Raw genomic sequence first — 123,910 nt, forward strand, 5'->3', positions numbered from 1 at the left:
AAGTTCATATTGAACTATAAGTGTGAATAGATATCCATCCATGTGCCCTGTACTTGGCTGGCAATACGCCCATTGTGCACTCATCCTCTCGCCTAAATTCAAGTGGAATGATGATCAATTTTATTTGAAGATGAGTGGATGGAAAAAGTTAAGTGGAATTAGGATAGGTTCTATTTGAACATGGATGGAATACTGTAGGTGTCCCAAAGTGTCCAGCTAATCAAAACATACTTGGATGCTGTGACGACTGAGTGTTTAGGTGTGAAACTGAGGGACGATGTGCTTCAACTGGCACCTTACAGTGGCAGAAACTGGATTCCATCTTAGTGGATATTTCATCCCTCACTATATGGTAACTGAGCCATCTGCTCGCACTCTTGATGGCAGTCATTAAGACTAAGTAGAAAGGCTCACCACTGTAAAGCTCAATAAATCTGCGCTGCTTGACCAGTAATAACAGCCTGCCCTAAGCGACAACATCAGAGGGCTGCCATTTAATTTGTGTACAGTGAGCGTTTGACGAACACATGTGAAATGAACATATGGGCAAATATTGCATGCAGACATCAGAAAAACACAGACTGTAACTGCGCATGGTCTGTAATTCCCTTCTCTGTGTTGTGCTGCAGGGGAAACTTATTTGAATAGAATACATTTGTGGTTTGTCTCACCTTAAGCACAGAAGTGGCAAAAGTTGTCACAATAGAGTAGAAGTACAAACACTTCTGTAAAAAATTAAGTTTTGAACTGGCCCATTGGAATAGCTGCCTAACAGCACCTGGTTGTTGACCATATGTGTGTGTATGTCCGTCCATCCACAAAAGAAAGAGGAAAGAAATAGTGGCTAAACAGAAAAAAAATCCCTTAGCCACACAAGTCTAGTTAGCTATGATACCACATTCATGTTTTGCTGCTGTCTTGTGACATGTTGAACACATAAGCGTACCTAATAGCACCCTTTCTGCGGGTTGTCGGCATAGCGTGCATAATGGCTATCTGCCCACTGTTGAGGTAAAAATTGGCCAGCTTATCATCTGGTATCCCACAAAGGAGCATTTGCTGGTGTCTGCAAGGCAGAAATTATTGCCTACTCTTCAGGGTTCGTTCAAGGTTGCAAGCATTCACTTGTCGCAAGGACATTTTTAACATGTTTAAACAAAAAACAAAAAATGTTGGAAAATATGTGGTACAAAAACACGTGTACCTCTGGTGTTCGGCATTTTTGTGTTTTGGAAGTCCCTCTCTTAGCAACCATGGCCAACTTCCCTCTTGTGACAGCGTTTGATTATCCTACTCCTTCACGCTTCAAGCCTTGATACACCACCCTGACATCGAATGTGACTGACACCTATGCCCTGTGGCATTGGCCCATCTGACGGCATGTACCTCTGGAAAAATGATAGAAATTACACAGCGAAGGACAACGACACTGACTATAATGTATCCTCTGCGCTTGCATGAGAAGTAATACCCTTCCATACCATTAGCGGCGGTAATCACTTAGTCATTGTGAAAAAAAGCCAATTGGAATGCTCTTCACGGGGGTCGGCTGTAAAAACATAACATAGAAGTAATGCATACACTATCTTTTTAGCTCTTGATGATCTCCCACGCAAAGCAAATCCTCACATTTTTGACACATTTTTGACACATTTTTGAGTGTCATGCAAGTTACGTAAATCCTACCTGGTCTATCCGCTTGCGTCCTCATGTCTTACAACACTGTGAGTTGTTTTGACTTTGTCAAGATACTCTTATGGTACTATTATGGTTATATCATATGATTCTGTATGATGTATTTCCCCCGCTTTCTGCTTATCCACATTCGTCACTTCCTGTTCTCGCCCAGTGCACCGATTCGCTAGCTAACAGCCAATCAGAGTGATCAAATATCACAATGGTCCGACACTAACTCAACATGTTAAATCCGCCAAAAACATCTTCCCAATGCCTAACCAACGGCTCCGTTTTCACCCAATGACACACAATACCAATGCCCGGACTCTTCGCGACTTTTGTTTTTAGATTAGTGTACCTAAGCTTTTACAGAAAAAAAACATACCGCTGTCCTCTAAGTGCTGAAGCCAGGGGAATCTACTGAAAAAATACATTTACACATACAGTAAGATGGTTGTTTCACCAAGTCACAGTAAATTCATCCTGCTTTGTTTTTGGGGGGATGAAAGGATTCAAAGTGTGACACCAGAGTAATGATGCTGGTTTTTAGTGTAGAAAACAACTAAATATTTGCTAGGTGTTCTATTCATGCTGGCAACTAATGAGCTAACTTTCTAACCCTAGCTGACGCCATGCCGCTGCCCTGCCACTGGCATGTGTAAACATTGCACAATCGGACTGATAAGTTGTATCTTTACTTTATTTGACAAGAAATGTGGTAATACTGTAAAAATAATATGCGTAAATGGCCACAAAGAATATTGGGAGATTATTTTGCATGCAGACATTTGTCATTTGTAGTCAGGGATTTTGATGCTGGTTTTGACGGGGCAAAGGAGTGAATAAGGGAAATTTTGACCACACCACTCATAATTTCAACTCACCATTTGCGAGCGCGAAATGGGGAACCTGATAGGGCCTTGCGCTGCAAACTTTAGAGAGTCTCATTGTTGCGAGGTAGAAAAGCTCCATGACAACCTAGTGGAATGAATACAGTATCTCGGGCTTAAATGTACTTATTTGTAGGCATAAGAAAGACATTTGACAAAACACATTCATATCCATCCATGTTGTGAAGTTGGTCTTTGATTGACAATTGAGAAGAGCGTGGTTTCCATCTAATCAGACTTGATCTAGTGTTTGAGAGAGAAGCGAACGGCTTGATTTGTCACAATTTTTTAGGCCTTGTTAAATTTACTTGGCAATTAATCATTTACCTCCGTCAGGTTTAGGTCTTGTATTGTCAAATGTTTTTTAAAAAAGTAAACAAATACAACAAATATACATATACATTTTGTTTATATATATATATATATATATATATATATATATATATATATATATATAACAAAAACTAATATAGGGAAGTACAGATAGCTTAAAAGTATACTCAAGTACAGTAAGAAAAGAATGTGTGGACACACTGTCGTTGACAGCATCACGGCTGGCATCACGGTGACGTCATTAAGGAGTATTAGTGCGCATGAATGGTAAGAAAAAAGAACGGCTCTGCACGGCCTCAGCGTGAGAGTGTGAGTGGCTAATGGAGGTGGAGAACAAGTCATCAATTCACAAGGGTGCTGAGAAGATGACACAGCGCTGACCTCACAAACCTCGGCTTCGCCTGGCGCCACCGTACATTTGGTTATGCGCTCTGCGCTATGTAAGACAGCTTTGTGAGTGAATGCATAGGATTGAGAAATGCAGTACGATTTGCGAACACAATCATGCTGATTTTTCCTTAATGGTGGGAGGTAAATGGAGCCTTGTTCTGCCCTCATTTAACCTCGTTTAACTATAGCGTGTGCTATAAAGTGACACGTTGAGGAAAAGGTACTTTTTAACTAATTGTATACAATTTTGAGTTTTGTGACATATCTGTTACGTGCAACCTGGGGATCAATTTCTGCTACATGAGGGAACATCCTATGCAGATTTTTACCGCATGCATTTATTTATTTATGTAGCAGGGCTCAACAAGTCTCATCGTTGGTAACTATTGCATGCTCTTTTGCATATAACAAGACCACCCTCTCTTTGCTCGTTTGCATATAACAAGACCACCCCCTCTAAACAAGTTAAACGGGTTATGAGGACACCTGGTTTCATGTTGTTAAAAATAAAAAAAAGCACCCTTAGGTCTTAAGGTCACCCTTAAAATGAAATGACTAAAGAATTACCACATTGTTAGCTTCGGTTACAAGCTACACACATTACATATTGAACTTTAATCGTAACCCAAAAGTACACTGGGTAGTCACTTACAAATACACTTTTGGGAAAGACTGTGAGAAAAAGCAGTTGGTGCGAGCGTATCTGGGCCATGGTATGCAAATGAGGTGTCTCCAGGCATTTTTTGCAGCTCTCTGTGATCCCAAATAAAAGATGGTAAGAAACAAGACCCTTTTATCCATCTTGGGCTAAAATCCATTAGGGCTTGAGCACCAGGCAGGCCAGGAAGGAATCTCTTGAAACAAATGTGTATTGTTCTTCTGATAAATAAACCACTTTTGGGGGATATGAAGCAGATAATAAACATAATAATAAACATACAGCATTAACATAAAGTATGTCAAGAATTAAGTACTGGTAATTTTATGGGCATTGTGCTATAATTCGTCAACACCGTATTAGTCAACCAACAGCACATATCCTGAAAACTTGTAAATGTTCTTACTTGCAAACTGAGATGCCACTATTTATGCTTTCTATATTTTTTTTGATGGCATACCATGAGATTCTTGTCTTGTAAACAACGTATGTGCCTTCATTCAACAAAGATAAGAAATCAGTTTTACATGACCCCCAAAAAGTCAGTCTGTAGCACCTCCAGGCAACAGTTTCAAAAATTGACATGAAATTGTGATGACAATGCTATTATGGCTAGACACACACAAAAAGTAAGGAGTCATGCCTGACTTTGAACAGGGCGTTGTCCATATTGGCTAAATGTCATTCAACCAAATTATACCACTGCTATTGGACTTGAGAGCTTCCATTGTATGCTTTTGGATCACAAGCATCTGCATTCTACCAGCGGCCAGCTCACGACAGCCCAGCAATGAATGCGTTTAAGCCGCTTGTCTGAATCCAAGATGGATCTTCTTCAGTCACAGGCTGCATTCTTAGCCTCTCAACAGCCACCAATTGGGTCAAAAGAATCCAATTGACAAAGACAGAGAGTGGCTTGTTTTATTTATTTATTTGTTTTTCTTAAATCACCGGGTTGATCAAGAAATAAACCTATCCACGTGCTTTTTTCTTGTAGCAAACACAAGCCATCCAATGTCCTTTGGATTAGTACCAACATTTTATCTTTACATGCTGTCTGCTGGTGGTTGGTGTTAAGTTAAAATACAAAAACGGCAAACAATGCTTTTTGCATAAGCCAATATATGGTGGGAGTATTGCGGGTGTAGAACGGCAGCAATCATCTCAAAGTAGGTCGGTCGTGGGGGGCAGGTGGGCGTTGTTTATGTACACTGCAATTACATGCAATTATTGACATTTACTCCTTTTCCTACGGTGGCACATGCTCAACCAAGCTGCTTATTATTGCAGCTTAATGATAGAAAAACAGCTACTCATCAGACAGTTCATTCATGATAGTATAATTACTGAGATGACTATACTATCACAAAGAAGGAATCGGCGTTCTTTTTTAATTATTATGAAGACAAGTTCTAACCACTAGAAGGTATTTTCACTGCGACTGAGATTTACAAATTGCTATTTAATGTTATTTATTTTCACAATTAAAAAAAAAATGTCTTAGTTTCATTTGTTAATTTTCATTAGGTTTTTGTTTATTATTTTTATTGTTATCATTATAAATATTATTATTCATCTACATATCTGTCTCCATCTCACTAGGTGTCCAAGGCCACTAGATGTTTGAAGTGAATTTCTAATAGGGTAATGACGAGGCCTGTTTGATGCGCTGAGGCAATTCAGTTTCAGTCACCATCACCGTGTGTACAGTATTTCGATAATGTCAAGCTGGAACTGACAAGCATCTGATCTATGCATTTACACTGCACTGGCTTTTGTAGGCATCTGATATGTAAACGTTTTCCCCTCATCTTTAAGCTATCATGATGTGTATCGTAACTGGGCCACTTGGAAGCAAAACCATAAAAATTGTGTCACTTGAACCATGCCATGTAAATCAGCACTATGTCTTGCAGATAACCGCCATATCCTGTCTAAAACACAAAAAGACTAAATAAAACCAAGGGGCCCAAACATGCGAGACCTATATTCGCATCGCATGTGCACACATGAGAACTGTGGGAAAACCCTCAACGATAACAGAAACATCTGTCTTCGAAAGTAGGAGTTCCGCGGGGTGGGGGGGTGCAGAAAAAGTCCAATTCCAGGTCACGATTTCCAGTGAAGGAACCCCACACATAAACTGCATACATATACTGACCCCCCCCCCCCCCCCCCCCCCCCCCAACACACACACACACGCACACACACACACCCATATATTGTATACACAGGAAGAAGCAAAAATAGTCAAGTACAGTACACTCAAGGTTATCTGGCTTGTAGTCTTCGTCTTGATCGGAGTCATCTCAGGTCATTCATTGACCAATTAAAAAGCAAAAAGTAGGGACCAACCAATGTATATACTGTATGTATATATTTTTTTGGGTGGGGGCAATGCTGATTGAGATATTTGGCAGAATAAAATAATAATATGTAATAATTGATCAAATGGTCAATGAATTGAGAAAATATACAGTAAAATGAATAGAAAAAGCTTGTTTTGGTATAATAAATACAATAAAGATCAGACAGAACAGTTGAACATTTTTACAAATCGGCTCATAGTGTACCTTTTTTGTGGGGAGATGTTAAAGGACGTTATGTTGAAATGAGGATGTATTTGCAGAGACACGGAGGTGAATAGTATCATGGGTTGTTTAAAGTCAAAACTTGACTTAGCCCATTATTTTAAGAGAGTGACGATATTCAATTAACCAGTGAAATGATTCAATATTTTTGAAAGATGTTTTTAAACGAATACATCTTTTATAATCAACCATTTCTCTGGGGGAAATCAAATATTACAGAACCTTTGATATTGCCTTTGTTCGGCAGGCCGCGCTTGGCTCACTTTGTTCTATATGTTGAAATGTGTCCACCCAGTGTGGAGTTTTAAGTAATTATCACCTTAAGGCACAAGGAAAGTAGGAAAGGTAAACCAGGAGGGAAACTGTTTAAATAGTAGGTATAGTAGTTTCGGGAGGAATTTCAAGTATTTTATACAACTGTAAAACCAGAATTCCGGGTGTGTCTTGACACTCACAGCCTTGAGTTTTGAGTCTAAATGTTAGCTACATACGACGAGAAGAATAGAACTTTTCTGTAACAAGGAAACGGAAACCACAGTAAGCAACGTTGGAGAGCTTGCATCACTTGAAGAAGTGTATATTTCCCGTTACACCTTAACACATTTTGGCCAGTGAAAGTTTGAGTCACTCACTTCCGTTTTCAACCACATGTTTTGGCCCATGCTCTTCATTTTCACACACACATCTGTTTCCTGTGTTCTGGGAGTCTGTGTGTAAGGCAGGTCCTTGGTGGGGCTGGTGTTACCTCTATCACAGATGACCCCTCTTGTGACTCATCCTATTGTTCAACCTGGTGCACATACTAGTCACACGCTTCTAAATTATGAGAGGGTCCTCAAGGACATTTAACAACAACGCCCACGCATCTGTTTTATTTTTGTCATTTCCAGTAATTCTTGGAAGTTTTTAGCGGTGACTTGAATGGAGGCAGAGGCCCAGGGTGTTATGCTTCCAGGAAATAAGCAGGGCAACATACACCATGAAAATCTGGGTTTCTATAGAGCAGATTCAACAGAAGGATGGTGGATAAGTAGATCTACTGACCCTTCATCGCTAAGAAGATTAGTCTTCATCACAAAGAATACTCTGGATATTTAGTCTGTGACAAACAGCTGACCGGGACCAGTAATTAAAGGAGACGAGTGATCACACTGATCTGTTATAATCAAAGAAGTGAATGATGGTTGAACACTGCCACACTGGTGCTAAAACAAGGGTGGGAAATATATGCCGTGCATGGCAGGCACAACCATTTTTTAAATACAGTATAAAGCCCCAATTGGGCTAACAACAAATGGCTAAAAAAAACAAAACAACATTTATACAGTATATATATCTTTTTTTGCTATGTCTCCAATAATTATAGGGATGAAGTCTCAGGTCATTTGATTCATCCAGCTAAACCTTCAACGTTTGTTTATTATTCTTACTGATAATATTAATATAACTATCATTGGTTTTTATGATATATTTTGTTTTGCTCTTTAGTGCATGCAACATAACGCACTTAAAAACATAAATTTCTAAAATAATATTGGTTCAGTCCATTCCAATAATTTTTCTAATATAAACTATTATTTAATTTTAGTATTACTCTAATTATGGTTTAGACCAGTAGTTTTTAAACTGGCTGGCATTTCCTGTAGGGGGTCCGGCATTATAACGGGGGTGCGCAGAGCTACCGTGAACAGTTCATTATTACAAATTACACTGGTGAGATACATTTGTCAGTGCAAGTAATGGCTGCAGTGATTATTGGAGTTATGTTTATTGCATTTGCTCTTCATTTGTTGTTGTTTCCTATACTGCTCCTATGTTTCCTAGTCTGCTCAGGAAACTGAACAGAATAAGAATTTCATTGTGTGGTATTACTATGCATATGACAGTAAAACTCTTGATCTTGAAAATTACAGCGTTAAAGTAAAAGTAACAAATAAAATAAATATTTGACTTTAATACAAGGAAGTTGTTTTCTGATCATTGGATAAAATGGCTACGTTGGTTTGAGCACATATTCAAGTGTGCATGTAGCAATAGTAGCAGTTGTGCTAACTGGTTAAAAACAAAAGTAAAATAATAATAATGAAACAAAAAAAATGTACACACACCAGTCTTTCTTGATGAGGAAAATTGTTTCTTTGATTCGGGTGACCCACTTCATTATAGCTGTAAACGTTGAAACAAATGTGAAAAAAATAGTAGAGGGGACCATGATGGTTGATGTTGATGTCATGGCTGCTAAGTCATGCACTGTAATAAAGGATCATAAAGCATTGTGTAACTTGATTCGTCAAATCAACCATCAGCCATACATGCTTAATGAGATATTTCATTTTTTATGTATATTTTGCTGTTTGATGAAACATTATGCAGCTAAAAAAAAGATACATTTCCAAAAAATTGTTGGATCTGTACTTTTAAATTAAATTAAGAACTTTACAAAGTAAATCGAACTAATTATTCTAATTATGGTTTAAAATATTGGGTAGCAAATCAGTGCTGTTTTTATGCAAGTATACAAACAGTACTTTTGTTATATGTTATGCTATCAACAACAAACTTAGCTCGATGACAAAACTATTAAGCTGTTTTTAATAATATGCAAGAAAGGGCTACTTGGTTTGAGCATATTCAAGAGTACTGTTTAAGCTGCTGTGCCAACTAATTAACAACAGCTACAAGTATACATTACAGTACTATAAAAAATAAACTTTGATATTAGTCATTCTTTCTTGATAGTATGAGTAATGATGTTGCTTTGGTTTGAGAGACACTCCATTATGACTGAAAGCATTGAAACATTTGTGGAAAAACAGAAGAGGGGACTTACCCACGGTCAGAGCAATTAGATTGTTGATGTCATTTCTGCTAAGTCATGCACTGCAACTCCCCTTTTTTTTTTTTCTTCGGCTAAAAATTATTTCCTAACAATCTGCATATGGTGAGAGACCTCCAGAGCATAATTTATATATTATTTTTATCATTACTATTCTAAAATCTGTCCATGAAAAAACAAAAATGTTCATGACAAAGAACATACAGTTTTATTTGATAGGTAGGTTAGTCAGCAAAAGGGAGCACACCATCAATATTATATAGTTCTTCTCACACCATTAACTGACTGCCATTACGAGTTGTTTCTACCACCGTCCAACTTGATTTGGTGAACATGATAGCAACGTTTTATTAATGGGCACCATGAGCGCTTATTGAAAACACGTGACAGACTTTTTCAACAGAAGACTTCCCAGTCACACGTCCCTAGAGGCATTACTTACCGAGCAGCATCTTTTAGAATGTTGGTGCGCAAACCCATTGAAGTGCCCCAGCTGGCATTATTTTTTTAAATTTTTTTTTTGCTGCTATAGATGAATTTCATTGTCAAAAAGCAGCACAGTGCTTCTTTTTTATGTATACTTCACTAATGCACATCACCAAATATAGTAATTGTTGAAAGGTTGCTACAACAGTGGCGGTGAATGGAGGTATTTTACTTAGGGGGGTAGGGGGGGCACCATATCTCATACAGCTGCACAAGTTTGGTGTGTTACATTGGCAGCTTAGTAAAAATATGTCCATTTCACATTAAACAAGAGATGCATACAGAAAGTCATGACTAACACTTCAGACATGTTTAGAATGTGCTCTATTCTTAATATCTGCCTATTGAAGAAGGATTGGAATGTTGTACCACTCCTTGACCCTATCACATTAAGTGGAACTGCTGTTCATGTCAATCTTTTATTTGGAGTAAATACAAATTATTTATGTTTTATATTGCGTTAAAATAAATCATAGAGGCTCTGAAATGCAGTTAAGGACAAAACTCCATCCAACGACTTTCTAGACTGTTTTTAAATGAATTGCTACTTTCAATACAATATTAAATGGGTTGGTCCAGTTAAAAGTAATTACAGTACGATGTTTTATGCACTCCCACTTATCTTAAAAAGTCTTTTTGACTAATATTGGTGGTTGGTTTTCACTTTCCTTTTATATCATGTCATCGCGTGACAAAAAAGCGTTTTAAATGACATGCTATACATGCATGATACCATACGATAGAAGCAGTAGAAAGCAGTAATAGTTGTCTATGAAGGAATTTTTAATTTTTAATTGTAAAAAATGACACTGAAGGAAAAAATCAAAAATGTTACGTACAGTAATGAGCCATGTGTACTACAACTGCTAACAATCCCATCACTCTGTGAGGAGAGGAAGGGGAGTCGCTCTTTTGACGTCACACGGCCCTCCCACTGCTCTGTAATTTACATATCGTGTGGTTCCCGGCTGAGTGTGCGTATGGAGCAGTTGAGCAGTTTCCAAAAGACGAAGACACACCTCGAAGCCGACCCGTGACCGTGAGATGCGCTGCTTTTGATCGTTTCACCACTTTTTGTGTGCAGCTGGAAGAAGTGGTGTGACTTTGTGGTGAGTATTTGAATGTGTGTTGGTGCATGTCTGGGTCTCGTGCTTTTTTTTGAGGTTGCGTTCATGAGCGTCCTGTAACAAAAGCAGCCCGGTTGTGATTGAGCGCCAAGGGTGGGTGTTGTAACGCTGCTTCTGTTTTTTTTTTAACGTGAGGCTAACGGGGCTCAGTGTATTGTGAACAAACAAGAGGAAACAAAGCTGGGAAAACCATGGCATATTTCAAAATACAAACTCTTTTGTTCTCCATGTGTTGTGGCGCGACAGTCAGCGAACGGGACAGGAGATGAAACATGTCGTGTAGTTTACACACAATACCGCAAGTCGTACGTATGCACGAACGTAAACGTTCATAAACGTTCATACGTATTGTACGTACGTATGAACGAACATACAGTTTCGTCCGTCTTGCAAATTCAACTCTACAGAACATGTAAGCGTAAGTAGTCGTTTAGTAACAGAGTGTATAATAGCTTTAAAGTTTCGTACATTAAACAATGACACGTGCAGCATATGCCTTTGTGACTCGCCAAAATGTATTTCATGGTAAATAAGAATGAATGGACGGTCACGAAAACTGCCTTTCAAGGTAAATAAGAATCAACGATTGGGTTTGAGTGCATTTCACATGTGTGCTGTCATCAGGTTAACTGTGTTGTGCAATAGAATGTTGCAACAGGTCTGTTAAAGCCTGCATATATGCTCACTCAAGTCAAACTTTAACCGAAATGAGTTATGCCAACATTTGGTGTCAAATTGAAAGGTTTTTGTAAGGTGGTATCTTGCAGGAGGTGGTGAAAGTGTATCTTCCACCAACTTTCTGGGGAGGGGTTAGGTGTGACAGCCGCAAGTGACAGCCGGTGGGTGTCCTGTCCGGTCCTGTGCTCACGAGTAGCTGTCCAGGCAAGCTGCGAGTAGAATGCGCCCTCACATGTGTTAGTCATTTGCAGTGGCGTTTGCAAAAGGATTTACATCTGTTTTCTGATCTTTGAACCCCCTCCCCTCTCTTTTCTTTCCGTCTCTTGTTTCCCGTAAGGGTGGATGCTGTCACGGCGTTTTTTGTTGCGAACGCTACAACTGGAATGCTCCTATAGTCTTTGCTCGTGAAGGAATTTCAGTGTGAATGAAATACCCCAAGTTTCCATTCTGGACGGCCCTACATGTCCATTAGTGGTTCTGGGTCATCTCTCGGGATGTATCATTACCGAGTTGGCAGTGTGTGTTTTGACCTAGAAAAAGCAAGGTATTTGGGTAAGGATTTTGGGTGTGTGTCCATGAGGGGTGACCGCATGTGCATGTGTGTGTTGATGTTATTATCTGAAAAAAGTCCTGTCTGTGGTTTGAAAGTGTGTGAGTCAGCAGAATGCGCTGATCCTCAAGACTCGCGCTACTTGGAATGTTGAGTTTAGTGTTCAAGCCTTGTTGACGCGTATCAAAGAATGCCTTGTAGTACTTTGAAAATGACGTCATGAGCTGCAAGCTTGTCCATTCGGGACATTAAAGCAGACACTTCAAATAGTTTTCTTGAGATTTCGATTTCGCACTCTCAAATTCTTTTATGGGTACTGTTTCCATCAGTGTATTATTCCGTGAAACTGGATATTCAGAGATGTGACAATATGTATCAAATATTTGCCAAGACAAAGCACATTTAAATATTACAGGTACTTACATTTATTTCAAATATTAAATTGTTTTTTTTCCACTCAGAAGAAGAAAGACCTTCAAAAGTCCTGCACAATAATGCCTCATGTAACAAAATCATACCACTACAGCCAAGACATATTCAAGTTCAAATGTGGCAAATATTTGCTTTTCCTTCAAAAGACTTGACATTTGAAGTCAAAAAAACAAAACTCCTTTTTTCCCATTATGACTAAAAACTGCTGTAGAGTGTATGAAGAGGCCAAGTACATCCTTCAGGATCAATGCTTCATTGGAGACATCATTTATTAGTGAAAAGTAGAGAATACTGGAAAAAAACTCGTATTGAGGTGTTTGTTGACAATTTCTCCCAGGAGTTCTGGTTTGAGTTTGAGTTGTGTGTTGGGGAGATGGTGGTTTTACCCATTGGGTTTCGGGGTGTTTCCTTCCTGCTCTCATGCTTAAGTAAACTTTTCTATGACACACTTCTTGTGTCTCGTTTACTTTGGCACTACGCTAGAAACATATTTTGATGTTTTCTGTCATGGGCTTTTAAATAAAGGTTCTGAAGCCAAAAATTGTACCTTCTTTCACGGGTTTGGGCATTGGCAGACAGTGATGAAACTTCATCAGAAATTTATCAGTAGTAAAACCCATATAAGTATGATATTCGAAAGTATGGTGTAGCCCTTGGGCCTAACTTCTGGGTGTAAAAATGACCTTGAACTTTGGATTGTTACTTTAGAACAAAATCATTCCGGACAAGGTGTGTGATCTAATACAGAAATTGTTAAAAGTGGTGACATTTCTACAACAGAACATTCAGAACTATCTCCCGAAAAACTGCTTTTTCACAACCTTCCTAGATGTCTTGTCACTGTGTCCCCCACCTACTGCACAAAAACAGCTGGGTTAGGCTCCAGCCTGACCGCGACCCTAGTCAGGATAAGTGACCAAGAAAATGGATAAATGGGTTTCACTGTGATTCGCTGGTGTCTGAAAGCTTAAGGAAGCCGTTAGTAACCCTCTCCAGACTGGTAGATGTCAATTACATTATTTCTTGTCGTTCCGCTTCTTGACATTTCACGGCAGCTTTTTGAGATCTTTAAATAGGGAAGTCTTTTTTCAAACTAGGTGGGAAAAAATACTTTGAATGTTGAAGAGCTACTGTATATTCTTAAATAATCAAAAACATTTAGAAACTGCATTTTATGTTTACTTATTTGTTCGCTTCTTCCCCTAAATGATGTTTACTGTCAAAGTAAAGAGAGTCATCCATCAAACCTTATGACTTTATCTTAACAGACGTTCTCTAGTTTAATGCTAACATGCAATGAAAAATGTCATAGACCAGCTAATGAAACTAGGTTGAAACTATGTTGCAGTAACTGCATTACTACAACTTTTGCATTATTTCTACTACTACTGTGGACAGTCATTTAAATTCAAGTGGTCTTATAGTGCATGCTGTGTTAATTCAGGCTAATTGAGTAATTTTCTAGAATTCTGTCAATAGTGCGTAATTGTTGTTTTAACAAATCTTGAAGCAGTTGAGGCAGAATAGAGTCCACTACAACAGCTGATGTCAGATTTTCCTTAAAACAATGGCTTATTTTTTCTTTCAGTGTCAATTGTTTTTTTTTTTGTCAGTGAAACATTATCACTATGTGGAAACAAAAGTTTTAGTTTTGTGCGAAAGCTGACTCTTGCAATTAGCGCATCTTGAAGCAGTTGAGGCAAAATCGAGTCCACTACTACAAAAGAGGTGCCGCTGATGTCATATTTTCTCTTTTCGACGGACAAAAAACAATCCGATTGCTTATTTGCTTAATTTCGTTTTGTGGAAACAAAATCAGCTTTGTTCGTATTGTTTAAAAGCTGTTTTGCTGTTCAGGAAATTTCTAATCAAACACATTCATTTTGCTTAAATCAAAGACAAACGTGGCCTACTTTGCAGAAAATGAATGTTTTATGATGACACAAGTGATTGAGAGCAGATGTGCTTTTTTTCATACATTCAATGCCATAGAGTAGACAGGATTGGATTAGCATCATGCTCCAACAGTTTATTGAAATTATCTTCAGTTGTTTTTGTGTTTTGGTCCACTGCTGTTGTCTGTATAATCTGTTTTGCCTTATGAATGAACTTATTAGGACACAAAGTAAACAAGCGTGACATAACAGGACAAAGGTGCGGTTTACGTTTGCCCTGCGGCATTAGAGTATAATTTCACAATTCAGGTATTGACTTTCCAGTGCATGTGCAGCATGTAAAAGTCAGTCAGGCTGAGTTGTTTTGTTTGCACTGAACTGTGTGTTTATTCACTCATAAATGAGATAAGATAAGCATTGAATATTGAGACTAAAACACACCTATTGTGAAGTGGCTTTCACAAAGAACCCCATTGATTGCGAGGTTTCAATCACGATATGGATCCATTAGTGTGCGAAGCTACTTTGGAGCAGTCCTTGAGGACGGATGACAACGTCCAAGCTCCTTTCCTGTCCGGGAGGTTGAAGTATAGAGAGATTGAGCGTCTCAGCTGCTGTGGATTGGATTAAGCTCTTTGTTAGCCAGTATCAAGATATATGATCTTTTTCGAAACACAGGTTGGAACAGAGACACGTGATTCTGTGATTCCTGAAGTCAACTTCAGTGGGGTGTTTCACTGCACGATAAAATCGTTACACGATTGACTCTTACTAAAAATATGCATGCGGATGCCATATTTAGTTACATGAATCGGACAGAACAAAGACTGGTGATTTGGTTTCCAGTTGTATGTGTGAGTGTGTGCGCGCGCTCTCGTGCGGATAACTGTGGATCGTCTGGTTGCCCAAGGTAACAGTTGTTATTGGGTTTTCCCAGCCAGCATGTAAACAAAGGAGAACCTCCCAAATCCTCCCCGGTGTGCGCCGGTATAGCCAATAGGATCGGAGATCCCCGCCGGGCTCAGCCAGTGTGAAATGAGGAGGGGGGCGTGACTCTCCCCCCACCCACCCACTCATGGTAAGGAGGGGTGGGGGACACCATAGTACCGCACAAAGCTTTCAATGTGGGACAGATCTAACAAAGACTTTTTTTTTTTTTTTAAATCAAACCCGACTTGACAGTATGCAGCCGGATGTAACTTGCTTCATGCTTTAGGGATACAGCAGAACCCCTGATGGTCAACACAGTCTGTCCAGATTTTCTCCCCAAGGGAACAAAGAGAAATCTAAATAATCCCCCTTGTAAAATGTTTATGGGCTGTACAGTTAACCACTGTATACGGCTACAAGTAGGGCTGGGCCATGCAGCCTCAGGAAGTCCCTGTAAAGTAAAAATGAGGGTTTTCTAAATTTGTCACACCACCAGATTTTGTTAATAAAGCCCTCTACCTTTTCTTTTTTTTCCAGTTTTGGACCCCATGTGAAATATATATTTTTTATAGCCAAGTACCTACTAATCCCAGTATAAAGCATTATTGGATGAAAAAAAAAGAATTCTTAAAACAAAGTGGTAATTAGAGTATCACTTACTGAACTTTGTAACTTCATTTGTATAATAGGTTGTCTTTAACTATTCGGCAATAAAAAGATAGCAAAGAAAAATAACTTTTAATTATAAATTAAGATTTATGCACATACTGTACATGTCTGTAATAAAGTGCTCAAGTAATTGACTCATGATTCTAGGTATGTGACAGTTTGGGTCAAACCATTCTAAAATGTGGAGACTGGGTCTTTAAGATAATTAAATTCAATAGCCTACTATTAATAAAAATATTTTGAAATGTCACATTCCTCCTTGGGGGTCTTCACATGCCCCTATTTGAGAAGCAGTGAGCCATCCTTCCAATGTGAACAAACTTTGTGATATAAAAATACAACATTGTTTCAAATACCAAAAAAGTATCAAATATTGTGACACGTTGCATCAGTATTTGAAGCATGTATCACAAGAGCGTGCTTTGAAGTTCATGTGACAGTTTCCAGTTATGGCTCTGGGAAAGAAACTTGTTTTTTTTTAGGTTCTTTTTTTTTTGGCAGGTCTTGGCGCTCCTGTTGCGCCTGCCAGAGGGCAACAGGTGAAACAAAGTGGAAACAAGAAGAGCACAGACCTTGATGTTATTTGCCCTATGCAGCAGTGGGTGGTGTAGATGTCATAAGGGAGGTCAGAGGGCAACTCACTATATGGTGACCCTCTAGCTTTTTCCTTGCTGCTTCAGTTCACTTTCTATACCATGCTGTGATATAGTCCATCAAGCGACTCCATGGATCCAGAGTGAAATAAGTATGTATGTAACAGTGTGCACACATGTGAGCCACCTGCTCTCACAAGGCCCTCATATGGGCTAATAGGAGCATGTGTCACACTCAGCTGTGAGGCAGCAGAGAGGTTAGGGGCGGTAGTGAGCCATTCACATTGGCAGGTGTGACCTCTCATTGTACCCTACGCCAGCCCCCCTTCATCTCCGTTCCAGATACGTGTTGAAAATTTGCTTTGAGTAAGCATTTGGATTTTAACCTTTTGAAAGAAAAGTTCCTGCCGCTCGCATGCATGTGCTCTTGTCATTCAAAAGCAGGCAAATATGTGATTGGATGTCCATGTAGTTGTGTGACAGTCACTTTGCAGATTCATCACATTCCTATAGCGTGACTCTACCACAGCATCTCTACCTTTTGAAATGCCCCCATTCATTCTGTAATCTGCTTCAAGCCCCCGGAGGGCTTGACATGTGTGTGATGTTGGGGCTACGTGCAGAAAACAAAACAAGTATGACAGGCCTGGATCATGGCCATGTCCAATTAGAATTAAACTATTTCCCATGTATAGTGCACATTTTTTCATTAGAGAATAATTCCTTAACTCAGCCGTTCACATTCTACACAAGCCCAATAAATTATGAAACATTTTGTCAAAATTAACAGAAAATTGAAGGGAAAATTGTCATTGCACCATTATACATGGGCACAACAAATTATTCAGACTCATCTAGTCAAAATGAACAGATTTTTTTTCCAGAGTCATTGCGCCATTCATATCACATGACATCAAATCACTTTACACAGTACTCACGTCTAATACAGTAGCGGCGCACAAAGTTGCATACACCATGAATGCAAGATGGGAATAGGGGCAAGTTTATACAATTGCTTTTCAAAAAGAGGTTAATGAAGTTGCTGAAAACCATAGAACTCAAGAGGCGCCATGCAAATCTGATGTTAATTAAAGGTCAGACCCTATAGAAAGAAGAAAGATAAGATCTCTGCAGTCAAAGCTAACACTAGATAACTTGGGAGATGAAAACATCAAATGCCATATATAGAGATCAGACTTGTGGAACTTACCCACAAACACCGATATTTGGGATGCGCTCTTCGCATGCTGGCTATCAGGAAAGTGGACATAGGAAAATACCCAAACGAAGATTTCAAAGCTTCTCCAACTTGTTGTTAGCGCTTCATCAAAACGAATAACATTTCAGTCAGACGGGACTTCAATCGTGCTAAAAACCCCGAAAGACTACGGACGTAAACTAATGGCGATTCAAAAGTATTTCATTGGCTTATGGTTAACACAGAAATGCAGTTTACAACATTGGAAATGCTGACCAAACATTGCTTATGTTTCCTTTATCATAACAATCAAACACTGGATTTCAGAGGCAAGTTGAGACAGGTTTTTGTGCGCATTATACATCGGTACAAGTATTTCTTAAAAAATCTGACTCAATCTGGGATGTGCACTATACATTGGAAATTATGGTAGCTCTCAGTTGTTTCATGACTTTGCTGACTTTTACATGATTGTTGCCTAAAAAGCTAGAGGTTTTCCACTCTTGGTTAATAGTAAGAGTTAATTGTGCGACTGGTTTGCGATTTTGGTTTTAGGCTATGGTTTCCCTCTGTATCCTCAATGTGATGGTCGTCAAAGTGGTGCGGTGTCACACAGTAAAATTGAAGGAACTGGTATTTTTATCTGATTACTATGATGCATGGTGCTATTTTTTACGAGTAACTCAGCAGACCACTGCTGTGATTCATTCTAGCCATGATACCACACACACAAAAAAAAAAATAAATAATACCTCGTGCCTGATGGGGAGCAGATAAAAAGCCACTAGAGTAGCTAGCCTGTGCCATGTGGTCTGAAAACAGCTCTGATGATATCACACAGAGCTTACTTGCCTTGCAATAACTCCCGCTATGCTGGACTTGTGTGTTCGCATGGTTGCGCTTCTTATGTTTTATGACCCTAAAACTCTGGTTGTAAATTCCCATAACCCCGCATCTCCCTGGTGACATCATCACACTGTGGGAGAGAAGGGGGCTGGCCCATCAAGCTCTCAGTGCACAGGAAGTACAAGAGAATCGAAACAACCTGCTCTCCTGTTTCTTGTTATTCCTCATTCCTACAGTGAGGTGGCTCAAGGTCAAAGATTTTGAATAGCTTGCAAACTTAGAAAAGTAGAGATGAGGTATTTATTTTTCTGATGATTTTTTTATCGGCGAGATTTCAAAACATACATTTGTACTTTATACTTCTTACTTCAAAATAGACGTATTACATTTTCATTCGCCGCGGATTCACGCATGCTCTAAAAAGATTTTACAGAAAGAGCTGAACCCGACTGCAGTTGAGATCTTTATTGATTGAAATCTTGTGGTCTAATATGTCACAACAAATGGGCAAGATGGTAGAACATAAACCAGGGAGAATAAATGAGTACTGATTAGGACAGAGATGATAAGGACTCTCACTCTCCCATAAACTCTGCAAGCTTCCGATGGGGGGGGGGAAAAAATCTGTATTTTCAGTTGTTATCATTAGGTGCTGACTGTTGTGATTTACTTGCCTGACTGCTGACACTGTGGGTTCACTTTAGGGCTGTATTGATTATTCTAAAAAAGAATGAATTGACAACTAAACAATTCGAGCAAAATCACTTCCTCAAACCATCTGTAATAATTTATCCACATGCATTATTGTTATAGCACATTAACACTACTGTGTATGAAAATAGATTGATAAGATTGTCTAAATTGTTAATTATTTTACACTTCAAAATATTCAAATAAATAAATGTAATATTTGCACTGTTGAGCATAAGCGGCCTAAATAACATCATTACACTTGCCAACCCTAGGTAATAAAAATATCATTAGCTGTAGGAGTAAAACAAATCTTCCAGTATTTTGAGTTCCTCTCTTCTAATAAATGCTTGAGGCATTATTTTTAAACATCAGAATAAACACAAACCAATAGCAGCAACAATTAATAATGTTCTGCATGACAGTAAAACACACCAGAAATGCAGAGATTCCACCAACTTATTAATAAAGTATAGTTTACCAAATTTAAGGACACAAACATCTTAGTTAGGTTTTTATTTTGAAGTTGCTTACGACAGCATTTCATGGTGTAACAATTTGACTATTCTTTCTACTGCAACTTTCAAAACAAACAGCACCATATTGTTCTGAAATCACCTTCAATCCGCAAATCAGGGAGCTAATAACCAAGTTATGCTCATATTGCTATAAGACAACTCTTGCCAGTGTTTACCAGTGGGTCAGCTCTGTTATCGCTGTGTCTAGCAGTGCTCGAGTGCTTCATATAGGCTGGCGTGATAGACATAAATGACATTGCACTTTTAACTTTTGACAGCCTGACAGTTGCCGTTCCTACTGATAACATTTTAACAAAACCATGCTAACTCAAATGTGCTGATTCAAGCAGCAAATACATCTTATAGAGAAAAAAATTTAAAGAGAGATTCTGAGGAGGAGGAGGAAAAAAGTACTGCCCTGCTAAGCACAGTTTCAATTTAGGTTTAAGAAGAAATATTGATCATCATAATTTATACAGGTTGATCAAGAGCTGCAGCACTCGTTCAACTCTTGACTCAGTCACTCTGAATAATGTAAATGGTTGTTTGTATGTCCAGCCGACATACTTTTCATGTATGTTGCCCCAAGAAAAAGGTGAACCTCACTCTTTTGATGTACGTATATCCCTAATTCACCATATGTGTATATTCCTTGGCTAATTAAGTTTTTTCACACATTAGCACCACTTTATGTCCCGAGGTTGAGCGAAATATCATTGTTTGTAGATTTGCCGACAGCTGTGATGTATCGTTGTGGTGATGGTGTGGAGCGTGTACGTGCTTATGACTTGTACAGGAAGGGAACACATTCTTACCACTAGCGTCCACTCCCCAAGCACTTCTTTCTGTCACACTTTCTCCCTCTCGCTCACACACGCACTCAAGTCCCCCCGCCACACCCCCTACAGCTGTCAGTTAAAAGCCCATCTATCTATCTCTGTGCTTTAATTAGGGCCTCTCCTGTTTATGGCTGAATGGTCGCTTCATTAACAGACAAGCTGCTGGGCGCGTACCCGGATCTGTCCGGCTTGTAACACAAGGGTGTGAGTGTGTGTGTGCCTGTGTGTGACAAGAGAGTTAAGAGAGAAATAGGGTGTGGGGGTTGCTTTAGGGGTATTGATGACGCCATTCCCCCCGAGGGTTGGACTTCCCATCTGTGAGTAGAAAAGACAGTCTGGAATTTTTCTTTTTTTTTTTTTGATAGGTTTCACAAGATAATTTAATATGACACATTCTATATGTATATGAGAGTCTGTTCTTATCAACTATTTAATTATGAAGCATTATTATAAACTTGAAACCTAAGACCAGTGAGATTGAAGATCGTAAAGCTTGTCCTGAGGTCTCAAAGAAAGAACACAAACAGCAAGATGCCGACCTGTATGTTTTGCAAACATGACCTCTTTGTGCCTTAGTGTGGAAAACATACCCTGGTGTGTTGATGACAGATGGGCGTGGTCAGTTTCACCCAGCTGACAGGGATTATGCTCGCCGTGCGGTGAGCATTGAAAAGGCTTTCCGTCATTCAAATCACTGTCCTGGAGAGGAAAGAGGGGTCAAATGGTGAAGATGACCGCCAGCTGCTCATCCTCCTTGCTATCCGTTTCTGTTCCTAGTCTGAGCAGAGAATTCAGTTGAGTGGCATGGACATGGATTTCCACAGTATTTATCAAATCAGCTTCACCTATGCAATGGAACCTCTGAGATGGAATTGGGTTTGCTGTTTGGCCCCCAATTTGTTCAAATATCAAAACATCTTTTTATGCAATAGCGGTCTTCATATATTGTATGAAAAATTGTCTTTACAATCGTTTGTTTAGCAGCAGTTATAGTAATAGTATCTTAAACAATAGTTCTATGCACCCCACCAGTCTAAACAATGTTCTGGTTGATAATTGCATTTTCAAAATACGAATTAAGACATCAGTTGTGCAGGGCTCAGGAAATGACCACTCGTGGCCTACCTGGTTTCTTACGGTGATTAAAGAACTGTCTGGTGTGCTATCATTGGCATGATCTCTTTGCCTGCCAACCACACTTACCTATTCAGTCCTTGCCCATTCAATCCTTTGTTCATTTACTTCCTGTTATGTTTCCTAAAACTGTCACTCAATATTAAGTGGAATAGAGTGCTTTGTCTTGATTAGATATTTTCTGTATGGACATCAGTGTGATGATTTATAATATGTGAGATAGTCAATGCAGGCTATGTGAACGCCAAAGAAGGAGTGAAGTAAACAGTGGAAATGTGTCTCAGGCCAACTCCCTTTTCCACTTCCCGGTGACTGTCTGACCCAGTTTTACTCCTTCAACTTCACTCATTAAATGGCTGAATGCCTTTCATTTAGTACCCTTATAAATGCTTTACTTTTTTCTTCTAGAAACAACTCACAGACTTCTTTTGGAACACCCATTGCATTTTCTGTCTTACTGTGCGTGTTGCCTGGGGATGAGAGTGTGTGCTGGTTCCCAAGAGCAATAAACAAAAGTCTTGTAATGGGATTCCCGGAACAGCATTGAGTGTTGTCCCAAAGCAGCACACTGGGAGAACACAAAAGCACATAGAGGTGTTGAAAGTGAAAATACGTAGTCTGGACACGATCAGTCCAGTGTAAAGGCCACCTCTTAAGTACGCCGAGAGGGCTTCTCCGTTAAACTTAAGGGGATAAGCCATGGAAGAAGTTTTATAAAATCTTGCAACGGTAGGACCAGAAAAATGTACACGTCATTAGCCCTATAGTGTATGTATAAGTTCAAAACACTACAAACTTCAGCACAGGGGTACAGATCATGAGATCACTTCAGAAACAGACCAAGGACAACCTTGAAACGGTACAAAATCTTGTAAAAGGAAGACCTGAAACATACTGGTCTATGATCACAGCATTTAAGTGGATGCGAAACATGTTCAGTCCTATGGCTTAACAAATCAATGAGATAAAGACCAAAGACAACCACAAAACCTGCAAAAGACTCATATATGCGCAGATCAAAGGTTGATGTGAAAGACCAAGGATCTTGTCAAACATTTGAAAGCAGTATAGATAAGAAGAGCACCCAGACCCAAAACAGGAGGATGGTGTACAAAATGTTGCAACAGTTAAACCCAATGAATGTCCTGATCGTGTGTCCCAAAATTTGAGGATGGAAGGCTAATTGCAGAAGTACAGATAGAGAGATTAACAAGACCAAAGACAACCATAAAACTGCTCATAACTGTGTTACATTCAACCTGAGAAATGCGCTGACTTTTGGGTCCAAGTGTTGAGGTGAGAGAGCAAGAATGTCTCTAAAACGTTCAAATGAGATAAAGTGGTAAGGGTGTTTGTCCGCTGGACAAGTTGTACTGTATAAAACTATCTTGTGAGCTTGTAAAAATGACCATTTCTCACTTCATAGGGTTCACTGGTACAGGAGTTTATAGGGAGTAGGGCTGAAACGAGTCCTCAAGTAACTCAAGTACCTCAGTTAAAAAAATGCTCTGCATTATTTTTTCCTGCCCCGGATACCTGCTTATTAGTGGACATCTCAGAAAAAAAGATTTCAACCATCTTTAATGCCTCGGAAATGAGGTGAAATGGTCAACATCATAAACCTTAGCTAAATAATATATGTACATGACTGCCTCGGTACACTTTCCTTTTGAACTTTTTCCTGTAACGTAGCGATGTAACAGCTTGACTAGTCTTTTTATTGAACCTGTTGCTCCCAAGTTTTGATGAAAACAACAAAATGTTGCTCTGAAATTACCTTCAATTGCTAATTCAGTGCGCTGAAATGGACTTAATTACATTGACTTTGACATGATAGCACTTGTTGCCAGAGTTTATCAGTGGACTGGACCGTGTTAAATCTGGGTCTAGCATGAATTAGCTGCTAGCTCGCAGTGCTCCATACAGGTTGGCACAATAGACATAAACGACTGCACATTCTGATGCGGACAGCCTGGCACAGTTGCTGTTCCTAGTAATCACATGGATGCTGACTCAAGTGTGCTATTTCAGTTGGCAAAATCGTTTCTTAGACCAAAATGTATGAAGTGGTTTGTCTAAAATGTAATGTTTCCTTTGAGGAAAGTAGTGTGCTGTTAACAACAGTTTAAAATGAAGTTAAAATAAATTTTCAGTATCAAGGGTTTATAAAAATGAATTCATAACTCAAATTGTGTTATTTGGTCTTCTGTGTTCATGATTGTTATTTTTGATTTTCATGAATAGTCAATACTGAATGTTTTGTAGGGGATCCAAAAGCTAAAATTACTCAATAGATGCGGCCCTTTTGGGTATAAAGGACCCAAACTATGCTGGCATTGTCCTGGAGAGCTCACAGTGTTTGAATGGAGACACTTCAGCATGAATTCTAAGAATGACCACTGAAGCAACCCCTTCTGTGGTCAAATGAAAATCAGTGGAACATTTCCAAAGGCTTTCACTGAAACGATTTGGCCATCGTCCCAGTGGCTACAGGTGCCAAGATCGTCATAATCCAAGACTCTTGCCGCTTTAATGGCTTAAAAAGGTGACTCATCAATGTAGGAACGTTGAGCGTCCTTTCGAAGTGTATGTAACATTACAATAGACCTAGGCATGAACAAACAACCCAAAAAACAAGACTGAACCAACAGTGGACGAATACACAAGCCGCTAGTACACACTTGAACCTTGCAACTCAAGAATGGAATGTTCAAAATTAAAGATGATCAAAATCAAATATTTACGTTGTGCTGTAGTTACCGTAATTACACCAAAATAAGACACTCCTTTTCTCAAATGAAAGCCAAAAGTATGGGTGTGTCCTTTAAACAGTTGCTTAAAGATTAGAATTAAGTTTTGACACACAGATGTGCATTTTTATGTCGGCTGTATTCTTACTTATACTAATTAAAAGGACTAGAGGCGGAAAAAAATATGAAGAATTTACAAAGATGAGATTTATTCTTTTTTGCGATAGTTTTTACATTATAGCCAAACTTGCGTCCAGTATGCGGTATATACGGTAACGAATACCAGAATTTGACCCCAAAATCAAAGGTGCATCTTCTGTTTGGGTAATTGCTCTTAGCGTGTGGATGAAATTTCGAATGCATTGAAAATGTAAAAATTCTAGTGCTTTTGTGGACATTTAGTTGTTGGGACTGACTGATTCTCAAAAGTTGTGGTATGTGGTATGTTATTAAACGTCGGCTTGTTTGATTTTTTTTTTTCATATAACTGTTTCTAATCCAGTATAGCAAATATGATAAGTCACAGGGTAGTTGTATTTATTTTTCTTAACACCATTTTTACGCTACTGCATTTTAGTGGTAATTGCAGAGCAGAAGTACTTTTTGAGGTGGTACCTTGTATAAAAAGTTTGGGAACCACTGTTTTATGGTGTTTTAACAGATGGTGCGTTTGCATTTTTCTAAATGGAACCATAAGTGACAGTAAATAGAATATTTAAAGGCAGCAGCGGTAAGCGTAGAAGTGAAGCAGGGCTCCAATTTGGGGTTGCAAGACCCCTTTGAACTCGCTATGTCACTTCCCCTCAGCCCGGGGCCGCACAGGAAGTGGGAGCACATGTGTTAAGCTAACGGACACTTCGACAACACTGCCAGCCTTTGAGAGCCTCCGCCCCCTGCTAGTGGCATGAACAAAACCCACCTTTGATGTGCACAGCGTGCGTGGGCTCGCACGCAGACCTAAACCCTCCTCACCCCTCGGCCGACCTTTTTTACAGCCCCCAGCTTGTCTGCACACATCCTTGCATACTTGCTCTAAACCCATTGCACTGTTAATTTTCAGAAATGGGCTCAGAAGTCACAAACAGAAAATATGACGATTAATCACAATCTGCATTCATGAAAGACTACAGAAATCATAAATACTGCTGAGAGGTTGAAATAAAGGATTTGGACAGTTTTTCATTAATGATGCTCTATAAACGTTTACTCGGTTGCCTCAGTTATTGTAATTGACTGACTATTGTATGTTACAGTGCTTGAAGATGTTTCACATTCTTAAAAAATGTCTCTGAAATGAATGGTGAACGCCATGTAAATGAGGAAACTGCGAAAAATGCAGCTGCTAAGCATTGCTCACTTGCTGTTTGATAGTTGTACATCTATAAATTGTTTTTGTTTTGTTTTTTCTTACTTTGAGGTAAACAAAAAAGCCCATCAAAGATCATTTTCTCCACGTTTTGGTCAGAAGCAGCCATTTTAGATAGATAGATAGATAGAGATAGATAGATACTTTATTCATCCCCGTAGGGAAATTCACATTTCCAGCAGTATCCTCAAGTCGAGATATAAAATATGAGAGATAAAATACACAAGATACACATAAGTCCAGTACAGAAGTATACTTAAGGTGCTTGTTAACAGTGTAAACAGAATAGTGTGAATCGTTGGAGTCTAGTGCAAGTATAATTAAGGTGCTTGTATAAAGTGAATAGTGCAGTGCAGAGTATGAGGTTTAGAGTTTAATGTGAGCTTTACTGCCCCGGGTGGAGTTGAAGAGCCTCATGGCATGGGGGAGGAAAGATCTCCTCAGCCTGTCCGTGGAGCAGGACAGTGACAGCAATCTGTCACTGAAGCAGCTCCTCTGTCTGTGGATGATGCTGTGTAGTGGATGTGTTGGATTGTCCATGATTGATAGCAGTTTGTTTAGCGCTCGTCGCTCAGCCACAGTTGTCAGACTGTCCAGCTCTGTGCCCACAACCGAGCCCGCCTTCCTCACCAGTTTGTCCAGACGCGAGGCGTCCTTCTTCTTGGTGCTGCCTCCCCAGCACACTACTGCGTAGAGGAGGGCGCTCGCCACAACAGTCTGGTAGAACATCTGCAGGAGCTTTTTGCAGATGTTGAAGGACGCCAGCCTTCTGAGGAAGTACAGTCGGCTCTGTCCTTTCCTGCACAGAGCTTCTGTGTTGGCAGTCCAATCCAGTTTATTGTCCAGCTGCACACCCAGGTATTTGTAGGTCTGGACAAGCTCTACACATTCTCCTTTGATGGCTACTGGTTCCGGATGGGGTTTAGGCCTCCTGAAGTCCACCACCATCTCCTTGGTCTTGGTGGTGTTCAGGTGCAGATGGTTAGCGTCGCTCCATGAGACAAAGTCCTGGATCAGTTTCCTGTACTCCCCCTCCTGCCCACTCCTGATACATCCCACGATAGCAGTGTCATCTGCAAACTTCTGCACGTGGCAGGACTCAGAGTTGTACTGGAAGTCTGACGTATACAGGGTGAACAGGACAGGAGACAGCACAGTCCCCTGTGGCGCTCCTGTGCTGCTGACAACAGTGTCGGACGTACAGCCCCCCAGTCTCACGTACTGGGGTCTGCCTGTCAGGTAGTCCGTAATCCATGCCACAAGGTGTGAGCCTACTCCCATCTCTGTCAGTTTACCACTGAGCAGCAGAGGCTGTATGGTGTTGAAGGCGCTGGAGAAGTCCAAAAAAGTAATCCTCACTGCACCACTGCCACTGTCCAGGTGAGAGAGGGATCGGTGTAGCATATAGATTATAGCGTCCTCCACTCCTACCTTCTCCTGGTAGGCAAACTGCAGGGGGTCAGTGGCATGGCGGACCTGTGGCCTCAGGTGGTGTAACAGCAACCGCTCCATGGTCTTCATCACGTGTGATGTCAGGGCGACCGGCCTGAAGTCGTTGAGCTCCTCCGGTCGTGGTTTCTTTGGTACTGGGATAATGCAGGATGTCTTCCACAGCTGGGGGACCCTCCCCCGTTGCAGGCTCAGGTTGAAGATGCGCTGTAGAGGGTCTCCCAGCTCCAACGCACAAGCCTTCAGCAGTCGCGGGGATACTCCATCTGGACCTGCTGCCTTGTTGGGTCGCAGCCTCCTCAGCTCTCCACACACCTGGGCTGCAGTGATCTTGGGTGGGGGGGGGATGTCCTCCTCCTCTGTGCTGGTGTCTAGGGGGGGAGGGTGAGCTAGGAGGGAAGCTGCAGTACTCCGGGGTGGGAACGAGTGGGGGTGGTCAAACCTGTTGAAAAAGTTATTCAGCTGGTTGACTCTCCCCCTATCTCCTTCCATGGCAGCACCCCGCTTTGTGCTGCAGCCGGTGATAGTCTTCATTCCATCCCACACCTCCTTTATGCTGTTGTTCTGCAGCTTCCGCTCCAATTTCCTCCTGTACTGCTCCTTCGCCTCCCGGAGCTGGACTCTGAGCTCCCTCTGCACCCGCTTTAGCTCCTGCTGATCACCGTCTTTAAAGGCCCTCTTCTTCTGGTTCAGAAGGCCTTTGATGTCGCTAGTGATCCAGGGCTTATTGTTAGCATAGCAGCGAACAGTTCTTACAGGAACAACAGTGTCCATGCAGAAGTTGATGTAGTCTGTAGTGCAGTTTGCCACCTCCTCAATGTCTCCCCCATGTGACCCCTGCAGTACATCCCAGTCTGTAGATTCAAAGCAGTCTCTCAGAGCCTGCTCTGCCTCAGTAGACCACTTCCTGAATGAGCGTGTGGTTGCTGGTAGCCTCCTCACTTTTGGTTTGTAGTGGGGCTGAAGCAGAATGAGGTTATGGTCTGCTTTCCCCAGTGCAGGCAGTGGAGTAGCACTGTATGCATCCTTAATGTTTGCATACAGCAGGTCAATGGTCCTATTTCCCCTGGTGTTACAGTCCACATACTGGAAGAAAGCAGGTAATGTTTTGTCCAGAGTCACATGATTGAAGTCCCCAGTGATTAACAGAATGGCCTCGGGGTGCTGTGTTTGTAGTTTAGCCACAGCGGAGTGGATGACGTCACACGCTACGTCCGCGTTGGCGCGCGGTGGGATGTAAACAATGACCACAATGGCGGTTCCGAACTCTCTAGGCAAGTAATAGGGACGCAAACTTACGGCCAAAAGTTCGATGTCCCTGCAGCAGGTGGAAATCTTTGTATTTATATGTCCGGGATTACACCATCTTGTATTCACGTACATAGCGAGTCCGCCTCCTTTCCGTTTCCCGCAGGCTTTTGTGTCTCTGTCTGCCCTAACTGTGCTGAAGCCGGGTAGCTCCACGTTGGCGTCCGGGATGCTAGCCGTGAGCCACGTTTCAGTAATCTCTGTCTGCCCTAACTGTGCTGAAGCCGGGTAGCTCCACGTTGGCGTCCGGGATGCTAGCCGTGAGCCACGTTTCAGTAAAGCACAGCAAACTGCACTCCCTGTAGGCTCTGATATTTTTCACCAGCGCAGCCAGTTCGTCGGTCTTGTTTGGTAGTGAGTTCACATTTCCCATGATCACAGACGGGACAGAAGGCTTGTATCGCCACTTCGCCGCTAGCCGCTTAGCCTTTAGCTTGGCTCCAGCTCTGCAGCCACGATAAGGTCTCCTTACCTCGTCAGGTAAATGTGGGATCTCACCGGCACGGGACTTTTTCAGGGCAAGGAGTTGCTTTCTCGTGTAAACGCGTTTCTGTGCGTTAAAGTCCATATCCATAGAATTAAAGTCCATATCCATAGAAAAAGAACGAAAAGTAACACAAAATAACACGGAGCTGCTGGAAAGGCTACCACTCGCGACGGCGCCGGAAGTTGAAAAAAAAAAAAAAAAAAAAAAAAATTTTGACATTGCCAACCTGTCCTCTAATACTCCTTTCTTTTTCTGTATGTTCGGTTCTTGTGTGATCACAGAACTTAATATTTTGTAGGTCGTGTAAGGTCAGACAGTGGTCAATAATCAATGACATAAAAAAGAACTTTGCTTTGAAATCAGCTGACGCTCAATGAGTTACAAATACAAAACCTCTCCAAATTTCAGGTCTGGAACCAACAAGACATTTTTCATTGTAATAGAGAATGTCGATTTGATGTGTGTTGACTAAATTGAGGTTCCAGCTTGTGTTACTGTTACTTTAAAATTCCTGTTCAGTACAAGGATGCATTCTATATAAATAAGCAAGTAGTTGTTAAGTGGCAGATTGTTAGACTCCTAAGAGTATTTGTGTCCATGTTTCCATGAAAAATTCCTTTTAAACTGTGACAAAACAATTTGACTTTAAATGCACATCAGGCAGCAGCATCCTTTTGTGCCTTCTCCCCTTGAAATCAACCAATCACACACTGTTCATCCAGGCAGCTTTGTTATGTAACATGGCACGCTTGCCTACCGCCTATGCAAGGATGTCGACCTCTAGTGGCATTTTGCTTGAATTGCATCAGCCCCCAGGAGGGATGATGTTGTTGTTTTTGGATTTTGAGGAAACTATCATACACTTTTGCTTGATTTTATAGAAGAAAGGCATTCTGAAAATAACATTCAAAAGACAATAATGTCCTCGCGAAAAGACAAAATGTTACAATTTTCAAGTGATGCATATTGAACAGAAGTGGGAGGGAGTAGAAACAGGGCGGGCGGCAGTGTGTGTGTGTGTGAGAGTATGTGTGTAAGCGCAGCTATAAAACAGACATTGAATTCTGACTGCCTTTGCTTTGATGCAGACAGCTGTGCATGCAGGACAAAGCAAACGCTCTCATTTTGAAATTCAAGAAACAGAACCGCTAGTTCTTTATTTTCTTGATAATCAAACCCAAATAGCAGCCATGGCGACAATGTTCAGATACCCCGTCTTTCCTCATCTGCAGGGTGAGTTAAGTAAGTGTCGACTTTTTTTTTGTTGGGGGGGGGGGTTCTGTTTTACTGTTGTTATATATTAATATTTTTAGTCAGTTTATTACGTGGTTTGAGGTTTTGTGCATGTTTTTATTGCAAGGTCCCGTTGAGAAAGTTTGTTTTGGCATGTGCACATATTTTAAACTTTACATTTAATTGACTGTCGAGCTTGAAAGAAGTCTATGGTGTTCAACTAAATGTTGTTCTTACACCACCATCCAATGTAACATTTATGCCTTATATTAACAGCAAAATTATTTTGTATGTTTCTGTTTTTGTTCATGCACAAGTATGTAGAAACTCTTTCACAAAATACTGAAATGCCATAGTCCATTATTTTATTCTTTTTTTTTTTTTTACAGAATGAAATTGCAAAGGTAATATTAATTTGTAATAGTTGGATGATGGAAAATGGAAAAATGTCAAAGCAACTTGAAAATATCTACATAATAGCATAATAGCACTTCATGATCATGACTTTTGTTTTATCTGTTCCAAACACTACTTATATTTGCTATCTGTGGCTTTATAGTAGGTTTAGTTGATACAGTGTTCTTCTGTGAAGTGAGCTTTTTGAGCTTCATAAATATCAACTATTACCCAAATGACTTGGAAAAATTGTGGACAGTAATGCAAATGTGCAGAAAAAGAGAGAATAAGTGAGTGCGTGTCCATGTTGTTAAATCATTTTGCATGTGGTTTGCTCTTCATCAACAAGTTCCGGTCCCCTACGATTACATAAGGAGTACCATCACCATCATTTACAGTAATCCAGAGCAGTCCAAGGAATAACTGTTGCCTGGATGCAAAATTATGTAAACCCAATTATGATGTCATTCATATTATTGGCTATATTAGCTTGTTCATTTGTACCCAATGATGCGTCGTTTCCCCTTAGCACTCCCACCCATACAGTACCTAAATGACCCATCTCACGCTGTTGGCCTATGGTCTTGTGTCTACATTCGGATTCATGTGACCTGGGTCTTTCTCTGTCTCCAGGGAGGAGTGTCATGGCCGAGCCCGACCCTCTGGAGGACTGTGATCAGCTCATCAAACCTAAAAAGTTGGTCAACCCCGTCAAGAACTCGCGCAACCATCAGGACCTGCACAGGGAGCTGCTTATGAACCAAAAGAGGTTGTTGCTTCACTAATATTTTTTTATCCTTTCATGGGACCCTATTTTTTCTACATGCCTCTTAACGGGAAGTCATGTCAACAAATGGTTTCTTTTAATAATATTCTTTGATGCACCACCAGTGTGAATCCAATATTGTGATTAATATTGCATGTGTGAGTTTATATAAACTCTTTCAATACCAGAAGCTTTTTACAAAAGAGAAGCTGCCAGTCAATTTTGAGCAGTCCGACTGGCTTTAGTGTTTGTTTTTTCTTTTTTGATTGTCCCTTATTAATAATCAAACCAGACCTGCCCAAACCTTTTCTCCAACCCTTTCCATTTAAAAAAAAAAAAGTATTTGACGTCAATAAGTTAATTGCACTCCTTGGTAGTCCATTGAAGTTCCCTTACTTCAATGGCGCTCAAAGAGTTAAGACGCAAAATCCATTTTGTGACTGTCACATTCAAACTCAGATAAACAGCTGAGCCGTGATTGGTCGACAGCAAATGGCAAAATGTTTTTTCCCTTGAGGTGGATACCGTAAAAATGGGTGAATTTTGCCATTGATTTCATATTCCACAAATGAAATATCAATCAAAATTCTATTTTTAGTCTACTGGAGAACGCAATCGTTGCAAAGAGAAAATGTTTTGACTTCCCCTTTAATACCCTTTGCTCTTTAATTCTCCACAATCATCTAGTTACCACTAAATATTGTACTTAGTAGGCACATAGCCTATCATTAACTGGATATTGTACATAATAAGTACAACAGCGTTAATGCAAAACATTCCCCACATAAGTCTAGTAACAGAATATGAAAGTACAAGGCTGATGGGTATTTTTATTTTCAGGGCCTATCACCCAGCCTTATTACATTCCAACTGTATGACTTGAGAGGTTTTAAAAAGCCTGTCACACATTCTCTACACACACGTCACCTTCGTCTGACCTCCCCTGATGGAGGCTGGGGTAATGTAATCATCATGAGACATCCTTGGTCTGATGGTCCTCCTGATGCAGGCTGGGCCGGGGGTAGAGTGGGTCATCCTGTTAGGTGTCTCCAGCGTGTCATCCGACCTTCAGCGGCAGTATTACGTAAAGAGCAGAAGCCTTCCGAGCGAGTCTTACATAAAAGCTAAAGTACATTAGTGTGTCACAGATGCGTTATGCAAAAAGTTTGCATGGATCAGCGGCACACTGCCAAGCGGGCCGTGTGGTCAGCGTGACGAGATCATCCCATCCGCTCTGGCACATCTCCTGTGGAACGGAGTGGCCGGCATCTTTGTGCCAAAGCTATAAATAGCGACAGATGTTACATCAGACAAGTGAGTTATAATGACGTCAGAGACTCCACAGAAGTAGATCAAGATCATGCAGAGTAATTGAACAAATCGGTATGATGATATTAGCTATCTTCTCCACCACGGAAGTTACAATGTGTGAAGGGATACCTGCAAACAAACGAGGTAAATTGCTTTTAATGGAATGCCAGCTGTAATTTATTTATAGCTTATTTCATCAGGTAAGTTGACGAATGAATAGAGAGGTTCTGCTGAATTAACTTTGATATATTTGTTTTAAAGTACAGTAAACCCCAGTTATTGGCAATCTTTAATAATGGTTTGTTACCTGGAAGTATCCCACCACGTTTTGTTTACAAATAATAGGTCTATGCAGCGGCATGTTGGGAATGTATGGTTCAAGTGTGTGAGGAATGGAGCAGGTTTGTTTTTTTTGTACAGCGGCTTAGTCACGACCACGAGAGTGCTGGTGGGGTGGGTGGAGGTGCTGTGGATGCATGGATGGATAGACTATTGCATGAAAAGGCACGTTATGTAATCAAGATTACAAAACGGTTACAGCTGAGGGCCTTTCTCTGCTCTAGTGTTGCCGTGGCTGCACACAACACACGCTGTGCAATTTTAAGAAAATTCCAGTGCGTTTTTGAACAAATGTTGGAGGAGTGACCACTGTGCAAGACGACCTGGCCAGAGGGGTGTGTAATTATGAAAACATTTGTCCACACGCAAGGGAGGAGAGTTGCACTGTTATTACTTTCTGTGATCTTGATCTCCTCTGCATTTACACACAAAATAACTGGATGGAGACAGTTTTATTTACATGGCAATGGTTGTTTTGGAGCTTAAAAGTGGAAAGAAAGGCGGGAGTCAAAGTGGGAGTTAGAATATGATTTTATTATTGAAGCCACAATGGCGAAATTCCAATGAATCATGTTGGGAATGACACATTTATTTATTGTACACGTCATTTTTGTCAACATGCTTCAATCACTGTGGATAAGTGGTTAGCATATCTGCCACACAGCTCTATGATTCAGGGTTTGAATCTCAAGTTGATCCATCCTTGTGCTCCCACATTTCAAAAAGATGTTGATTGAAGACTATAAATTGTCTTTAGGTGGGATTACAAGTGCCAGTCAAAGTGTTGTACAGTACATCATCGCTTTTCACTTAGGTGTCAAAATAACACTGTGTAGTGTAAGTAACTCATGGATCTTTGATGACTTTAGCCATCATTGGCGGTGAATGAGTTAAATTTTCATCTACTAAATGATTATCAGTTGTTTCAAGTAATGCATTATTATTCTTTGATATTTGTAAAGTGACAAATAATTTACTCAGTCACAGCCCGGCAAGTAAAAATGGATCTTTCAAATCTATGGCCGTCATTGGCAGTGATGATCTTTGACGTTTATAGCCGTCATTGGCAGTGAATGAGTTCATTACATTCACCATTAAAGCGTTATTTTGATTGATTTAATCTCATTTTTAACCTCTAACGCTATGCTTTCTGTATGCTAATTAGATCTGTGTTTATACATTGGGCATCTTGTGCTTGACCTTTTGGTGGTTGGAAAACAAAGGTCAATCACACCCTGCATTGGACACTGATTGGCTTCATTGTGTCAGGCATAACCTGATAGGCTCAGGCTGAACTAGGGGTCAGCAGTGATTCATTTGCATGAAACTCCAAAGGACTTAACTCAGAAGTGTTTGGTTGTTTACCCTATTGTCATAGTAACTAACCACCACTGTCACATGGGCGTTTGTAATAATCAATCACGAATCTCACAGATGTCATTCTGTTCAACATGGAAAGAGTTCAGAACACACAGAGATAAATTAGCCGATTCAAAGTTCATACTGAATTGATTTAATTTTCCTCAATCCACCAAGAATGTGATCAAATGGCCATCCATATCTCAGACAATTCTTAAACTGCCTGCTCAAGGCTAGTACATGTTCTCATAAGGCCACACACACACACACACACACATTCACACACACATACACTCTCTTCTTCACTTAAGTAATCACACTGGAGGGAGAGAAAAGAACTCCCACGGCTTTTTGGAACATTGTGAGCACGGTTATGTAATGTTCAAGTCTCAGTGATACATTTAATTAAAGCATCAAGACTCATGAAGAGGACCTATTATTACATCAAAGGGGGGAGAGGGGTGTGTTGAAGATTTTCAACATGAAGATTTTCAGGTACATCGACCTCACTCCTTTTCCTGCCACTAATCTTGTTTGTGCGCATATGTGTATGGGGCCGGGGGCAATATGCATTTTAGAGACTGAGAGTGTATGACGGTGAGAGTGTGCATGTGTTAGTTTGTGTGAGAGTTTATATGAGTGTAAGTGTTTGTGAGAACCTGTGTGAGAGACTGAGCGTGTTTTTGTGGGTGTTGGATAGTCACATGGATTTGTGACTACTAAGAGACTGCCTGTAAGAGCGTGTTGGTGTGAGTGACTTAGCATAAGTGCGTCCATACGTACAGTATATGTGAATGATATCGTGAGAGTTTGTGTGTGTAGTATTATCGAACCCCTGCTGATCCCCGGCTTTTGGTACTAATTCATTGTATATTCCCCTCTCTCCAGTCTATTTGGCTGGGTTTTTAAAGAATGACGTCACATTTGGTATTGCTGCGAGAGAAGCACGCACATGCAATACAATGTCCCTGATGACCCTTTTGACATGGGCAGCACACGCCCATGATTTTTTGTGATCCTCCCCGGGATGCTATAACTGCATGAGCACTATCTTTGCAAACAAGTCAGCACCAATATTGAACTTTTTGAGTTATATAATAATTGGTTGTAAATTATAATTATATCTGAATACATTTTAATTATTTTATTCAGTTGAACTAGTTGATCTACACTTTTTAACACACAAATCTTTCAGTGACCCTTTTACATGGGTCGGTTTTAAAAATGTGGCCTTTACAAAAATGTGTCCACCCTTGCATTTGAGCTTTTTTTACCCTAAAATATTGCTCATACACTTTTATGAGGTTTTGTGATGACAGGCCAACCAAAGAACAGATGTATTTTTATCTTTATTTCCTCTGGAGGTTAAATTGTTTCAAAAAACCTACCAAAATTGTTGATGGCTAAACACTAAGCTGACTGTGGCACAGTTTGAAATTTCATCTAAAGATCCCGAAAAGTGCTTTTATTTGACCCTTGCGTGCATTTGTGCAATAGAAGTCACACAAAGCCACTTGCTTCTGACTTGTGTCTGCGGTATTTGGAAAAGTAATGACAAGCAGGCAATGATTTCATCACTTTTCCCCTTAGGTCAGTTCCACTGCTGGCAGCCATTTTGTCCGCAGACCGGAATATTTGGTGCAATTGGCCGTGAATCAAAACTCACAAGAACACCACTGACATGTTTTCAATCCAAAACACCGAAAAGGGAAATACACGTCACAAGGCAGAGTGAGGTCATACTCATCTGCTCTGCGTTCATGTGATGGAAAATTATTGTTGTTACACGCTAGTAACAGGCTGTTTTGTATTTGTTTGTTTGTGCCCACAGGGGCCTGGCTCCTCAGAACAAACCGGAACTCCAGAAGGTTCTGGAGAAAAGGAAGAGGGAACAAGTCCTCAAGGCTCAGAAAGAAGAGCAGGAGGCACACAAGAAGAAGAGCGACTTGGAAATTGAACTAATGAAAAGACAACAGAAATTGGAGCAGGTAACAGCTGCAATAAGTACAGTCATTAAAAAAAAAGAACATCAATGGAATACTACAGAACAATCCAAAAATGACTAACTTGTGGTGCCTTGAGATACAAATAAGTGCCTTGAATTGTAATTTTTTTTTTTAAATACAAGCTAATTAGCATGTATGTAGTGGGTCTCTTCGCTTTAGGCCAGTGGGTAACAACCTTTTTTCTATGTTGTACCCTTTCTAAAATGTTTTTCATCTTTGCAGCTGGAGCTGGAGCAACAGAAGAACGAGGAGGAGCAGGAGAACACTCCTGAATTTGTGAAAATGAAAAGTAACCTGCGCCGGACCAAGCAGGAGATGGATGGCGAGGAGAGAACCTCCTAGATGCCTCATGGTTGTGTTTGTGTGCGCGCATGTGTGTGTGATGACCTAACCACGGTTTGAGATGAACTCCCTGGCTCCTCTCACAACCTCGCAGTTCCTATCCCGCAGTGAGGAGAGACTTTTACAGACTAAAGACCCCACCTTCCCGCCAAGGACCCCGACCCATCACACACACAACCACACATACACGCAGGAGTTGTCTTCCCTTGTTTTCACTCCTCTTCACACACCACGCTGTCGTGTCACAGTTTTTTTTGTTTTGTTTTGTTTTGTTTTTGTATGTGTGTTCTCACCTACAGAATCACGGGGAGGAAAAGTGGACACTGGATGGACTCTACATGCTTTGTAATTTTGGAGAAAAAAAAACAAAACCAAGCAAAATGTGCTTTTCTTTATTTATGCTTGTAGTTTTTTTTAGCCCGCTTCTAGAGGACGGGGTGGGAGGGGTGTGTTAGGTTGGGAACACATTTATTAGTCATTTTGTGTTTTCAAATTTGTTTAACAACATTGTATTTAGTTTATAAAGCCAGAACGGGACAAAGGGAGTTTTATTTTGTTATTTCCAAAAAAACAAACAAAAAAAAAACATGCCACTTTCGCAGCCAATGCAATTTGGAGCAATAGAACTCCCCCAGTGCACGAGAGTGAAATTCTTTATATATCTGTTGTTTTGTATTAATAAAAGTGTTAAATACATTGTTTAATGATTTTATTATAGGGAGTAAAATGTTTTCATTTCAATGGAATTTTGAATATTGTGTTTTCTATGTCAACATTATGTAAAGTTTAAATCATGGTTTAAAACAAGGTTGTTGCGGCCTCTAGTGGATTCCTAAGGTACTGCTCAGTATCCAGCCAATCGTTTTCTGCACACCACCTTCATCCAAACTCAGTTCATTACAGAGTAAACATATCGACGCACGGTAATTGGTCATTAGAACTGAAATAAGAAATTTTAAGGTGATAGACCGAACCCAACCCAAATGGGTGGGCGTTATCTTGGATGACCTACCATCGTTCTTCATTTATAATCCATTTTGTTAAAAATATTCTAAAGAGTCTCCGTAGTACCGTGAATTAAATTGTAAATATATATTTTAATTGTAAAAAATTATTTTAATTACAACGTCATGATAAATGAGAATACGTACTGGATATGTCAACCATACTAAAATCTGTATTATTCCAGCCCAGAAGGTGGTGCTATTGAATTCCTGCAAGTACTTGCTCATTGCGCTCATGTTAAGGTCAAACGAAGAAGAAAGATGTCTGCCTGCAGACTTCTCCGCTGCTGCGTTTCTTCCAACTTTTCTACACTTTTGTCATTAACACGTTCAGCGCCGCATTCGTCGCACCGGATAAGATCTCCGTCTTCCTTCCTAAGAGGCATTTCGTCCTCGAGCAGTTTGTCAGCAGGTATTTTCTCGCCGCCTAGGTCTTGTGTTTCGTTTGCGCGTTAGCAAACATTAGTTAGCCGGTAGCTAAAGTAAAGGACGTATGAGCGAACGCATTGCCCGCGCAGTTTGGATCAATTGTAATGAATAACTTTTCTGCTTTGTTTTGTATTTGTTTGTGTGCTTAATTTAACAGTCAGCCCAGTTTGCATTTTTAAATAACTTTTCTGCTTGGTTATTTATTTTTCTTTATTGTATTTCAGTTCTTAAATTCACAGATAAGCACGAATGGATTCGGGTCGAAGACGATGGGATCGGCACTGTCGGTATCACCAACTTTGCCCAGGTACATTGAGCCTGCTTGAATGAGGACTCTATCCAAATATCGATGATTCGATATTACCGACTAACATATTTGGTCAACACGGAAATACTGCTTGTAGGAGGCCCTGGGTGATGTGGTTTACTGTGGGTTGCCGGAAGTCGGGACGCAACTGGCTCAACAAGGTAACCAGTCCAAGCACCTATCTGAATGGAGTTCTAGCATAAGGAAATAATCTTATCTGTCCCCCTTTGACGTTTCAGACGAATTTGGAGCTCTGGAAAGCGTCAAAGCTGCCAGTGAGCTTTTCTCTCCGTTGACTGGGGAGGTGGTGGAGGTTAACACCCTCCTGGCTGACAAACCAGGCCTAGTCAACAAATCTTGCTACAAAGACGGTAAGCAAAGAAAAGATCCGATCCTCAAAACTCATTTAGCATTCCACCTTGTCAAAAAGTGCTTTGAAAAATGTTAGCTCAGGAAAAAACTTACTTTTTAACACTAACACATGGCAATATCTAAATTTTGGTGTGAAACACCTTATTTGGGTGCAAAATACCACTTGATGAAAGAAACAACTCATTGAAAAAGTTTATGCTTTGATTGACCTGCCATTTTAGAAGTATAAAATTCATGTTTTGTTTTTTTTAAAACCAGTCACGCAAGCAACAAACTCAAATGTATGATATTGTTCAGACACAATTAGATCCATGGCCTCCCCACTATTCGTCGTTCACACAGACACTGGAAACAAGAGTCTTAATTAAGTCCAAATGCAGGCCAGATTGTCACAGCGCTGTGCTATGCACTGAACCTCACGGGAAAGGAAGTCTTCTGTCAGGAAAAACACTACCTTTTGACCCTTATGCTGCTGCCTTAACCAACCAAATTGTAAAGTTCTTAAGCACTATCTTTCTATGCTTTAAGAAGTAATTTAAAAGCTGTCAATGATATGACATATCCAAACCAAACTTACCCCTAGGGCTGCTCAAAATCTTCCAAATTTGTGGCGCCCTGATGGAGTCCAACAAACATCGAATCTAACCACTTTATGTTTTTTATTCAACACAGGTTGGTTAGTGAAGATGACCATTGCCAAGCCTTCCGAGCTGGACTGTCTGATGGACGAGGCAGCTTATGAGCGATATATCCGCTCCATAGAGGACTAAAGCCCATCACACTTTCCTCCTCATATAAACACTTGGCAAGCCGCTCTGCTGCCTGTGTTGTGCTAATGTGAAGAATAGCTGCTCGTAAAGGCTCGCTTACTTCAGGGGACCAGCCAGAGTTGAGTTCTTGCAGCCTCAATAAGCCCAACAAATGAAAAAGTGTGACGCACAAGTCAGTCTTATGTTCCCTGCCATTTCAATTGAAGAAAGCACGAGCATCCTGGGCTATAAAAGCACTTTGAATTTGGATGTACACTGTGGACAACTGTATAATAAACCTCATGGTTGATTAAAAAAAAATTGTTAGAAAATTATTTGCTTGTTCACTGCTTCTTTATTTGCTGTTATTTGAACACTCAACGGTAGGATCCGGGTGTACTGTTCCATTTGATTTTATAGGGCATATCCTTTGCGCAACCTATTTTCAAAATTTGTTGCTACCAGGAATCATACTGACAAATGAGCTTCAGGCATTCTGCCACTAGATTTGAGCAGTACAGTTTACACCTATCATTTCATATGGTTAGGTAAAGGTGTTTATTGACTAATTATCCGTCAGTATTAATATTGTCCATTTTGATAACCCAAGCAATCAGCTCAAAAGGGGAAAAAAATGCTCATGCAAACTGTCTCAAATGTCTTTTTAATAATTTTGTATGTAAGTATCCCAATATGACACCACTTTAGGACTGAAGTGAAGCTGTGGTTCAAGTGAAGTAAACAATTATTTTAGGTGATATTAGTCATGCTGTGCAAAATAATTGTGCCGGAATATTACATTTCAAGAACTTTCTGTGAAAAAAAAAGAAAACTAATTTCACCTATAGTACCTCTTACCAATGCCCCCTGATGTGTTTGAGACATCTGTTGGAAGTACAGTAATGTAGTCAGAGATGAGGTGCACAATATGTCACTGAATGAGGTAGGCGAAAGAGTAAAAATACTTTAATGCCAATATTTAATCACAAAGCTCTTTTAAATCAATGAAACTTCTACCCAACTGTTTTTTTGTATAGTGCCGCCGCAAAGTCGGGCATTTTAGTCTGTAAAAAGTCTATAAGAGAAGACTGTGGACTTCTCAAGGTGGGGCTTTTGGCTCTTGATCACCTGTGTGTAGTTAGAACAGCCCCACTTGGTAAGACAGAGAAGCGATCCTTTGCGTTTGTGGTGCGCCTGGCTCTCCCTCGCGGTTGGAGCTGTACGGGTGGGAGCCCCTCCATGCGGCGATGGTCACTCTCCAGCCTCGCCCTCCTCTGGGCTCCCTCGTGCAAGACGCTGGCAGTGAAATCTCTCTCATTAAGAAATGCCACGGTCTCATCCCTCTTGCGGCTGATATAGCCCTTGAGGACAGCATTGTAAGGATTGTCTGCGCCGTCCCCGTCCGGATCGTCCAACTGGTGCTTGAATTCCATGCGCGTGATGACTGGAAGAAGGAAACGTTTTCCTCCGTCTGGATGGGCTAAGCCCAGTGCCTCGTTGACCAGACGGGGCGGCAGAGGCACCAAGTCGCAGCCTGAGCATTTGTCCACATATTCTTCATGTTGTCTTCGTACCTGGGCCACGTCTTGAAGAGAGCGACTTCGCCTTTCCTCCAGGTCCGTAACTATCCTCTCGGGGTATGTCTGGCCCAGCACCACACCTGAGTAAGACAGGACAGGAGATGGTTTGATCTGTGTTGATTCTGATTCAATATAATTTGTAGTACGGCAGCCCTTACCCGCACGTCGGAGCATGGACGCCGGGCATTTCCACGGTTTGTGAATAAGCTCATCGGGAAGCTCTGCGATTTCAGGACACCACTTCCTAACGTAGCTGCCGTAAGGGTCGCACGTCATGGCGGCGTCGACGGGATGCATGACAAAGTTCCAGTGATCCAGACCGCACATTCCGCCGTTCTGCCACATCATGGCATCGATGGCAACATCAGCGTCCACCAATGTGTCCTGCACACATAATAATTACTGTTAAAAATGGCCCACATTGGTTGAGTGACATGCCTCACCTGAAACCAGCGGTAGCCCTCCTGCCAAGGCAGATGGAGATACGCTATGAGGAAAGATGCCACCACATGTCTGGTGTAGTTGTTCATCCAGCCCGTCAGCCACAGCTGCCTCATGGCTGCATCTACCAGAGGGTAGCCTGTTCGGCCTCGCTGCCAAGCCTTCAAGTGACTGCGATTGCTGCTCCACCGCAGCGCCTGTAAGAGTCGTCCATGCATTTTTTTTTATTGCGTTTCTTCTCTTTTAAATGTATGCCTCGGGCTGACTAAAAGTGTATTGCTGACCTTGTAGGGGGGCCTGAGCGATTCCCAGGGAAGATCGGGAAACAGCGTAAGCTGCCAGTACGCCAAATCCCTCCAAGCCAGTTTGCGTTGGAATTTTGCTGGTCGACACCGTGCACCCTTGGCATCCCACAGGAGCCAGCGAGGGCTGAGCTGACCGAAGTGGAGGTACGGCGATAGAGAGCTGGTGTTGGGGGCATCAGCCCTGCTGGACTCTTTGTCGTACCTGTACACACCTGGGAAGCGAATAGAACGAAGCTTGAATGAAGGCTTCACGGCAATGTCTGCGAGTGGGGTGTCTCACCGTCTAGGAGAAAAGCGTCTAGTCTGGCATGAGCGCCCTCTTCACTGAAATCCCAAGACTTGCGTATATTCTCCGCCCAATCAATCTGAAAACCAAGAATTACAGAGAATTAGAACAACTGTATTTTGTAATAGTTTGATGTGCTGTTCTGCTGTGACAACAAACCATGGTGCCGTCCTTCCTGCGTGGCATATGAGCCAAGCCCAGATTGTCCAAAGGGATGCCCTGAGGCCAGCTGGAAGGTGCGGGGAGGGACACGGGTGGATCCAGTGGCACACCAAATGCGGAGCCTGCTGGATTTTGTCTGCAGCAGCTCATGAAGTGGGACACAGATCCAATTCCTACAAAACAAGTGAAAACATTTTTTTTTCCAGTTGTTGTCAGTAGGGCTGCAAGGATCGCAAAAGTTAATTGATCACTCAGATAAAAAATACATTGTTTTGATCACTTTGCTAGAAAATGGGACATTATTTCAAACTGATAGTGTGGAAAAAAAATCATTCTGATTCTAATCATGCTTTTTTTAGTTCATAACATGTTACAAAATAGTTATTTTTTTAAGTAAAATATTTCCTGCTTCCATGGAGGACGACTGAGGTCGATGAGTATTTACTTTTGATAAGCTGAAAATTCAGACTATTTGGACACATTTAGATGAAAAAGGTATTGTAAACAATCTGTGATCAAGAATTACTTCAATAATTGATTTATTGTTGATAACTGTTGCACCTTTAGTTGTCATGTTTCTGGTAGCATTGGCCTGCTTAACTGGTAGGACCTCTCATTTTGGATTAACAGCAAGTGGACCATCCAAGAAGCGGAAGTGACAAACGAGGAAGTAAATATTTATTTGTTGACTAAATCATTTTCCATGTTCCGTTGCTACTTGTAACATTATGTAACAAATTATAGAAATTCCTTAGATTATTTAAGATATCAGAAAAGAATGAATTTAAACGATATAAAACCATTCTAAATACAATTTTTGAGATGCATTAACATGATTTATTTCATTGATTTTCCATCAAACTATGTCAGCAAACAGAAAATTATTTTTTGACTTGTGTTTCACCTCAAGACAGTAGTTGGCGGTAGAAACCAGTCAATGGCTATGTCTTATAGTGTCATCATAATGTCACAGACTACAAAAACAGACCATATCATTTTTCAGTTTTTGTGAATGTCAATAAATTTAACCTACAGTGCATATGTATAAATATTACTGATGCCACTAAACAATTTGAGTGGTTTAAGGAAAAAAATAATTAATAACTAATTATTTTGCCTTTAAAAGCATTTACAAGATTAGGAAAAAAATGCAATGCACATAGTTTGCTAAGTGTGTGCACAAGGGTTAAATCCATATTTTGTTACCTGCTGTAAACTGAAAATGGCATTTTCAGTATGGACCAAAGACACAAGGTCAGCCTGTGAATGTCTAACAACCGACAATTGAACCATGGTCATCGCCAGAGCCTTGAGCACAATTGATGTCATTTTCAGTCAACAGTATGGATAATAGAATCGTTATCAAATATATTCACTATGCGTGAAAATGGCTAAGTATCCCTTTGACCACCTAACAAATAATTTATCGCTTAATATTCCTGGCTGTTGATGGCCATTTTTGAGTTACTGTAAGGACAGACAAATCTTTAACTTTTAGGTTTGTCGCACCTCTGAGTCCCACGCCCTTGGTGCTGACAGAATAAGGGTCTCTAACGCAGTACGAGTGGAACATCTGGCATTGGACCCCATTTTTTTGCAGCGTCGACACCACCTCGTCATCCCGCTCCTTCAACCAGGGCTCATAGAGGGCGTTGGCCAGCACTGTTTTAGCCCCAGTCTCCTTCACCAGAGCTTTAAGCGTACACAGAGTAGGGGATCTGCCACCGTTTGTCTCAAGGAACACCAGATGACTCCCAATCCGCTCCAAAGAGGACCGAAAGGAAGAGAGGGCTTGATGCAGCCAGTATTTACCTGCCACAAAGAGACAAGATCAGTGGACAGAATATTTTGGTTGAGACACAATTTTCCCCTCCATGAATCATTTCTGGTTTTATTTGAAGTATGGAAGCTGATGAAGAAATGATTTATACAACTTACAAGCTCCTCCCATAGCCACACTCATCCCAGGGCCCTCTTCTTCTTCGGGGCACCAGATGAATACGGGTATAACAGGGGCCCCCGACTCCAGGCAGCCGACAAGGGCAGGGTTGTCACACAGTCTCAAGTCCCTGCGGACCCAAAGAAGCACCGGCGCCTCGCCCAATGGAGAGCGGGGCAATCCAACGACATGTTGGCCTGCCGCTTTCCGACGCTTGCGTCTGCTTTTGGGATGTTTTGTTTTTTCAGACTGCCCTTCCATCATGTCATCTTTTGTGCCCAGTTCCTGCTTGGCAGACACATTCAGACATATTTCTTTCTGATGTGAGGGATTTCTGATTCTAGTTGCGCCTTCCTTTGATCGGCCACTTTGATTGGATATCCCGTCATATGACTGTCGCAGGGATCTTGTTTTATCTTGCGTTTCAAGAAGAGACAGGGTCACTGCTAATTCCAACTCGTCATCTTCAGCCTGTCATGAAAAATTTCAATGAGACAATTCTTTTTTTTTCACATTCAATACTTTGATTGATTGATTTATTTATTTATTTTTGCCAATCAAATTTCAGCCTCTTCCCAGGGTTTTCACAATTAGTCTTACTGGCCCATGTCACGTAACTATAATTACAATGAGACTGTTTCTTTTAAGCAGTCCTTCTCAAATAGTGAGCGTGTGTAATTGGTAATTGCACCAGGTGGAGCAGTTGCAACCTCAAATAAGTTTGAGCTGGGTGTTAAAAAAACAACGACACTTAATTAGCTGTAAACATTTTGTAGTATCTAAATCACAACAGTCGTTTATGTGAGTATCAAGGGGTAAGAACTGCAAGCATGTGAAAAATGTGTAAAAAAAAAAACAAAAAATCTGCTTGATTGTAGCTCCGCCTCTATTACTCGAGCAGGTGTCCGCCTGCTGATTATCACCTGAGCGATTGCTGATTTAAACAAAAATATCTTTTCTTACAACTATAAGTGTTAAAATTATACACTTGCCGTTTTTAACTTAGTCCTACTAATTCATAAATCCTGTGCTCAAATATTATTATTGTTATTATTATTTAAACATTAACCAAAAATTTGGCGAATCAAATGTCCAAGACAAGTGTTACGTCCAAGAGGGCACGAGAGGTAAGTTTTTTTCACTTAAACTAAAAGTTATCCCCCCTCCCCTCCCATTTTTTTTTAAAAACTTTGACTCAGATTAGATATACGGTTACAGATTCTTGAGACAATGTGATCTTGAAAAGATACGAAACTAAGCCATGAAGATATCCAAGATCGAAAATGAAATATTAGCTTGACGGTATATAAAAATAGATTGATGTAAGGCCGAACTACCTAGCTTTCATAAAACCATGTGTATACTATCTTTGAGTTCCCAAATTTACATCACACCTTTAATGCGATCATTAAGTTCAAGACATTACAGACCTTCGTGTAATATTCCTGGTAGATGGCGACGAGGATGGCGTGCAAGGAGCGGTTGGCCGACGACAGAGGCTGGACAATGGGCAGAAACCGGTCGCGGGTCTCCTGGTCACCCAGGATGGACAGGCACGTTGCAAAGAACCCCTCCGGATCTTCCCGACCCAGTAGTACTTCCCTTAGGAGCCTTCGGACCAACGCCAGCTCGCCTTGTTCTCCAGTTTGAGCCATCTTCAACTCGAAGGTGATTGTCTTATTGTGTCACTTTCTTGCGTATAAACTCCAAAAGCACACAAGCACGGTTACCAAACAGCTGACTGGAGATGTTACACAAGAATCCAGTTTTGTAATCTGCCATTATTTTTGTAATGATCTAGTATTACCGCTAAGGGGAGCTCAATCCTAAAAAGCCAGACAAGCGTTTATCTCTGGCATCACCACACACCAGCATCAGCACTTAGACTTTCTTGTTCATTATGGTTAAGACATAGAATTCACATGTGATGAATTACCTACTCTGTTCGCCCTATTCATTAACATAACAGCCATTGGATTGCTCGGGCCATCCCTTAACCACTTCATTTCTATTTGCAAAAAAAAAAGAAGAAAAAAAAAGATTAATGACATGGGTTCCTACAAGCTAAATGTGATCAAACCACCTCCCTTGTTTTCATTTGAAACACCACCTTCATCTTGCGTTTCAAGTGCACCCCTGTGATGTGAGGCTGCAAAAAACAAAAGGCAGCAGACACCGTAACAAGCAGTGAATTTTTAATCATTCACTCTGCACAGGGATTGATTTTAATGAGACTGTGCACACGCTTTTGAATATGCACAGCAGGGAACGTGGAGTTGAGACTCCTGCGTAGCAAACTCTGGAATTCCTGATAAAGGAATCGCTCATTGTCTTGTTTGCTGACATTAAAATGTGTTCCAGGAGTGTCTCATTGCACAGGGCCACATACAATCCATATTGTTCAGTGTATGAAGAGGAGTGCGTTGAAAGCGGCGGTATGTGCAGCGAGTGAGAGGGAGAGCGAATGAGATTGAGAGAGAGGGACAATCAATAGTGTTTAGACAGAGAAGTGGAGTCTAAGTGTGTGATCAATAGAGAGCAGAGAGGAGAGATTAGCTGCTTTTCTCTCTCAAACTAACACTGACAAATTGGTGAATTGGTGTATCGGCCCTTGGGCTAAACGGATTGACCCGCTGTTTCCATGTTCTGCCGTGTACTGTCAATAAAGATCTCTGTTCTGTTCATTGAGGCATTTGGCATAGGGACGGGGCGAAGCATCAAAAGAAAGGCGAGTCGGGAAAGATTTTGGACAACTCGTAAAAGTTGAATTGAAGGCAACTGGGGTACGCACTACTGCCATTTTTTTTGATGGGCCAACACAGCCCTTTGCCTTTGATTCAACTTTGTGCATTGCCCAATCTAAATGATTAAAATAGACGTCTTTATAAAGCTTGAGTAACTTTGGTTAGCAATATGTCATTGACTACTGCTGTCTTGGACTGGAATGATGACAAGAAATTATTTTTGTGAAGGTATAGAAAGGGAACCAAACAATCATCAATGGACAATGGGTTTTTTGGAAGGCATTTTCTTGACTGAGCAATTTGGATCAAATAATGGCATGCATTAATCACTGTTACTGTCAAAAGGGATTACTCTGAGCAAAATAAAATTCAATTGTTTAGCCAGCCCCTCAATCATCATTTTAACTATGAATTTCCACCATGTCTATTTTTGAATCAACTAAGCTTTTGAAATGTAGATTACGATTGGTGCTGTGTGTCCCTTTGAAGCAATTTACCCCACATAACAAACTACTGCGGTAGGGAAATATGCTAAAATCATTCAAGGAATTTCCCTTGTTTTCTCAGATCCTCTGCCTTGGTCACATTCCACGTAAGGATTTGTTAACCGGTTGAACACTCCATCTTTTGCCACCTGGAAAACGTGTGTAACTAACATGGTGAAAAGAAAAGGACTGTTTGTCTGCGTCAGCATGTTTTCAGGTGGCAAAGCACAAGTGACCTGTAAAGAGCCAGCTGCTTGCTGTTGAAATTTTCAAAAACAATCGTAAATATCTGACACTAAATAGTAAAATCTATGACAAAAACTTGACATACACTCCAGATATGGTCTCATCTGCACTTTAAATTTGATTAGAGTCAATATCTCAACAGGGCAGCAGAAAAACTCAAAGTCAAGCAATCATGCATGGGCCCTCTTAGTCAGGTAACAGGCCGGCAGACCAACTCAATTGTGAGTCAAACAGCATCTGTCACCAAGAGAAACACTCGTTGACTGTGTTGAGATGCAGTCAATAACCCTTTTAAAATCCAAATTTTGGTTTTTAAATGCCACGTAAGCGTGCATACCCTGCAGTTACATCTCTTGTAACCTGAATATGTGGTCATGAAAATGAATCCGGGTGAAATCTTTTGAATGGGTCATTGGTTTGTGCTCTATCATCAAGGAGTCTGGGTCTTTTTGGCGTACAATAACTTCTAGTCTGCCCTCCTATGCTGTTTTATGCCTAATTCTCTAAAGTATGTAAACTAAGATAGTTCAAAGATTTCAGAAGCCTACATTTTGACACTCATATCAACTCAAATATGAATACAAACAGGTATAAACGTAGTCATCGGAAGTTAAAGCTCATTGAAAAATGCTGAGAGTTAGCTAGCTTTTAGGCTACATCACCATCTACCATGATCAAGTGAAGTTGATTGCCATCTTTTGAACTCATTAGCCAGTCCCTGAATCATCTTGCTGGCTATTTTTGAATCAGCTAACCTGTTAAAAAATACGTTATGACTACATGAAAGCCTATCGTTCAGTTAGTTGCAGATTTAGCAGTTGACCTGCCACGGGGAGTTAATAAAAGTCAGTACTCAAGAATTTGCACTCAGCTCCAAAATTTTGGTGACCCGTGCTCTGAATTGATTACCTATTAGTTGATAGGCGAATTCATATGATTACTTAATATATTGGCTCTGGTTGAGATACAACCACTATCATTTTGGTTATTTTACCACTTCCTTTTTATGTGATAAATATGAAGAGTGTTAACAGCATTTTCATTCATAGTCATCAGGGCTGCTGGGGACAGGGGTACTTTCAGAGTTGATGATTTTTGTCACAAAGGTTGACCTTCCAGGGAAACATACTTATTTGTGTTTTACTAATTTTTCAGTTTATTTGCTTCCTATTCACGTTGTCTTCTGGACGACATGTCAACCCACCCATTCAAGAGCATCACTGACGTCAGAGATGTCGAGTACTTTCACGGCAGCAATCCTTTCTTCTCTCCTTCCTCAATTTGGTATCTCACAATACACATGTGCATAAATTTTAGATCCTCTGCGCGTATGAACAAATGTGCTCCCTCGTGCAAAAATGTGGCCCTATATTGAGGATGAGGCCCTACGCACAGTGTGTGTTTTGCATTTAGAGAGGGGGGACCCTGAATGTAACTATTGATTAAAATATCTGCAGCTGTAACGGCTATAGGCTACCATGAATGCAACATTTTTGGACATGGTTATCTTACCATTAGAATATGTTACCGACTCATGCCTACTACATAGCCAAAAGTGTTTTGGGGGTACTCTTATTTCTCTCGCAGCCAGGCATAGGCCCAGGTACACTTATTGCGTCATTCCCATTAAAACAACAGCGCACTCACATGTTCATCCTCGTGAACGCCGCTCCAAAAGCATAATAACATCTCAGGGAAAATTAATGGAAAGACAGATTAAAAAGTAAGTGAGAAGAAACGGGCCACTGGTGTAGCTATTTGCTACTCATAAATCATTGTGACACACCTACGTGCATGTAGACTCACGCATGGACACACGCATGGGTACACGCACACACACACGCACAAACACACAAATGTGCATGTACTGTAATTAACCACAGGCTATTTACTCTCTCCTGCTGTAAATTAGACATGCAGACACAGTTATTACATTAGGGGGATCTGCCATGCAGAATACTAACAGGAGGAGGAGGAGGATGGGGTTGTCGTACACACAACAAGCAGCTCGTATAAACACAAACATAAACACACGTATGCACACAACAAGAACGAGTGCATGGAAGAATCATAGACTTGACGGGAGCGAAAATGAAGCCGCAGCCCAGAGAATGGGGGCCCCCAGCTCTTTGTTCCCTGCTGCATTTCATTATCTGAAACGCCAGCCAACACATACGACGCACCTCCCCCTTCCCCAAAGCTGTCTACTTCCACTCCACGCACACTCACACACACCAGAATAAAACCAAAGCATAATAGTGATACTGCGTCAGAGTCCTTGTTTGGTATCTGGGTACTGCGTGGTCATTTCGAGCACATTGCTTTAATCTCCGAGTCCATTTGCCTATTCCAAGCGGCCCGATAGTAGATGAGAACTTGATTAAAGCAGGTGTCGATACTCCCGTCTCCAATTACTTCATGAAGTTCCTTTTTTCCACCCTCACTCCTCCTCCTATTGGTGTGTGTCCTCCGGTTCCTCTCACCCTACTCGGTCCCACCATTTTCCCACGGTGATCGATAGCTCATTACAATCATTGACTGCGGCTCATCAGCACCTGTTAAGATGGGCCGAGACAGAAAGGACGTGCATGTGAGAGTGTGTGTGGTTCAATAAACAGAAGGGATAGGCCTGGAGTGTGTCAGAGGTGAGCCGTGACATTTGAGCGGCTATTTTTTCTTATACCTGCCTTGTGGTAGCTGTATGGTCTGCTGCGGGCTGGGGGAACATCTTAATATGCGACTCACGTGGGTGCCGTGGTTTGTTGCTATGGTGATTGCCAAGGGAGCCCCGGTATTATAGGTGTTTATTGTAGACGAGCGTAAAGCTACTCGTCGTCTAACAGGACACGCTTTTACCGTGCTGTGTTAGACCACACATTAACATAGCCGCAGAGGGACAAAGGGAAAACACGAGAACCCACCACAGTCAAGTGCGAGGTGTGATGGTGAATAGATTAGTCGGTATTCATATTCCTGGAAGACAGACCTTGTTCAAATACTCGGTTGTTGGTTTAAAGTGTCTCCGCAGGGTTTGTTATGGGTGAGAACACATTGAGCTTGGTGAAAGCAAACACAGAGAGGACATCTGACCACAAGGAAAAAGCAAAAGATTTGTGCAAAAGACAAAACCAAACGCGCAACCGCCAGATCCCAAAAGGTCCTCCGTGGATTCATTCGCAGGGTGGGGCCGGAAGAAAAGAGAACATTTTGTGCGCGAAAGTGAAATTTCAAGAAAAAGGGGTGCATCAATAGGGTGAATACAAATAAGGGTTGAAAAGAGAACTCCGCTCTCTCAACCCCATGCATAAATTACACACACCATTTACATATTCATTATGTTTTGTGTACTAATGAGAGTATTTGCTTAATGGCTTCACCACTACTGACAGCTTTTGTCTGTCACAAGAGGAATGAAAGAAAAACGAAATAGAAAGGGGCAGGGGTCATTTTAAGTAAAGTGGGCACAATCAATTGTACACAATGGTTTTTATTGATAATCACATCAATTGCGTGACTCTCTTAATGCTCCCAACATTCGCAAGGACGCATGAAGTGGAGCACATATGACGAGGGTTCGGTAAAAGTTAATTGAAGCAAACTACGAACACAGAACTCACTCCATTCCTCTGCTGTTTTCACAGCAAGATAAGTAAGTGCTGCAGTAATTACACATAGCCCAGGCAAGCCAGACATGCTTTAGGTGCCAAAAACTCTCTCAAGCCACAAGTGGACGGCGATTAGCCACAAGTGGACCGCGATTAACTACGTCTCTAAAGAATTGGTAACGAATGAAGATTTTCACTTGTGTGTGCGTGTGTCCGCTGTTCGAACATGCCACATTTTAAAACACACCTACTAACAAGTCGCCAAGTGGATGAGGAAGAGAGAGGGATGTAAACGTAGTGACGGGGGGAAGGGCGACGAAGGGATGAGCTACAAATGAGAGCGATGGCGGCGGCAGGTTGGCACAGTGCCATCCAGTCAGGGCTTGAGCGGGGGCGGGCATGGGCGAAGGGGCGAGGAGAATAAGAAAGGCAAAGAGAAGCAGACCTTTGTGTACTGCCACCCTGATGCCCCCTTGGCATAGGCGCAACGGGGTAACGCAGACCAACTCGTGCAGCTGGCGAAGAAAAGGAAATCTGCCAATAGCTGGAACGCAGATGTGAGCAAGATGCCAGCGGGCAGCGGAGCGATCCACGGATGAAGGACGTTGACAATCCAAATAGAAGACCGTTTTTAATTTCAATATCTACAGCGATGAAAATTCTTAGGAGAAAGAGAATGCTGGCGAAAACGGGGTCTATTCGTCTATGCCAGCGAACGCTTGCCAGCCGGCGGGCACCATGCCAACGTCCTTGGCGCGTCCAGAAGCTAACGGGACCCATGGACATCTGTCCTGTTTGAATACAAGCCGATTCAGCTCAGAGGATTTTACCGTTTATTTGGATAAAGATGACAAAAGGTGCCAAGGCAACACGGCAAACGCTCTCAAGTTGGCATCCTCTCCGGGGCGGCAAGGGCACGGGGAGAAATTTGGCATGTTTCCAAATCAAGTTAGCACAAACATTTGTAAACAGAACCCCCGCCCCCCTTTGTATGGTTAGCAGGGCGTTTCTCGGACGCCGTCAATGTTTGCGGAGAAAGCATGCCCTCAAGGGATGCGCCCGCAACGAAGATGGCAGCGTGCCAAGTATTAACTGGCAGCCATTTACAAGCATCGAGAGAAACTGTACGGAAACAGTCTCAAAAGCGGAAGCTGAAAAGTTGCGGACTGTTGCAGTCTGGAGACAATTCCATCTGAGCTCTATTGACTGGACAACGTCAAGTTCCTTGATGCCAACTCTGCTGAATGCCTACACCAGGAGGAACATCTACCCATTCCAAAGACCAAGGGCGTACTGGTCCATTATGATGACGAGCTAACTGGGACGCGCCTGTTAAGGACGATTCGCGGAGGACCTGCAAAGAATGGATAATTTTGAGCCTAATGAAGAACAGTGGGAGTGTTGGATGAAAATGATGAAGCATCTCTTTCTTGCACATACACACCTGGGAGGATCTTAAAGGGATCGCCACTGGCAGCGTTAAAGGGCGGGACGCGCTGGCATCATCTCCAGGGTGTCAGGGTTTCACTGGAGGGAGGGATTTGCTGTCATCGGGGGCGGGCAACTGTCTGGGCATGGGATCTGCAACTAATTAACAGCCACACGCTAATTCCAACAGCCGATCATAATTAGCGATTTAATCGCTCGTCAAGGATTTTTCTCTCCCTCCCCCTCCTTAAATTGCATCTGCTATTTGGAAATGTGCGGATAAGCTGAGGAATGCCGGAACTCACCTCTCTCCTCCCTCCCATACCGCTTTCCTTCATCCTTGGCTCCAGACTCCAGTGGGATCTTAATTAAGCCCTGGCTTCATTATGCAAATGGAGTACAATAAACGACAGCAGATCTGGAACCGAATTCGGGACTGAAACGGAACAGTGGGCGAGGGGGGGGGAATGGAAGATTACCAAATCCGTCTGCGATTTGACTGGATGATTACAAATGTATTGTTGTAATATGTACACACTGCTGAACAAGTCTTAGAGCCAAGATTATTCTAGGGAAAAAAATGACTGGAATGACCCTGAATATGCAGAACAATCTTTCTCCCGATGGTAATTCATATGGGAACAAATGACAATGAACGCCTTAATAACACAAGTTGGCCGTTGTTGTGGTTTAGCAGCGAGATGGTAGCGATGGAAGCAGAGAGAGGGGACAAACGGAAACACTGTCGTTGGCAGCTAATGTCATCTCGGTTTAATCATCGCATGGGATCATGGGGTTCATGAAAATTCATTTGCATATCATTAAACGGAGAGAGGTTATTTGGCACGGGCAGGCAAAATGGGATTGGATGAAAGAAGGAAAAAAATGCCAAATGGAGGCGCTCGTTATTAAACAGCAATGTTTTATAGTCTGCCAGCCGATTCATTTAATTTGTTGGTAATTAAAATATGTCATACTCAATCAATCATTCCAACAGGGATACTATCAATGTTTCTCTCTGGGGGTGGGGGGGGGATCTTGACATTTTCCAATAACAGACTTAGTCCTTCACCTGACTGCAGTTGACCCTATCTGCCATCATCAGACACATCCAAACATCCATTGTAACATTAATAATAATGAGTTGAACTAAGTTGTGGAGTTGTGATGTCATCACTTGTTCGTCATTAAAGTCTGATGGGCCTGGCTATGTTTGTGCCTGCATTCACATTTGCATAAGTGCTATAATTAGACCACCTTTTCACATGCAGAGCAGTTTGACAACATGGCAATCACCCCCCAGCACACACACACACACAGCGTCGTGACCACCCCATATCATGCCGAGTCTGTTGTCTGTGAGCAGGGAGTGTAAAGATTAACATAATTCAGCTAATAAGTGTGAGTAATATTCACACAGTGACGCGTGGCGCAGGACATTGTCCTGCTGATGTGTATTTGTATCTCATTATAGATGTAAAGTACTATAAGGGGGTGGCATGTGCCGCTGGGGGATGGTTTGGCACCACCAATAATAACAGTGAATGGGAAAAACACTCCCAAAAATGAGCAGTTTCAATATCTTCATAAATATAAAACAACTGGTCACTTTTATGGACTATGCTGTTTCTTGACTCAAAAATGTCTGGCTACACTCACAGGCTAACGTTAGAATTAAACACTATTGTATCATTAGTAGGAGTGTAGAATCACACTGCATCTTCCAAAGCGTTTCTTGTATTGCGATTTAGTTCCATTAAGTGCACCAGAGACAAAATAGCAGTTTCAAACAGCTAAATTGCTACCAGGGATCTTTCTGACCCAACATAAAAGTAATAGACTACATACAGCGCATTCTGACAGTATAAATGCATGTTGTTTTGCCACTGTCAGAGTAACTCCCACAATTGACCCCCCTCCCTATATGTAAACACTTTCATTTTTTCGAACTAGGGCTGGAAATACTGTTGTCAATGTCAGATAAGTCGACTTAAAAGTTGGTCAACTAAAAATGCACCACCGTTCCTTACACTGCCCTTTGTTGCAGACCTATGCAGTGTTGCAATGGAAGCAAGGTAAAATAATTTCCTCAAAAAACGCAATATTGCAAGTTTGGGATCATATACTATTTTAAAAAAGTGACATAAATGAAGTAATGCTCAATTATTGCAAAACGGAAAAGGCATACAGCAGTACTTCATGGAAAAAACACATCTTCACATATATGGCACCTTTGCTTGTCTTGGTGCACGAGTGGCTAAAATGCTTAAGCTATTCTTGTGCTTAAAAACACTTCTTGATATTGCAGTTAGCTGGCTTTCACTGAAGACAATATTAGCACATAGAGCTTGCCGAAATAAAGAACTTCCCAAAAAGTATTAGGGCTGTACACTGCAGCATCCGAGAATATAACCTGCCACACCAAACAATCTATCGTGGCCTGGTTTTGGGTGTTCAAATTTAACCAGTTAGGAGGCAGTAAAGCACAAAATGCACCCAGTCTGCTCATCAAGAAGAAGAGGACGAAGAAGATGAAAAGGAAGTTCATACCTCATAGTAGCAGCTCCGCTCTCAAGTTTACTTAGGGAATTTTGTTGAAGCATCGTTTGTGATTTGAAGGACATAATTAGTACATATGTAATGTACATATATATATATATATATATATATATATATATTATATGAACTAAGTGGTAGTTAGGGTTTGTTGACCTTTAAAACTGTTGTTGACCTTAAGCCTTTCTCTCCCGTTGGGACAATGCGTCCTACAGCTTTTAAAAAAATCCCAGTGGGGATAGGAATTGTAGCAATAACAGGAAATGGCATCCCAGTGGTTCATTACACACAGATTCTAGTGGCATTTTTTTCCCCCATACTCAACAAACCAGTGCTGGGCCGACAATGTGTCAACAAGGTGGGTTGCGTTGTACAATTTCTTGTGAATCAACAATTTATTATTGTGAAAATATATTGATAATATGTGCTATATATGTGTGTTTGACTCAAATCACACTGATTAGTATGTATTGTAGGCTTTTAGTGATAGTTTTCACTTCACTGGCATGTTTATATTATTATCATCATCATTATAAATTACCGATGGGACAAAAATCTCAAGGCCTGTAACATAATATATGAAAGTGAGAATTTTCAAACAAATTTTCCAACTATCCTAGACTTATGAACAAGTAAGAAATGCCAAAAGTTTTTTTGTTTTTTTAAAGATCAACAGTAAAAGGGTTAAATGCTGTGTGCTAATACTAATCATGGTTGCAAACTGGCAAATTTTATTGCTGTCTAAAAATGAATAAGTATCGAAGACAATAAACAAAATCACAATCTACCTTAGTAAATTATTTAAATATATTAAGATGATCAAAAATGGGGAATAGGATAAGGAAAATATATATTTTAGTTCGCTTGTAACAGCCCTAGTTCAAACCTTTGTACACTGTTGTAGAAACTGAGTGCTGCCATAATAACCCACCCAGTCTTCAAGGAGGCTAAACAAATAATCTTCTTAGCAGAAGATACAGAAGAAACTACACATAAAATGAAGTTGGGTGAGAGTTAAAATTTAAAAATTCGAACAGTGTGCAATGAACTAGTTTCCTGAGCAGTGTATGAATATGTGGTCCGGTAGAGCAAAAACACAGAATAGAAACAAAGACAGTGTCATGTTACATCAAAATTGGATTACTTTGCTGTCATTGGAATGAATGGAACAATGTTGTAAAGAACCCCTGTACTCCTGTGGAAGCCATGTTTGGAGTAGATCCTTGGTGCGTGCAAATCAAAGCCAGAAAGTAGTTTCAAAAGGTAAACACTTGTATGGATCTTGTATTTTATGGAGGTGTTTTATGCCACTATGTAAAAGTCTTGACCAAAGTTAATTAAATAATAAAGTAACATCTATTGTCCAACTCATTAACAGGAATCACAAAGCAAGCGCGCATTTGCAGCAGAATGTAGGATATATAAATAGTGTATTTGCGTGTGCAGGCCGGCTCTGCCACATGATTGATTAGGATGGTGTGGCTACCATTAAAAAGTCATTTAAAAGATGGATAGGGAGCACATTTCCAAATAAAAACCACTTTATACCTGATGAAGTGCTGAACAAACTCTCCTTCTGAGACATTTACTGATGACTCTGGGTGCATGACTGAGTGCTATGTGGTAACAACTGTGGGAGACACCGCAATCAACTTGGATAGTGCTTAAAAAAATGCAGTGGTTTTTGTATTGAAGTGCAATCAATCTAAATGTGTGTACAAATTGTCACAAACACCCTTATATATGTTTTACATGTACATGGAGGCGAAGTGCGACTTTACCCTGCAGCTTTCCACCCCCCAAAAAGCAAAACGATGGATAAAAAAAAAAGTGTGAAATGTATTTCAGCTCTGTCTCTTTAATTCAGGCTCCAACCACAGCAGCATGCTTTGGATTCATGCATAAACATGAGCTGGCCTTTCAGCTCCCTCCTCACATAACCAATCTAAATCTAAATGAGCCCCCACTACAGATTCACCAGCAGGCAATGACATTACACCCCCCCCCCCCCACCCCACCCACCACACACAGACGCACAGCGAAGCGCCCCCTCCACACACACACTGCTTCCCCCAGCGACACATATACACCAGCAGGCAATAATTTCACGCCAGCCCTCAAAGCCCCCACCCTCCACACATTCATACCCCTTTTTGCTGCAACCCCACCAGCTGCACAGTGCTCATTTGATTAAGAGGGGGGAGGACAGGCAGGAGGAAAAATGGTGGGGGATCACTTTATCAGGATGACTTTGTGAGATGGCTATCAACTGCAAAGCAATCTTAAGCCCTCTTCTGTGTTTGCTTTACCATTGTTCTCTCTGCATAGCCTTTTTTTTTTTTTTTTTTTGCAGTTGTACCATACGCCATGCTCACCACGGATGAGTTTTTTTTTTCACGACAGTCACCAGTTTTTGCTTCTGACTAGTTGGTTTAACTTTTCCTCATCATATTCAAATGAAAACTCTTATCGCCTTGTCTTGGAAATCTTTCATATGAAAATCAGTGTGCCCTAAATGTGCTGTAGTGAGCAATTTTGCCTTCCCTCTCTCCCAGTCGTAAAACACATTATCATCATCAGCAGGAGCGGCGGTGTAATTCATCCAAAGTCGTTAATATTCCTCATATCATTTAGTCACAAAAGAAACTCATCTGGCTGAATGTCAGAGATGTAATTAATGAAGTGACCCCAGAGGTCAGGGCTCCATTCACCAAAGAGCTTTGCTTCCAACACTTTGCCGCTTTACGTACACACCATTGCACACCAAAAGCCTTCCAGCAATGCACACGGCACCACAGAAATACCACCTGGAATATAAAGATTATTTATAAATTAAACAAGAGGCATGCATAGCACAGCATGCATAACGTGGATCGTCACACCAAAGGGAGGAGACAAGAGCATGCACCAAAGCAGACTTTATTTTGCTCAGTGGAATATGGGAGCGGTAAGGTAAAGAGAAACACGCGTGTGGGGGAAGGGAATATTATAGACACACAAAACCACTGGAGCAAGACATAAGGACAGGTGCACATCACAGGTATCTTTTTGGTCATCACTATGGCAACAACATATCCAGGGAAAGAAAACCAAAAGAGTCAGTTTTACCTACAATAAGGAGTCCCTTCACAGCAGAAGAATATGTACATCTTATGGTCACCAGAGATCAAGGGAAAAAAAAAAACTTGGAAAATAATTGCGTAGAAAAAGTTTTTTGTGTGTGTTTTTTGGGGGGGAATGCACATTACTGTACAGGAGAAAGCTCATTGGTGTTGTCGTAAACATTGGTTAGTTTGAGGGGGGACAAACAAGACAGCGTTGGTCAGTTCACATCCTTTGGAAAGCTGTTTTTTTTTTTTTTTCTTTCGCTGGGAAAATGGAGTACAGACATCAAAGCACAGAAAAAGTGATACCTTGGAAATTCTGGGGCTGAACTCCTTCAGATATGCTACATGCTGCTCTCATATTTGAAGCGTAAACACACCAAATTTTATGTGTAAAAGAAGATTTGTACCTAGACTATGTTAAAAAAATGTTTTTGCTGTTGTCCACTTGGAATCAATTACGTACTCAAAAACCAACTTGATGGAATTTAGCCCCATGTACCAATTTAATTCCAACAGAATAACATTAGTTAATCAACAGCATTGCAGGTATCATTATTACAGTTGGTAGTCATTAAAGCCTAGTGGTAAAGCAATCAGAGCATGCATCTTTCTACAGTAACAATAGAAACTACAGTACATTAGCAGCAAACTGGACATCCTTAAGGGCTGGAGTTTAACACTGTTGGTTAAAAAAAAAAAAAAAAAAAGGAAAATAAATTGAAATGAAAGTAAACCAATATTTCTCAGAAAAGTAAAACTCTTCAACCGCTATATTACAGACTGCCATGGCTCTAGTTTGGGGTTTTGGTTACACCAGTGTGCTTATGAGAGGCAGAAAACAGTAGCTTAGATATAGGGACTCCTTCCTTCTTTTAAAAACAGCAAAACATCAAGTACACAGTAGCACTGACTGTTGTAGGTCTTATGGTAAAATATCATCACGTCTTTGGATTTTTGTCTTAAAGCATTAATTATTGTTCAGCTATTATTGTTATATTATTATTACAGTTAGATAAGGACTGGTTGCAAAAAAGGAAGAAAAACATTCAAAGAAATAGGGGGGGGAGAAAAGGGAAAATAAATTAAGTGTACAAAAATAACATTAACATCCATCATTAAGTTTTTCCTTTGTTTAGCGCGGAAGCGCCTTGTTGGTGTGTACAAACAGGAACTGCGTCTCAAACATCCAATGAAGTCTCGAGTCAACCATACAAAAGCTAAATACTGTACATTTACCCCTCAAGCTATTAAACACTTTAGTTTCAATATTTTTTGTAACAATCTATTTGAGGTGAAAAGCTCAGATCTTTGATATACAGAGATGTTTCTGTCGATGTAACAGCCCCAACCTAAACTGTGCCCCTTCCGCTCAGACGGAAATTGTCGGGTTCACAATGGAGGTGGAGCCATATTGAGCTGCTGACCTGAGCGTAGAAAGCTTCATATTCGTCACATAACATCGGTAAGCCATTGGTATACTCAAAGAACAGAAAGGCAGTTAATCCTTACCTGAACATATCAAAGCTGTCACAATCTTTTTATAATCATGACACTATTATACCGAAGCAAGACAGTTGATCTCAATTCATAAGATTTATATTAAGAAACTATAACTAGACACACACACGCACACACACACAATGTAAATTTGAGTTTGGTTAACGTTATCATATACAGTATTATGGTTGAGTGCTATAAAAATAGTTTGTCCCTTTCAGGGCAAACTTGCCTTTCTGCTCTGTGCTATTTGGGCTATTAACCACAAAAGGAACCATGTACAACAGAAGACTCATCATTGGCTTGTGGTGGGTGGAGCTGCACTCTGGCACTGTATCAGTCCATAGCTTCCCTCTTTTGCTGTGCCAGGTGCAGGTCTCACCCTTCACTGTACAGACGTCAGCTCTGCAGTTTGTTACTGAAAACAAACACGATGAAACAACAGACATGTAAAATTTTGGTTACGAGCTTTGGAATCTGAGTCAGTCGTTACAAAAGCTCAATGGAAATACCACCGCCTATTTCGGGATATTACTTGGTTTCCTCCTCATCTTCCATTGTTAACGGTTTTCTTTTCTTTTCTTTTTTTTTTTTCTTTCCACAGTTCAAGTTTATCTTTTGGAGCGCTCTATTTACACTAAAATCTCTTTGAAAGTCCCTGTTCCAGCCTTTTGACGAACCACACTACATGCTACAATGCTTTTCCTCAAGCACTGTCTGGACGAAGGGGCCCACATCGAGTCTGTTGCGGTGACCGGGAGGTAGACTGCAGGTCTAGCCAGGCAGTGAGGTCACACACTTAGAGAATGCTCTTTGGCCTTTGTGGCATTGTTGTTGTTTTTCCAAGGACAAGTTTGGTTGTAGAAAGGTGTCCGACGACAGGAATTGGGGCAACAAGGAAAGACGGACCGCATACGAGACAGAGCAATACAAAAAGATAAAAGTTGTTGCAAACAGGGCTTGGTTTGGGTTTACTTTTAGTTAAACTGTTCTCTTTGGGCCATGGTGGCTCTGCATCTTTGGGGTGCTCAGGAAACAGGTTTGGCAGCAAAGTGGAGTTTTGTTTCAGAAGTTGACTGTAGGAAAATGAGTTTTAAGGGCATAGTCGACGCTCGTAAATGGACCCTCATTAAGCCCGGTCTCTCTCCCCGGCCGCAGCTGTCAACTCTGCAGTCTCTCGTTCTGCAGAGTCAGATCTCAGAGTTCTTGCCCTTTTCTCCTTGGCTCTGGCATTCTGGAACCATACCTGGAAACATTTGAAAGTATATATCTTGGGTAGCACACTGACTTTATATTTTTCTTTGATTCTTTTAAGATTCAGATCAAAAGAGTTACCTGCACAACACGGTGCGGCAGTCCCAATTCCCTACCTAGTACCTCACACTCATGTCGATTTGGTGTACGGTGGCTCTTGTAGAAATCTCGAAGCTGGAGTACTTGGAAGTGGCTCATCTGTGTCCTTTGGCGTTGATGGTGGTGTGGTTGAGGCTCACCCCAGTCTGAACTTTGACCCCCTGACTCCTCGGGACTCCGAGATCCTTGGTCAGCCATACTTGAACTTTCCTCACAATGGAACTCTTCGTCATCTTCCTCAAAGTCATCATAGTCCTCTGCGTTGTGGAGATCATTGGTTGAAGACAGAAACGTAATAGATGGTTTCACTGTTTGGTCTTTGTTGCTGATGGCAATGCCAGTGTTTGGGACAAAATTACAGGCAATAGATGGGCCTGGTTTGTCCATGGCAGAAGACATCGCTATCTCATTGGGTCCACTAGAACTCTTATTCATAGATAAGTTATAGCCTGCTCTTTCAGCTTCAGCCCAGTGACGTGATCTCATGTGGGCATCCAGAGCACTCTTCACCTTAAAAAGAGCTCGGCAAAATGGACAACGGAGGTGGTTCAAGCCCATACTGAAACTGGATCCCGGGCCCATTGACCTGAACTGCCCTTTTCTTTCTCTTGCCCGTGTATTTTGAAACCAGACCTGCGTATTGAAAAATCAGCATGTTAATGTCAATTATTATTAAAAACAACAACAACAACAATCTGGTTTCTTACCTGAACCACTCTTCTTGTGAGGCCTACATCCTGTGCAATGCCCTCGAGGACTCCTCTGGTTGGGTTGGAGTCCAAGCTATAACGCTGATACAACACTTCGAGCTGTTCTGGGGTGATGGTGGTTCTCTGACGCTTGTCTCTTCTATGCTCTTCGTCAGCGTCTCTGCTATATCTTTGTACATCAAAGCTGCCCTCAGAGATTAGTTTTGAGTTTTGCTTCAAGGAGCTTTGAGAAAGGTCGGCAAGTGAGTTCTTAACTTGTGTGCCATTTAAGTGTGAAATCATAGGACTTGTGGCATTAGGGTGCAACTGTGTCATAGCACCTGAAAGCATTTGGCTGGCCATCAGGGAGTGGTTGGAGTGGAGCATCATATATGGCAATGTTCGGTCTGTGAAACCAGAGTGAAGAAGTTGGACCTGGGACTGAGCTGCAAGGAGGTGCCTTGTCTGATGTTCCTGCCACATTTGAAATGACGGCAAGGACATTGGGCATAGATTGCACTGAAATGGGTTTGGGACTGGGAGATGTTTTAGGGACTGGGTCTCAGTAGATATATGAGAGGAGACATCAGGCTGCCGAGGTTGGGTATTTTCAGACTCTGAAGACAAAGGTAACGTTGGTGATTTGGCTGCAGGTTTTTCAACAACCCCATTTGGGGATGAACTTGCTATTTTGTTCTGGGTTGCATCAGATGTTGATGGGCTGTTTTGTTCTGTGCTTTGTAGGGGGGCAGAAGAGTGAACTTGGGGTCTGTCCGCTGAGCTCTCTTGCAGAGGTTGAACCAGATTCTCAGCTTCAGACACATTTTGCATTGCCTGCTCTATTTCTTTTCTAGTGTTTAGCTCTGTTATTTCTTTTTTAACTGTTCTATTAGTCTGAAAGGCAGTTGTGTTTTCTATTTTCTTGTCAGCAGGTGTTAATTCCTCATTGCTCCTTGAATGCTCGCTTTCTGTGCATTGAGTTGAAGAATCAAGGACAGGAGAGTCTGGATGGGTATAATACTCGTATGCCAGATCCAAGGAATTGTCATTGTGAGAGTCACTTTGCCCTTCATCGCCATTGCTGTTATCTTCAGTATCCTCAGTATCATCACTCCTGTAGTATCCGTCTCTCTTCCCGAGAACGTCAAACTGGCTCGTCCCCTCTATTCCATCATCTGCTCCTCTTTCCTGGCTCTTGCGGGCTCTTTGCCTCGCATTTTGGAACCATACAACAATGACTCTGTTCGGGAGGGATAACAGGGCGGACAGTTTGTCATATTCTTCCTCTCTAGGATAGGGAGTGGCTTCAAACACCCCCTGCAGCATCTCTAGTTGTTTCTCTGTAAAGCGGGTTCGAGAAGAGCGTCTTCCCCTGTGGGTATCGCCTTTTTGGATGTCTGTCAACTGTGTTTGATGGGACAGGTCTGTTGGTCCTGGAGATGGTGAAGATGGAGACAGTTTCAGAGATGGGTTCTGCATGACTTCCTCTTTGGACTCGTCAAGGGCTGTGGTCGGGGGGTTATTGAAATTATATGGTGAGTCCTTGTCACGTTGGCGCTCTTTAAAAAGAGTGTTGCGAAACCAGTGTTTGATGACTTTGTGAGGAAGACCAGACAGGCCAGATATCTTGTTTAGCTCCTCATCACTAGGGAGGCTGTTGATATCAAAGTGTTTTCTCAGGATATTCAATTGGTCCTCAGAGATACGAGTGCGGGTTCTCTTCCCTTGCTGTTGTTCCAGTAATGTTGGGCTGACTTGGGGCTGCTTCATTGTTGGAATGGAGCTGCTCTGAACTGGCTGACTTAGCACCGAAGAGTTGGCTTGAGGAGGCTGGCTGAGCAAACTGGCCGGGCTAAGTTGAGACTGTTGGGAAATCACTGTTGGACTTATCAATGTCTGTTGCCCAAGCAGTTGAGACTGGTACAGTTTTGCTAACTCTGGATTCACACTAGAATCCAACCAGGTTTGGGGCTGGAGACCCACAGGCTGCATTACAACGGGAGGAATGAGCGGTAGCTCCATCGGAAAAGGAATTGGGGGTAGAGGAAGCTTGGGTAAATTCAATGGGGGAATAGGAAGCTGGGGAAGAGAAAGCATTGGTATTTTTGCTAAGGGAACAGGCAAGGCGTTAGCTGGCGATTTGTTTTGAGGATTAACAGAAGATGTGCTTGAAAGGGGCGTGTCCTTCGGGGGAAATATTTGAGATTGAGAGGAAGAATGAGAAGAGGGTACAGAGGTAAGTGCTGAGTCTTCCGCTGGACCACATGTTTTTGTTTCAGAATCCGAAAATGAGGATAGAGGTGATGTTTTAACTTGAGGCACATCAGCTTCCGATATGATTTCTGATTCCAAGGATGTAGCTGGATTTGGAACTGCTGTACTCTCAGATGAATCTCCTCCACATTTTTTCTCTTTCAAGGGGTACAATTGATCATATTGTAGTCTGTATTCTCTGGAAAACCTTTCTAACGCCGCAGTGGGAAGCACTTGTCTGTGAATGTATTCTTGGTGACTTTTTAAAATCATGGCATCTGAAAAAAACTTTCCGCAATCTCGACACTTTTGTCCTCTTCCGCAACATTCTTTCTCTTTGCTTGCCAGTTCATCTGCATCATTATATTTGCCTTGATTGTGTTCCTCTGGGACACCTTGAATGCCCTCACCTTCTTTTTTCACATCTTTATTGTAGCTTAGCAGAGTTCTATTATCTACTCCAACCGTTCCTTTTTGTTCCCCTGAGAACAATTCCATCTTGTGCATATCAGAACACTCATTTCTTATACTTATCATTTGGGTAGCAACCTGCTGTTGGTGTCTATGTCTACTTTGTATATACTGTAAAGCCAACTCATAGCCATAACTCTGCAACAAGGTCCTAAGAGCTTCCCCGTTTACAGCAGCATATGGCACTCTTGGTGGGGGGCACTGTAATTTTGGAACACTAACTGCGGATGAATCATTTTCCTGTGGTTGACTCTCGTTTTTAACACTAGGAACAGACATTTCTTCTTTTTCATCAGCAAGACCTCTGATGCATTCTTTTTCTTTTGGGCTGCAGGGACCACTGCTATATTCAACTCTGATATCAGAAGCCATTACATGTTTTGTAGGGATATCATCCGAGGATGAAAATTGACTATGTGTTTGCTGTTGACCAGTTTCAGGGTTGATGTGTTTTTTAGCCTCTTCCTTAATCTGTTCACTCAGGGTAGGCCTGGCCGCCTCAGATTGGGTAGGTTCCAAGCTCTTTATTGCCAACTCTGTGTTAAGTTTCATGTCTCCGGGAAAGTAAAAGGGCAGAAGAAGTTGTTGCTGCAGAGACAGCAAGTTTTCTGGTGCCAAAGAGAAGTGCTGAAAAAGACTCTCAGGTCCAATAGGAAGATGCTGCATTACTTGGGCCTGGAGCAATGCTGTGTGTTGTAATTGGGCTTGGGCCTGTGCCTGAGCCAACTGCTGCTGTTGCATTAGTAGCAGCTGGTTTCTTGATGCTATCAGTTCTGCCACTCTCTTTTTAGCCTGTTGACCTTCACTTGACACAGTTGACTGGAGTTCCGCTACTAATCCCAATGAAGAACTAGCAACATCTGCCATTGTGGTGAGAGGCAAACTCTTGGAAGTCTCTTTACCACTTGTAACAGGCAGAGTAGTAGTAGTTGTGGTAGCAGATACTGGTGTAGCTAGACTTGATACCGGTGTTTGTGTATCTGGGTTCCCTGCCGCACGAGCTCTTGTTTGGTGAAGAACTGAGCGGAGGTGTATGTCCAATGTGGAGCTCTGACTATAGCCCACACCACATAGTTTGCATCGGTAGGGTCGGGGATCTTGGCCACGGGGAGCCTCTGGAGCAGAGACACCCGTGTTGGACTCCTGCAGGGCCCGCCTGGCGCGGTGAAGATGAGACACTGAATTGTAGTGAACTAGAAGAATTGTTTTCTGGGTAAAGGATTCAGAACATATGGTGCACTTGTAAGGCCTTGCTGGATCCAAATACCGGTCCATTGTTGGGTTAGAGCTCTTTTTTATCGGAGAAATAGCAATAGGTTCTGATGGGATTTCATCATTTAGCACTTTTTCAGGCTCAGTTAAATCCTCATCACCTCCACCAGTTTCAGCATCCAGGTCTTTATTTTTCCATTCCTCTTTTTCCTTTCTTTCAGTGTTGTCTTCTTCTTCCTGCAGCTCTTCCTCCATCTCTTCATCCTCAACCTCACCAGCTTCTTGCCCAGGCTGAGGTGACAAACTTAAATCTTGTTCAACCGGGCTCTCACTGTGTTCTATGTATTGTGCCATTTGAGGGAGGGAGGCTGCATTCAGTGTGTTATCCGTCTGCGAGTGTGTATTCTGCATATGTCTCTGCAGGGCCTCTTGACTGCGACACTGTCTGGAGCAGAGGGGACATTCTGTCGCCGCCCTCATGGCATGGTACTGCCAGTGAAGCTGGAGCTTCTCCTGCGTAGGGAAAGCCAGGCTGCACCTGCTGCAACGAAACCGGTAACCATGACGATCAGAAAGATGAGGGTGGTCAGCAGTAGGGGAGGAGGGAGGTGTGTGAGTCAGGGATTGAGGAGCCGGTCTTCCGTTGGAAGGGTGACTGGCGTTGTCGTCTAGGGGTGGGGTGAGTAGAGCAGTAACATCTTTGGGTGCGGCTACATTTCCTTCAGTTTTCTCCCCTAAAATGCCTGCCAAATACAAATTACAAATGTGTATATATATATATATATATATATATATATATATATATATAATATATATGAAAACAATATAAATATTAAACTGTTCTATTTTTGACACCTACTTTTGTTTTTTGGTGAATTTTCTGAGGTAACGGAATCTGTTGCATTAGAAAGGCTTGGCGGGCTAATTTTCATGGTTTGACCTTTCATTGTGTCATCCATGCACAGGTCAGATGGCAGTTCATTTTCTTGCACAGGCTGAACTTGTTCCAAGGAAGGTGTAACCTGAAAGACAGAAAAAGTGTCCTATCTTTTGCTCTTTGAAGATGTTCTTTTAAAAATAGCAACGCTTGGCAATTCAAAGAGAAAGGGGGAACATTTTTCTTTAGCCAACGTTATGAATAAAACATGTTTAATTGTACAGCTTAATAGCAGACAAACTGCAAGACGTATAAACACAACGAGGCTACACTCCCTGTCCTAATATCATGAAACATTCAAGAGAGGATCTTTAAGTGTATTGTTTTATCTTTTCCCTGTCTGTATGGTGCAGCAAGGCACATCAACTTGATAATAAGTGTACATGGTTGAGATATGTGACTCTGCCCTTCAGCAGCCAATGACGCCCTCCTACATGCCCCGGGGGTTTAATAAAACTTTACTGAGCTGAATAATGAATTTTATTTAAAATCATTCTTCATATCGAAACCTCCATCTCCACAGCTTCAAGATCCAATGCGCCATCTACGCGAAGCAGCACGCTACCCAAAGGAAAAGGGTGGAAGGCTAAAGATGAGATTTACATGACAAGAGTTTTCGCCACGTAACAGCTTCATAAGAAGAGAGATGAGACCACCGCACACACACACACTGCAGAGAAAACTGAAGGTCAGGCTTAATCTAGAGAGCGTAATTGGAAAGCAAGGTACATAATGGCCATCATCACCTCAGTCTGAATTAATGAACCTCAATTACTATCAGAGTGAGTGAGGGAGGTGTACGAGCAGGATGGAGGATGGTGGTAGGTCTGGGTGTGTTTGGGAGGGGGGAGGTAAGTGCTCAGGGGTGAAGAATATGAAAAAGAGAGACCAGAGAGAGGGAGGGTGTACCTAAGGGCCAGTCAACAAAAAAATGAAATAAATTGCCTCAGCAAGCGCCATGGCGGGAGGGGTAACACGTCAAAAAATGAGAAACAGAAAGGGAGGGGCAGGGACAGAGATTGCAAAATACGAATGATAGGAGTAGCCATGTGGGCTGGTGGGGGCTAGGATACAGAAGAGGGGAGAAAGGGTGAAAAGCAGAACGTGAAGTGGAGGCAAAGAGAGCAGGAGACAAAGGCCACTTAGCATACGGGGCCAGGAAGATGGAGGATGGTGATGTGGATAGATGACCGGTCTTTGTTAGTTGGAGAGTCACAGTAAAAAGCATGCCCCCCTCCCCACTTTTTTTTTTTTTTTTTGTTCTTTTCATTTTTTTTTTTTGTATAGCTTGACTGCACTTCTGGTAATAGAGGGCTATTTAAAGATGCATTATAGAAACACTGGCTTTTCCCCTCACTCCTGCAGTCAAACACTCTAATGCGCACGCGCACATACATAGATTGTACGCATCAACAATGATCATGGGGAGCTCCTTATACATGCATTAAAAAGCTGCCCTGCTCTCTGGTGCCTTCTTAATGGAATTGTCTCCCTACATTTCACTCTTCCCCAACCCCCACGCCTTTGCCTGCTCATTTTCTTGTGCTAGCCCGGACAAACGCACATAAAACAAATGCACGCTTTGCATCCACTTACTGTGCTGATGAGCTTATCCACACAGTCCTGTGCCACACTGTGCACATGCGTGAGATGCGGCCGAAGGTGTGTGTATGAGATTTTAGCTTGACATAAAGGACACTGTACAGTCTGAATGGGATAGAAGAGTAAAAACATGGCGTGAGGAAAGAGATTAAAATTTAGTTTCTGGTCCGCATGGTGTCGGGTGCTTACCTGCTGGTTCTCATTTGGCTGGTGTGTTCGGGGTCGTTTGGTTGTGATGTTTTCCATTTCCCCAAATGCAGATGCTTGACGCTTGAATGACTCCCTCTTGTCCACCTCCTCCACCAGGTTTTCTTCTTCAGAAACATCGAAATGTGTCAATATTCTGGCTGACTATTATTCGGTTATGCAATGAATGTCAGAATTATCATTGGCTGCCTTACCATTGTTTTTATGACTCTGCTTAACTCCCAAGTTGTCTTTGGTTTGGTCCAGAGGACCGGTGGTGACCTCGCCAGAATTTTCCTCATCCTCAAGTTCTCCTGAGATATGACCATATAATAACTGGTATGTTATGCATACTTAAGGAATCATGCTTAGGCTAAACCTATATTATTTTCGAGCTGCTCCCGTTTTGAAAAAAGTGACCTGTTTCTATGTTTCATTCTTCTTGCCTGTCTTGATAGCCTATTGATCAGGTATTGATTTTCCATTAGATTCTCTTCAAAAGCAGAGAAGAGCTAGTTTAGATTTGGAATACATCAGTTTGCCTCGATGAATCTTAATTCACACAAAGTACAGAACATGATGTATAGCAAATGTTAATTTAATGTGCAGACTGTTACAAAATTAAGTAACCACAAGCTAATGAGCTATAAGGCATGTTTCACACTCATTATTAGCCTCAGCCTCAACCATTTTTTGTCCAGGGGATTTGTATTGGTTCATTGATTAGCAGGTGCTAGTTAGCTGTCGACAAGGGCGATTGGGGATATCACAAGGATGTGTATCGACTGATCAATTTACTCGATCAATAGCCAAGCAACAGCCATTACTCATTTTCTCACTTGTCATCTTAATCCCCTGGCCTCGTTTCTTCTGTCAGCAAGCGGATGCGGCTGCACGTCAAATCCACTTCCACGGTTCATATTCTCACCTGTGACCCCATCGGGGCTTTTTCTGATGGTAAAAATTGCTGCCAGCTCTTCTCCGCCCATTGGCTGCAGCTGTAGAAGCCCCTCTCTTTGTTGATGGGTCTGGGTTTGACTGTGTCTTAAAACTTGAAGCTTGGAGGAAGAGGAGTTGTTGCATAGGAGACAATGGAAAAGATATGAACCGCCATCGACCTCGCCATCATACTGCTGCAGGAACTGCAAGCAAAAGAAAAATGCGATGAAAGTGTTACTTTCAAATGCTGTATCTTTAGGGAAAGAACGCGTTAGTGAATGCTTACTCTGTAAACCCGGATGCTGGACTCATGTTGAGAACTCCGAGAATGCCCTTGTAGCTTCTCCAAACTGCTGGTCGCATACTCACAGAGGTTGCACCTCAGCTGGATAGGGTTGCCCTTCGCTATCAAGGCGGCGCCTTCCTGACCTCGGTCGCCCCCTTCTTGAACATGAGCCGCAAGCTGGTAGCGTGTTCTGTGCCTGTCAGTCTGGCAGTGTAAGGAGAAGTTCGCCCTCAGCGGGGTGGTGTAGCCGCACAGTTTACAGTGGCAGCCACCAGCAACCAGGGAGCACCATTCAGACTGGGACAGGGAGCGAGGGGCAGTCAGGTGCTGCTCCACAGACTCCAAGCTGTCAGAAGAAAAACAGGAGCAGACAAGGCATTGGAAGACACCCTGGGAGAGCTGTCTGGTGGGAGACAAAGACGAGACTGGCGGGGGAGAAGGTGAAGGCGATGGGGAAGGGGTCAGCGTTGAGCCAAGGGACACGGGCTGTTCTGTGACTTGTTGCGTCGTCAGTCTCAGGTTCAAGGATAGCTCTCCACCTGACGGAAGAAAAAACTGTGAGCGTTTTACACTTTTACTTAATCAATGGCTCAGGGTTTCATGTATGTTTTACCTGTGTTCTGTAGGTGTTTCAGATGGGGAGCAAGGCTCCTGCAGTGGGATAGGTAGTAACCCCTCTGCAGCCTCAGCATGTTATGCGTGTGTTTCTCACTGGTGGTGTGTATGCGCAAGTTGCGGGCAATGCTCGTCTCGTAGTCGCAGACGTCACAGCGCCACCGCTTGCCATGCGAGGGAGAGTGTGCAGGTGGCGTGAGCTTGGCAGGCTGCGCAGTAGCGGCGGGAATCGGAAGCGGGTGCTTGTACACCTGCTCGTCCACCGTGGAGGAGCTGCCATTGTTTTGACTAACATGCAAAGTATGCATTTGGCCATTGGCGTGTCCCCCGTTTTGCACGTTATTAAGGTGTTTATCCGACTGCATGTGAATGCTGAGGTTGCCTTTTGACGAGGTAGCGTAGTCACAAACCTCGCAGCGGTAAGGCTTGTAGCCACAGGCGTAGGTTTCGCCCCGGGCCAAGCGGGGATGGGGTTTCCCTGAACTGCAGTAGCCACACACACCCCGCATGGAACTGCCACAAACGCACTTCCCACCGGAGGTGCCACACACGCACTGGGTGCCCGTCTCGGGATGTTTCTCTTTCATGTGGAGTTGCAGAGTATGCTGAGACTTGTAGTGCCAATTACACTTGGGGCATTTCAGCGTCTTGCAGGAATTACGTGAGTGCATTAAAGTCATGTGACTCGTCAAGGAATTTGGGGAGAGCTCTTGGTTGAGGTTTTTGGGGACAGCTTCTTTCTGTTCTCCTTCGATGTCTCGCTCGTCATCCATGTCAGTCTCAAGCTGGCTGTCATTTGGTTCTGGAGCTTTGGCACCATCTCCATTGGAAATGGAAGAATGAGGAACCCCTGCTGGCCCGTTGTCCTCAGCAGGCGCACTGGCCCCCTCCACACCTGCCGAAGGGAAAGCCAGAGTTGACTGCTGGGATTTAAAGCTCTGAGGAAACCCAGAAATCCAGCCCTGATCTCCCGCTATTTCTTTTGCCTCCGTGTCACACAGCAGGGCAGAAGTGTAGGATGGGTAAGTGAAGTGCTTTGGAGAGGTGGAAAGAAAAGGGGAGGCTTTTGGTGAGCTGGGGGGAGTCTGGGAGGACTTTGGAGATGCGGCTGCTTTGCTGTCGAGCGTGCCACTGGCCTTTGCCGTGCTGGAAGAAGCGCTTTGCTGGCTCTGTTGAGGTAATAAAGAACATTTGGATTTGGTTTGGCTTTGGTTTGAGATGACCTCCTCGTCTTCCTTCTCCTCTCCTCTTCTGCTGTTGTTGTCGCTAAGGGCTTTTGGGAGACCCCCTGTTGCCGACTTCACTCCCATGCCTGCGTGCCCTTCCCCATTTTGCCCTGACAGATATTCCTCCCGGAAGATCACCTTCATCCACGGCATTTGACACGCTCCCACCTCTTGACGGGTGTGACGGCGTCCGTCCTTCTGCCCCCCTACCTGGGTGTCTCCACCAGCACGGGACCCCTCGGCGCCCACCACACCCTGCTTTTCGCGCAGGGTCGGGGGCTCTTTGGCAGGGACCCCGGCTGAGGTACAAGAGGCCGACCCCTGCTCGGGATTGAAAGCCGGGGTCGGTAGAGGGCGAGATAAAGCCTGGGGACCGAGGTCCGCTTCTCTGTCCTCTCCTCCCCCTCCATCCCCTCCTCCTCCTTCACCAATGTCCATGGCGGAGGCTACAGCTGCCGTGCATCACCACCCCACCTGCACTCGAGAGAGAGAAAGAGGAAGAAAGTGGAGAAAATGAAACAAACGAGTCATGTAAATCATATTGCATAACAGTGGAGGCCATTGATTAAAGGCCTTGGATAACATCTGTTCAATAGAGCTTTCAGGGCGTGCAACACACAGGCCGGTTACTCAGGGGTTAGCGTTAGCCCTTAATGGGAAAATCAATAGCGTAAGCGCCAAACTAGGTGGAGGAATGCGGGTAAGGGCTACGCAGGAGGTCTATAATATTCCTCGGGGGATCGGATTAAATAAAGAACTGAATGCTTTGGAGCTAAAGGGCTCTGACTAAATTGCCACACAAAGATAAAAAGTGGCTAAAAGCACAGCTTTAAAACCATTGTATCTTCCTGCATCTTTGGCCACACGCATTTAAAGGTGGGGCGAGGGAGCTCTAATTAGCCAAACAAACGAAAGGGGTAGTGTAGACTATACCGAGCACGAGGTTAGTCCAGATTACAGCAAATGTGCAGGCTAATGTTTACAACGTATGTATGAATGACATGACTTGGTGCCCAAAACACTAATTTAGTGGAATGACATCAATTGAAATAATATTTCAAGAAATATTTGATATTCTTCTTTCAAGATGACTGGATTAAATGTTCAAGGCTGCACAGTACCTTGTTTAAAAAAAAAAAAAAAGACAAAAACACTAGTAATCATAATCAGAAGAGTGGAATACAAAAATAAGTGTTCCTCCTGCAAATGCCAGAGGAGATAGATGCTCCTCCCTCCTGTCCCACAATATAATTACTGACCTTTATTAGGAATCAAGCAGCAACCTTAATTCACCTTCCACCTTCTGGCCCTAACCAACCACCCCCTCACGCGAGTCCCCCCTTCAAGATATATGACCCACATCCACACACTGATAGCGCTTTAATGCACTGTGTTTGTGTCACAGGCCACAGACCCCTGCCCACTGCAGTGGTCTTCGTGTCTTCTGTGGTATACTGCCACGGGGTCTTTTGAGGCCCGCTAGCAACCCGCAACAGCTGAGAATAGTCTCTAATCTGATAAAGATTTTCATTTACACTGCGGTCGATAGCCTCGGACCATCAGAGATGCAACTATTTATACAAGCATTCCTGGCCGGCTATTGATCACAAATACGGGAAACTGGCATTTAACGTGTGTGTGTGTGTGTGTGTGTGTGTGTGTGTGTGTGTGTGTGAATGTGAGCGAGCGTGTGCGCATAGAAAGCTAGTGTGCGTATATCCTGCTTCAGAAACTCACATTTACAAACATGGAAAATGCACCAATATTGCACCTGCTATATGTTAATTTTAAAACACAATTGTGTCTCCAAATTAAAAAAAAAAAAAAAATACTCTGCAAGTGTTGATGTGCACGAACCTAAATCTAAGGATAATGAAAGTCAACATCGACATCAATTTCTGCGATAGCACATTGTTTTTTTTTAAGGATTATGTATTACTATTGTAGACTGCCAAAAAATGTGCAGTGTGTGTGTGTGTTCCTCTTAAATGTCCAGAGTCGTCAAATTTTGGTTGAAAGATACCGAAATTCAAGATTACAGTTAGTTTCTGTGATGACAGCCTGTTTTTGTTTGTCAAAACGTTACTGTGTGTGTATACATAACACACTATAAGTAGTGAGTGTGTGTGTATTTGAAATAATGCTTGTGGTGTGTGAGTACTCATCCTTTCGTGTGCACAAACAAATCAGATTCTATTTTACGGGCCTTAAAATTCACTGTGCAGTACAAGCTTCATTTTTCAAAGAAATGGTGTTGTCAATTTAGCATCACTTGACCAACATAACATTGCATATTTATCTGTAACCGTGGTCAAGTGGTTATACACATTTTTTTTTGTTGTCAAACTCAGCAGAGTCCATTCTTATCCATTATTCCTGGCTTTATCTAAAGTTAGCGTTAGCACTTTGCTGTGTACACAAACCAATCAGAAGCTTAAACACCTAAAATTCACAACTGTATTTGATTTGTAATGCCAGGTTATGTTTTGGGTTTTGCTAGAACAGAGCAGACCTAAAGGTGCAATGAACGTGCATGTGTGTGAATGAATGGATCCAATTCAAAAATAACCCCAAATTCCCCATTAGATTGAGTTAATATCATGACAGTCTGTGAGTTTAACACAATTGTATGTTTATACGGTTGACATAAAAACATAACAACATAAAAGTACAGTGCATGTGTGTCTGTGTGCGCGTGCGTGAGTGTATGAGAGGCAGGAAAGAACGCAGGAGAGTTGTATTTTGCTCGACAAGGGTGTAAATGTATTTCATCCCTTACATTCGCAGTGGACGTTTCACGTGGATTTGATTTTGAACAATCTTTGTCTTAACCTTTTTAGGTTTCTCAGGGAGTTTTGCAGGTAAGAAAATCATACAAGCGCGCGCACACACGCACAAAATGCGAGTTTTGCGTTGGCCAGTATTGCTTGCACAGCTCCAGGCAGGGATGGTAGTGTTGATAGTGGCGGGGGGGTGACTTGAAGAGTTCTCTCCCCGCGTGTGAGTGTTGTCAAGCGGCACACTACACTCACCACACCACTTTTGCAGCTTTGTTTACACCGCCATCACACACATAACAGGTGACTAGGCGCACCAGCAAAAAAAAAACAACTTAAGCTTCATTCCTTGCGCGTTTTATGCCCCCCCCCCCCCCCCCCCCCCCCCCTTCCCTCCACCATAAACAAACTGAGCACTCACATTTCTGCAGCGGCTCCGGCACCAGTCTCCGCGGGGTTGAGGGTGTCGTCGTAGTCCGAAAAAAACAAGCACGCATTCCCTTTTTTTTTGGTTACTGTTTTTCTTGCACGATCCCGTGCAGGCGAAGGAAGGGAGGAAGTGAGGAAGGATGAGGGGGAGAGAACAGGCGAGCGCAGCCGCCTTCCAAGTTGTTTAGCAAACAGTGTAATTAAAGCTACATGCAGGCAGGCAAGGCAAGGCAAAGGCAGGCTGGAGTAAACACACAAGACGGGGGTGCAGGCTGGGTGGGCGTGGGGTCTGGTGGGGGGGCCAGGCGGAGGGGTTCTGGGCGAGCTCCAGAGGTAGAATGAGTTCTGATCACGGTATGGGGGGGAAAAACACTTGGCTCTTTATTCCTGCTAATTAGTTTCCTTCAAAAAATGGCTGAGATGGCGCCCGCTGCGCATGCGCGTAATTGCGCAGACGTCGCTAATTAGACCGTTTGGATCAATAGGATTCCGCGAGAGAGGGAGAGAGAGGGGAGGAAGGGAACAAGAGCGAGAGAAAGAGGCGAGGGAGGGGGCTGGACAAGGACGAAGCGAAAATGTTGGGGGAAAAGTCCCGACATTTGCTGATAAAACAGTGTAATACGCTCGAATTGGTCTCGGACGCGTCATAAGATATTAATATATTAATGCGATTATTTTTGCTGTTATTCAAAATGGGGAAATTGCAGGTAGTGTAATTGAGTATTATTTTATATTTCAAAACATTGAAATTACTTTTTCGGGAGACTATTGTGACGCTACAAAATGCGGCACTCGCCCTCAGCTGTCATATTTTATTCCCTATGTGTTAACATTTTATGTGACATTTGCTTCCAACTAAACTGCATCTTGAAGGAAAATTATAAGATTACGAGCCTGCCTGTCGTGATTTTGCATATGACAAACAAGCATTTAAAATCCATCACGTTTAAAGAGATTCCAATGTGTTTTAAACCTATGCAACTGAGCTTAAACATCTAATGTGCACTGATTTGTGTTTGTTTGTTTACTCATCATGTAAAGTAAGTCTCAAAGTGTCCTTTACTGTTACGTCAGCTATTACTGCTTTTGTTTCGTTAGATAACATTTTTAATAGATTTAAGTGTGAAAGTCCATCCATATGTCTGTCATCACAAATGACCTTTTTTGTCTTCTCTGGCCTTCTTTGAACATCGCCCCCATTGTTATGATAATGCTATTGTGATTTTAAACAGTGGATGTGCAATATGGCCATAGTGCATGTAGTAGGGGCTGAAGAATATACATTTACAAATATATTTCCTATTTTAATGAAACCTGATATTTTTTATACAAAGTTGACATCATCCTTAACAATTGTACATTTAGAAAAAAAACTCTACCATCAAAGCAGTATCAAATAAGGTTACTACAATATCATGCTATGATTCTTAAGTGAATATTAATATTTTCCTAGACATTCACAATTTGAAGTTTTTTTCCCCTTCCATTTATTATGAAGCCATTAAGTATTTAAGGAATTGATCTGTTGGCCAATTAAAATCATGCTCGATGAGACTTGACCCACGTTTATTGTTCATCCAATAATTGTTTTATGATTTGAAAAAGCCTCAAAGTGATTGTGTGGCTGGCATGCGCCTGCAGGTATCATAATCATAAATCAGATGACTTGTTTTTATGTCCATTCGTGGGTTTTTTCACCTCTTGTTGTTCTGGTTGTCGTTGGTTTCACTTAAATAAAAAAGGTGTGTGTGTACGTGCGTGTGTGTGTGTTTGCCTGTGTGGTTGCATGGGTGTGAGTATCCATAGTCCATAAATTTATAATAATCCTTTTCATTTCTTGTCTTTCAATGATGTTGTGCTGTGGTAATACTTTCTGTGGCATCCAACCATATTTGGAAATCGTAAGTCAAAATGGGTGCCTCAAGGCCTTGGGCACTATATTTTATATGCATGTGATGTCCCGACAGTCATTGAGAGCTGGTATTAGTGACTATGATATCAAGTAAAACAATAAAAATAGCGCTAAATATAATAAACCTTATGAGAATATAGACAAAAATCATCTATTCAAATGATAACCCTGTTAAGGATTTAAATTATTTGATGGAATAAATAATACACATTGCGAAATCTTCTCAAACCGAAAAAGAAAAAAAATCTCACTCAGGTAATCACAAAAAATAATTTGAAAAAAGGAAACAAATTATAATTAATTTGCCATCACGCTTCTGTGGGACAGTGTTAAAATATTTTCTTTTTTGTAATGATCTTTTAAATGATTGAATCATTGACTTTCCTATCCCATGGGCTCACACACTCAGTTTATTATTTTTTGGGGGGTAGGAGGTTATATGTATAAACATCTCAATACGGGGCATTGCATTTACAGCTTATTTTAACTTGTGCTTTGAAAAGGGTGGGTAGTATAATGCCATGTAAATGTTTTATTAAGTAAGTCTACATTTATCGTTGCATGACGGCCACTTTGCTGGTACCCTCAGGTGAATGAATGCCAGGGGTTGTTGTTGTTTTCAATATGATACATATTTAGCCTTTCCACCAATTTACCCTGGCAGTGCTAATGGGGCAATTAAGCACTGTGAGCCCCCCCTACCCCAACACTCACACACACCTCAGGCATAATTCTAAACTTGAATCAGTGACATTTATATGAAAAAATGTTGGGCAAAATAGGGCACCCCATCTGAGGCTTCATATTTTCACCCCTGCCTCCTTTTTAGCCCATGTGCACGACACCCACTCTGGACTAGAGAGGTTGTGGTATTTGGTGCAGGAGTAGCAAGTCTGAATATAAAGTGTCCTTACAGTTGACCCTTCACTCCGTTCTAGCATGTTAGGGATGTTTGATACTGATGCTAGTCCAAGTATCAAGTACCGATATATATATATATATATATATATATATATATATATATATATATATATATATATATATATATATATATATATATATATATATATATATATTTAGCAACTCTGCACATTAATTACAATTTGAAGTTTTTGGCTGCTCTGAAATGAAAGTGAAGACCTTAAGGACCTACAGGCCATCGTGTATTTTTGTCAATAACATAAACCTACATCATTGAAGTACACACGTCACATATATATATATATATATATATATATATATATATATATATATATATATATATATATATATATATATATATATAATGTGACGTGTGTATTTCAGTTCCTCTGTTTACATTCAGAGTAATCTGATACCACCGTTGAAAGTACAGCAAGTCATTTGAATATATTTTTAAACAAGAAAAGACAAACGTTTTAAAATACCATTGAGAAATCATGTATTCTAATACAGTATCGTAATAATGACATGTTTTGACCGCTCGTCAAAGTCGTCACTCTTGACATTTACCTACTACTGATGACACGTCACAGACACGTACATGACCAATAAGTCTACGACGTGATAGAGATATCACCACAAATTTCCACTTTTACGCTTGTTTATTTGGAATGAAATGTAAATCAAATGACATATGAGGATTGAAATATGAAACCTTAGATGAAAAGATGATCGCGTGGTTCATTGCAAATCCTGTCTCCCTGTGCGTTGATGCAAGCAGCCATTTGAAGAGACGTCTTGCAATGCTGACCCAGCTCCTAAACCTAATCTTAACCATCACAAATGATTGCCTAACCCTAACCTCAAACATAACCCAATTAAACCCTATACTCTAAAACAGAAATGGGCAATATGTGTCCCACTAAATTTTTTATATATATTTGTATAATATGTGCCCGCCAAATTTGACCAAATCATCAATCAGGAGGAGAGTCATTTCAATAAATAGTTGCATGGGACTTGAATAACGCTGTTGTAATGGTTTTGTTAATTTTCCATTTGAATTAAAGCCCCTTTTTTCCCTGCATTTTTTTTCCCTTATGTGGTGGATTATCAAAACACTCCATCCATCCCCTCCTGTTCTGGCCCTTCTGTCAAATTTTAGAATCCTTTGCATCCCTCGAGTCATAATGTTTGCCCACCCCTGTTCTAAAACCAAGTCTTGACTCTCAAAAAGAGACCTGAATATCTGAGGCCCAGCCTAAATATCCTCACTTTTCCAAAATGTCCTCACTACAGTATGCTGGTAGAAATCTGCGAAGTAAGATCCACTTCCCAAAAAGAATGTTCATGTAAGTGTATGTGGGTACCAGAATTTGTAATGTATGTGGAAAGTATTTATATGTTACATATTCGATTCCACTTGAATCGGACTACTCTTGTCGAAAGACGCATCTTTATCCAACTGATGAAAAATCCAACTTGATCACAATTTAAATGCGAAGCACTTTATCTTCACCATATGCTCTCTGCAATCCTTTAACAAGGTATCATTCGGTTTTTGGAAACAACTTTATAGTTTATTAGCACCAACCACAGTGCTAATGTAGTCACGTCAACCTTTGGAAAGCTTTTCATTTCGTCATATTATCTAGTTTACCACTAAGTTAAAGCGGGAGGAATTCTACAATCGAGCATCCATCTTTGCCAATTCCCTTTGTGTATTGCGGTGTTGCCCCGGTAGCTGATTGGAAGTTCCAGAGGTAACCTGAAAAAAAATATAAAAAATAGTGCCTCTGGTTGCCCTTCTCCAGTAGTTCCAGGTAGCCCATCTGGAGCTCCAGGAAGAACAGGCAAGAGTGCATAACAGTGACTGATTGCTGAACATATATAATGCTCCTTGCACATATAATTCTCTTAAAAACAGGCTTAAACTGATGACAATCTGCTATGTCATTGAGTCAAATGGAAAAATTCTTATTTATTGTTTCGTTTTAAATGTTCTGTTTTTATGTCCTTGACTGGGATTATAGACGTAAGGAGTCCTTCCATTCAGTATGATAGATATGGTTGCCCTAATAACATACTTGCCTAAGTCATAGTTTCATGTTTTTAGATGCTGCATACACGCAGGCATGTACACACACACACACACACACATACACAAACACACACAAGGGAGGTTTTCAATCGTAATGGGACATCTCATTGACATAATGTATTTCCGAGTCCCTAACACTAACTTTAGCATTACAACAGATTGCCTAACACTAACCCTTACCCTAACCTCAGTCAAAATCTATTTCAAAGCTATACTCTAAAATCAAGCCTTGACCCTCAAAAAAAAAATCTGAATTTGTGGGGTCCACCAAAATAATCCCCACAAGTCCCAGAAGCCACCACAAAACAGTGAAACCCAAGATTTGGTCCCCACGTTGTGGCAAAAACCTAGGGCACGCACACACACACACACACACACACACACACACACACACACCTCCAATGTCCTTCCTCCATCCCCAAGGAGGCAATAACCTCCCCAGCAAGTGCTTCCTGGTGAGCTGTTGTCATAGTAACTTGCGGGCCGGTAGACATGACAACCCTACCATCGTCCAGAGATAGATGATAGGCCAAGCAGCCAAGGGGAGGGGGGAGAAAAAAAATGAGGAAAGGGGGGTTGGAGTGGGTAAAGACATACACCCCATTAATTTGCTTTCCCTGATTCTGTTTCAAAATGTGCCACCCCCCTTCCCTCTTTAAAGCCACGTTCATTCAGCGCCGGCCTGCTTTACATTTATACAAGTATTTCTAAAATGTCAGCCTCCAGGCTTATCTGCACCCTCGTACGTAGACAATGTTGAAAGATAAGCACGTTTCCAAACATTTTTTAGGGATTTGTTGGGATTCTACAAGTACGACTGCTTTAGGTAATCTCTTTTTAATATTGCGTAGCCTTCTTGACAATTAAAGCAGTGAAACATTTCTTTTTAAGAGATTTATTTCCAAGTATTTTTTTTTATTTCAAATGATCAATTAAGCTATCAATAATTTTATCTAACAGACATTAATTTTCTTTTTTTTTTTAATTCATGTTTTCTTTCATTCTTCTGTCCATTCCTGTTCCAACGTCGTTTTTTTCTTAATCCTATTGTTTACCTGCACTTATCTGACCATAGTACATTTTTGGATACACTGGACATGCACCACTGGTGTTTGGCTACGACCAAAACAAATATCACACAAATTTGATTGTACATTAAATTCATGTATTTGATTACAGCCTACCTTTTTTTCATCACACACCTTGGCAGCTTTGAGTTGATGAATGACAATCGGATCCGGCGTGTGTGGGAGTTTGGTTCACCTGACCTTTGAATGGGAATAACAAAGAATACTTTAGTCCAATTAAGATTAATTATTGAATCTATGAAAAGCCAATGCACAGAAATGGTCTTCTGTCGCATGCACCAACTACATTACATCCAAGAATGCACTTCATTTTTCCATAAAACACTGGAAAATTATCAACATGATATTGAATATATCTAAAAAATAGTTTATTCCTGCTTGCTTCTCTAAGCTTCAATTGATTTCTTAATGCTCCATCCACAGTAGTGGATTTCCACCTTGAGGTGAATTGTTTTGAATTTGCACCATACAAAGATAATTGACTCAATTTGACTTTTTTTGTATTTTTCAATACAATGTCGATTAGAAACCCCACAAAGATGGTAGAGGTAATTTTGATACATTTTGGCACCTGAAAGGAACGACCCTCTCATTCTCCATTATTCCAGCCCAGTATTCCGAAAAATAAGAGTATTCAGGATAGTTATATAAAAAAAATTGTCCATATTACTTAGCAATGCGGATAAGACACTTTTTACTATTACTATTATCATGTCGTTTGTATTTTATGTCATTTGTATTTTTTAATTCCCGCACCCAATAAGATTGAAAAGAAAATGGCTGAGTCTGACTCATCATCACTATCCAAAGTAGAACTCATACATAAATTAGTGAATCAAACTGCTTGAAAATGAGTCTTTCTTCATGCATTTGTGAACTTATTGCAAATGCTTGTTGTTTCTCTCGTTTGTTGCCCGCCTGTTTTTTGCCATCTTTAAATGATCATTTTATGCCAGAGAGATTTTTGTACTAGAATGAAAATCATAACATGTAGTTGTATTTGGTTCAAACTCTTTGCTGATGGTTTCCAACTGTGGATCTTTTATACATGTATTAAAAAATGTATTATGAAAAATGAAATCGAATTGTATTCATATGTTGTCCATATTTAAATTTGTGTTTTTGTCATATACTGTAGCCTGTTTATGGTCCTATGTGTGAACAATTGTATGCCCCGTCCACCATTTAAGTGGGCCATCCTTGAATTATGCACTTTAGATGTTGATTAAATATGAAAGTGTGAACTAATTGAATAATTTTCTTACTTGTTGAGGTCTTGCTAATGTTTGTCACTTGCCAAAAGACTATCAGTGTAAATTTGCTTTTTTCCAACTTCAGCATATTTACACATGTACCAGTGTTCATTAATGTGCCATGTCCCTTTAAAATAGAAACTGGTCTAAGTGTGCCAATATCCCAGTTAGTCATTATCTACAGTAAGTCCCAAAGAGGCCTCAACCTAATACCTTCACCGTTAGTTTTGTAGAAGGCATTTTCTCACAGATATGCGTAAAATGTTTGATTATAGAGTCTTTGAGTAAGTTTGGCGTGACCGGTCATCACGGTTTAACTCGTTAGTTTCTTTTTTTTGTTGTTCTTTCAAACCAGTAAGTAAGTAAATTGTTTGGACCATGTGCATCTCAATCACACAGTCATCATAAAGAGTTTTATAATAAACCAATTAAAAAGGAATTTAAATTGTTTTCTTTCACATTCATGCGCTCAACATACAGGAAACCACTATTTCCTGCTTCTGTCAAAGAATCATGGGAAATGTCAGACTAGTGAGCTCAGTTTTTCTGACGGCGGGTTTCTAATGTGGAAACACAAGGTTTGTAGTTCCAATTGACTCTTAATTTTATGGGCCAGGTTTTGCAAAAAAAAGTGATCGCATTCAACGATCAATAGCTGAAAAAAAAAGCAAAAGAAAGCGAATACTGCACTTGTGTTCCGCGATTGACTCGAGGAGCATTCAATGATCCCTCACACAGTAAAGACATAGCAAATATCTACAGGAATACTCACACCAAACAGCAATGTCTAGTCTGTAAGCACATTGCATTTGATAGATGGAATATTTTACATTTGACGAACCAAAACCAGAACACCTACACGTCAACTCAAGTTGACGGGATACAAATTTTACTACATTGGCACAACACCGGGACCGAGCAAAAAAGGTTAAATATTCATGAGTGCATCGCACTGTTGAACTGTCATTACTTTAGCATTTAGAATTAGCTAAAGTAGACACAACGACCGGTCACCAGATTGACTAGTGATGAAATTGTTTATAAACAATTCATGGTGAAAATGTATTGCATATTTTATTTTCAGCTAAATGCCAGTGTCTCGGTTTTAATTTGGTAATTGTGGTCACCTTAAGTAAGTTAGCAAAACATAATGGATCGCTTTCTAGCTCGCATCAGCTTCATCGTGTCCATTTCATCATTAAAAAGAGCCAGCCTTCTATCCCCCTTCCAGCCCAGGGGGAGCGAAGAAGGCTTAAATCATTCTTCAAGCCATTTATCCTGTTCCGCAATCGAATTTTGTCAAATGTATCTGAGATTGCTATCTAGTGCTCAATGCAGACGGGAATAATTACATTAAAAAGCTTCACCCGAAAAACAAAAATTGAAATGTTTGTTTGACTTACCTGTAGCACATGCGTAATAATATTGAAGGCAGGGTACAGTGCAAAACAGTCCACCTTCCAGTTCAGATTACCGGAACATAAATATGGTAAGGAATACAGTCTTCCATATACACCGACGTGGCACATTATACAAGAAGTCTGTCAATAAATCTGCCTTTACAGTGGTGATAATGTTCAATGTTTTAGACATAGCTCTCAATGTGATGGAGTATCCAGCTGCTTTCTTACACCATTGCAAACTGCAATTGCAGTGACAGTGCCAATCAAAACCAACACAAATATTTGATGGGACTCTGACATTGAATCTCATTACATTCTGCTAGTCATCACGATGTTGTGGCTGGACGCCGGTGTATATGCGTTCATATATTTTGCTATACAAAGAATGTAAAAATAGACATAAATAAATGTATATATAATTACATGGTGGGTGTGCTAAAGAAATGCATGATGTCATGTGAAAACAGAACTAGGTATTTATCCGGTACAACATTTTATTTAATCAACACAACATTACATGAATAAAAGTAAACAATAACATTTTTTTTCTCTGACTTGGGATTCATGGTGAATACATTTTATAGTCATGTTTTTTGGGGGGCCTTTTTTCATTTAAATGCGCATAAGAATTATACATTTATCGGACACTTCAATAAGTACTGAAACACAATCCAATATGAGAGCAGCATATAATAATGCTTGGCTATGATTGAGGTATTAATTATTATAACGTGTTTTTTGTGGTTTTATTCTGCATCATTACAAGTGCATCGTAGCAGGAGGTGTTTTTATGATTTTGCCTCGTACAGGTGAATTGGGTAAATGTAGAGTTATAAACCACCAATATAATAAACATATTATTAATGACAGTGTTACATGTTTATAAATATGTATATTGTACTGCTCTCACATACTGATATTGTAATGTTCTTAGATTATGCAGATGCACCTTACACTGTAATTCTTCTTGTGGCCTCTCTTGGTTTGTGCAGACCTTTCCTGTTTTATTTTGGCTATGCCCCAACGATGTGTCTGCTTCATTTCATTTTTGTTGCCTACCGCCTCTGACAGATGTATTTCCCCCTTGGGGATCAATAAAGTGTATCGTCTCATTTCATCTCATCTCATCTCATCTCATCTCATCACCTCAGCTATGGCCTCCTTCGGGGGGACATTAATAATATCAGCGGCGGATGTAGATGAGTGTGCCTCAATACATTGTTTGGATCCAATCACATGGGCCATAAATAGAGTGAATTATAGATAGTGATAAATTGATGGATGGGTGGATGGATGGATGGATGGATGGATGGATAGTAGATATGTACATAGATACAGTACACATATAGATGCATGGATGATAGATACAGTACATACCATATGACTCAATAAATGGATAGGTAGGTTTTTTGATGGACGGACAGCACACTTTGGCAAAGTCAATTTTTTTGAAAATTAAATGGAGATCTTTAAACCAAATTACCTCACTTATGAAAGACGCCACTGATTCAGATTGTATTTTGTTTGTGTTGCAAGCAAAATATTGTACAACTTTGAGCTTCAGGCACAGAAAACATCACAATTTCCAGGCACCACTAAATCACGTTCGCTTATGTCGCAGTGAAAGTACAAAGACAGATGCTGAGACAGAGGATGGATGCTGCAACAAGCAAACAGTTTTCTACCATCCAAAGGAAAATTGGGTACGTGGTTTGAAATCGTTTTTAAAAATAAAGTAGATTCGATGTGTTGTGAAAACTGATTATTTGCACTCTATTTTCATCAATAAGAAAGACTCGTTTGAAAAGAATCCATTTTGTGTATTTTCTTGTCACCGTAAGAGGCGGGAATGTCAGTGTTAAATAACTTATGATGATGATGATGATAGTGATGTTGATGATTATTATAATGATTTAAATGTAGCTGTTGTTGATGTTGTTGTGGGTATAGTTTATTGTTGTCAAATTTTACACTAAAATTAACTATATAAAATGTTACAAAATGCCACAAAAGTGTTAAACATTAGACACTTCATCTCTATTATTGATTAGTTTTACAGAAAAGATTTATTTAAAAAAAAAACCTCTACAACAATGCAATGTTCCCAGTAAGATTTGCCGGAAGTGTTCGCTAACAGTTTTTGTTTGGCTTTTACTCCTCCTGCTGGCAACAAAAGATAATTCGCTATTTGCAGCGCAGTCTTTGTGCTGATAGGTAGAATTTAGTCACGTGACATAGAGCGCTTCACAGTGCACGGCGTGCGACTTAAAAAAAATATATTAACTGAGCAATGGGGTTGCGTTAAATTCTACCTGTGGTGGCAAACGCCGTGGCACATTCATGGATTTATATTCTTATAGTTCCTTGGGCACATTCCATTAACCGTGGCCAACCTCTTTTGTTCCGTGGTTCACTACACCTTCTGTTAATTTAAAACCTGCTAACTAAACTGAAATTGTAATGACCAATATTTTAATAATTTAGTCACTTAAATAGATATTTATTTACACTTAAGTCGGGTCTCGGCGCTATGCCTGCAAAAGACAAGATTCATCTCGCGAGATGCTTGTTTATCGCGATGCTACGCGCGTCGACACTCGCGGCAGGTTTCATTAACAGCTGAAATCAGACATACTGTATAAAAAGAGTTTTCTAATGCCCGGCGTTAAATCTTTGCTACCGTCAATGGATAAAGCCCAATCTTTCACCATGTGGAATCGACTTGATACAGCACAAAAAAACATACAGTTGAGTGAAATAATGATTGAGGCTTGCTACTTTGTGTGCACACTGTCCTCTGGTGTTGAACATGTACAGTTACAACTAATTCTCAGAGGTTTTCCTCGGGTTATGCTGATTTGTTTAGTTTTGGTTTTTGTTTTGTTTTTTTTAACTCAAGTCTATGTATCGATGCGTTGTAGGTATTCTTATGAGAACGAGGTATTCTTATGAGAACGTTTTCATCCAAATGAAGTCATACATGGTGTTCAAACTGGGATGAAAATGGGAAGCCTGTGAGTTGATCAATGAAATTTTGACCTTGGTATGTTGGGAAACAAAATACGAACCTTCCATACAGGACGTTGTATACACTAGGCTTACATAACAACTGTACCTTTGTTTTTTTGTTTTTGTTGTAGTTTTTTTTTGTAGTTTTTGTAGTTTTGTTTTTGTTGTATTTTTTTTGTAGTTTTTGTAGTTTTGTTTATGTTGTAGTTTGTTTTTTTTTTGCTAATATATCATAAGAATATTTCCAAATTTATACTTGCTGTTATTCTGCTTCTTAACTGCACTCAAGGACCTATATTTTGTGCCGGGGCCTGTTTTCCGTTTTTTCGAAGTGTGTGTGTTTGCTGCGAGCAGCAACGTCAACAACAATGCAGAGACTAATTCAAAAGTAGGCCTAACAAGCCAAGTTGTTTTTGTTGACTTTCAGAATCAGCATAGTCGTGCCCTGAACAGGTTTATATATATATATATATATATATATATATATATATATATATATATATATATATATATATATATATATATATATATATATATATATATATATATATATATATATATTAGATTAACCTTCATCCCAATTCAAGTTTTTGAACTTGTAACAGGTGTCACTTCCACACTTTTGCATTTGCTCCAAAATCCAAATGAAAACAAAGCTTTATTTAGTTAATATACGCAGGGCTTCCATCAGAGGTGGTCCCTCAGTCCCGCCTCAGATGGGAGTAGTCCTGAGGTCTGAGTGATTGCAGGTTTGCAGTTGCATGCTCAGTATTGAACACACACGTGCTTGTTACTTGGGTGAGTCTTCACTCGAGATAGGCAAGACATGGGTGAGGTCTGCTGCAATCCTTTAAAGTTGTAATTATCTCTTACCGATGTTTAATTAGATACAGTTTTCCCCAGCAACAGTGTGCTGAAGCCTACTAGTCTGTTCTTACTAGCATGCTAATTAAGGGGTTGGAAAAAAAAAATGTCATTCCGTTTCCGCCTATACTAAAGGCCTCAAATCATCGGACTTGAAAATGTTCAAAGGTTTGCGGAGCACATTATTTTAGGGCAGATGACCTATTTTTAAGGTAAGTCTGCTGTTCTATCCTTGAGGTTCTTCAACATTCCTCCCCAAATTTTTAGTCACTTGAATTGAGTTAAAGGCTTGTCTACAATAAAGGCTGATACAGTTGTGACCTTGCTTTGCTCTGCTCTGAATATCATCCCAGTCAAAGTTTTTCCAACTTGTAGCATTGTTTTCTCATGCATATACTGTCCTGTACTGTTTTCAGAACCTTGTACCTCAAACATAATTGATGTTTTAAAAGAAGGAACCTTTATTTTTGAAGACTTCTAATTTCATGGCATTGCTTATGTTTTATTATGAATCAAAGAAGAAATCAGTTTTTGAAACATTTCAAATAGTTTTCAAAATGTTAGACGTGGGGTGTCTAAACTTTTTCTTCTGAGGGCCACATCCAGAAAAAAAAAAACAAATCACCCCCGAGCTGTTGTTGGACACCTCCGCGTGGGAAAAATCAGCATCCGTTCAAAAAGCTGGAAAAGTTATAGAAATTGAAAGCGTTTTTTCCATGCCCAGTTATTATATACAGGTTACTACAAAATTTAAAAAAAAAACATGGACATATTTTTGAATATTTAGGATGGCTAAAACAAATGAAGTTGTGTACACATTTAAATTGAGGTAGAAATGCAGGTTCATATTGGATTAATGGTGACGTTTCCAGTCTCCACCAAAGAAGAAGAACGTTGTACACGCACTAATCGAAACTTCGAAAGTGTCTTCTTGACTTCTTGACTACCTAAAACTGAGCCATGATAAATTGTTTGTAGTGAAAGGTTGTACTCTCAGATAGTACAGCCTAGTTTGTGTTTTGAAGGACACAAATAGGATCAGCCATACGGCCAGTAGGTGGTGCACCGTGTCAACAAATGGGGCGATATTGCTTGACGTTTTTTGGTAGGGGTTCTGCAACAGTATGCGTTGTCTCCCAATTGAACTTTATTTCGGCTTCGTTTTGGCTAATATTTTTAGCCGACGTGATTTTAAAGTGGACTTACCCAACTTGGTCAACTTTTTCCAGAGCCCTATTTGTCACAGTTAGCCATGGCAACGGCTTCCATTAATATTTTTATCAGTCTTTGATGACTACTTTTCTTTGACCGACTCAATGCCGTGAATGGGTACTAAATTACAGGCAGCAGTATGTAGTCCTATGTCCATAATCAAGCCACAGTGTTACAAAAAGTGAGCGCTTTATCTTTTTGTGCATTTGTGTGCAGTGTCAAGATGAACCAAACACTAAAGGACAACCTCAAATGCCGTCATGATTAGGATTTTAGCAATTTTGTGCCATTCCTCTGTGGGCCGCATTTAAGGGACCACGAGGCACAATGTGGCTCGCATGCACTAGTTTGTAATACGCAAACATCTGTAAATTTTATGGATTCACAAAAATGGTCGTTTAGAGGAAAAAACAATCACTCCCCGTCGGGGAATCGAACCCCGGTCTTCCGCGTGACAGGCGGAGATACTGTCCACTATACTAACGAGGAAGCTGTAAGACACAGAACAATGTAGCATTATATCTATGTACTTCATTTCGGACACCTGGCTAATATTAAACTTAGTTTTACATATCGTATAAGAGTGCAACTGAATCGAAAAGTGTAACTGCGTTTAATATACGCTCCGATCGCGTACCGCTTCACTACGATCGTTCGGAAATTCAGTGCTTTAGTCAGCCGTGCCGTTCGGAAATTCCGTGCACCAAAAACGGGAGTGTGGGTACTTGACGGTCTGACTGGAAACCCAGTGCGCCAAAGCGTCGAGCAGCACGCTGGAAAAAGTTCAAGGCAAAGTTCAAGGCAAGGCCGCAGCTGATTTAGAACAAGCTTCGGAAATAACGAAATGGGAGTTCGCTCGGCCTCTCCGAAAAACTTATAACATGACTTTCTAAACACGCCAACATAGTGAAAGCACAGGAGTGGGTTAAACCAAGTTGGCCGCGCGGGGGTGTGCTTGTGTCTGGGGAGTGAACGCTTCTCGGGACGTGCACGCGCGCGCGCGCACTCGTACCTTCTTACCAGCGGTCGAGTAGTTGGAGTCACACGCTTGTTCCAAGACCGTCGACAAAAGTCAGTTATTTGAAAGAAACGGGTAAGTGTAGTTTAACATTGTTGGATTCTGTCTTGGTAGCCAACATTTTAAACGTGAACCGTTCTTTTGGTTACTTTTATTAGTGGTATTTTTGGCGTTCTCTGCTCGTCAATTTAATTTTTTTCGTGGATTCAGTGCAAACACGTTGGCTTTTCAAAACGCTGTGGTGAGTCATTTTTCGTTTAAAAAACTTTCGAAGGTCATGTTGCCTGACGACAAATTGATCAAACTCCGCAAAACGTTAACGTTATGTGCAGTTTTGGAGTCTCAACTTCTTAAACGTCTTCATGTTGAAGTTGCTGCTAGATAAATACTTTTTGTTGCATTTTTAAACTGTGTTGTTCACACTAAACGTTTCAAACGACTTCGTGTGGCAGCAAAGCAATCAAGCCTTCAAATTATCGTAAGGTTTTAAAAAATAGATTTTTAATATTGGAATTGACTTGACATAGGTGTTAACTTTCATAGTTATTTGGTGAACTTATTTGTGTTCAGTTATTTGTGGTTCTCATGTAGAGTATGTGCTGTAATATTTGGTGTAGGCTGCGGGGTGAGGACAGGGTTTTGTGCCGTTTCATATACTTATAACCTAGATTATGATAACAACTCCAAATCAAGTAAAACACTACATTGCAAGCAATTTATAGGAGGTGGATAAGCAGCAATAGAAAATGGATGGATGGATGAAATGCGTGTGCTCCAAACGCAACAGACTTGTTGAACTCAAAGAGGCATTACTACAGAGTGAATTTACAAATAAGGCTTAGATGTTTTGGGAAACATTTTCTGACAGTGGAAGTGATAAAGTAAAACCACCCTCGCATAATATCCTTTGATGCAACAGTCTAATCATTATTTGTTCCGGTTTTGAAATTCTGTGAGAGGTTAATGGCAAAACTCTTTCCGAATCTTTTGTCATGCTATCTGGGATCCCCCTCTTCATCAGCACTGGTGAATCATTGACTAGTCACTAACCAAATGTCCCATGACATCATACACCTAAACAACATCCAGATGAAATAACTGCAGAAGCCTTTGCCCATACCTGTATGGATGCTATCTTAGTCCATCCATTTGTTCCTGAACTGCTTTGTTCAGGGTCACATGACGGCTAGAAGTAGGCTAACTTAACTGGTTGTATGCTATGTGAACAACTGCATTACTAATTGAACATGTCAGTGAAAATAATTAACTGCATCCAATGTTGGTAGGGTTGTTGAAGCAACTTTAAATGATTGCATTATAAGACTTTTTTTTAAACCAGAATAGTGCAGGAGGGTCATGCCAGAGCACCGGTTTGACAGATGTTTAAATGGGTCAAATATTGATATAACGCTCTTGGATGAAGTTACAGTAGGTCAAGGCCTCTTGCCTTCAGGGCTGTGTTTGATCCATGCTTGGTCCATTAGACAACATACAGCCATCTGCCACTCACACTGACTATAATACAAGGGTGGCAAACCTTCACGGCACTAAAAACAAAAACTGTTTTAAAATTGTTTTGATTGCTGTACCATATATATATATATATATATATATATATATATATATATATATATATATATATATATATATATATATATATATATATATATATATATATACACACACACACACATATATGAAAACAAGTTCCCTTACAATGAGGGGTATAAGAAGGGATTTCAGTCAATGACATTTCCAGCCTTAAACACCATTCTGTGCTCTACTCTTTGTTGAAGGTCTGGTGGTAACCAATGTAATGAGTTTATTGCACTATGGCATATTATGGGAGGACTGTTTTTGGTATGGGTCTCTGTTTACAAACAATGGAAATCATAGCGAATCAATTTTAATCTACACTATTGTGATCCATCAATACACAAACGAAAATCTTCTTTAAGGATTATATTATTGCATGACTCAGTTGTGTGATCTAGGCTTTGTTATGCCAGGGTTCAGTACAAAATTGTCACTATTTGGGTCATCAAGTCTATGTAGCCAACAGATGCTCTTTTGAGGAGTCAAATATTTTGTGGTGATTAGACAGGATTTGTTTGCATTTATCATTTGTACACATTTGTGACATATTTAACAACTAAAATTTAGGACCCATAAGTTACGACACGGCCCATGGAGCTGAAAGTCAAGGAAAAATCACAAGCTTGCGAATGAGGTTGGTGTAGCTCCTTGGATTGTACCACAGCAGCACTTTTATTCAGAACTGAGAAATATTTTTCTTAGCCTAACAGTTTAGCTGGCGATGCCATTTCTACTTGCTTTCAAGAAAGAATGTTAAGTGTGTTAAGTATTCAATGTAAAACCTGACAAACTCTACATTCTGCATCAAAGAGCTTTTGAGCCTTTGTATGTCAAAATGCTCCTTCCAATTATTGAACAGTTGTCTTTTAAGCTACCCAGTATTCTCAATTAACCATGTTACATTTTAAGTCTGCCCAGTGAAGGAATAAGCCTGCCTATGCTAAATATTTATTTAGCATTTTTGGAGCACTGTCGCTAGGAAGCTCCATAAAGTATTCCTACTGTTCTTGTGTTTGGTGTTGGTCTGGCTGGCAGCTGTTTCTGAAACGGAAATTATTGCTCATAGAGAAGCTACTGAGATGCAGTCATACACGTAGGCTTGTGCAGTCATGCTTATGTGATTGTGACAAAGAGACGCAAACTAGTTGCGAATCAGATGTCGCCGTAACATGTCCAAACGTTGTTGGTTCTACTTTTTCAGGCTCCTACATCATCTAGTCTGTTTACCGTTTTGCAAACTTGTTGCAGCAAGTAAACTTAGCTTGCATCTGCTTTTGATTACATTAGCACGCCTCTTCGCCACTATGCGTCTCCCTCTTGATTTGGACCTTTGGGACTTTTAAGTTGTCAAGAAACTTAAAACTCTTGAGAAGCCTGGATCTCAGAATCTGTCAAAATGATAAGAAATCGTAAATCACTTCACAGATCCAGTATTGTCTTTTAAAGACCAAAGTTGTTGGCAAGGAAGGTGGCATTGAAAAACAAAGGTCTCTAAGCATTAAATCTGTTACATTTTCCCTTGTTCTTACTACTGTATGTAGTTTGGCCTTCTCCTGGGTAACTGCCTTTGTGTATAATTATCTTTTTTGTCTCTCACTACCCAAAATTAAATATAACCACTGCACTGTGTTTACTTCTGTCTTCCAGAATCATAACCATGGCGAAAGGATGCATCACCGTCACCAAGTACTTTCTCTTCCTCTTCAACCTAATCTTCTTTGTAAGTATTATCCAATTCACAATCACACATTTTGGTCCTGTTTCATTTAGTGTTTACTCGTAGTGAAACAGTTAACTGATATTGTTGCTCACTACTTTATTTCACTTCACTTTTTTTCTTAAATGAGTAGATTTGTGGAGCACCAAATCTCCAATTTGACTTTCCTGGTGGAGAGATGTTTCATAGGCTGTGGGCACAGGCTGGTTCAAAGCAGAGCAGATGGTTTATTAAGGTTTATAGCCATCCCCGCTCACGGGGCACAACATGAAGTCAGGGCCAGATACAACAAGACTCTTAAAATGGACTCTATACGGATGTCTGGACTTTTCCAATGAGTGTGTATTCCTGAAAGAAAGCTTTTGATGTGTGTCTTAGGAAGTATGTCAGTGTTTGTCCATGTGTACATTGTGGTGGAAGACAGGAACTGGTGGGTTAATGATGACCGCCAAGGGCTCAATAGTCACACTAAATGAACACCTCTTAACTAGGGCTCTAATTATTGTTCATATGCTGTTGAGGGGTTCCATAAGCACTTCTCAACTGTTTTTTTTTTTTTTTCCTTTTTCCACAAACACCGTAACGCTCAACTACTAACAAGGACCATCATCACATCAAAGGTCTGCCCTGAACCTCATTAACTTCAATAGTGGCGTACAAGAGGTTTCTGTTACATACAGCTTACGCAAGGAATGCTCATGGCAAAAATAGAGCATACTTGTTTCAACGTTGTCATTAGTCTGTAATGTAATCAACTATTTGTATGTACTAGCTCGGCGTGTTTTATTTGTCCCGTTTTAAAATGAACTGTCTGGGACTGACTTTCAAATGCTTCACTGTGTATAGGAATTAGGAAATATTACCAGTACACAGAGAAGTACTGTAGAAAAAGTATTAGCCCTGTTTTTTTTAAAGCTGTGTTTCTCCATTAAATGTATTCAGTAAGTTATGTACCTGTGCAGTCTTACTCACTTTCAATATGAACCCATTCTAGGCCATAGAATGTTGTATGTTCCACGGGGTTTTATTTTGGTTACAGTGGAAGTATTTGGATTATTCTGCTTTTTTCCCTATTTTAATGCACATGAATATTTGGAAACAACTCAGTAAGACCTATTGCAATAATGTAGTAATATAGTGTACGCTTGGAGTAATTAAATCATCACAGTATGAATAAGAAGGCACTGCGCTCTGTGTAGCATCTGGATAGGTTAGTTCTGCTCTTTTTGTTGTTGTTGTTGTTGTTGTTAAAGAGAATTTGATTAATTCCAGATGTACAGTAACTTGGCTGCATAAACAAGAGTTGCTGCTGTTGAAGGCACCCAAACAACCACTAGTAAATTTGAACTTTATTCTATGGTGGCTAACTCTTCTCAACTGTTTTTTTTTTTTTTTTTTTTTATCCTCTGCAGGTCTTTGGAGCATTGATCATGGGCTTTGGACTATGGGTTTTATTTGATAACCAGAGTTTCATTGCTGTTCTACGTAAGTGCCTGAAAACACACACACACACACACAGCCTCCAACTGCCATGTCCTGGTGTGATAATGCTGCGCAAACATTCAGCACATTTGACCCGTGTCAGTTGTGCTGACTGGAGACTGCCTGTTCTGTGCAACATATGTGACTCACCCCCCAAGACGCTGATTGCAGAGGAACCTTGTAAGAATATTCAAACCAGGACAAAAAAAACTGAAACATGAGGTCTTCTTCAGGTCCTCCTTATAAGCCTCATTATTTGAAAAGCACAAAACAGTCGGCTGAGTGAACAGCTCACAATTTCAACTTCTGAAGTTGTTTAGTCTGATGACAGAGAATAACACCTTATTTCCATAGGGAGTTGTGCCTTGAACTCAGCAGCTCTCTACACAATCTCACACTCCCCACAGATGTTGTCATAGTTCTATTTCTACCCAAGGATCCAAAGCTTTCACAGAGTTGCAGTCAGGGTAACACTATCAGCATAATGATGGATAGCAACTTTTAAAAGTATAACGAAACCAAATTTTAGCTTTGATTGACAGGAAACTGGGATGGAAAATCTCTGTCTACGCTTTTGTTATATTAATTCCAGATGTATCTTTGTTTGGAGTAGAAAAGTTCCCTTCTCTTCTAACTTTGAAATGTAATCTCTCTGATTTGTCTGAAAGGTAAATATAGCATTTCTTCGAAGCATACGCATCACCTGTGTTAGCATGCAAGTCTGAAAGTTCTTACCATGCAAATTATATGGGTGCAGTTTGTGACCCACTTTGATAGTCATTTTTTTCCCATCTGAAATCTGATTTGACATTTTCCAATATTGCATATATAATCCAGTAATAAAATAAACAACATTGAGACTTGTGCATTTTTTTGTGTGAATTTGGGGCAGTGAATAATAGTCGTGACACCTCTCCTCTTCATGATATGCCGGCACCTCAATGTAAACCAGTCCTTCATACCCTTAAAATACACCCAACAGTTGTTACCAATAACCCGGAAGAAAGAATTTACAACACAATACTGTTTAATCACTTATATGCTGTGCATAACATGACAATACTTGGGCAGAAAAAACATTCGTTGTGGTTGTTTCACTTTGAGTCTATGGGGCACCTGCGACTATTTACTAGCTGCTCAACCACTTAAACATATGTTTCTTCTGGGACTACTTAAAGTAAAACCTTAAGTTCACTCGTGACCCATGGTTTCTGAGAACCCATATCAGCAACGTTTTGAAGCCATTAACTCGCAGGGATATAGAGACGTATTTGAATTTCTGCCTAACTGAGTCATGAACTCTAAGCTTTGGCAAAGACCTACCAAGACTGACCTTGGGTCTTCAACAAGTTATATATATATGTTAGCATCATCTTCTTTCTGTGGCTGCCTATAGAAGAATATCACCTAGGTCATAAAAACGTTATTTTTTCTTATCACCAGTCCAGGCATCAAGCACATAAAATTATTTATAATATTTGTCATCTCCTCAAGTGCCAGAAGCACTGTTATGATAATCCATCTGCTCTTCCAAAGATAGTTCTTCCCCTTCTTCCCCGATGCCCCAAAGACATCCCGTTCCATATGGGACTTGGGACTTGGTGACCTCTCTTCCATACATTTTTCAAACCATTCGCAAACTCATCTTTGAATACTGACCTCACTGATGGTATCCCCCTGCTGTGCATAGAAAAACAAACCAAAAAAAAAAAAAAACCAAAGCTTTGTGCTGCTATGTTTATTGATTCATAGTATTCTCTGAAGTTGTCCTATTGCTGGACCATAAACAGGATCTCTTTGTCTTCAGTTTCCATTCATTATATGCTGCATAAATAGAAGCATGAGTAGCAGCTTCAAAAACTAGTGGCTAAAAGAGATTGGAATTATTTTGGTGTCAAAAAGCATTTTCTCTTAGTCAAACATTACTTACCGTAGTGGGTGTAACAAAACACATTTTCCAACATCCAGAAGTAAATTTAGAAGTCCAAAATTCTTCATGTAATTATTTGTCAGAATATACAACCACCACTTTTCTCCAAGTGTATACACTACATGCTGGATATCTGGTTGTATTTACAGAAGGCTCAGCAACACCAATCTCTCGTTTCTTAGCCACTTTTTCAAAGGTCCACATAAGATCTTCATGAAAACCACCCAAACCATTTTTTGAGAAGACTTGCCTGGAAGTAAGGCACAGTGCGATATGGAAAATAGTACAAAGGCCAACTGTTTCTGACTTGAACCGTGTGCAAGTTTTTAGTACAGCAGAAAGTATGTGAAATTTATTTCACCCCACCGATTAGATACATACACCTGGTAGAAGGCCTAAGAGCAAACGCTTGTACTTTTCAAGCTCATTCTTTTAAGAAAAGACACAACCTGCCCAGTAAAACTGTTATTGCTTGTGTATAAACACAGAAACAGTAAATGCCAAAATGTGAATTCGCGGGGATTTGCTCCATGATTTTGACTAATGATGGCATGTTTCCCAAGCTTGACAAGTATGTATTGAACTTACCTTGCTATGACCAGCCCAAGTTCTCACATGGTACTCAAATGTTCATTGCCACACTTAATCCTTCAGAGTTTTATTTTCAACATATTTTTGTATTGCTATTCGAAAAGGTTGTGGCTCGATTTTTAAAAGGTTAAAATCTTTCCAAGTGTGTCTTATAAGTTCGTTTTTTTTTGTTTGTTTGTTTGCTTGTTGTGTGAGTACCTATGCCATGTATCTGTAATCCCCCGATGGCTCACCTTTTTTCAAGGCATCAGTATTGGTGATCGCAGCCAATACAAGCATCAGTTGCGCTCCAAGAAGTTTTATGGTCACAAACTAGAAATTACCAATTAGAATAATAGAAAATGGCCATGTAGTTATTAAAATGTCAAAGAAAATGCTATTTTAGAATATCCATTGATCTGTTTTCCATAGCTACTTATTCTCAGAAGGCTTGCCTATACCAGCTGACTTTGGGCTGTAGGCAGGGGATGCCCTGAAAACTGGTTGCCAGCCAATTGCAGGGCACATAGGGACGAACAAGCATTCACTCACCCAATCACACCTAAGGACAATTTAGATTGTCCAATATACCTGCCATGCATGTTTTTAGGATGTGGGAGGAAGCCAAAGTGCCCGGAGCAAACCCTCGTGGGCTCAGAGATAGCATGCAAACTCCACACAGAAAGGCCAAAGCCAGTTGGAATCAAACTCGAGTCCCTTAACTGTGAGGCTCACTTATCTACCAGACCGCCACATAAGAAATTATAGTTCTATAAAATGATCTGTTATTGTTTGTTTGTTTGTTTGTTTGTTTTTTCTTTAAACTCACCAGTGGTATTGGTTCTTGGTATCAGTCACTGCTCAAGATACCCATACTGATATCTGTCTGAAAAGTGGAATTGAACATTCTTTGTTGTTTTGTTGTTGTGTTTTGTTTATTTATTTATTTATTTTTAATCTGAGCATAAATAAAATAAGTATCCGTACCAGTAAAGAGATGTAGTGTAGTATGTGCTAATTTAATTTGTGTGGGAAGATTTAAGAACAGCAGTCTCGTATTACTCATCTAGAGTATAGTACTTATTTTTATCATGTCTGTCTCAATGAGCTGAGCACACAAACATATAAAACCTCAGCAGATAATTTAGAAAAACTGTACATGTATTCAGTTGCCAAGAAGCAACAAAGCGTAGCTGTGGATGAGTTGCTACAGCTGTCGGGCTCTTCGCAATGAAATGCAGTGAGTTATCTAATTCTGGCCAGTTTGTTCCACCCTGAAAATATTCCACTGCTCTGTTTCTTTTTTGTTTGTTTGTTTTGTTTTGTTTTAAACTCAGATAACATGACATGACAACAGACATGGCCACTTATAGGCTCTGGTTTATCTCCTCTACAACCCTCCAATCTTCCATTTCAGGCCCCCGCCATTCCCAAGGGGGCAATCAATTTATTTTGGCACATATTTGACTTTTGGTTTAATTCTCTGCTGGCTGATAATATTAGCAAACATGCTTTTGGGGGGGGAAATTATTTCACTGTTTGCGCCAAGCAGCTCTTTTCTCTCCGTTTGACTATCCATATCAAATTGGGTAAGAAGGACTCTATCTGAGCTGAAGTAGTTTGGAAGCTTTTTATGTGGTTACAGCAGAAAAAAAAAGCAATGTTTCTTTCGGGTGTTGCTGCTCATTTCTAAAAAAAAAAAAAAAAAAAAAAAAAATCCAACTGTTTGGGTGCTGAGTGACTGAGTGGTTAAACCCTAACTAGTTTAGTTATTTATTGATTTATTTTATGTGTTACAACAGCTGTTGTTTTTTGTTTGTTTTTTTTCTTTTCTATAGAGGAATCCTCAGACACAGTGAAAGTGGCTTCCTACATCCTCATTGGAGTGGGTTCCTTGTCAATGGCCATGGGATTCTTCGGCTGCATTGGCGCAATCTATGAAATCCGTTGTCTTCTTGGTCTGGTGAGCAATTGCATTCACTTTGAGCCCACGAGACACATTTGATTCCAGAAACACAGAGATGTTTACAATGTGTTAAGACGAGAGGTGCAACAATTTATCTATGACTAATTGATTAGCACCATCATTTATCATTATTTTTGATAGTCGTTTAATTAAGATACATTTTTCATTCAAACGGTCCAAATTCTCTGTTTTTGCTTTGTAACCAAAAAATTCCACAATTGTAATAGTCCATTTTTTTTTATCTTGATGTTGAAATAAAATAAAATATTTGCTTTTACTTTGGAAAACAATTCTTTTAATCTGGAAAACATTTTTACTAATTGTCTAACATGTTACTTATTAAACCTGTAACAAAATCATATTTTCTGCAATGTCAATTTGAACAAATGTAGCTATGGAATTTAAAATGTTTTTGTTCCAATTTGTAAATGAAATGATGAAACAAAATAATTGACAGACCATTGTTAAAATAATCATTAGTTGACGATCATATTAGATCAATTAATTGGTGGTAAAAATGACATACATTAACGTTGAGCAATAAGTTAATGTCAAATATAGCGATAGACATGTAAATGGTTGGAATTGAAAATACGTCCTATAGAATAGTCACTATCAAAGAGCTGGACGAAAAGTAGGAATTGGTCGAGCCTTGGCCTTGGGGATGGTGTTTGGTGATATTAAAACACAAAACTGGAATGGTTGCCAAATACTGGATGGATGTTGTCAACTTGAGGTAAAGTGCAATGCACAACTTGGATACTACAATTGCAAAGCTCCCATTATTCGCCCAAAATATAACACGTTCTGAGAGTGATTAACTGTTAAAAGCCCCAACAAATTGATGACAGCTCATCATTGATAAAATGCTGACTACAATGTCTTTTTCCGTGTTGTCTTTGGTTAGCTACTCAACCTCAAATGTGAAAGTCATGTAACATCTACAGTAGCTAGAGGCCACATCTTTGTCATGACCACATAGCAAATGAAGTGTTTTGCTGTCTGGTGGCATGATGAAAGCCCTCGCAACATGAGCATCCATAAGCCTGAGCAAGTCATGTTAGTCAACTTCCCGTAATTCCCTTACATTGCTCCCGGAGTCTGAAATAGACAAAACCGTAAAACCAAGCTGTCAGACCCTAAAATTGCTCACAGTACTTAATCATCATATATCGGTGCTGTCTACTGTTATTTTATGTTCTTGCAAGAATAGAAGGTGTGCATTTCCTTGCTATAAAAACACTTATAGTTGCACCTGCTTCAGGTCCATGTCCGGTTAAAAACACACGTCAATTTGCTGATGACAGAAAAACGAATATCGTATCTACTTATGTACAGTATGCTTAGTTGCAGCATGTGTTGACTGACAGAGGTGGGGGTATGGGGGCACAGGGATAAAAGCCAGTCAGATGCATTGTACTGGGGGGGGGCTCCTCTGCTGGCCTCCTCTGCTGGCCGTTAATTGTCGAGCTGCTGTCGACCTACTTCTTTGACAGAAAGCAGCTGCCACTGGACCTCGTAGCAATCACACAAAACATACCGCAAGCTTTAGTGATATAATTATTGTACACAAGCGAAAATGAAATCTGAAGATGCCTGACAGTGTTCAAGCTTCATTGGTTTCGTATATAAATCTAAGGTGATTACTCTTAATGTTTCACCTTTCATAGGTTTCTTGCTTGTAATTTTGCTCGTGCGTACTGTTGACAATCTTCTTGTTGTGCATTTTCTCAACAGTATTTCACCTGCCTCCTGCTCATCCTTATCGCCCAAGTGACGGCCGGGGTTCTCATCTACTTCCAAAGAGATCGGGTGAGGCACTCACTTTGGTGTTCTTTCAGCATCTTTCAAACCTACTTTGAATGCTGCCCACCACCTTTCCTCCCACCGCTGCAGCTGTGGCCTGCTGGGTGTTTGTGCTTCCTCATGTCGCAGCTGTGAGCGTAAGCCTCCTGCTTCCTGTGGTGAAACACTGTTTCATAGCTTGACAAGTGGAAAGTCACAGGATGTTTTGTTTTTTGTTTTTTTGGGGGGGGGGGGGGGGGGGTAAATGTAGCAGTGACTGATCATACGTTATCACTACTTTTTTGTTTTCTGTGTGGTGATAACATTAACGTATCTATGTCTCATATTTATAAAATGACGAAATTGTAACTTAGTTTTTCCACGAGAATGATACTCTGTCTTTGAGTACAGTGACATACAGGGCAGAACAACCACTCACTTGCTAACTTGGGTGTTTCGGCTTTGCCATTTTAAAAACATAAGCCTACTAATAATAGACAGAAGAAATCATCATCATTCCCCTGATTATGAGCCCAGGTTTAATTCTCCTTTATGTATTTTCTCACTGTTTGCAGCCTGTACTTGACCATGCTCACTTGTGTGTGTGAGACATTCAATCAGAAAAACTAGAGTAAACCTAAATAATATGTCCATCAACACAGCCGCAAAAGCATGCGCAACAAAATGGAGCAAATAAAGTATACAATTGGCCTGTAACTTGGGAAGGCACCTGGTAGCACAACCGTCCTAAAATAGATTAAACACAACATCCCACATGGGCTTTTTTTTCCTCTTCGTTTTAACAGAAGCAGTGTTAACCACTTAGTTACGCAAATAGCACATGACTACCACGCATCCAACCATCACATCTACTAAATGCATAAAATTTGATTTGTTCAAATCAAGTTAAAACACCGTTCACCTCATTTATTTAAGGTGAACTAAAATAACCAGCCATACTGTCTTCACAGTGTGTGGAGGGCGTGTTGTATTTGAACACTCCCAGGGCAGCTGCGAGCTTTCGCTCTTTGTACACGGCTGCAGTCTCTGCTGCTCCTCTCCAAAAAGTGCATGTGTGCGCCCCCAAGAGCCTGGATGTGCTCCTTGTGTTTAAGGCTCACCACAGGGCAGGGCGGTGCCCCCTTTTCCCAGAATAGGGTGAGGTTCTAGCTCCAAAAGAAGGCTGAAGGCTCAGGCACTGCCACAGCCTTATGATCTTGCACGCAAACAGACGCTCAGACTGCGCTCAAGCAGCGTTTCAGAACAGCGTGGCACTTGACAGGCTTACAACATCCAAGTCATAGCCTAGCGACACATTTAGATCGGATCTTAATGTAGACATGTTATGTCTGCCATTCCAAATGCGTTTTATGTGGACAACATCTTACCGCATACACACTCAGCTTGCGAATGTCACATGATGTGCTCAGAAAAAAAGGCAAGCCATATTTGGTTGTTCCCTGCACCTTGAGCAACTGTGATGTCATTTTCAGCAAGTGGTAAAACATCTGCCCCTGAGATAAAAACAGATGGACTTTTTCACACATACAATTTACAATGTGGTTTTAGACTATATAGAATATACTATTGTGAAGAAAATTTTTGTTTTGGCGTCCCCTTTAAAAACATCATCACATCGCAGTTGCATTTCGTTGCAAATTGTTCAGACTGCCTATGAATGTTAATGAATGCCCTTTATTTATTTATTTATTTATTTATGTTTGCCAGTTGAAACATGAAATGTCCAACATCATAAAGGGCATGATTGTGCACTACACCGGCCAGAACAAAACCACAGAGCACACTTGGGACTACATCCAGAGATCGGTGAGTTGAGGATGATGGTGTTTGCAAACAGGTTTTGGTTTTAGTTTCCACTTATTCCTTGCTATACTTAGGTTTTGTTTTGAAAAGTAGTTTAGAGCTACACATTGGCCAGAACTAGTTTCTTTATGTGTTTTGACAAATGTTAAAAGTATTTTCTGTCATACGTTCCTTCCAAAATGCCGTATTGCAAAATGTGCAGAGGACAGTCAAGCAAATATGTGTCTGTCATTTACATAACCAGTTCCCAACTGCCAGCTTGCAAAAGAATAAACAGTGGAATAAAGATTGTGGAAATTGTCTTTTGACACCTTTAGCAAAATGAGGTGTATTTTTGTCACGCTTCAGAAAACAGTCAGCTTCCCACTTAGCTGGCATGTCGCATGTTTTCTCCTGTCACAGATGAAGTGCTGTGGCTGGACAGGGCCTGGCAACTGGTCTGACAACTTGATGATCAAGAACAGTACCCAGAACCTTTATTCGTGTTCCTGTCGCAACGAGTCCTTGCCCGGCACCGACATCAAAGTGGAGGGTCTGTGTGACCACCTGTCCCCAGAACTTCCCGTCTACCAAACGGTACAGCGTTTTCTCGACTTGCTGACTTTGCTGCTCTTTTCTGCTTTTTACATGTTTTTGCTTTGCTCCTGCCAATATTTGGCTTTGATGTTTTCATTGGCACAATCTATGCTGCACTTCCGCTATGGCTCACTTTTTTTTCCTTTCACTCTCTCGATCCTCTACTTCTGTTACTGTCACAACCTTTGACTGGAAATGTGAAAGTCGAGTGTCATTTAGAGGGCTCGTTTTAAGGCTGCGGTTGTCACAGCTGCGCAAGGCGTTGTAGGGCTTGTTTAATATACAGTAAGGAAAGGAGTGCTGTACTGTTAACTGGTCCACGTGTTGCCAAAGTCAATCGTGTTTTGAAAAAGGTTCTGCTCATGCCCGGGTGGGATCGCATTCATCTCTGCTGTTTGCACACCCCCTTTTGAACACTTTTTGTCCTGTGCTTCCTCTCTACCTGCCTCCTCAGGGGTGTATGACCAGTGTGGAGAAATGGCTCATGGAGAACTGTGGAGTCATTCTGGGAATATGTGTTGGAGTGGCAGTCGTGGAGGTAACCATCTTCTCCTCATAATAGCCCTGATGCAAACTGTAGATGCTACCTCTTCCTCTGTCTCATTAAAATTGATTCGAACGACATCAAATTCATTTGTATAGCCTCACATTGCCATTTGCCTCGAATAGTTAAGATTTTCTTATCTTGGTCATTTTCCACAGCACATGCACGTTAGGAAGGTCATGGAGTATGACGATGAGGCAGAATCTGCACCTGTTTGGATAATTCATCAAATAATGCAAACACTCAAATTGATAGCTGAATTAGATCAGTTGCAGCAGACCTGTATTTGTCTTGTTGTGTTTTTTAATATGATACTAAACAATTTTGCCGTTTTTAGCAGATTTGCTGTCATGTACTGCAAACTGTAACAGAGTATTAGTTGTACACTGGACCTCTGGTATGTGCAGGGGCTTAAAAGCCAAGTCCAACAGTGAGCAGCATAGTGAATGGCTAGCGCTTTAGTGTTTACTGATCCAAAATCACAGGATCCACTTTGTGATGATACAAACTGGCGATCGTACATAGCTGGTCGTGACGTTCCGCGGAGCCGTTTGTATAGCGGTGTTTAGTCTTCCTTTGCCAGTTTAGTGCTGCTGCAAGGTCAGTAGAAAGGAGCATGTGAGCATCCCTGCATGTGAAAGTTCCACCCATATAAGAAGTTTTTTTTTTTTTTTTCCTCTTGGGGTTGGTTACAGTCAAATCTAAGTGTGTGAAAGATATGCTCCTGTACACTATATTACATAGTGATGAAAACCTTTTTTAACCTTGTGTTACTAAAACAAATTTGAAGAGACAACTTTTAGAATGTCACAATATGAAGAATAATGTCTGTTTTTGCTATGGTAACATAACATCAACAACTTCTTTTGCAATATTAGTTGGCCAGTATGGGCAGTTTTTATGTGCATAGGTCTTGTGTCATCTTATGTCATAGATTTAAAGGATCGGTCTTGATTTAAGCTCATGATGATAGACATTTTTTAAACGTATTAAATTATGTAAACGTACTAAGCAGCGCAGCCAAAGTAAATATATTACAAAACTGAAGAGGGAGCCCTTGAGTTAAAAAATGCTCTGCTTCAACTTGCAGCAATGTTTAGTATGCTTCTTTGCAGAAGTTCATTTATTGCATTGTTTTGCAATTGCATTGCTCATTGCTTTGTTCATTTATTGCATTTACCTGTCACTTTTTTTTTTTATTTCTTTTTTTTTTTCCCCCCTCTCCCGCAGCTTCTTGGGATGATCCTCTCCATGTGTCTGTGCAAGAGTGTTGTCCAGGAGGATTATACCAAAGTACCCAAGTACTAAAGTGACCCCCCCCACACACACACACACACACACACACGCATCCATGTGTGCACAGATGGACTTCTTTTCTCATTCTCTCGTTCTCATTCTCACATCCCTGTGCACACACACACACACAAAGTCTGCTGCATTCAAGCTTCTCTGCCTTGACAGCTGTGCAGATATCTCACAACCACAAACATGATAAAGATTGACACACTTGTTGGCCGTCGTTCACAAGTTGCCATTGCTGTCTTATGATAATTATTATTTTATAATTGTTTTTTTCCAAGGAGACTTTGTGAGACCTTTTATTTTTTTGGTCTGGAGGTTATTCATTTGAAAGAATGCAAACGCTCAAGTACGAGTCAGATTTTGTTTTTGTATTTTTATTTCCTTTAGTGTTTACCTCTGCTGACCTCAATGAAGCGCTTAACAGAGAAAAAGAGAAAGCACTTTAGTTAGATTTGATGGAGCTGATATGCCGGAAATGTTCCTCACCTGGGAGCATTGAGATGAGATGAGACAGCAAGTGGGAGTGTGTACAATTAGGCCCATTGTGATCCCAGCAGCTTGGAGCCACCGGTGGAGAAAAAAAAAAAAAAAAAAACTTGGGTGGAGCCAGTGTGCGGTGGAGGCCTGGCTTCCTCTGGCCAATTCCTGGTATCCCTGTGCCTCTCCTGTATACGTCCCACCAGCCTCCTCCACCCTCCACGCTCACTATCGCAAATATCGGTCTTCTTCTTGAGCACATCTGATTGGTAGCTGGTTGCTGTATTTATAAGTTTGCAGATGAAGGCTTTCTCTGCGTTTTTCATGTAAAAAGTTAGTGAACTGACAGTAGATTTTTGATTCTCACCTTGGTTTTTCTTGAGCGACCCATTTCACAGGTAGATGACTCATCTTGTCTAACATGTTGTGCATTTACTAATAGTCATCACCATTTCCCTCTTCTTTCAAAAAAATGTTTCTTTCTTCTAAATGTCGCTGTTAAGTGTTGATACATTTCAAAAGTGTTAGTTTCATCTGCCAAATTGTAACTTTAAGATGAAGGCTTTTTACGGTTCAATTTTTGTTACGCTTTTAAAGGAAAACGAAACAATGGTTTAAAAATGTATGTGGATTTGTAACCCATGTTTGAAAACACGTTTTTGTATTTTTGTTACTACGGAAAACTAATAAAAGTAAAATCCACGGGTTTTGCCTTTTTCATTTTGTGTACTAAGGATTGTACCGATAGAAACCAGTAGGTGGCAGTATACACTTGGACAAAATAAAAATGGGTCAAACTAGCAAACAAATCGGATGTTCTGTAAATTGAAATTAAAAAAAAAAAAAAAAAACAATTATGTATTGACTGTAGTGTGCAATTGCGAATAGACCAAACTACCCTTGATACCCTTTGTTATCCTTACCCTTACCGTTACTTCCTAATTTAAATGTTGTCAACTATTCTCATGGCCTCGTATTCATGTCAAGGCACAAATAAATAAATAGATCACCCGTGATTCCCCTGCACCAAAAAAAGCTTTCCATCGTTTTTTTTTTTTTTTTTTTTAAAAAGGCCTTTAAACGCAGCTGCAGCATTAGAACGCCTCGTTGCTCCTCAAGAGACTTCCACTAATTCAACACGTCTGTATATGGCCATGCTGAATTATAACCATTTTACTTCTTATCGTATTTGAGACTATGAACAACAGCTGTGACACTACATAATTATTATTTGCATACGGAGCAAAAATTAGGTATGGCTAATTATAGCAAGTAATTCATTAAGACATGCCAGTGTTTATTCATGTGGGGCTTCTCTACAAAATGTGGCTACGACATTGATTTACATTCAGGAACGATTTTTTTCCCCCCCTATGAAATTAATCACAATTGTGCTTTAGGCGACTTAAAAGCATGCAAAGAAGAAAAGCCGAGGAACATAGCGAATTAGAAAACCAATTTGTGTCACTGGCTTGAACTCGGGATGACACCAAGGCTGTAAATTGTTTTTGTAATTCCTCCGGAAAATATTATTTATGATATTTTTATGATTGAATTGAATGAAAACAGCACTTTGAAATAACCAGTACCCTTATTTTTGCTGGGTATTTGTGAAAACAAGGCTCAGTCATGACGGAGCAGCCTGAATTGGTGTGTTGGAAACTCATTTTGGCTGCATGTATCCTGGATCGTGTTTCCTCTGCTCCAAATCTTCAAGATACTTGAACTCCTCCACTTGGAGCAGGATTTCCTCAGATTTGGAGGTTTTGATTCCAATGATACTAACACTACCAAATCAGCAAAAATGCTCTGACCCATCAAAAGAAATTGAGTCATTTCCCATGATACTTCGGTAGATGTTTGGCGGCTCACTAATGTGCCACCGAACAGTGGTTGGAGAGCACTACCCTTGAACATCTAGTCAGCTCCGACTTTGGATTACTTGGAGCCTGACGACTTCTAAGCACCCCTCAATGAGATAAGCCGAGCGACGGCGGGTCAGTGGGTGCCCTTCGCCTCATTTCCTGCCCAGTGGCGTGAAGAATCCAACGGCGGTGGTAAATAACCTCACTTTCTCCTTAGAACCCTGCAGGCTCTCTGCTCTGATTGGTTGATGCACTTTTTGATCCACATGTTGTGTGGACGCTTCTCCTGTGCATGTGCAGCATGTGCAGCTGCTCTCCAGGTACCGTAGACAAAAACCACATCAGGCTTAATGAAGGCTCTAAATGACCTGCAGCTGAGATTGACAGTCGACCTCTCTCCATGTGCCTGTGTGTCCTGTGATTGGCAGGAAATCAGTTCTGTTTTTCACTCTGAGTCAGTTGGGATACGCTCCAGCTTTCCAGTGACCCTGAAGAGGATAAGCGGTATAGAAAATGGATGGCTGGTTTCTGTCTGATATTTGATGGAAAAGAGAGGCTAATGGGATTGACATTAAAAGAGACCATACGCATACCCACAACACCATACACAGTCCAAAAACTTTGTGACTGACTGCACTTAAAGGGGAAGTTAACGCAAAAACAACATTCTTGACTATAATGTCTCCTAGATGCTGCAGTGGCATTTTGAATAATATTGTGTTTGTGGAATATAAATTATGCAACAAAATGCATGCGTTTTTATCCATCTCAGGAGGCTGCAATATGGCCACTTGCTGAAAATGGCATCACTGCTGATCAGGACTGACTTGTTTTCTGAATATAGTCCTGTGACTTTTGAAAGCTGAGTATGAATTTGTCCAATATGAAGATGTCCACATATAATCTATTCAGACAACTCTTTATTTGAAAACGGGGATCAGCACAGCAAACATCTTTGTCAAAACAAGATTCTTGCTTTTTTAGTGGATAACAACAAATATACAGTATTACAAGTGTTGTTGCCCCCCCCCACCACCATTTCACTATTACACCTTTTTGTTTTTTTCAATTGAAAACAAATTTCAGAAAGACACTTCAAAGACACTGCGCTTCATATGAAAGCTCATCTGAGTCAACACACTTTCATGTGTTGCTCTATATTGAAGACAAAGGTACAATAGTAGGTTGTTGTAGTCTCATTGTTTTAAATTAATACGATCAATTAATTTCCTTGTTTTTTTTTTTCAAATTCATAACGTGTCTTGACTATGTAGCTTCCAGTCACTTTTTCTCCGGTCAGATTGCAGCCTCTGTGTGTGTTGCCACGTAAATGTGTTTTGCCCAAGTAAGTTGTTAACACTATTATATTCTTATTTCTTTATTATAATAATCATTTTTTTAACAAATAGTGCTTTGAATTCAACACTTAACCCGTGACGACAAAGTGTATGAGCGAAGGTGACCATGTTAAACTACTGATTCATTATTGCGTGCAGGTGACTGCGTGCAGGAGAGGATAACTTTGAACACGAGTGTTAATTTATACGTTTTTCATTTATGACAGGAAGTTGCATTTCTAGATTAACCTCTAGATCAGGGAGGTCCAAACCCGATCCTCAAGGGCCGGTATCCTGCATGTTTTCCAGGTTTCTTTCCCTGACACACCTGACTCAAATGATCAGGTCATCAGCAATCCCAGCAGAAGCCTGGTAATGATCCTGATTATTTAAATCAGGTGTGGCAGGCAAAGAAACGTGCAAAACATGCAGGACCCAGTTTGGACGCCCCTGCTGTAGATTAACCAAAACATCCGCTACTAGCCAGCTCTTCCTTCCCAACGCAGCTAGCAAAAGAGGATGGATTTGTACTATAATCAGCATTTCCGGTGAGTACAATGTTTTTTGTTTTTTTAATTTAAAAAAAAATTGTGAAATATATTGATTGCATTGCATGGTTATGAAGTCGATGTAACAGAACATGATTTTTTATATTTTTCTTTCAGTAATGATCATATTCAATCACATGAACGTAAGAAAGTAACTGTTTACCTAAATAAGTATACTGTGTTCTAAAAATTATGCAAGGCCGACCATTCAATTACTTTTCACAGAGGAAAAAGAAAACAACCTCCCACCCCCACACTTTCATAGGCAATGATCTATGCCCCCCGCATAGATCATTAGAAAATTGTGTAAATAGGTAAACAGTACCTAAAATTGTATTCTTATTAACAAGAGAAAAAGGATTTTAAAATCCAACATTTTTTCTAAATTTCATTAATCCTCAATGTGTGTTAGAAAAAAATATGTTGACAGGAATTTGAAAAAATTTCGAACTCCCACACAGACTTCGAGAATGAGAAGGCCAATGCATCCTCTGGTGCCATAAATGTGCAATTAGACTACACAGCGCAAAAGCAAAGCGTTTCCCAACGCTCCATGGGGAGCGCTTCACTATTTGAGAAGGACTGCTATAGCCTTACAAAAAATAAAATGACAGTGCCAGTACAAAAACTCTATTTTCTATTTAATTCTGCACTTCATCTAAAAAAAAAAAAAAAAGTTAGCCGATTGTGGTGGCTAAATCAGTGGCTCAATTCTAAACCCACATAAACACAAATGAACGATCGAATCGAATCCTTTGGAAACATCCAATTTTCCCATTTTGACATAGCCTTTAGCGCAATCCTCCGGCTTTTATCGGAAGGAGGAGGTGGTTCTTCTCCTACTCTAGACATGCGTATCAAACATAAAGGCATCCATTAGGGAAGAGAGGAGACTGCTAAAAGATAAGCCCAATCTCATTATTGATTGCGTCCTATGAATAAATGCATGAAGGAGACAAGCTGTCTTCCTGGTGGGCTTTTTGCTTCCATTTAACATTCACCGTGTCCTCCGATAGGCATTTAATGCAATTATGACTTGGCATAAATAGCGTGACGGCCTACAAAATAGATTTACGATATAAGTCTTGTTTAATATTTACTCGTGCAGTTAATAAAGGACGAAGCATGCACGATTCAATAGGAGCCACTGGTCGCTTTTGCATTGGAGCGCATTAGATGAGCTAATGTTGCATTAAAAGCTTCTTTTAAGAAGCGCTTCTTGGATGTGACAAAGGCTCATCGGGCTCTGACTTTTCTTCTTGTTGCAGCCACAATTGCAAAGAGTTCAAATGTAAAAAATACATGCAATTTTTGAAGGGGCGATAAACTGTTGTGCTTCTGTCTTTGTACGTCAAAGATCTTCTATAACTATAATCCACTCTGTGAAAAGTGTTATACGATGGATGGAATTGAGATCGTAAGGCGAAATTGACGTATGGCGGGCGATAGAAAGCTACGGTAATTAGCTAATACGTATAAAACCGCAAGTAAAATCATCAAAATGTTAAATATATATTAAACAATTGTAACAAAATAGTATAGTAAGTGCTAGTTATATATAATGTACATGCATATGATCAAAAAACATCATAAATAAAAAATATTCAAAGGAAAAATGACATTTTATTTACCTTTGAAGTGACATGACTTGAGCTAGTTAGTTATGCCATATTCCCTTGCGAGGGTAGCCTAGCCTAGCCTAGCCTAGCCTAGCCTTCCTCGTATTTTTTGATTATCTCCAGCTCAATTTCCATACTAATCTTTCTACTTCTCCCTTTAACATCACTATCAATCTTGAGACCCATGGCTAACCAATTAAAGTTTGAATTAAGCGCTAAAATGCACAATAAATACGATATTGTAAGCACTCACGCCATATCGGGTCTTTAGCATATCGGCATCTTAGTGACGCCGACCAATAGCAGGCCAGCATCGGAATGATGCCTTGACGCCGACCAATAGCACACCGGCATCTTAGGGATGCCGTGATGCCGACTAATAGCAGACCAGCATCTTAGGACGTATGCGGTGACGCATATAGTGATGCACACTGACCGTCAAGTTTGGACCGTAAGATGGGAAAAATACGGTAAAAAGCGGACGAACAAACTTAGTATTCCACTTTTTAAAGTGAAAAAAAACATAAGCTAGGGACGTTGTGAACCGGGGTCTACTGTACAGGTCAAATTTCCTACCTACCAGGGAAGACCATAGTGCCTTCCCACCGGAAATAGTCTGAAATTGAACATTGCTATCTGTGCAATGGCTGAATTTTTCCATACACGTCTCGTATTGGATGGCATTCGATAGTGCAAGCGGTGTCAGTGTAGTGGTTTTCATGATGGATGGAGGTGGTCGCGCAGCCACGAGCAGCACCGGGTTCTTCATTAACCTATGGTAATGCACTTGTCACCCCCGTAGAGAAAGGCCTGAGTGCTACATTTGTTGCACGAGGCTCCATCCATCTCCCGCTGTGCAGTTAGGAAGAAGAATGCTGAGTGCGCGCCAGCGACGCGTTGACCACAGCAGATGGAGGTGAGCGCGTCCTCTTCCTCCTCTTTCTCTTATAGTGACAATATCTAATAGGATCTAGTGTTCCATGGGAGCTGGGCTGATTTGAGTGTTCCAGCTCTTCCCGGGGGGAGGGCTGCATTCGGACTACAAATGCGGCAGGCACTTCATATTGGCAACCGGCGCAATCACAGCACGACTCGGGTAGTCGAGGTTGCTCTCGGCGATGGCGCGGCGGTGGCCGATGTGTTGACATCAACAAGCGTTCCCCTCTCCGGAATGTCTGCAGTCTTCAACAGATGTCTTCTTTACTTCCACTCAGTTCTGCCGCTCTCCATCAGGCCCGCGAGTCATGTATTTATCTTTGCGCGTTCGATGCCAGGATCGTACCAGAGACAACTTTAGGGAAGTCTGTCTGGAGCCACGAGGGAGGCTTTGTGGAGAGATGGTAAATCAGTCTGGGGCTCTTCTGTTTGAAGCAGAAGGACACAGGGTCTGTGGTACTTTTGAGGCTGTTTAGTTTGGAGCTTTTCAAGTAGCTGTAGTTATTCACTTTGTCAGACGGCTGAGAGACGGGAGACGCTGAGCCACTCCCGTCTGACGCTGAGCAGCCGTTGGAATTTACATTTTCCAGCGTCGGCAGCACTTGATCATGATTAAAGCCCGACTTCAGTCACTCTCAGCACATGCCGCAGCGCTCTCTGAGGACAATCAAGTCTGACTGTCTTGATGTCTGTGGAAAATCACCACAGTTTGTTTCAGTTGGATTGCAGCTGCTCCCATTCAGGAAACACAAATAAAAAATATGAGGAACACCTACACATTGATGGGACCGGGGCTTCCTGTTTAACGAACGACCGCTTTCCTGAGGGGACTTTATCAAGAGACGTGGGTGACTGGCAGAGCGTTGACATGTCTTTGTTCCCGCAGAGGAAACAACTGCGCCATATTTTGACAACACGCACATCCTGACTATGGGATCGCTAAAGGGCCTGAAGTCCTTTTGACGTGGACGGTTACTGATAACGTTATTTATTTGTTTTCGTTTCAGTTCTCCCTCACGTTCCAAAGCTGTGAATTAAGAAGTAAACAATTTTGAACCGTCAATGTGACAGACTGATTTAATCCTGAGCGCTGTTGTCTCTACCTTCTCGGTCAAAAACATGTGACTGGCGACCACCAGCCTGCAAAATTCCTCATGACTTTTGTGTTTGGCCACTTCAATCACACTATCCTAAAACTGACTGTCACATCAGGTGTCCTCCACGGATCTTTCCTCTACCCACTGCTCTTTCCCTGTTTGTGTGTCCCCATACTTCACGCCAATGCAGAGCATAAACTCTTTCAAGTTCAACTTCACCTTTCCTGCTGTTAAAATCAGTGGAGAATTGTTTTATTGTCTTTACATTTACAAATCATCTTTGATCCGTGATCAACACCGCGGTTCGTGCCGCACATGGAATTCGCATTGGTCGGTGAAAAAAACATTTAAGCTGGATATTTGCACGCTAAAGCGTGGCGGTAGTCATGTCAAGCGGAGGAGGAGCGAACGCCACATGGGTCATGTAAGTCACATGTATGGGAGCAATTTGGCAATACCGGTGAAAGCGGTCCTTAATTAACACAAATGCTTGATATGGGAGTTTTTTAATCTTGCATTCATGTTTTCATGTTTATTTTATGCATACTTTTTAAAAATATGTGCCCAGAAATCCGCAAGGATAAAACGTAACACACCGCCAAAGCGCTGCTATGACCAACTTCAAAATAAACAAACAAAATAATACATGGAGGTCATTATAATATACTTTTAGTGGTATACTGGCAGGCTCGACTCATCCTCTGGACTTATTTTGCCCCAATTTTTAATGATATGATATCACATAGCTTCCAACATGAGCACACCACCATCCACAAATTATGTTGGATCTCGTTAAGAAATCGCTAGTTAATTAAGGTGTCACTGGAAGATACGACACACATCTTCGTTGTTGTGTGGCATCAGTGCTGAAGCGAGTGCTGAGTTTGATTTTTTTTTTTTTTTTGTTTATCTGAAAATAATCTGATCTATGACTCATCTGATCCAATCCAAGTTTTCTGATCTTGCCTGATGCAAATTACTCTACCTATGTCATTAAGACTTACTGCTTTGTTGTTTATATGTCACCATACCAACAGCTTTTACTTTATTTCAATGCCTGTACGGCAGAATACTTCTCCATTCATACATTTTCTGTCGGCGCAAAACCCACACGGATTTGAACTCGGGTCCATGAGCTGTCAGGCGGACGTGCTGAACATTGCGGCACAGAGACGGACGCAGATGAATTATTCCACCTGAATCGTTATTAATGGTAATGATGCAAGGGGTTACTCAGATCCTTTATTTACAAGGGTGTTCCGTTCCTACAACAGCTAGATAACACTGATGTGTAAGAAATTTGGAACACACCAGCGTGTATCCCTAATTTATGCTAAATTGGGTTGTAAAATAAATGTAAAAACTTAAAAATCTATTATTCTAACTAATTTGAAATGCTTTCAAGTAAATATTGAATGATCAATCACAGAGGTTTGTCATGAATAAGAATTATTTTGATCAGGAGCCTCATCTTTTTCTCACGGTCTACCGCTGCTGCTGAAAGGGAATTAGCAATTTTTAGAGAGATTAGAGAGACGCATTTTTTGCCGTCAGAGCTTTCGGGTGAAAACATGAAAGCAAAAACTCTTTGCTACCGAGTCAGACCTCAGAGACTATTCTTTTATTTTTTTTTAACGCCTCAACGAGCCTGCTCTTGTAATGAGGACAGAGTGGACATCTTAAACATGGCATCCTGCTGAGTTTCACGAGTGACCGTGCACGCTAACGACAAAAACAGAGTGAGCGGGAGAAGAACAAGTCAGGCCCTTTTGGTTAAGAGAACATCGTGATCATTTGTGCAAGAGCGTAATCAAAAGAGGCGAGAGCGGAGCGGATGGCCTTCCGCGGAATATTCTCACATGCTGATTAGAGGAGCCATGTTAATGAGATTCATTGATAGCCTAATGCAGAGAACAGCTTGCCTCCCGCTGGGCCTGTCTGCTCTCTTTGTCTTTGTCTGTCTCTTCCTCACGTAAGTTGCAGGGTTTTCTGCTCCAGCACTCTAGCATTTTTATCCAATAAATCACACGTAACGATTTTTAACATCTGAACGGAGGGATGCTATGGCTGCAGTAATTTCTGGTATTCCGATATCCTACGGAAAATCTGAATTGAATATCAAGCGTTCAGACAAATAAATATATCAATAAATAGAATGTGTTTGGTGAAAACAATTATAAGCACAGAAGACCAAAACAACACATGTCCACTTAATTATGAATGATCAACTTTTATACATCTTTGAAAATCGCATTTCAACTTTGCTTAGCAGCACACAAGCGATGAAATTGCCAGCTGAAAAAGCACATTCGAGTCAGTGTGGTTTGCTAAAATGTGATCATTAGTATTTCTGCCATGCCAGCCTATATGGAGCAGTCGCACGCTGCTAGCTGTCGGTTATTTTGCGCTACACACAGCCATAACTGAGCTCGAGTCACAGATAAACACTGGAAACTGGTGCCATATGTCAATATCAACATAACTAAGTCATTTATTGGCGCCGTGAATTGACGATTGATTGTTATTCTTGAAATATGTTGTGCTGTTTGTGTCGGGAGTTTGGAGCAACATTTACAGTCGAACATGTTACACCGCAACACACTACTGGGAACAACTTCAAAATAAAAGTGTGCCAAGGCATTCATGTACATATATTGTTTGGTAAGTAAAGTTTTATTTCGAAGATGGGATTCTCATCACATTTCCAGCATGTTTCACTATCATGCAACGCATTAACAATTGCTGCTGTGATTGGCTTGACATACTTTTTCTGACACTAATACGCGGGTATGTGTAACGACCCGTTTCAGCCCTTCTTGGCTAGTATAGTCACCATAGCTTCCTATATGTCAAAATGTAAGGAACAATCACCCTATTTACTATGACGGCTATCTATCCCATTTTGTCCACATTTCACAAATTTATTTTGATTGTCGCTATGCGTGTACTCTACCAGTGCCACATGACAGGTCAGCAGCTGGGCCGAATTAACGCGAGTAATGAGAAACAGGACGCTGATGGCAGTCCTTTAGCGTATACCAGTGCTTCTCAATTATATTTTGCAAAGCTCCCCAAGGGAATGACAACCCCCCCACTTGCCACGCCAACCATAAATAATTTTATTATTTATAAAAATTGTATAAGTATACCTAAAACTGTATCCTTTTTAACATTGGCATAATAAAAAAGCAGTACAAACCAAGTTTTAAAAAAACAATTTTACAGCATTTATGCAGGTTAAATTTTGTCTAAGCAGAAAAAAACCCAAGTGCATCAAATTGCCTGAAAAAATAAAGATGCCAATCCTTATTTTATCAGAAAACTTCACTTGGCAAATTCCTGAAGAACCATCTCCAGCGTGACTATGGAGGGAAAGTAGAGGGAGCCCAGATGTTTTAGTTCAATAAGCTTAAGGATGAGTTCATGGCAAGAACATCTGAGGCTTTCAGCTCTGTTGACCCAAGAAGGAAAGTCTTAATCCAGCCTCGCTCAACTATGTATGTGTGATAGGTACGTACCAGACGGGAAGGCAATTCGGATGAAATGTGACCTATTTTACACTAGGAAGACGCAGGAAGAAAATACTACATGTAAAGAAATGAGTGAAATAGTGTGCGAGAGCAAATGACAAACGGTGACATTGATATGACAATTTATTCAGTGTTGAGTAATCTATTATGTTGCTATTTTGAATCCAACAATCGGGTTAAAATTCAAGCAACACTCAGTGAGACTTAAAAGAGCCAGTCGCTCAAACACAACCCTTACGATCAAGTTTTAAAAGAAAACAATACGACTGTTTCAAGGTAGGGCTGGCAAAAAGGAAGTGCGAGAGTCTGATCCAGCTGCACACTTCCTCAGAGGGGTGGCGTCATGACTGAGAGCCCCAGGGGTTACCAGAGGTCAAACTGAGGCGAGCTTCCTGTGGTGCCGCTTGTGCTCCCTAACCACAAAATCCATGTTTTAACTGTGAACACTAACAAGCAAGCACACATCAGAAACATCCTTTGCCCCATCTTGATTTACAAGTTGGATTCCTTCAGATTGAAGGATTCATGTGTACCTTGCCAGTAGTGTGATGTGATGAGTCAGTGGAGGTGGCCAGGTTTGCTGGATAGAGGGGGAAATGTATGCACAGTTCAAGTTTCTTGTAGGGATAGAGTGAATGTGGCCAAGGCCGATGATGGATGGCCGTGTTCGGCTTTTCTTCTAATTCTGATGGCCAATTATAATTCCATCTAAAACTGTCTTGATGTCAGTAAACTATTTATTTAAAGTTTCAGTTAACTTTATAAGAGAATCTTCTGACCCTGGGGATCTTTTTTTTTTTTTGCTTGAAATCTGTTTGAAAGAAATAGTTTATTTTATTTTGAAATTTGGGAGATTGTTATTTACTGTACAAAACTATTGTCTGCAAGTTTTCACTCTGCAATCTAATTTTTGTTGGGATTTTACAAAGGCGTTTTACTTTCCATTCTGTAGGATGTTAAGTTCTGTTATGTTTATGTTATATGTAGCATATTCATATCAACTTTATGCAAATCTGAAAAGTCGTTTGACATGTTTAAAGAGATTTTCGGTTTTTCGTTTTCTTGATCATTGATTTGTTTTCTGTTTTGCAGTTTTTCTGATCTAGAAGATACATTCGCGAACTGAGCATATCTCGAAACATTTCTGATTGCTCGTATGGTTTGCACAAGTAGTTGCTGCATAATAATACTCTGTGAATATTTTTTTCAAATGTACTTGTAATTATTTGATTGAAAAACAAAAACGATGAGAAGAATTTGGAATACAGTAGAACTCTACAACGAAATCATAATTGCATCCAGAAATTTTTCATAACAGGGGACTTTTTACTATAGCAATTCTATGTCTTGAACGCAAACATGAAAAACGTGATCTAAATACCGTAAACGACTCTTAGTGAGCATCATGTTGAGGAGAGATGAGGAATCTCTATAAAAACGTTTGGAAGAGTTTAGATCATTTGAATCTACAGAAATACTTTACCTCTGTTATAGGTTAGTGATTTTTGAATGATATAGTCCATTTACTGCCACCTATAGTATGGGAGAATATAGTCTGGATTTGGGGGAAAGCCGCTCCAAGTATTAAAGTGCTGCAAAACGCGTGCATGCGCGTCAAGTTTAAACCAAGCTAGACTTCCGATGCAGGCTTGTTGTAGTCAATTTCAGTGCAATGCAAATGCATTAAAAAAAATGTTTTGTACTACGCAACAGTTTTTTTTTCATTATTTGAGAGTAAGAAAAAGGCAAAGGCTTCAATGCATAGATTTTTTTAATTCACAATGGGGGATTTTTTTGCACATAGAGATCAAATTGGGGTGAGCGATGTCTTAATACAGAACCTTTCATAGCAATGGACAATTTGCAACCTTCATTGCTCATGTGTTTACTCCTTGACAGCATAAGACCCTCAAATCCCATCGCCACTAAAATGGAGTCACTAGTGAGCTAAAGTTCAACGAGAGACCAGTTACATTTTTTTATGGTTGGAGCAGACAGACATGAGTGAGTGGAACAGAGGAACACTGACTTTTATTGACTTTTAGGATGTGTGCGTCCATTTCAAGCTCGTTAAAAGTCTCCCCAGGATGGAGACTTTAAAGATCCAGTGCACCTGGCCTTTGGCGGAACATTAACTCCTCCACTCAGTGCTAAAAGCTCAGTGACTCTTGTCGTCTTTGGACTTTTAACAATGATGTTCCCTGAATCATGACAATGCTTGCTCAATCTGCTCTTGCTGTGAGAAGAATGTGGGAAGACGAAGGCGCTAACGTGAGTGACAATGGAGGAGGAAATGTGGAGGTCGGAAGTAACACAGTAGAGATGTGAGACGTTGGTCGTGAAGGATTTTAGAACAGACGGACACATGCTCATACATAATTAATACAATTTGTAGGTTTGTTACCGACATTTTACAATGAGACATGACGTGTAAATGTTCGTTTTCATTGCCGCGCATATTTGGAAAATATGTGTGGGATTCAAGCAGAGAAAAACCTCACCACTCTCAAAATGTGCAAGCGTGCAGAGGAGCCAGCACATGCAGCAGATTTAAGATGTTAATTAGCGAGATTTAGATGCGCTGGTTGGCGGATTTTGCCACTAGTCTGTTAAAATGAGTTGAATACCGGGCAGCATTGCCTTAGGTTTATTTGGCAGACGTGATGGCAATAATTCAATCTGATTTAAAGATAAAAGGATTGTGATTGCCAAAACAATAAAATATGTAGTTCCACTCTAAGTCACTACATGGAGGACATTTGAATAAAAAAAAAAAATAGTAATACTTTTAGGACATTAGAATTAAAAAATAATAATACTTTTTTCCCCAAGAATACACTAAATTTGTGAGCAACTAATACAAAAAAAAATATTGACTGTGATGATTGAATACAATTTAATACAAATCATTCACCAACCTTAGAGGGGCACATTGTTATACACTGATGTTGTTATATTACTGTATTTTCCGCACTATAAGGTGCACCGGATTATTAGGTGCACCCTCAGTTAATGACATATTTTAAAACTTTTTCCATATATAAGGCAAACCGGATTATAAAGCGCACCCTCAATTAATGGCATATTTGAAAACTTTTTCAATCACAATATAGTAATACTCAAAGTAATAATAATAACTCAAATAATAACTCTAAACTCTCAATAGCATAATAACTCAATGGCAATATGACCAACCTTGTTCAACTGTAAACACACTAAAGAAACAGGTAAAGCTTACTTTGTCAGTTAATTCCCCATCTACGAATCCCAATCTCAATATTGATCCATATATAAGGTGCACCTGATTAGAAGGCGCACCATCGGCTTTTTAAAAAAGATTAAGGCTTTTAGGTGCGCCTCATAGTGCGGAAAATACGGTACTTCAGAAGTCCACAGCCATTTGTGTGGATACCTCCTCAAAATCTTTCCATATTACTGTAACTTTTGCTTTGAAAACCGCATCTTTTACTTAGGAGTTGTAATCATGAGCGGACGGAGAGATGGTTACGTGATCTTACAAGTCACTGTTGGTCAAGGGCTAAACTGTAGCAGCGAAAGTACCAAATCCTGGATTCTCGAATGATTGATTGATTCGTGCAAGGCAACTACCGCTTGGGAAGTGACCAGTGGTTAAACATGTTTATATCTTATCTTGTGCGGTTGTTCCTTGTGTCACATTGGCCGTATGTTTCGGCAGTTAAATTAATGATTAACACTTGGCATCTGCCTCCTTAAGTGCAAAGGCACATGTTCAGATGTTTTGGTACAGCTCAGAAAGCAGAGCTGTAATCACACACGCATTGACGAGCCTCGAGAGCAACCGGCGCAGGAGGCCTCTGTTGTTTCTGCCTCATCTGGCTTAGATTAGAGCTTGCCTGTCGTCTGTGCACCGCCGTCACAGTCTGGCCGCGGAGGAGATAGGGGCATTAAGAGATGAAGCCGAGTGTGAGTGGCGGCGGGTGGCTCAGAGGACAAGAGAGAGGGTGGGGAGGGATTTGAAACAATAAGAGCAGCCATGACCGGGGAAAACAGCTTTTAGGATTTGTGATGAGCTGTCACCCCAGATGCGTGAAGCCTTTAGATAGGCCTTGTGAAACAACGGAGGGTGAAAAAGCTCGACAGACATAGGGACACATGCTTGAAAGTGAGCCAAGTAGTGCCTGTGCATGTGTGGAATGAGGCGACCGCTTTCACTCACTTCTCATTTCTCTGTTAAAACACTTAATGTGGACCCTAAACATCCAGAGTCACTCTCTGCTCTCCGAGTAACAGTTATTTATTCAATAGGATCAGTGGCTTCTATTTCAATGACATAACGTTTGGAATGTACACAAAGTGTATTATCATCACGGATTTTATTGACTTCGGTCCCCATCGCTCGTCTTGCAGCAAGGAAATATATAAAACATCCAGCAAAGCAGCCCTCAAGGACTAGGAATGCTGTCGCTTGGATTACATGGTCGCTGCCTGGTCAGAACAGCTGAACTGTTGAACTGAGGCAGTCTTTGCTGATTTTTGTATTGACACTTCAAATGAGCAGCTCATCAGCAAGCTCTGTGGAGGCCCAATAAATACTTGAACATTTGAATGAGGTGTTGTTGAAAGTGAGATATCGAAATCAAGTAGAATACAGCTCTTAAAGAACCAAGGTTCCAAACCTCTGGAATAAAGTGTGTGGCCTAATCCGAGCCTTTAGATGGTGCTTCTTCGAGTTTGGAGTGTTTTTTTTTTTTTTTTTTTTTTTTTTGGGGGGGGGGGGGGGGGGGGGGGGCACATCCCTGCAGACAGTCTTTCTGGGTCACTTCGATTTGATGACCAGTGTTAATAACAGTAAGTGGCATGTGTGTGTATTCAAAATGGATGTCCCGGATTTCACTGTCTTGTTGTCCCGAGGCATGGATAAATGACACCCCCCACCGTTAGCCTTCATCTAGGCCACTAAAAGCTCCTTGTCCTGCCCCACCCACTCTGGGATTTCTGCTATTTTCAGGGATATCGGAGTGGCGGCAGGATCTGTTATTTGTGTTTATGCGTTGGAGTGTTTGCGTGTGGAGCGGTGTCCATATTCGTAATGGACTGGCAAGTGTGGAGGTGGTTGGACTTCTCAGAGTATAAATGCAGTTTTAAATTGTAGCCAAGGTCAAAATAACACATATTTCATAAGAAACTAAATCGTGACTGTGCCAAAGTTGGTACTGTATGTAATCCTATACGTATCTATAATTAACCATAGACCGTTTAATACAAAGTGATACAAACCCTGTAAACTTGAATGGATTACCTTAATTCTCCGAGTATAAGATGCAACTGTCTATAAGACACACACATATAAGACGCGCCATCACTTTGGCAACAATGTTAAAACTATAGCAAAACAGAATAAATATAATATTTTGTAAATTCCTCATATTTCCTTGTCATTTCTGTAAGTTACCGTATATATTTGTTGTGTGTTGTTTGTTTCAAATTTCCCACATTGTGAGCAGTCAGTGAAGTGAGTGTAGTGAATGCGCTGGAATCAGTTGTCTTTCCTTTTTTTTGCAATGCAGCTCGAGTTCCTTTGAACATAAATACACAAAGTTGCAAAGATCCATGTCCCACCAAGTGTATGATTGTGTGTATTATAAGCTAAAAAAAACGCAATTAATGAGTCAAATGCAATACCTTTCCGTGTTCTCTAACCGGAGCATTTGGCTGTATACATTGCCACTCTTAATTGAATCAGCTGGAGACGTCATAACTTTTACATAATAGTCTCATTTTTAGTAATATTCTTGTGTGTGAACAAGGATGGACTCGTACATTGGTTCAGTCTGTCCATTTCTTTTATTGAAAATAATGCCGTTCCAACCTCCAGCTAACACAAGCTGCTGTTAGCTGCAACAGGCACCCGCTGCTAACAGCCAATTGACGTCTGCCTGTAGCTAGTCCCGTTACAGTAATTATTGCTAGTAAACATACGGCTGATATATTAAAAAAAAACAAAAAACAAACAAACACACAACTGTGCATCCAAACTCTGCATATGCGTCTGACAGTTCAATCTTCCTTGAATGGCGTTGAATTAAAAAAAAAAAAAAAAAATCAAATTTTAAGTTACTGTTTGTAGGACGCACCCGTACTTTTGGGCTTCATTTTTGGGGAAAAAAAGTGTGTCTTATATTATTGGTTATTAAGGTAATACTGTGACAGCTTTCACGCCAGTGCGGTCATGCTTGCGCTCAGGAATTTTCACATAACTTAAGTCAATGAAGTCAACTTTTCCCTGGAAGACTTAAAGCCCAGTTTGCCACTTTAAGTTATCTGGAATGTATTTCCTTTTACCAGGACCATTGTCTTATTATAGCTGAGACAGCAGGAAAATATCAACAAAAACTCATCTCTGCACTTCTATTCAATGGCAGTCGGCAAAAAAACCTTTAACAATAAAGCAATACAATAAACACACCTGCACCAATGTTGTATTTTCAGCTGTTGGTCCATTTCCTCTGTGTCTTTGTTGATACGCTTTACTGTAAATCCCTGTCGCTTATATGCTTGACCCAGCGTAGATGTTTCTCAAGACTTTGGGAAAGGTATGAAGAAAACCCCCTTCATATAATCACAGCCATCGATTGTGAAGCACTCTCGCAATCTTTTGTAATCACCAGAATAGCTCTGTTAGGGTTTTTTTTTTTTTTTACATAAATAAGCCAATCGATTTACAACTTTTGGCTTGTAAAAGTACACCTTTCTGTTGGTACTTCTCGAGTTTCTAAAATCAGTAAAATGCGTAGTGCGCTATTCCAAAATAGCTCTTTTGTTCATATAATATCAAACCCTAAGGGGAAAGTTGTTTTGTCATTTGCTTTTTCTGTAACCTACAAAAACTCAAAGCAAGCAGGACTTTTTGTAGTAGCTTTGACTGATCATGACTTTTATTTGCCGACTGTTATATCAGCCATACACAGCTTCTTTGCCTGGGATTTATCCCTCCCTGTGTACATGTCAAACTTTACATGATGAAGTAAATCATTTTCATTTATTCACTTTAATTTGAAATAGGAGGACAATCTCTCCTCCTCAACCCTCATTGAGCAGCTGTGCTCAATACACACTGGTTTTGTTGTATTTCATTTCCTACCCTTACCTTCATTCTC

General features: G+C 40.8%; 5 protein-coding genes, 1 long non-coding RNA gene and 1 other non-coding gene across 11 annotated transcripts; 3 read left to right on the forward strand and 4 right to left on the reverse strand.

The window, feature by feature from the left end:
• The first annotated feature begins 10,821 nt into the window (after positions 1–10,821).
• On the forward strand, positions 10,822–37,768 carry fam107b (family with sequence similarity 107 member B). Of its 3 annotated transcripts, none has more exons than XM_088416435.1 (4): positions 10,822–10,970; positions 31,583–31,718; positions 36,556–36,712; positions 36,953–37,768. In XM_088416435.1, exons 2-4 carry the CDS (start codon positions 31,594–31,596, stop codon positions 37,070–37,072), a joined length of 402 nt encoding a protein of 133 aa, XP_088272561.1. In that variant the 5' UTR covers positions 10,822–10,970; positions 31,583–31,593; the 3' UTR covers positions 37,073–37,768. The 3 variants fall into 3 exon arrangements, with proteins under 3 accessions (XP_088272561.1, XP_088272559.1, XP_088272560.1); XM_088416433.1 differs by lacking the exon at positions 10,822–10,970 and adding an exon at positions 30,386–30,562; XM_088416434.1 differs by lacking the exon at positions 10,822–10,970 and adding an exon at positions 30,386–30,553.
• Positions 37,769–38,194: 426 nt separating this feature from the next.
• Positions 38,195–40,268, forward strand: LOC148422314 (glycine cleavage system H protein, mitochondrial-like). The gene is made up of 5 exons (XM_088416436.1): positions 38,195–38,488; positions 38,730–38,812; positions 38,910–38,973; positions 39,052–39,183; positions 39,857–40,268. Exons 1-5 carry the CDS (start codon positions 38,338–38,340, stop codon positions 39,952–39,954), a joined length of 528 nt encoding a protein of 175 aa, XP_088272562.1. The 5' UTR covers positions 38,195–38,337; the 3' UTR covers positions 39,955–40,268.
• A 615-nt stretch (positions 40,269–40,883) lies between these two features.
• Positions 40,884–46,468, reverse strand: LOC148422315 (uncharacterized). The gene is made up of 9 exons (XM_088416432.1): positions 46,077–46,468; positions 44,646–45,117; positions 44,217–44,519; positions 42,705–42,880; positions 42,540–42,624; positions 42,239–42,471; positions 41,957–42,151; positions 41,672–41,897; positions 40,884–41,593 (listed from the first exon to the last, which is right to left on the reverse strand). Exons 1-9 carry the CDS (start codon positions 46,299–46,301, stop codon positions 41,058–41,060), a joined length of 2,451 nt encoding a protein of 816 aa, XP_088272558.1. The 5' UTR covers positions 46,302–46,468; the 3' UTR covers positions 40,884–41,057.
• A 5,323-nt stretch (positions 46,469–51,791) lies between these two features.
• Positions 51,792–53,742, reverse strand: LOC148422316 (uncharacterized). Its single transcript, XR_015865798.1, has 3 exons — positions 53,460–53,742; positions 53,171–53,313; positions 51,792–53,080 (listed from the first exon to the last, which is right to left on the reverse strand). It is a non-coding gene; the product is annotated as an uncharacterized LOC148422316 (long non-coding RNA).
• Positions 53,743–58,613: 4,871 nt separating this feature from the next.
• On the reverse strand, positions 58,614–72,533 carry LOC148422317 (zinc finger homeobox protein 3-like). Of its 2 annotated transcripts, none has more exons than XM_088417673.1 (10): positions 70,856–72,533; positions 70,243–70,781; positions 69,946–70,159; positions 69,233–69,331; positions 69,021–69,142; positions 68,826–68,936; positions 67,152–67,314; positions 62,375–67,035; positions 61,650–62,300; positions 58,614–61,560 (listed from the first exon to the last, which is right to left on the reverse strand). In XM_088417673.1, the coding sequence occupies exons 1-10, from the start codon at positions 72,519–72,521 to the stop codon at positions 61,444–61,446; spliced, it is 8,343 nt and encodes a 2,780-aa protein (XP_088273799.1). In that variant the 5' UTR covers positions 72,522–72,533; the 3' UTR covers positions 58,614–61,443. The 2 variants fall into 2 exon arrangements, with proteins under 2 accessions (XP_088273799.1, XP_088273798.1); XM_088417672.1 differs by having other exon boundaries at positions 69,021–69,145.
• Positions 72,534–89,469: 16,936 nt separating this feature from the next.
• On the reverse strand, positions 89,470–89,541 carry trnad-guc (transfer RNA aspartic acid (anticodon GUC)). Its single transcript has one exon. It is a non-coding gene; the product is annotated as a tRNA-Asp (tRNA).
• Positions 89,542–89,977: 436 nt separating this feature from the next.
• LOC148422319 (CD82 antigen-like) lies at positions 89,978–106,545 on the forward strand. Of its 2 annotated transcripts, none has more exons than XM_088417937.1 (9): positions 89,978–90,145; positions 93,314–93,386; positions 94,796–94,868; positions 99,204–99,328; positions 101,069–101,143; positions 102,845–102,943; positions 103,343–103,516; positions 103,971–104,054; positions 105,291–106,545. In XM_088417937.1, the coding sequence occupies exons 2-9, from the start codon at positions 93,324–93,326 to the stop codon at positions 105,366–105,368; spliced, it is 771 nt and encodes a 256-aa protein (XP_088274063.1). In that variant the 5' UTR covers positions 89,978–90,145; positions 93,314–93,323; the 3' UTR covers positions 105,369–106,545. The 2 variants fall into 2 exon arrangements, with proteins under 2 accessions (XP_088274063.1, XP_088274064.1); XM_088417938.1 differs by lacking the exon at positions 89,978–90,145 and adding an exon at positions 90,229–90,311.
• Positions 106,546–123,910: the final 17,365 nt, after the last annotated feature.

This window comes from Hippichthys cyanospilos, chromosome 6 (genome assembly GCF_059441005.1).
Source record: "Hippichthys cyanospilos isolate Australia breed blue-spotted pipefish chromosome 6, RoL_Hcya_1.0, whole genome shotgun sequence".
Lineage (NCBI taxonomy): Eukaryota > Metazoa > Chordata > Actinopteri > Syngnathiformes > Syngnathidae > Hippichthys > Hippichthys cyanospilos.

Coding starts and splice junctions, on each gene's coding strand:
- fam107b (XM_088416433.1), top strand. CDS start 30,403: ATGCAGACAGCTGTGCATGCAGGACAAAGCAAACGCTCTCATTTTGAA. Junction 31,719..36,555: donor CTGCTTATGAACCAAAAGAG/GTTGTTGCTTCA, acceptor TTGTGCCCACAG/GGGCCTGGCTCCTCAGAACA. Junction 36,713..36,952: donor GACAACAGAAATTGGAGCAG/GTAACAGCTGCA, acceptor TCATCTTTGCAG/CTGGAGCTGGAGCAACAGAA.
- LOC148422314 (XM_088416436.1), top strand. CDS start 38,338: ATGTCTGCCTGCAGACTTCTCCGCTGCTGCGTTTCTTCCAACTTTTCT. Junction 38,489..38,729: donor CTCGAGCAGTTTGTCAGCAG/GTATTTTCTCGC, acceptor ATTGTATTTCAG/TTCTTAAATTCACAGATAAG. Junction 39,184..39,856: donor CAAATCTTGCTACAAAGACG/GTAAGCAAAGAA, acceptor TATTCAACACAG/GTTGGTTAGTGAAGATGACC.
- LOC148422315 (XM_088416432.1), bottom strand. CDS start 46,301: ATGGCTCAAACTGGAGAACAAGGCGAGCTGGCGTTGGTCCGAAGGCTC. Junction 44,520..44,645: donor TGTGGCTATGGGAGGAGCTT/GTAAGTTGTATA, acceptor TCTTTGTGGCAG/GTAAATACTGGCTGCATCAA. Junction 41,594..41,671: donor GTCCATGCTCCGACGTGCGG/GTAAGGGCTGCC, acceptor TGTCTTACTCAG/GTGTGGTGCTGGGCCAGACA.
- LOC148422317 (XM_088417672.1), bottom strand. CDS start 72,521: ATGGACATTGGTGAAGGAGGAGGAGGGGATGGAGGGGGAGGAGAGGAC. Junction 67,036..67,151: donor AAATTCACCAAAAAACAAAA/GTAGGTGTCAAA, acceptor TGTATTTGGCAG/GCATTTTAGGGGAGAAAACT. Junction 62,301..62,374: donor TCACAAGAAGAGTGGTTCAG/GTAAGAAACCAG, acceptor TTCAATACGCAG/GTCTGGTTTCAAAATACACG.
- LOC148422319 (XM_088417937.1), top strand. CDS start 93,324: ATGGCGAAAGGATGCATCACCGTCACCAAGTACTTTCTCTTCCTCTTC. Junction 94,869..99,203: donor GAGTTTCATTGCTGTTCTAC/GTAAGTGCCTGA, acceptor TCTTTTCTATAG/AGGAATCCTCAGACACAGTG. Junction 104,055..105,290: donor TTGGAGTGGCAGTCGTGGAG/GTAACCATCTTC, acceptor CCTCTCCCGCAG/CTTCTTGGGATGATCCTCTC.